This window comes from Ipomoea triloba, chromosome 8, assembly GCF_003576645.1.
Source record: "Ipomoea triloba cultivar NCNSP0323 chromosome 8, ASM357664v1".
Taxonomy (NCBI): Eukaryota; Viridiplantae; Streptophyta; class Magnoliopsida; order Solanales; family Convolvulaceae; genus Ipomoea; species Ipomoea triloba.
In genome coordinates this window covers 9695313-9814642 of record NC_044923.1, presented here as the reverse complement: position 1 = coordinate 9814642, position 119330 = coordinate 9695313, and the positions used below count along the sequence as shown (strand labels likewise).

General features: G+C 37.7%; 4 protein-coding genes, 1 long non-coding RNA gene and 1 other non-coding gene across 10 annotated transcripts; 4 read left to right on the top strand and 2 right to left on the bottom strand.

The window, feature by feature from the left end:
• Nucleotides 1-5946: 5946 nt before the first annotated feature.
• Nucleotides 5947-10632, bottom strand: LOC116026649 (D-cysteine desulfhydrase 2, mitochondrial). Of its 3 annotated transcripts, none has more exons than XM_031267989.1 (7): nucleotides 10354-10632; nucleotides 8912-9235; nucleotides 8330-8372; nucleotides 7633-7974; nucleotides 7372-7501; nucleotides 6582-6755; nucleotides 5947-6436 (listed from the first exon to the last, which is right to left on the bottom strand). In XM_031267989.1, exons 1-7 carry the CDS (start codon nucleotides 10510-10512, stop codon nucleotides 6214-6216), a joined length of 1395 nt encoding a protein of 464 aa, XP_031123849.1. In that variant the 5' UTR covers nucleotides 10513-10632; the 3' UTR covers nucleotides 5947-6213. The 3 variants fall into 3 exon arrangements, with proteins under 3 accessions (XP_031123849.1, XP_031123850.1, XP_031123851.1); XM_031267990.1 differs by having other exon boundaries at nucleotides 7633-7959; XM_031267991.1 differs by having other exon boundaries at nucleotides 6396-6440.
• A 16755-nt stretch (nucleotides 10633-27387) lies between these two features.
• On the bottom strand, nucleotides 27388-29473 carry LOC116027984. Its single transcript, XR_004100041.1, has 3 exons — nucleotides 29203-29473; nucleotides 28169-28272; nucleotides 27388-27830 (listed from the first exon to the last, which is right to left on the bottom strand). It is a non-coding gene; the product is annotated as an uncharacterized LOC116027984 (long non-coding RNA).
• Nucleotides 29474-58979: 29506 nt separating this feature from the next.
• Nucleotides 58980-64058, top strand: LOC116027463 (protein SDA1 homolog). Its single transcript, XM_031269106.1, has 15 exons — nucleotides 58980-59435; nucleotides 59765-59941; nucleotides 60034-60158; nucleotides 60474-60612; nucleotides 60920-61072; nucleotides 61147-61200; nucleotides 61394-61489; nucleotides 61566-61625; nucleotides 61710-61784; nucleotides 61863-61916; nucleotides 61999-62100; nucleotides 62191-62826; nucleotides 62914-63012; nucleotides 63203-63310; nucleotides 63675-64058. The coding sequence occupies exons 1-15, from the start codon at nucleotides 59028-59030 to the stop codon at nucleotides 63822-63824; spliced, it is 2436 nt and encodes an 811-aa protein (XP_031124966.1). The 5' UTR covers nucleotides 58980-59027; the 3' UTR covers nucleotides 63825-64058.
• A 13334-nt stretch (nucleotides 64059-77392) lies between these two features.
• LOC116027658 (actin-related protein 3) lies at nucleotides 77393-83960 on the top strand. Of its 3 annotated transcripts, XR_004099986.1 has the most exons (10): nucleotides 77393-77825; nucleotides 77935-78397; nucleotides 78600-78746; nucleotides 79618-79710; nucleotides 80076-80195; nucleotides 80471-80581; nucleotides 80709-80834; nucleotides 80954-81052; nucleotides 83307-83517; nucleotides 83598-83960. XR_004099986.1 is itself a non-coding variant. In XM_031269362.1 (9 exons), the coding sequence occupies exons 1-9, from the start codon at nucleotides 77776-77778 to the stop codon at nucleotides 83385-83387; spliced, it is 1290 nt and encodes a 429-aa protein (XP_031125222.1). In that variant the 5' UTR covers nucleotides 77393-77775; the 3' UTR covers nucleotides 83388-83960. The 3 variants fall into 3 exon arrangements, 1 of the variants encoding a protein (XP_031125222.1); XM_031269362.1 differs by having other exon boundaries at nucleotides 83307-83960; XR_004099987.1 differs by lacking the exons at nucleotides 83307-83517; nucleotides 83598-83960 and having other exon boundaries at nucleotides 80716-80834.
• A 5750-nt stretch (nucleotides 83961-89710) lies between these two features.
• Nucleotides 89711-91412, top strand: LOC116026922. Its single transcript, XM_031268349.1, has 3 exons — nucleotides 89711-90707; nucleotides 90755-90984; nucleotides 91086-91412. Exons 1-3 carry the CDS (start codon nucleotides 89711-89713, stop codon nucleotides 91410-91412), a joined length of 1554 nt encoding a protein of 517 aa, XP_031124209.1.
• A 13340-nt stretch (nucleotides 91413-104752) lies between these two features.
• Nucleotides 104753-104859, top strand: LOC116028141. The gene has a single exon (XR_004100088.1). It is a non-coding gene; the product is annotated as a small nucleolar RNA R71 (small nucleolar RNA).
• The last annotated feature ends 14471 nt before the right edge of the window (nucleotides 104860-119330 follow it).

Genomic DNA, 119330 nt, shown 5'->3' with positions numbered 1-119330 from the left:
TTACTTTCTTTATTCAATAATTATTAGTCTTGTAATGAATAAGTAAACAACGATAATTCAGGATCCAGACAGATTATTTAGGATCTGACAGTTACGGCTTGTACTGCAATAATATAAATAAGAGTATTTCTGGAGAGTGAAGGATCATCCAGAGAATTATTCCAAAACTTCTTCCTTGTCTTAATCTCTTCCCTTACCTAAATTTCTTCATTCTGGAGGTTATCCACCCTCTAAAGTGGTATACTTTTGCCGACTAGAATTGCATTCCCAACATTTGGTGCTCTCGTTGAGAGAAAAAGGCATGGCCTATGAGGGAGTGTGGTCAAACCTCCACTCATGAGCTAGCTTTTGTGGTGGAGTTAGGGTCTTGGCTTGAGTACCGTATCATTGGCGCTTTCATTGAGAGGCCGGAGTGTGGTGGGAAAGGGCTACCTGGAAGAGGGCTACCCGGTGCTTGATAAGGTTCAAAGGGAACCGAGAAGAGTCCGGAGTGAAAGCTATCCAGAGTGAAGTCATCCACTCTTCCGGTGCCGGCCTAGCGGAGGGGGCGACCTAGAAAAGGGCTACCTGGTGCTTGATAAGGTCCAGAGTGAAGCCATCCAAAGGGGAAAAGGGCTACCTGGTGCCGAGAAGAGTCCGGAGTGTGAGCCGTCTAGAGTAAGCCGCCGCGGACGTCGGCTTCTCAAGGGGTGGGCAATGATACGATCCCACATCGGCTCCACAAGAGATTGTGGAGTGGTACTTAAGTTGGGGTCAAACCTCCACTCATGAGCTAGCTTTTGTGGTGGAGTTAGGGTCTTGGCTTGAGTACCGTATCACACTCTGCTGGAGCGCAATCTGTCAGAGTTCCACGTCACGGTCCTTCTACCGGAGCACCGCGTCTACACCAAGGCAAGAACGTCGTCGAACCGCCGAGCCTCACTGGCCGATTCGCGAGGCCCGAGCAGTGCCGCCGTCGAAGCCGGGAAACCACCATCGCCAGAACACAAATCGAAGACGAAAAAATGGTGGCAGATCGGTTCAAAAAAAATGGTGGGGTGATTTTCGTTTCAATTTTTAACGATAATCCATTCGATGGCGCAGACGAAGCCATCGGCGTGACGATCCCTTGCTGCCGCGCACGGCTGTTGCCGCCGCCAGGATGCCATCTCCATTGCAAAACAGAGACGCCAATTACCGCCATCGACGCTGCTCGAAGCTACAGATTATCATCGCCATCACTGCCCGGCGCACAGACCATCGAGAGAGAGAAAGCAGAGGCAATCGAATGGAGAGAAAAAAACCGCCGGGCTATCTACCGCACTAGGTCGCAGGGTCGGCGAGCCGATCTCCCCCTGACGGAATCTCCACCGAAAAAAAAACGTCCACCAGCTATGGAATTAATAAAGAGTTCCGGTGGCAGTGCAAAGAAGAAGAAGGGAAAAGGTATTTTCGAAAAAAAAAATTTCCCTTGTTCTGGTTGAATTTTCAAAAAAAATTGTTTTTGCAATTTTTGACCAAAAGATTGTATGGAATCGGCATTTTGGGTATAAAATGAAAAATCTTGATGACGATTTTTCTTTTTGGAAAAAAAAGACAATTTTTAGGAGTTTATATGTTCTCTGAGCAAAAAAAAATTGATGGAGAAAAGGGAGATTTTGATCAAACAAAATTTCGTTTTTGTTTGTGGAAAAAAAAAATTCTATATATAATATGATACAATGTTCATAGAGGTATCAAAATACATGTCTAGAGATTTGAATAGCATGTATAATATTGCATAAAGGCTCTGAACAGATATTGTAGATAATATGCAGAAAAATACATATACGTATTGCATATTGAATAACAAAAGAAAATTACCATTCACCGGAGAAGTACTAAGCCCGGAGAAGTACTAAGTGTGCTGATAACGTGTTGAGATTTTGGTGCCCGTTGGCTATTAGCTCCTACCCGATGGACATTGCAAGTAATTGAAAAAAAAAAAAACAGAGACACAGGAAATAGGGAGAGAGAGAATATTTCATTAGCCTGACTCTGTACATATTACAAAGGATATATATAATACTGAATCATAACGGAAACATAATGAAGACATAAATATGTCTGTTACATAATAATTCCTAATAATGTCCACTAAATACAAATATTTATAACAAATGACAAAATATCAAACAATTATAATAAAGTTAAAATACAAAATACATTATAAATTACAATAGAATGTCTTTTAATAGATTACATGATAGTTAAGGTTGGAGCGAAAAATATACTTGAGTGAGGTGAAAATGTGAAAATATTTATGACAAAATATGAAACATAATCAATTTGATAAAATAATTTAAATAACACTATATTCATAAATACTTTTTAATTTTAATTTCTAAGGTAGACTAAAAAAGACATGCTTTCAAATATCAAGTTTGGAGTTCAACCAACTAAGCTATTCAAATTATTAACAATTTGAACATAAATATAAGTTTTATATACACTTTAATGCTATATATGTGTATATATCTATCTACTATACTAATAAGAGCCAAAGAGAGTTAGGCCTAAAATGGGTAGAAAAAATGGCGGTCAAATTATTAAATCAAATGGATGGTTCAGATGAATTATTTAATCAAATAGATGGTTAAGATAATTCAGATTAATATTATTAATAGAGATTACCTAATTTAACCTTACTTTTATGATTATCCGTTAAGTTTTCCGTTAAATATACTCTTTTCCGTTAACTTTTAACTTACCCATTAATTTTTATAAGAAAGATCTTAGGTTCGAACCTCATCTCAATCAAATTTGACATAATTAAGTTTCTCACTCTATTTACTCTTATTAAATTAAATAAATTAGTAGCTATACAACAAAAAATGATACATATGTATTTCTTTAATTTAGAATTATGTGTCTACAATACCTTTATTTGAAAATATTATTCATTATCAAAAAATTAAATTAAATAAGAGAAATAATTTCATTAGTTATATTGTCTTTATTTTCTCTCATGCAAAGATTCTTTACATTCAAATTTATCAATTGAATATTCATTACATTGTCCATTATCTTATTTTTACAATATCTTGTAATTAAATATCAAAGTTATATATTTATTTACCAAGTATTTTATTAATACTATGAAAAAAAATTTAAAATAATTTGAAGCTAATTATATTAACTACTTGGGGATTGGTCGACAAAGAGAGTACTCAAATAACCCAACAAATTGAAGCGGAATCGCTCTATTTTACTCTTATTGAATTAAATAAATTAGTAGTTACACCAAAAAATGATACATATGTATTTCTTTAATACCATGAAAAAAAATAAAAAAGAATAATTTGAAACCAATCATATTAACTCATTGGGGATTTAATTTGTTGACAATGAAAGTACTCAAATAACCCATTACCCAGCAAATTGAAGCGAGAAACTACCTTTTACAGCCCGTTTGGTTCGCTGGAAAATATTTGAAGGAAATGGAATTCAAATTCCATGTAAAACAAATTACCAAGAAAACAAATTCCACTGTTTGGTTGGTGGAAAAGAAATTTCTGGGAATATGAATTCATTGTTTGGTTAGATTTTGAAGGTTAAGGAATTATGAATATAAAGACCAATATGCCCTTAGAAATAATGATTTGGCTATATATACATGTGTAATTAATAAAGTTAGTTGAGGGTAAAATAGTCCAAAGCTTATACTTTCTTCCCACCTCCCTTGGAAAAAAAAATACCTAACTCTACTAAGGAATTTGTTTTCCTTCTTCTTTGGGAAGTCAAATTCCATGGAAATCATTTTCCATCCAACCAAACAACATAATCTTTCATTTTCCTCAACTTTTTGGAAACCATTTTCCATGGAATTGATTTTCCATCCAACCAAACATGCCATAATATCTTTGGAATATCTAATATTTTAAATTTTCAAATTTTTATTAATTTATTTAATCTTTTTTCTTAAAATATGAATTTCTTTATCCACAATAACTCATTCAACAATAATGGTTGAACCAAATGAACCCTAGGCAGAACACCTAAAGGAAAGTCCATATCTCTTATATCATAATCTCATTGCATGACGTTGTCATCTATGCTACCAACAATAACCGAATTGCAAATAACACACTACCAACAAAAAGGAAGAGAACAAATAATAAAGATGAAGACAATGACAATGTTACTCAAAAGAGAATTAAGAACACTTAGAAAAATTCAAATGAAAAGTTGTATTTATTTAGACTCTATTTTTAGGCCAAATATTTAGACTATCGATTTTACAAGGTTGCAAACATTTATTTTAGTAATAATTATAATGAATTTTCTATACTATCTTGGATTCATATGCTTTGAGTTAGATATTTAAATAAAAAAATTCGACATTCAGTTACACATGTATAAACTTCTCCTATATAATCTTGTATTGATATACTTTCAAATATTATTTAAATATAAACATTGGGCATTAACCCATACGCGCATTAACTAGTTATACTAATCCTCACCAAAAAAAAAAATTAACTAGTTATACTAATAAAAGCCAAAGAAATTTAGGTCTATAATGGGTAGAAAGAGCCAAAGAAAATTAAACCTATAATGGATAGAAAAAATGACGGTCAAATTATTAAATCAAATGGATGGTTCAGATTATTTAGATTTATATTTTTCCTTGAGATTTTCTAATTTATCATTAAAGTTGACATATTGTTGAACATATACTACGAATATGTTAGAGTATATATTATTCAAAAGTATCTCACTTTATTACTCTTATTAAATTAAATAAATTAATAGTTACAACAAAAAAAAAAAATTATGCATATGCATTTCTTTAATTTATAATTCAATGTCTACGGACTACAATGCATTTATTCAAAAAAAAATTCATTATCAAAAAATTTAAAAAGAGATATAATTTCATTAGTTATATTGTCTATATTTTATACAATGTGAAGATTTCTTACCTTGAAATTTATTAATTAATAATATTCACTACATTTTTCATTGTTTTCTTTTTAGGACTATCTTGTAATTAAATATCAATGGTATACTACAAAATAATGTTATATATTTATTTATCAAATATTATGTTAATAACATTGAAAAAAAATTTAAAAAAAAAACAATTTGAAGCCAATTATATTAACTACTTATATGGATGATTTGTTGACAAAGAAGACATTTAAATAACCCAATAAATTGATTTAAAATTCATTATTAAAAATGTCAATGTAGGGCAATAGAACATTGTGACACACTTGATGCATTGAAAATATGCTGAGACTACAACATTGCTGGAATCAATCTTTCAAATTCAAAAAATGAAAAATTTCAAAAATAACTACTTAATCTTGTATGTAAAATGCCTATTGTGCATTCTTTAAATATATTAAAACTAATATAAATTTACAATTCATTTCATTTTTTATAATCAGCCTGTTTGGATTAAAGACAAAATCAACATCAATCTTGATAACATAAATAATTGGTATATAGGATGTAACCTGTTTAAAAATGTTTATTGACAAAGTAGCAAACTATTTAACTGCATGCATTTTGATGAAAAGGTAGCTGGGTACTCCAAAATTAGTATCAAATCAAAAAAAAAAAAAAAATCACACACACAAAATCAAGTACTATACTCATTCATACTAATCTCGTATTAATATACTTTGAAATACTTATTTAAAAATAAATATTGGGCATTATCTCATCCGCACAATGCGCATGAAAACTAGTGCATACATATATATAAAGGGGCAGCTGCCCCCATACTAGCTCCGTCTCTGTTGGTAACCCTTGGTGGCTTGGTTATCTCTGTTGGTAACCCTTGATTTGCTATTTTATAACAATAAGTTTAGTTGTATATTTGACATTTTCTCTAATAATAATAATAATATACTGAATAAATATGCATGCAAGAGTAGGAACATATATATATATATATTGTCATGGCAAACTCAACCGGTCACAAAGATGAAGCTTATCATAAGAGACCAAAGATCAAATCTCACTAATAATAGTAGGCAAAAAGTCTAACATTTGTTGATCAACTAAGTCACATTTCTACCTTTTTCTCACGATAAATATGTATATTCTGCAATTAGTTGATAATTACAATTCATTACTCATCAATGCTGCAAATTTTTTTTGTTTTTAATCACAAGAAAGCCACCAAATAGCCAACTTGATTGCCTTATTATGCAATGCAGTCACAAGAAAGCCACCAAAACTTCATTCATTCAACATTTGAAAGTAAGATCTGTACCGCTGAGCCAATCCAAACATACCGAGTGTGCCTCCTGTGTGAAGCATCACAGCCTTCGCACCTTCCTCGCGACTAAATTGCATTCCCAGTTCCCAAGCAGCGAGAGTGTATACAGGATCAACAAGAACACCAGTATCCCGAGCAATTCTTTGGCATTTCTCAACTTCACCTTTCAACGCTTTGCCAAATCTGTCTAAACAGGAACAGGACAAGCAACAGATTCATTACTTAAAACGCCCATACAGTGATCCGAGCTCCAATGCATTTAAAAATGACTATTGCTACAGGTTACTAGAAAATCAAGCAAAAAATTTTCCAGAAAGGATTCAATTACTTTCTTGGTAAGCTGCGTTCTACCCAGTGCACAACTCCACGTCCTTTGCTCAACAATTGGTCAAGATCGGGGAGATTAAAACTCACACGAAACTCAGAAATTAGACTTTTCTCCTTTTGTCTATATCCCTCAATAGTGTCAGCCAGCATAACTGCAGTGACTTTCCATGGGAGCCTGAAAAAGCAACACATCAAAGCTAAATATACAAAAAAGATGCAGATACAAACTATTTTTGAAAGGTCACAATTTGACCCAATTTAAAATACAAGGGTTAAGGTTAAGGTGATGTAAGATGTTAAAGAGTCTTACACTGAAAATATAAGAGAGAATATATGGGTTTATAAGGCCATGAATTAGATTAGCTAATTTATTATATTCAGTGTTTCAGTGTGATTTGGCCCATGTGCATTATAGCCCAGTTAAGTGACCCTAACCCAATCTTGGATTATACCACGGTAGGTTTTAGGGGAGGGTGCAATCCCAAGCCTGCTTGTTTGGTCCACTTTGGTGGCGTCCATAGCGGTTGTCCACTTGAGAGGGAGTGCATTAAAGATGCAAATACAAACTGTTATGGAATATATAAATAATATGGAATCTATCTTATATTAGGCATCTTGGAGATTTAGGTTTTGAGTAGATAGTCATACGGAAACCTGTTTCCTTATTAGAGTCTTCTAACAAGTATATATAGGGCTGTATTCTCTTTTCTCAGACAGAATACAATAAACAACTTGTTCAGAAATTCTCTCTTTACTTTCGTAACACAAACAAATAAATAAAAGACACTCACCCTAGGCAAACAGCTCCAAGTCCTAAACCAATGGCAGTAGTACCTGTACCAGCATCTACAATAACCTTAAGTGCCTGATTTCTTCCAAATAAATGTTCCTGAGACAAGTATTCCACAAGCCGTATGGCACCTGAAATGAGCATTTTGTCATAAACATCTGAGAGAATCAACATCATGTTAGACATTATTTGTTTCAAATGGAACTCAGTCTAATCGCATAGGAGCCATGTAACATAGTAAATCTGTTAACTGATAAGTTACCTAGTAATCCTACAGCATCTCCAGCACCTTCATTAATAATTACCACCTTCTTTTCACTTTCTGCATATGTACGAGTAGCCACTTGCACAGACTGTTCACCGAATCCTTGATTAGAGAAAGAAGCCTCCAGAAGTTCACCAAGTGAGACAATTGACCCATCACTGCCTGCCACCTTATTGGCATGCATTGCGAGCATTTCTTCTCTCTTGGCATATAGAGATCTTGGGACATATCTAACATTGCCATACATTGTGGAAATTAAATTGTAGCCAGTGAGAGTTTCAGGCTGTTCACCACGAAGAAGTAAATGTGACTTCAGTCCCCTCTCTGCACATGATACAGCTGCATTACAGAAAAAAAAATTAAAGAAAAAGGAGGTTAAGAAGCATGCTCAAATAAAGACTCAACTAATGTGACCAATGCTGCAGAAGGCGCTAGGCGCTAATCGGGCGTTGGGGGGGCGCCTAGGGCCCTAAGCGGCCGCCTAATTTTTTATTTTTTTTTAAATCTACTCAAAACAATGTCGTTTTGAGCAAAAAAAAAAAAAAAAAAAAAAAAAGAAGTTCCGACCGATTAAAAACCGCCTACACCCCTTTTTGCCTAGTGCCTAGGCAGCCGCCTAGGCCGATTTTTACAACACTGAATATGACAAACAAAACCAATTAAAATGCCGTACATTGACTATTACATCACATACCAACAGCAGCTGCATGTGCACTTTGACAACCTCCACATGCAACCTAAAAATGTTGCAATCAGAACTTGTTTCATACTTTGGTCCCATCATTAAACTAAATTTCTGGAGATATTAGTTATTCAGATTTTCCTATTTTTATCAATCAATACTAATTTATCATGAATATTCTCATTTCTGTTTGTTAGGAGTCCCACATTAAAAATAATAGTAAGAGAGAACATATGGGTTTATAAAACCATGGGTTAGACTAGCTAATTGATTGGATTCAGTCTTTTAGTGTGGTTTGGCCCATGTGGATTATAGCCCAATCTTAGATTATAACACTGTTCAACCTTTTGCGTTGGCAAATCCTAAGCTCATTTGGAGCGTGATCTCACCAAACCAACCTCTATAGGTATGCCACAATCTCACCCAAGATATCAGAATCACCAATCACAACTCACTAGGCACTAGCACCACATTTCAAAGCTATTAAGTTGGTCCTTGGGTAGGAATCCCAAAAGGATGCCCAATTTAATACAGGCAAACTTATGCTAACCATTGACATAAGCACGCATACACTGAATAAGCAATTTAACTTACTACATCAGTTACTGAATTATGTTCGAGGAGAGGGAGCAGCGCATCCAGTTTCCTTGCCTTGTTACCATTCACCAGGGGATGCAACAAATCATCCCTCACCACATAAAAGGATGGCTGGCAGTGGTTTTCAGCCACCAAACTCTTGCCCAAGGAAGGTTGTTGAATATTGACAAAAGAAACATTGTCAAAAGCATCCCCCTGCTCTCTGTACAGATTTGATACCATTATTTGGTGAATTTGGGTAGCAGGGCTCCTCAGTGCCCATTTTCTATTGAGCAATTTTGACACAAACTCCTCTTTATGCACACTGAGTTCCAAAGCACCCTGAAAAAGGGCAGGAAAATTATTACCATAAAATTCTGGCTATCCATGAAATTTCTAAGGATGACAATATATTAAGGGTGTGTTTGGAAAGTAGGAAAATGACTTCTGAAAAATGTTTTCAGGAAAATGAGTCATTTTCAGTGTTTGGATGTACTTTGGAAAACCGTCTGTGTGTGTTTGGTTCATTTTCCGGAAAATGAGTAGAAATGTATAATTATATATTTTTATTATTTTATTTAAAATATAAAAATATATAAACTAATAATATTTATTAGAAATTAGAAATAATTTTTTTTTTTACAAAAAAACGTCGCACGAAGCCATTTTCTGTTTTTGGAAAATGACTACCGGATTTTTTGTCCGGAAGTCATTTTCCGGAAAAATGAGCTCATTTTCCGTGGTCAACGGAAAATGTTTTCCGTTTACCACATTTTCCGGATGTTGCCAAACACCAAAAGCCCGGGAAATCATTTTCCGGGTTACCAAACACACCCTAAGAGGGACAGAGCCAGGATTTCTCTTGAGTGGGGGCGAAGAAGCAAAGGTAAATTATGACAATACGGATAAAATCTGACATACTCACTGTCTCACTGGTTAACTGCTCACAATCCTCACATTCAAAACAATATTAGAATTTAGGCATACTCACTGCTAGTGCTCACATTCATATAATTGATATAAATTGAACAAATTGAGACATTGTTTTGGGCGAAGAAGCAAAGGTAAATTATGGCAACACCAATAAAATCTAGACATACTCACTGCTCACAATCATCACATTCAAAACAATATTAGAATTTAGACTCACATACTCACTGCCCACATTCATATAATTGATATAAATTGAACAAATTGAAACACGGTTTAAACAAATTGAAAAAATTGAGACAGAGCTCACATTCATATACAAAAAGCACATTCATACACTGAACAAATTCATCACATTCTGACATTCACAAATTGAACAAACTGAGACACAACCCTGCTCACATTCATAAACAAATTGAACAACGCACATACAAAAAGCATATACATTAAATTGATTAAAAATAAAAGTAGAGAAATTAGGGAAATTAGAGCAAAAATAAAATTAGAGAAATTAGGGCAAAAATACGAACCTGAGACCTGAGAGTTGAGGAGAGGCGCTGACTACTGAAGCGGTGTTCCTGCTTTCTTGCTGACCGGTAAGGCGGCGAGCCGGCGACCGTCGGTGTGGCGGTGTTCCGTGTTCGGCGGAGACTGGCGACTAGCGAGGTGCGACTGTGCGGCACAGACATGGACAGAGGCACAGAGCGATAGAGCCACAGAAGACGGCTGAGTCCTGAGAGGAGACAGGAGCGACGAAAGAGAGGCGAGAAGCGGAAGAAGCAGAGAGGCGAGAGAGCTCTGAGGCCGTGAAAAAAGTGAAATAATGAAAATAAAAAAATAAAAAAAATTATATATATAATACAGACCAAAACGACGTCGTTTTGGGTCTGTATAATTTTTGTCTGCAACACCAAACTGACCAATAAATACATGCTGCAGAATTCATGTAGATCTGCAACATACTTGAACTTCATAATCCATATTAAAGACACCATGCAACAATATAATCATGCCCAGAAAATAATAATAATAATAATATAGAGTAATAGACATAAATCTCAAACAAACAACAAAAATATGAGAGAATGCTCGTCCTATGGTAAATTATAATGTGTGCAATGTCAACAATGTTTAGGTGATAATACATTGACATTCAGGTCAGGGGCATAGCTACACTTTAATGAGGGGGATCAATTAACCCCACTCAAAGTTTGGTTCTTATTATATGTGTTTGTGTGTGTATTGGAAAAATTTAGAAACTGATCCCACTGTGCAAACGCACAGCTCTTGTTTGTTCATTTCTTCATGATTGAGCAATTAAACATTTTCTCCAAAAGGTTATCCTAATTTCTTCTCTGAGTATTTTTGTGTTTGTTATGTACGGGGGGCAAACGTTTGCGTCACAAGGCGATTAGAGTTATTGGAGGTTGTCTACGGGTTGCCTGCCTGACTTTGATTGGGGTACAAGATACTGGGAAAGTTTTGAGAGTTTTCTCACATGATTTTATCTTAACTTCTTGCTTATCCCCTTTATTAGAATGAGAATCTCATTTTTACTGCATAATTTTGTATTATGGTTTGCTCTAATGGTCTACTGTAATTATAGCAGGAAATGCTTTTTTATTGATAATTCTTGAGTCAAAGCAAGGAAGTGTGTGAGTATGCATAAACTTTAGTAGAAATGTGTATGTTTTTTAAATTGATGGAGATATATTTTAGGGAAAATCGCACTTTTGATCCTTCAAATGTTGCCCGATCTGCAATGTGGTCCCCCTAAGTCAATTTTAATTAATTGGGTCTCTAATAGTCTTAAACCTTAGTCAATGTAGTCCTCCGGTCAGATTTCTCACTAACTAGTGTTAAAAGGCAATTTAGTAATTTTGCAACACCCACCCAATTTTACTCTAATTTCTTCTGTTCAGTCGGACGGCTTTGTGGGCAATTAAGCATGGGTGGAGTCGGACGGCTCCGTCCCTCTCGTCGGCAGGCAGAGCAGCGGCGAGGTTCAACGGACGGCGTCGGCAGAACAGCGGCGAAACTCTGGTCTTCGGCCTTCCCTATTCAACGCAGCAGCTACCATTATACATATTGGAGATTTCACTGCCACATGAACTAATTTTACTCAACAGGGCGTTACTTATGCACTTTGCCTTTGGACCCAAATATTGGAAAAATACTTCTGATGGGTTCCTTCTTTCGATGCCTAAACCCACGTGTTCAATGAGCAATCCGGCTGATCGGAATATTAAAGAAGAGAAAATCAAGTTGGCCATTAATCTGAGTAATTTAACATTGGGACCGGAAGGCCAGACGAAGAACACGACAACCGTTTAGAAGTCAACGGTGCAGATTTTGTTAGATATAAATAATCTAACCAAAAAGAATAGTATATGAGAAGCCTGACCTCGTAATAGCGGAAGCGGAATCATTGTTGATCTCCAGTCACAGTTGATGTAATGCCTCTTGAACGGTAGCGATATTTGTCCCATACTTGACTCAGAACCCTAGATGGTGTACTGGTGTCTACTGACGAGAAGTGTTTGTGCTATATAATGCTTAGCCTCTATCCGTGTTTGTGCTATATAATGCTTAGCCTCTATCCCATCAATACAAGTTTATATAGGCACAGAGTTTGGTTGAATAACTACTAATAGTTATTTAGTACAACCAAACCACTTAATAAGCCTAGTTAACTTGCACCACTTAATTAAGGCCCTAATATATAATATATAATATATATATTATTAGGGAAAATCTTACATTCTCCTACTTTGTGCAAGTAGGAGCACAACCCTCATCAAAGAACAAAACACATGAATCATAGTGATAAGTCCTCTATTTTGCAGAGTAATATCCATTATAGTCACATGCATTTTAATTCTCCAACTTAGGCCCCTCATGAACAAACCCAATGTTTATTCTCAGTATAACTTAAGGGATGTTTCTCAAAATATATTATGTGCACAACTGAAGAGAGAAACCATCCAAAATATTTGTACAAGAGTGTACACTGTATGATCTCTAAAAACTTTAAAAGCATGCCTTAAGTAGAGATCTCTTAATGTTAGCATAATGCTAACTGTATTCTGTGACTTCTTTATAACTGAACTTGAACACGTCTGTCACTCCCACTCATTAAAATAGCCAAAAGATAGTTAAGTCACAGAATCATTCCAATAACTTAGAGAACAAACAAAAACTCTAAGTCTATAAATTTGGAATATTAAATACACCATAACTTCCCAAATAATCACAATATCTTCTTTAAAAATTAACTGAACATTTACGAGTCTTACTTTTATGTCTCACAAAATTGTTTTTGAGCCTTAAATACCAAAATGGCCCAAGATCAATTTTGAAGAAACTAAAGACTCTATTAAATGCTAAAGAATAACAGTGCACCACAAGTTAGATGATTTTGTTCTAATAAATTCATTAATATTGTTGCAACATTTTCATAAATATGTTGCACAACCAGATGTCCAATAATTTGAACTTATGAACTTATATGAACAAATTCAAGATTATATGAATCTTTTGTACTTATTGTTTGACATACAATCCAATTTGCATTGGGATGTATGAAGACAATAATTAAATCCATAATATTTAATGGAGCATCTTAATGATCTTTTCTAAATGATCACTCCCACTGTTCTTTAACAAAATTAATGATATACATACTCATAATTGATTTGACCAACTAATAAATGAAGATAAAAGTCATCACCATTAGTTGGGCATACTAAATAATCAATATTTGGTTCCAATAAAAGTCCAACTAAATAATGAAGATAAAAATTCCCCACCATAGTTGGATATACTAAAAACAAAATACACCTTTCAAAACCAAGTTAGAATTTGGCTCAAAAGATAACCAAGTAAGTCGTGGGATAATTAATAAAAGTGGCTAAATTTTGGGAAGTAACGGAATACATGTCAATTGTTATACCCTGCACCACGATGCACATAGCAATGTGCACCACGTACGTAAAACGACGTCGTTTTGGTGTTAGTGGACGCGGACGCGAATGACTCCAGGGAATTCATTATCTATAATACACATAATCATTATCTAGAATACACAGAACGTTTGCCTAGAATACACAGAATATTTGCCCAGAATACACATAATATTGACACACAATACACAGAACTCATCCTCCTAACATTCGAATGCACAAACACATCACAACCTGTGTTAATAACATGAATACACAGAATATTGACACAAAATGCACAGAACTCATCCTCCTAAACATTCAAATGCACAAACACATCACAACATGTGTTACTAACATGAATACACATAACAGTTGCCTAGAATACACAGAACGGTTGCCTAGAATACACAGAATGATTGCCTGGAATACACAGAATATTAACATAAATACAGAGAACGGCCGAAATAGGAAATGTGATTTCCATAAAAACGGACGATTAGTTTACAATGCTCAAAACGACGTCGTTTAGGTACGTGGTGCACATTGATATGTGCACCGTGGTGCACGGTATAATTTGCCAATACATGTGTTGCCAATGCAAACCATGAAACTCAGAATTTATAATTGAACTAAATTTATAAATTCTAATAAATTGTGATAAAAATTATTATCTCATGGGTTGAGGGATTTATTGACATAAAACTTGCTTGTGGGCTGAAGTTTTAATTCTATTAAATCCAATTAAGAAACCCTTTTATGATAATATTTTATCTCAATTATCAAATAGACAGAAGAATCTAGAGACATAAAACTTGCCTATGGACTAAAGTCTTACTCAATCAGATCCAACTGAAAATTTTTATTTATGATGAAACAATTTATCAAATGAGTTGAAGAATCAAGTGACATAAAACTTACCTGTGGGCTAAAGTTTTAATTCAATAAGATTCATTATAACCATATGATAAAAAAAAACTTAAAGAAATCAAGTTCATTTTCCTCAACCCAATGGGCAATTCAAGAAATATGATCCAATAAAATTAAACTTCATGATAGAATGAAAAATTATTTACAAATAACCATCATAAATTGGTTTACTTCTATCATCACTGATAAAACTACTAACTACTTCCGATGCATAATTGCCTGTGGGCTAAATTATGATCGTAGTTCAGTATTTAATCCTAATTAATTATACAAATATAACGAAATTTCCTGTGGGCTAAATTCCATCATAGTAGATACAATTAATCACAACTTATATGTCTAAAACTTTATGCGATCAAGATAAACCACTTAATATATAATTTTAACTGATTAAGGATGTTGTGCCTACTCCCCAACCAAATTAAAAATTATAAGATCACTAGACATAAATTCTTGCGTAATCTTTATGTGATCAAGATAAAATTAAATCTGATTAAGGATGCTGTGGCTACTCCCCAACCAAATTAAAATTATAATATAATAACTTAATAATCTTAGGAAAATTGAATAAGTAGTGGCTATTCTTTAATTAACCAAGATTGAAACTTTAAGAGACTTCAGTAAATTAAAGATGATGTGTCTATTCTTTAATGAACTGAAATCAAATCACATTGCAAGGAATACTTAAAATTTTGACAGATTATACCAAATCATGATGGGAACCAGAATTGTAGGGTATAATCCAAAATTGAATAGTTCACATATGAATAAAGCTTTAAAATAGTGAACTAAATTATCAGACTAGATGTGCTTAAATTCAGGCACTACTGTAACTAAAATTTATGTATAAGTCCAACTTAATAAGGAACTAATATAATTCCAACATAAATTTATGCATTACCGAAGGCATAATAATAAAATTGCATAATTTAAAACCAGAATATTATGCAGTGGACAAATTAATATGCATAAATTAAGCATTAAACTCATGTATTCTAAACAAATTGCGTAACTTGAGGCAATTTTAATATGAGCTTCCAAAGTATAAACTTAATATTCAAATTCTAATGAGCCCAATCCAAAGGGACCCAAATTAATGAATATATAATTTGAAATTTTCAAACTTTAAGCCCATGATAAAATGTTTTAATGCATCACACTAGATTTATGAGAAATAGACCGAATTTACAAATTCAAACAATATCTAACAACAAAAAAAGGTATATATTGTCATTTGTAAAACAAATCTCACAAATGTAAATTGCATAATTAAACTTAATATTATGCATTTAATGTGACTGAATGCATAAAACTATCTGAAGAGTATGAACCAACTATAGAGTATGAATTTACATTAATTATTCATTATTCATACTTAACCAAATATGGGCAAAAAGAACTAAAAAAATCATAATTCAAAAAACTAAATGAATTATGACATAAATGGCAATAGTCAATTGTCTAGCAAATATGTTTTTCCAAAAATTACTGAATTGATCCAAAATCACTCTCCATAACCTAATTAATAATATTATTATCATTAATGGCAAAAACTGCAAATAATCCAAAAAAGCAATAAAATAGCCAAAATAATATTATTACATGGAGACTAAATATGGAAAAACAATAGCTAAAACCACTAATTGTAGAAGCATTTTTCGGATACAATTTTGAAAAAACTTAATAAATTTTGAAGTCCGAAAAACATTAATGTCAAGAAAATGATAATATCCATAATATTTTTCTTAACTGGAACATTGTCACATAAACTTAATTGAAAATAATTCAGGAGTCATAACTGAATACCATATTAATTAAAATATTTAATGGCAATAAGCAACATTATAATCACCATTAACATTTAACAATGACAACCAAATTATGGTAACACCTTCTTAATGTTTCCACAAAATAAGTGATTAGTCCAAATTCGCGGTTAACTGTAATTGTAGCATTAATTACCAATTAATATTAAAAGATAATTAATGACATACCTTAATGATGCAAACCGCATCTTCCCATTGCGCTAGCAACGATGACGATCCATAAGGGCTCGTTTGGTTCGCGGAAAATATTTGAAGGGAAGTGGAAGTGAAATTCCGTGGAAAACTAGTTACCAGGAAGATAAATTATGTTGTTTGGTTGGTGGAAAAGAAGTTACTGGGAAAATAAATTCTGTTGTTTGGTTGGATTTAGAATTGTAAGGAATAATATGTAAAAAGATATATATGCCCTTATTATTATTGTTGTTGTTGTTGATGATGAGCCTGTTATTTACTTGTCATGACCCATTTCATTTTCTTTTTGGAAATTCATGACCCATTTCTAACCCATCAGCCCACAACCCATTAGGGCATTAGATACAAGGCTTACAACAAATCCATTCTCACTGCTGCAACATAATGACATATCAAAGGGCAAAGGCATCGAAGAGGCACGCAGATCCATTCTCACTGCTACAACAAATCAAAGGCATCACACTACAACAAATCCATTCTCACGAGCTCGTGGTCGCCGTCGAGGGCTCGCAGCGTCGGCAGAGGCGGAAGTAGTCGGCAGAGCGTGAGAGGCAGAGGCGGCATCACCATCGTGGACTCCTCCACGACGAAGGCAGAGGCGCGGCGGAGGCGAGTAGCAAGGGAGCAGCAGCGAGAAGAAAACAGCGAGGGTAAAATAGTCTTGACAATCCAATTTTTCTTCCCAACAGCAATGGAAAATAAAATCCTAGGGTGTAGCTCGGATTTTGTTTTCCTCAAAAAATGAGGAATTGAAGTTCCCATGGAAAACAAATTCAGTGAACCAAACAATGGAAAGGAGCAATTTCTTTGATGTTCAGGAACCCACTTCCCATGGAAAAGCTTTTCCTGTGAACCAAACATGCCCTAAGGGAAGAAAAAACTTCATAATTCTCCTCATCTTCATTGTTGGTGTCAATAACCTCAATGCAGAGTCCAATGGTATGTAAAAGATTTGTTGGTAGGACTTAATTACCAACATCAATAGTTATGTAATAAAACAGAGTGACATGGGCAATCTTACCAATGTACCAAATATGGCAGATTACCATGAAACAATAATTATTATGAAAGGTAATAAATGAGATTAACCCCTAAGCTTGATAACAGTAATTAATAATGCCAATTAATAATTAACAATAACTAAAATAACGACAAAACTGTAATTAAGGGATGCTATACACTAATCTCAATTTACCACATAATAATTAACATGACTATTATAATGCTTTAGGGAGACTAAAACTAAAGTAATAACCAAATTACCATTATACAGACAATATACCAACTATATTGCTTTAAAAATAAAGAATTAATATTATTATTAAGGCCCTGAAAACCATTGATAAATTGAAAAAAACATAACCAACTTAAACAATAGTTATAATTCTTAATGGCCAAAATGATAATTAAATTCTTAAATCCTTAATGTCTCCAAAAACATGCCAAAACAATAATTATAGCACCTATATGCTCAAAGTAGACTTATAATTCTTAATGGTCCAAGTGAGCTATAACATAGATGAAAAATGATCTAAGTACTGAAATAGATCCAACCTTAATATTATTACTAACAATAAATACCATTAGCAAAATATGGTAGATAGTAATAATTAAGATCATGTTATAAATCCAAAATGAGCTATAATTATTATTAAAATATCAATCAATAATGGTAAGATCCAAAACTTAAATGACCCAAGATAGGTCCAAATTAGCTTGTTCAAAATATGTTTAAAAGTCCCAAATCAAACATAAGACTAAAATATGCTCAAATTAAATGGATAACCAAACAAGCTACTTTAATAGGCCATAATGACTTAAATTGACCTAAGGATCCAAAATTGAATGATATATGCTATGAGTTAATAATATGCTAAATTCAACCTTAATGCATGCTTTAACAAATGTATAATTGAAACAATAATCAAATATTTGACAAATATACCTAGCATGCTCGAATTTACATATTAATGTATTATTAACCCATATATCTTTAAATAAATTGCAATACTTTAGGCAATTTAATATAAACTTTAATATTAAATTAAAATTCAAATAGCAAATTAAGACTTAATATTTGCCCCAAATTGAATGATAATTTAGTAGTGAATTAAGGAGGATTTAAATTGAGAGGAAGGCCAAATATGATGAAGGGAAAAACTGAATTGAGCCCAAAATACCATAACAGGCCCAAGATTTTATTGGACCAGGTCTGACCCAAATGGGCCTGACCCGGCCCAAACATTTAATCCATCACCATCTTCATCGTTAATACTCAAAACCAGCCCTAGCTGCTATGAGAACACCAGTGCCGTCCCCCAACGCCGTCCGAAAGGAGAGAAGAACAGCAGCAATCCGAAGCTAGCCGGCGCCGCCTGGAGGAGGAGAAGAAGCAACGACGTCGCTGCAGCCGTTCGCCACGCCTCCACCGACTGACGAACTTAACAGAAGCACGGAGATGGAGCAGCAGCAGCCTGTCGCCGGAGTCGCCTGACAGAGAAGAACGAACAGAGACGTCGCCGGAAGAACCCCAGCCTCGCCTCCGCCGTCCCTCCTCTGCGCAATGCCAACAACGCCGCCTGCCATTCCAACTCGCGCCGCCATCGTCGCCAACCGACGAACCAGCGCCGAAGTCTGGTAACCTCATTAATGCCGGCCGGAGGGGATGTAGCAACGACCAATGCCTGGATTCGGTGCCGCCTGTAGAAGGGAAGAGAGTGACGACAGCGTCAAGAACTCAGCCCAACGCCAACCATCGCCGCCGCGTTTTTCTCCTCCTTCGCAGCGTCAATATCCGTCACTGCGTAGCAACAGCAGGGTGTCGCGTCGCCTGAAGAAGGGGAATCCCTCTGTTTGCGTCGCCGTCGCCGCATCTCCCATGTTGCCACGCATGTGCCCGCCGACGATTCTCAATCACGCCCGTCCTATTCTCGTTTCTAGAAAACAAACATCGATGGCTAACCAGAAAACAAACATCGACGCCTCTGAGGACTGGCGCGACGCCGTAGTCCCAGCCCAAGGCCAACGTCTTTCCTCGATTCTTTGCAGTTCACTCGCAATCGCCGGCAAGTCATCAAGAACCGGGATCCGGCAGATATTGAATTATCAAACAAATAATTCCAGGCAGAAGTTTCGAAAAATTACAAACTTTATTTATGTTGAAATTGAATCAGTAGTAATTCAAATACAACTAAAATTAATTCTACCCGAATGAAAATCAATTACAAATAATCATCCAAATTCCAAATTATGCACAAAAGTTTACTTAATTACATCAAAACCAAATAGACATAATCTGTATGCATATTTTGAAGATTAACGGATCATAATTGAAAATTAGGTAGATGACCATATACATAAACTTAATGTATATGAAAAACATAATATTGATTTTAAACACAATAATCAACCGGACAGAGATTATAAAGGCTCTTATTATACCAAATGTTAGATATAAATAATCTAACCAAACAGAAACAGAATAGTATACGAGAAGCCTGACCTCGTAATAGCGGAAGCGGAATCATTGTTGATCTCCAGTCACAGTTGATGTAATGTCAATGATCTCCAGTCACAGTTGATGTAATGCCTCTTGAACGGTAGACTGTCATATTTGTCCCATACTTGACTAGACTGGAACGGTAGACTGTCATATTTGTCCCATACTTGACTAGACTGTCAGCCATATTTGTCCCATACTTGACTCAGAACCCTAGATGGTGTACTGGTGTCTCCAGTCACAGTTGATGTAATGTCAATGATCTCCAGTCACAGTTGATGTAATGCCTCTTGAACGGTAGACTGTCATATTTGTCCCATACTTGACTAGACTGGAACGGTAGACTGTCATATTTGTCCCATACTTGACTAGACTGTCAGCCATATTTGTCCCATACTTGACTCAGAACCCTAGATGGTGTACTGGTGTCTACTGAGCAGTATAAGTACCGGGAACTGTATATGCTATATAATGCTTAGCATGTATCGTCTACTGAGCAGTATAAGTACCGGGAACTGTATGTGCTATATAATGCTTAGCATATATCCTATCAATACAAGTTTATATAGGCACAGAGTCTGGTTGAATAACTACTACTAGTTATTTAGTACAACCAAACCACTTAATAAGCCTAGTTAACTTGCACGACTTAATTAAGGCCCTAATATATAATATATATATTATTAGAGAAAATCTTACAGATTTCTGATTGATTGAATACTTGTATGAGGCCCTAATATATAATATATATATTATTAGGGAAAATCTTACAGATTTCTGATTGATTGAATACTTGTATGCAGAGAACCCAAGGCCTGTTCTTTCTTTCCCCTCCAATTTTTCGCTTTCTCATTTGGTTTTTGAGAGGGTTTTCGCAGTTCACATTCCCCTCTATTTTCCTTCTTTTTGTAAATTCCTCTTCTTTTATTTATTTACTTTTTGTAGTTTGTCAAACAAAGTCACATGGAATTGGAAAGCATGGTCGCTTTGGTTTCACATACAGGCTGGCATTTGCAGCATTACGACAACGGCCGCCGTCAAGTTGTCGGGTATTTCTTCTCTTCGTTCCCCATAAACTAAACAAGTAACTGGGAATTTGTTGGTTTGTAATAATGCTGTTTGACTTGTTAAAGTATGGTGATTGAACATTGGGGTCTAATTTTTACTTCCCAATTCCATATTAATGGCATAGTTGAAGATGGGACGAGGGCGAGGGAAAGGTGGTAAAACAATGATGTATGGGGTTGTTGGGGTTCCGATGGCAGTGACTGGTATAGAACAAACTGCGTCGGAGAAGAAGGCGATTAGCCATCAGACTTCTTAAAGGAAGTCATTTTTGTTCGTCGGAGACTGAATGAGACTGGCGACAAGGACGAAGAAGATGGGCATGGATTGGAGAAATTATTAAGGTGGGTGTTGTGAAATTACTAAATTGCTCATAGTTTTAACACTAGTTAGTGAGAAATCTGACCGGAGGACTACATTGACTAAGGTTTAAGACTATTAGGGACCTAATTAACTAAAATTGACAATGGGGGATAACATTGCAGATCGGGCAACAATTGAGGGACCAAAAGTGTGATTTTCCCTATATTTTAAATAAAAATCAACACTGGATCAACCAAATTGAATTCAAGAATTCAGTGAACAATTTTCAAAGCAAGCTCGTATTTAGGTGGATTTAGAAAATCTTCTATCTGATTCTGGACTTTGTAAGGGAATTACGATTTATGATCCAGATGATCGGGATATTTAGTTATGCCAATGGCATCCACTAGGATTGAATACTAGCTATGCCACATGTTCAGATGATAACACAATGATATTTATTTCCCATCTCAACATTTATCATCTAAATATAATTGTATGGTTGACAATGTGTACTTGAACTGATTACATTAGGCCAGTATAAGTCCAGCCATCCATGATTACTTGCACCTTTAGGCTATCCCTATTTGTGGATTTTTTTGAGTTTTTAGAATATGGGGTAAGTTTTTTAACAAATGTGGGGATGAAAATTTGGTGATGTTTTTCTCCTGCAAGGGAGGAAATTTTGTTAGCCAATGTGGACCCCACCTGATGACAATACAAATGCGCCTCACTCACATGCGTGAGGCGTAGATTCGCGCAGGGTGGGCGCGTAAATACTCTTTTTTTCTATTTTTTAATTTTGTTTTATTTTTTTCTTCCCCTTCTACTTTCTCTTTCCTAATCACACTTACAAAAACTCTTCAAAAATCACACAAAAATCTCCACTATTGAGGAAGGCCTAGTAGGATTTTTTTTTACGGTTTTTGAGAAGTTTTTGTAAGTGTGATTAGGAAAAAGAAATTGGAGAAGATAAAAAAAATAATAAATAAATCTGATTTTAAAAAAATAATACAGGGTAATAAACAAGTATGTCAGGCGCGCCCGCTGTGTGCGAAACGCGCACAGCTGAAAATGATTTTAATTTCTTTGTCAGTATAAATATTAAATACTATTCCAAAAACCAACTATAACATATGAAACTTGATCTTCTCTCTCTTGCCTTTTCTCACTCCCACCTCACCTTGTACTGTACCAAAACCCTCCAATAATTCTCTAGTATGATGTTGTAAAGTCAGACACATCAGCATCATAAATTTGGTTGATTAGACCAATAGAGTAACATGCATGGTTTGAATATGCTATTAATCCTGGGAAATGACATTGCCCTCTCCCCAAGGAATTCTGATCCAGGGATTGCAGCCCTAAGTTGTAGGGCTTAAAAGAAACACGGGACTTGGTGAATTGGTAATCTACCCAAGGAATTAGGTCCTCGACTTGATAATTTTACCCAATTGAGTCCTCAATTGTTAGAATAAAAGACTAAATTCAGGAAAAAAAATCACTATAGTCAGACTAACTTAGGTAAATTACTAAAGTCGATGACTAAAGACTAAATTTGGTATTAATAGACGTGAAATTAGCAAGCTATCTTAACATTGGACTCAATTGGATAGAACCATTAAAGTCTAGGAATTAATTAAACACAAAAAACTATTTAGAACTAAATTGAGAAAACCCACTATAATCGGGGGTAACTCCTTGTGATATGTAGGAATAGAATTCAAGAAGAATTGGAAATCTACCTACTATTACAAAGCAACTAGTATTTTCACATGTGCGATGCACGGAATTAATTTGCTATAATAGTTTAAGAATATTTGGCTCACTATGTAATTATATAAATTATGACATCAAATATAATATAGTGCAATTGAAAAGATGGTTTTGATTGATTATATTTTGTGATGTTATCCTTGTTTGAATTCGACCAAATAATTATTAAATCAATAGCTAATGTGTAGATGTAAGCATTCGGTGCTGAAACTTTGGGGATTTTATATATCAATGTTTAGAATTTGTATAACTCGGGCAAATGTGCTTTTTGAAAAAAAAAAAAAAAAAGAAAGAAAGAAAACATAATATCACGGGTTTGAATTACACATTATTGAAAACCTTTTTGTAGACGACATTAATAGTAGTAATAAAATCTTGTCCATCCTCGACATTGAATGTAGTAGTATAATTGTTTACGTTGGAACTTGAAGGGTAATCTCGTATCAGAAGGAGTGAGAGACATTCGGGGGATAAGAACTTTGGTTATTCCATGTGTCTCATTAACTATTCTTACTTCGACAATGTGATCTGCCAATCTTGTAATGATGAGATGTGTACCATTGCAAATACCAAGAAAATGGTCTATGTTCCGCAGTAACATAACAGGTGCACTAACCTTTAATGTCAATGAATGATTAGGGAGTTCAAACTATTTAGGAATTCAGGAGTGTGTCATTTTGATAGATTTTCACCGTCTGATTCTGCCTTACACAAAGAGTCATAACTTAAATATGTTCGTCATTCAGCAGTGTTCATGTCGCAAATGTACTAATCAACGACATCTAAAGTCGGAGAGATGATCGCTCGGCCTTCTAGGTGTGACTCATCAAGCATGCTATATTTTGCGCTTGGGAATGTGTTTTCCACTATAGTTGCAAAGGGTTCGGCCGATCGGGTCTACACAAACAAAAATTGTGACGGAATATCGATCTCAGAAAATCGTTGTATACAACCCCTGCAATTCCATCTCCAATGTTTGCAATCCATTTTGAAAACCAATCAATCGTCTGTCTCTCTTTCTCTAAAGCTAAGTTTCGTACTCTCAAGTTCTTTGTGAGCCTCAATACCTTGCAAATCGTCCAGAGGTAGGAAGAATTAATGGTGACTCCGACAACTAGTGGTCTCGTTGCTTTTGGAATAACGGGAAGAATATGTCTAAAATCACCGCCCCAAACTATTGTTTTCCCACCAAATGTCTTTTCAACACTACCCGGTATGACAAACTTTATTAGATCCCTCATGGTTTTGTCCAAAGCTTTAAAAAAGTACAGTGTTTGTGCATCATCGGTTCCTCGTCCCATATAATCAACTTGATCCTTATTATATGCTTAGCAAGGTTACTACCTTACTATATATTACATGTGGAATATTTCTTTTCAAAGAGAGTGGTATAGAAAATCTGCAATGCGTCGTCCTACCTCCCGGCAAGAGCAAAGATGTTATTCCACTCGAAGCAACATTCAGAACAATATCACCGCGGCTCCTTATCACGCGGCTACCGGTATTTATAGGTAGTTAGGAGAGAAGAAAGCAGAGCTAGAACCGAGAAGAAGACAAGACACCCCTCAATCATCATTAATTACATAATTACTTAAAATATAGGGCTGGACATTTCGATTTAGTTTCTTTAATGTAGAATTGTAGTACGAATATGAATTGTATTACCATATTTTACAATATTATGTTGCAGGGAAGTATATGTACTGTATTATTACGATTAGTAATATTAATATAGAATTATATTATGGATAGGAAAGTAGGAAAGTATATATTGTATTACGATTTGTAATACCATATTTTAATGTACAATTGTAGTACGAAGAGGAATTGTATTACCATTGACAGAGTAATTGAGCAGCACCTGACCCGAACCACAAGAAGACAGACATGCTCAGGAAGTGAAACAACCACCCGTTACACCTGAGGAGAGAAGTTATTACCAACGGCTCCATTACACTTCACATTCAAGGCTCGCCATCATGAATACCATTACACTCATAGGAGAAGAGTCGTTATACCTATAGTATAAGTAGTAAGCATGTTGTAGAAGGAGGGGACACACAAAACTATTATACTGAAACTGATTACTCATTGTACTTCACTTATATCAAATATACTTCGGTAACATTCTTATCGTCATTGGTGCTCTTGTTGAGAGTTGAGATCAAATCTCAAGCAAGCTCTACATATTACAAAACATTAGCTTATCATTGGAGATGGCTAGATCAGGATCTAGCAGTTCCCATCATTTGCGTCACGTGAACCATGGCAACACCTCTGGTGATCACGATGATGATCTTCGCCAGCGGCACGACAACAATCACGATAAAGGGCAGCAGGCGCCCAAAGCACGGGTACCGTCTATGGACCCCCAGGCGACAGCCCGAGCCATTCTGCAAGCAACGACAACTCTAGCCCAATTGGTGGCGGAGATTCAAGGTCAAATACCCCAGGCATCCGCGTAGAAGGATGAAATAGATAAAAAAAGAGGACACAACGTCTATGTAGTGGCACAACTTATCAGCCGATCGTTCTTTTAAGCTCTCCCCCTTATCCTACCTTATTGCGTAGAGGTGAGAGAAAGACTTCTTACATTGTATATTGTTAGAAAAGTAACTTAAAAAGCTTTTTGACAGTTCTCCAAAATTTTGGATTGAGCCATCTGGGATTGTATTGAACTAGTCTTGGGCTGCCCCATCGAAAGTGGACAAAAATGCTCTGCACATAATGGCATCTTCTGCCCCCATCATCACAATTATCGCCTTATGCCTCGTCATGTGTGCACGCGGGTTTGGGTCTCTACGTAAGCTTTGATAGCCGGAAGCCTGAACTCCTTTGGAAGGGGTGCATCCATTATCCTTGCGATGAATGGTGCAACCATCCTATCCTCGGGCCCAGACGACTGTTCCCTTGTCTCTAGAGCTGTCAATACGGGCCAACTCGGCCCATACGGGTTGGCCCGTCACGGGTTGGTGAAAAACGGGCCGGGACGGGCCTACCCGTTTTTTAAACAGGTTGGGAAAATCCCAACCCAACCCATTAGTTAAGGGCTGACGGGCTAAACGGGCCAGCCCGTCAGCTTGTTTATTTATTTTTTACTATTTTATATTATTAAAATTTATTAATTTTTGTATTGCTTAGGTATTAAAACCACAACCTCTAAGTTAACAATTACCACAATTTCTAACTAAACACATAAATCTTTTTGTACAAATACCATGTATGAATACAATATATATATATATATATATATATATATATACACACACACACAACAAGAAAAATGCTACGGGGTAAAATTTCTGTTGTTGAAGCCGGTGTTGTTGTAAGTCCCGCGCAAAGACAACGGTTTTTAACCGTTGTCTTTTCTAGAAAAGACAACAGTTTTTTAACCGTTGTCTATTGAGTGTTGTTGAAAGTCACGGACATAGACAACAGTTTTTAACCGTTGTCTTTTCTAGAAAAGACAACAGTTGTTTAACCGTTGTCTATTGAATGTTGTTGAAACTGGTGTTGTTAAAAGTCACGGACATAGACAACGGTTTTTAACCGTTGTCTTTTCTAGAAAAGACGACGGTTTTTTAACCGTTGTCTATTGAGTGTTGTTGAAACCGGTGTTGTTAAAAGTCACACACATAGACAACGATTTTTAACCGTTGTCTTTTCTAGAGAAAGACAACGGTTTTTTTTAACCGTTGTCCATTGAGTGTTGTTGAAGCCAATGTTGTTGAAAGTCACAGGCATAGACAACGGTTTTTAACCGTTGTCTTTTTTATATAATACAATGTCTTTTTTATATAATACAACGAATTTTAACCGTTGTCTATTGTGTGTTGTTAAAACAACCATTGTTGAAAGTCACACTAATAGACAACATTTTTTAACCGTTGTCTTTGATATATAAGACAACGGTTAAAAACCATTATTTTCACATTCATAGACAACTGTTTTAAACCATCATTTTTAACCTGTTTTGATTTTATGCATAATAATATAATAAAAACAATTTATCTAAACACCATAAATACCAAAGCATTAATTCATTAGTATAATCATCTTTTACTAGTATGTAAAGTATTTCAAAATACACAAGAATCCATCATCTACTTCAAAATACAATAAAGTATTTCAAAATACACAAGAATCCATCATCTACTTCCAATCACAAAGTCTAAATTGTTCACAAAGTTCTAATCAAATGCATACCTACTGTATATAACTTGATACACAATCTGCCCATTCGAAACACACTAAATGTGGAGATCAGAACCGGAAAGAATATTAAGCCTAACATTTACCTATTTCACCATTTGAGTAGTTGGAGGCGGCAGTTGCTCGATCATCATGGATACTGAGTTGTCTAGTAAGTTTTGAAAGAAGAGAAGATTGTTTCTGACTTCTGAAAGTTTTCCCTCATGTGTTTTACATGATGGTCCTCCTGTAACAGCTCTTCAATCCTTGTTTAACTTTGGGCACTACCATCCAACAAATAAATACAAATTTATAATTTTAAAGTAGCAATAAAACCAACAAAAACTCAAGAGACAACCCCATATATTATTTGTATAGATTCTCTCGCTCCCTTCAATTTTATCACTGCATAATTAAACTAACCGTTGTATCTGTGAGTCTACACGTAATAGGCATCAATATTTTATATGTACATCATTCCTTATAAGTTTGTTGTAGTTTGATTTGTAGCTTTCTGAGTTTTGTAACAACTAATGTGTGTACACACTTAGACTAGCCTTTAAGTTAGCTTATAAAATATAAGGCTAATACGGGAAAGGGAGTAATAAAAGATTTAGTTTACCTGAAACTTAGCTTTACTTAATGCAAAGAGGCCTTCAATTAGGAACTGAACCCTTTTATCTATCTCTCCTTCATGAAGTATCCCAGGAAACCGCTCAAAGATGCCTAATTAAAAAGATATTCATATAGGTGAATTCATTAAAATAATCAAAGAGTACAAGTTTCTGCAAGCAGAAGGAGAGGTATCCACAAATTCAGTAAACAAAATGCAAATTTCAACATTAGCATCTTAAACAAATAACAAAAGAGAAAGTAGACCCTTCCTTAGGAATTGAAGTCACTCTAAAAGTATAAATATAGGGAATTGAAAATGGCAACAGCCACATAATCATGTTTAACCAGTTGAATTAGGTAGAAAACAGGATTTATATACCAGTAAAAAACAAGTCAGCTTAGATGAGAATTCAAATCTAGGTGGATCTAGCAAATATGATATGGGCAACAGCTACCATCAGTGCTAATTAAAATCACAATGCAATACACATGGGCTAAATCTCCAAGAGTTATCAAGCAAGTCCATTACTTCCCAAATATGAAGTCAAATATATTAGTTTTCCTTCTACTTTTATTTCCTTCCTTTTCCCCACTTAATTTAGCATTTCCCCACTTAAATAATAAATCTATATTCAATAGATTTAAAAAGGATGGAATGCATAACAAACAAGAACGAGAGCTACTTTTTTTTTTCTCACTATATTTTACTGTTTTTTTTTTGTTTTTTTAAATTGAATTATAGAGAAATAGAGAATGCAAGACAAAGGACTAAAGTTAAATTTTCAAGAACAAGAGCTACTAATAATAATAAGAATGCAATCCAAATTCTAGGGTTCATATGCTACTGGAACAAATATACTAGAACAAATATACTACTGGAACAAATATACTACTAGAACAAATAGAACAAAATCAACAAATAGCATACCTAGCAATATAAATTACCTATACGCTAGCGCTATACATTATACACCTATACTAGAATAAATCAACAAATAGCATTAAAATAAAACTGCAGGTCTGCAGCTGTGCGAAACTTACCAGAACTAGACGAGTGGACGAAGCTTGAGTGACTGACTCCGACCTCCGGCTACGGCATCGAGCTAGCGAGACGAGACTGAGAAAGCTGAGAGGCGAGAGGGAGAGAGGGATGGAGGTCGGACCGTCTGAGGGAGAGTGAGAGACTAGAGAGACGAGAGGCACAAGCCACAAGGCACTGAAGTCTGAAGAGTGAAGCCTTGAAGCGGTGAAGTCGTGAACTGATTCCCGTGAAGGCACAAGGTCATGCCTTGTGAGGCAGTGAGGAATTAGGGTTTCAGCTGATGCATCCTTCTTTTCATATTAATATATAATATAAAATTTTTTGATTATACGGTTAATCAATTATTTTTCGGTTATAGAGCTTTAGTAAAATCTGTCACTAAATAACCGAGGGTATATAATATAATCGAAAAATAACGGATTAACCGTATCATCGAAACTTTTTGGGTCTTACAATTTTCGCAATAAAGACACAAATTAATGAAAATAAAACTAGAGATGAATAGAAAATCGTAAGGAATGACTAAAATTCAACCTTGTTTCCATTAAAAGCAATTCGAAGCGGTGAAAGAGAAGAGAGGTGTGGTGTTGCGGTTGTGCGACAAACTGTACGAGAGAGAGGATTGGCAGTTGTGCGGTCTGGTGCGAGGGTGGTGTTATGCAAGAAGGACGACGGTGGTGAATGTGGGTGGCTATGGGAATTAGAGTTGCGGCAGAGAGAATTAGAGAAGGGAAGATAACCGCTAATTGCAAAACAATGTCATAACAATATTGAGCGGAATAGGAATATAATAATATTATTAATAGGGGTGTGGACTTGACTTGGTGAACCATCGTTGAGCCTGCCCTGCTTGGGGCGTCGTTGCCACTCCACGGAGCACCCCCGACCGCGCTGGGGTGCCATGGCTGAATGGCCACGCAGTCGGTAGCCAGTTTGTAAATCTGCCCGCCCGAAAGTTTGGGTTTAAATATTAGGTGCAACTTTTTAATAATAAAGTGATGAAGTGGCTTGGTGGTCAAGTTTGTGTGTGTAATGTGAGACGTTGTGGGTTCAATTCTACTTTTATATATTGCACCAAGGTTTCTAACAGCTTACCTGTAACCCCTCACTCATTCCAATAAGCTGCGAACATACGTACCGGTCACGAACCGTAAGGATTTTTAAAGTATGTGTTCGGTCCCGATTGTCATAGGGAATGAATTAGTAGGCACTATACTATTAAGCTTGAACTTCCTAGTGAACCGTAAGGATTTTTAAAGTATGTGTTCGGTCCCGATTGTCCTAGGGAATGAATTAGTAGGCACTATACTATTAAGCTTGAACTTCCTACGTGATTGATTAAATTAGCCCGTAAGAGAGAAAATTATTTATTCTGACCCTTGTATCGCAGTATTTCGCGATATACCAAAAATTATCCGATTTTTCAAATTAGTGACGGGATTATTTTCAAAATAATTTTGGTTTCAAAATTCTTCCTATTTAAATTATTTTCCACCGAAACTATATCTGATTTAATCCCGAACAGTCTAACCGAAGATATTTTCCCTTACCCACCACAAAAATGTGACACTTGGCAACTCCCTACACCACATGTTATTATTTAAATATTTTTGAAGATGATCAAAATGGAAACTTGATCTCAAAGTTTCTTATTTCTTACCTTATAAGAAACAATGTAGCTTGATCTCCAAGTTTCTTCATCCCTAAAGTGTTGCTATAAAAGGAGACTTGATCTCCCATTTTCTTCATTCCATATCCATTTGGCCGGAATTTAGAGAGGAAAAAGGAGAGGAAAATTCTTCATCTTCTTCCTTGAGTTCAAGAAGCTTCATAGCCAATTTCTTCACAAGATCATCATCTATTCCGTAAAATTCCATTTTTATTCGGTTAAAAGCTTTGTTTTCTTCCCTAGAACCTAGCTATAGGTTAAGATTTCTTAAAATTCTTGTTATGGTGGTATGTTTTGCCTAGGGATTTTGGTGAAAGAATTGAGTAAAGGAGAGGATTTAGCTATTGATGTTTAAAGGGTTTGAAGGAAAATCTAGCCTCTCAAGTTTCTTATCAAGTGGCTAGAATCCCATTAAGTGTTGATGAGAGTTTTGGTCTTCAAGGGTAAGATTTCATGTTCACTAAAATTATTATTTACCCCATATATATGTATATTGATATATGATATGATATGATATCAAAATTATGTGTTTTGCAAAATTATGTGCATTATGATGTTCATGTGATCACAAGTGCATTGCATAATATGTGTATGATTCTCGAATTATCGAGAATTGATTTTTACGGGTCAAACCCGTGTGTTGAGTAAATGCTTGGCTTGGAATTTTGGTGTTATGTACATATATGTACTAAGAATGATATATTCTTATGGAATGAATTATTGTGGAGAAAAATATGTCTTGAGAAATTATATATTTTTGAAGAAAATATTTATTATGAAGAAATGATATATTTTGGAAATTATATGTACATATTTAGTCTTGGAGGATAAGAATACTTGCTACCGGTCTGAGCCGGAAATGGGCTGCGGTCCAGATTATTATGAGCACTTAGGGCTGCGGTTCTATTTGCTATTGATATGAGAACCTAGGGTTGCGGTCCTATTGATTGAGTATTGGTGTGGGTTGTATCCCCAACTTGGTATTTAATCCCACTTGACAAATATGTTATTTTGGGAAAAGTATATCTCCACATTATTTTGGAAAAGTATATTATGAGATAAATGATAAAACCCAAGCCTATATTTTTCGGGGTGAAATGGAACTTACTTAGCTTATGCTAATTTTGGGATATACACCCCTTCGTTTTTGTGTTAAAATGATTTTTGCAGGTGAACATGAATAGGATGGAAGTGAGGTTGAGATTAGTCCATTTGAGGAGTAGGCATTTGGAGGATTTTATTATTTGGAGGAAATTTTGGTTGTATAATTACTTCCTTATATTAAGTTGGACTTTGGATGTATTTTGATGTTGTAAGTTTAGCCTGTGCACTTAGAGTGGAGTTTGTCAAAGAGGTGATAGAATTCACTCTAGGTGTGGCGGTAACACCCATTTTCTGCTGGTTAGATGTGTAAGCTTCCGCAATATATTATTGGGATTTTGTAATAAAGTTAAGGTTTGAAAATTGGGGTGTTACATTACCCATAACTGAAGGAATAAATATATTAAGCAGCGCTTGAATAACCAATTGATATAATTGCTTGGTGGATAAGGGTGTATGTTGTTTAAGGAAGGTTATAGGTTCAATTTATGTTGGTAACAATTTTCATTCATTTTACATAAAACGGTTGTCTAAATAAAACCCGAAATGCACATAGACAACGGTTTTAAGTTTAATAACAACACACTATCGAAAACAGCTAAATAAAATCGTCGTCTTAAAAAAAAAACTCACAAAGACAACACACTGACAACAACGGTTAAATACAATCGTTGTCTAAAAATAAAAACGGGTGCACAAAGACAACGATTTTAATAACCCGTTGTCGTTGAAGTGTTGTCTATTCAAGTGTGTTTAAAGACAACACACCAACAACAACGGTTAAATACAATCGTTGTCTAAAAATAAAAACGGGTGCACAAAGATAACGATTTTAATAAACCGTTGTCGTTGAAGTGTTGTCTATTCAAGTGTGCTTAAAGACAACACACCAACAACAACGGTTAAATGTAAGCTTATAAATCACGTAATAACATAATAACATAAACACGTGATATACGGATCTAATAAAATACTAACCTCCAGCCATAGCTTCCAATTGAAGAAGGTTGTGTAATCACGGGACTGCTGCAACAGAGTAACAGTAGTGTTTCTCTCACTTTCTCAACCCTCTCTTGATGGTGTATGAGGAATGAATCGTTAAGCAGTGAGAGGACCAAAGGGCTCTATTTATACTATCCATATGCCATCAATATGGTAATGTATCCCTTCCCTAATTACTCTTACAATCACCATTAGTTATTTACCTTAATTAACTAATGATTATATGGAAGTAATGCACCAAAATAATATATNACAAATTATGTGCATAATAATGTTCATGTGATCACAAGTGCATTGCATAATATGTGTATGATTCTCGAATTATCGAGAATTGATTTTTACGGGTCAAACCCGTGTGTTGAGTAAATGCTTGGCTTGGAATTTTGGTGTTATGTACATATATGTACTAAGAATGATATATTCTTATGGAATGAATTATTGTGGAGAAAAATATGTCTTGAGAAATTATATATTTTTGAAGAAAATATTTATTATGAAGAAATGATATATTTTGGAAATTATATGTACATATTTAGTCTTGGAGGATAAGAATACTTGCTACCGGTCTGAGCCGGAAATGGGCTGCGGTCCAGATTATTATGAGCACTTAGGGCTGCGGTTCTATTTGCTATTGATATGAGAACCTAGGGTTGCGGTCCTATTGATTGAGTATTGGTGTGGGTTGTATCCCCAACTTGGTATTTAATCCCACTTGACAAATATGTTATTTTGGGAAAAGTATATCTCCACATTATTTTGGAAAAGTATATTATGAGATAAATGATAAAACCCAAGCCTATATTTTTCGGGGTGAAATGGAACTTACTTAGCTTATGCTAATTTTGGGATATACACCCCTTCGTTTTTGTGTTAAAATGATTTTTGCAGGTGAACATGAATAGGATGGAAGTGAGGTTGAGATTAGTCCATTTGAGGAGTAGGCATTTGGAGGATTTTATTATTTGGAGGAAATTTTGGTTGTATAATTACTTCCTTATATTAAGTTGGACTTTGGATGTATTTTGATGTTGTAAGTTTAGCCTGTGCACTTAGAGTGGAGTTTGTCAAAGAGGTGATAGAATTCACTCTAGGTGTGGCGGTAACACCCATTTTCTGCTGGTTAGATGTGTAAGCTTCCGCAATATATTATTGGGATTTTGTAATAAAGTTAAGGTTTGAAAATTGGGGTGTTACATTACCCATAACTGAAGGAATAAATATATTAAGCAGCGCTTGAATAACCAATTGATATAATTGCTTGGTGGATAAGGGTGTATGTTGTTTAAGGAAGGTTATAGGTTCAATTTATGTTGGTAACAATTTTCATTCATTTTACATAAAACGGTTGTCTAAATAAAACCCGAAATGCACATAGACAACGGTTTTAAGTTTAATAACAACACACTATCGAAAACAGCTAAATAAAATCGTCGTCTTAAAAAAAAAACTCACAAAGACAACACACTGACAACAACGGTTAAATACAATCGTTGTCTAAAAATAAAAACGGGTGCACAAAGACAACGATTTTAATAACCCGTTGTCGTTGAAGTGTTGTCTATTCAAGTGTGTTTAAAGACAACACACCAACAACAACGGTTAAATACAATCGTTGTCTAAAAATAAAAACGGGTGCACAAAGATAACGATTTTAATAAACCGTTGTCGTTGAAGTGTTGTCTATTCAAGTGTGCTTAAAGACAACACACCAACAACAACGGTTAAATGTAAGCTTATAAATCACGTAATAACATAATAACATAAACACGTGATATACGGATCTAATAAAATACTAACCTCCAGCCATAGCTTCCAATTGAAGAAGGTTGTGTAATCACGGGACTGCTGCAACAGAGTAACAGTAGTGTTTCTCTCACTTTCTCAACCCTCTCTTGATGGTGTATGAGGAATGAATCGTTAAGCAGTGAGAGGACCAAAGGGCTCTATTTATACTATCCATATGCCATCAATATGGTAATGTATCCCTTCCCTAATTACTCTTACAATCACCATTAGTTATTTACCTTAATTAACTAATGATTATATGGAAGTAATGCACCAAAATAATATATTACCTTTATTATTATAATATCTACCAATATTATAATAATGTAATAGTGGTAAGTGTTACATTAAATACAAAAGTTGTCTAAAAGTAAAAACGGGTGCACAAAGACAACGGTTTTAATAATCCGTTGTCGTTGAAGTGTTGTCTATTCAAGTGTGCTTAAAGACAATACACCAACAACAACGGTTTATACAACCGTTGTCTAAAAATAAAAATGGGTGCACAAAGACAACGGTTTTAATAAACCGTTGTTGTTGAAGTGTTGTCTATTTAAGTGTGCTTAAAGACAACACACAAACGACAATAGTTAAATAAAACCATTGTCGTTTTTTAAAAAAATTGCGTAAAGACAACGGTTTTATCAAAACTGTAGTGTTTGTAGTGTTGTGTATTCAAGTGCGATTAAAGACAACACACCAACGACAACGGTAAATAAAACCGTTGTCTTTTATTTAAAAAAAATGCACATAGACAACGATTTTTAAAAACCGTTGTCTTTGCGGTGTTGTCTTTTGATAAAATGCACAAAGACAACATACTAAAGACAACGGTTCGGTAAAACCCGTTGTCTTTAATAAAAGTGTTGCGTCAAAGACAACGGTTTTGTCTTAAATTGTTGTCTTTTACACAAAAGACAACACTTTAGTCAAAAACTGTTGTCGTTTCAATGTTGTCGTTTTAATGTTGTCTATGTGCATTTTTCTTGTAGTGATATATATATATATATATATATATATATATATATATATATACATACATACATATACGCACTCTGTTGTTATGTATACAGTATACGTACTCTTTTGTTTATGTTCGTTGTACGCATGTACTAATGTGGATATATATATCATTTGAAGTTTTGAACATAGCAATTCACCAACATATATGTTAATATGCTATTTAAAGTATTTAAAGTATGTAGGTACGTACTCTATATATATATATAATTTAATTTATATTTCATACTAATATAATTTACATGTAACATACTAATCAAAGTCTTATTAACAACATTTTAAAATATTAATACAATACCTAATTACACAACAAATTTGAGGGTAGGGGATTGGTATGGGTGGGAATATGGGTTATACGGGTTGGCCTGTATAACCCACGTGCCAACCTGTATAACCCGTACTCCCACACGGGTTATACAGGTCAGGTTGAAAACGGGCCGGGTTAGAAATTCTCTAACCTAACCCATCTAAAATACGGGTTAAACGGGACCAACCCGACGGGTTAGGCCCCGTTTTGACAGCTCTAGGTTGCCTCCATTTTCTTCTCTAGTTCCTCTATTTTCTTTTGTAGTCGCTCTACCACTTCCTCCTGCAAATTTGGGGTTTGCTTTAGCGTCGTGGACTGACGCGAAACTGGCCATCCAAACTCACACATCCCTTCTATCCGTTGTAACTGCTCATCTTGGTGTCCTCCCCCTACAACAGGATTCTCTCTTTATACCTATACCTACAACGACTATTCTGTGAATGTAACGGACACTTAATGTCTATACTAAGTGCAGATAATAACGATGAGGAGCCGTTGGAGTAACTTTTCTCCAATGTGTCGCGCTTGTGTAATGGGTGGCCGTTTGACTTCCCTACGCCTGCTTGTCTACCTGCATTTCAGGTTAGTCCCTGCTTTTCAAGACTAAATTTAGACTAATGTTTTTTTTTTCAATTTAAAATTCATTCAGAATGCTTACGCTTAAACATTTAACCAAAAGAAAATGGGTTTTACCGCCACGCTCAAGTATCTCTTCTATACCCAAACGCTAAGGCTAATATTACAAAATCCAACAAACTCAACTCAAGTCCAACTTAATCCAGTAAATGGAAATAACTATACAACCATAAAATTTCTCAAAAATAATAAATCTTCACAGAGTTTATTCTTAGACTTTATTCTTCACAACTTGAATTCTTCTCTAATTTTCATCCATGTTCACCTGTAAAAATAATTTCACACAAAAAAAACACATTGTATCCAAAAATTAGCATAAGCTAAGTAAGCATCACTTCACCCCGTAAAATAAGGGCTTGGATTTTATATTTTCAAAACTCATATACTTATTTCCAAAATTCTTCCATAATTGGATTTTCATAATAATATATGTATTTATATGTGGAGAATACTTCAAGTTCCAGTATCATATATATTCAAGGAAAATAAATACTCTTATAAAAAATCCATAGTTAGAAACTGAACTACCACCTATGTGTACATCCCTAGGGGATTCCAAGCCCATGAGTAGTATATGATCCCTAGTAGCCATCTTAGCTACCTCTTAATTATCAATTTCGAACCTGAATCATAACATTTGTGTACACACCCATCAGATTTCAAGCCTCTGGGTAGTGAATAGCCCCTAGTGAACAGTCTCTCCTGAACACCTCACAATTTTGTGGCTTCATCAAATCGTGTATTTTCTTCAAGACATAATTTTTTTTTAAAGATATATATTTCACTAATATGGGTAATTTTCCCAACATAATAATTAATCCAATATATGGAAAAAATTTCAACACATAATTTCTCCACAATGATCATATATAAATTCTGCACAATAAATATAATTCACAATACAATAATATAATTTCACCATATGAATATTACACCAAAAATTTTCAAGCCACACTTTTACTCAACACACGGGCTCGACACGTCGAAACCCGTTCTCGATATCTCGAGAATTAGACTCACAATGTTACCATTTATCAATAAATGTACTTATGTTCACATGAATAACATATATCATATACTATCAATACATACATTACTCGGGAAAAATGATAGTTTTGATGAACGTGAAAACTTACCATCGAAAACCAAAATTCTTATCAATACTTAATAGCACCATAGCCACTTCGATAATGAACTTGTAAACCAATCAAATCTAATATAATAACTATTACTAATATTATAATAATAATAATAATAATCAAAATCATCATCATCCCATTATCATTTCATCCTAATCCATATCTTTATAATATATATTCATTTCATCATCATCTGTATCAACATTCATCTAGTATGTTTATTTTCATCATTTTCATCATCTTCATTCAATAATTATCACCCATCATCATCAACTTATAATTACCATTGTTATTATAATTATGATAATAATATTATTATCATTACTAATACTGCTGAAATCATCACCACTAAACCTTATCATCTTTACTTAGATTATTATTATAAACCAATATCATCAGAAACCTCAATTTAATATTAGTAAGCTAAATTTAATCCTTACCTCGTGAATGACCTCATTATTAGCTCATCAATCACCCAATCATAAAACAAATCACCATATCATGATCCATAATCCTTTATCATCATTGTTTGTATGCTTCTGTGCGCCAAGATCATTCGCAACAGCATATAAAATAATATCATCATCATCGATCCAGAATTCATTATTCCATTATCACCATCTTTCAACATCAGCTTCGCCATCTCTACTTCTAACCACACTGCCAACCACAAACACCGCCGGAAATGGTGACGGAGAAACAACAAATCGACAGGAAAGAGAGATGGGACGATCGACTGTGAGAGTGAGAGGGAGAGGAAGGGAAATTCTGGAAGTTTATATACATGTACGTATAACCAGTAGAGAGATGGATTATTAGTGTTTATATGAGTTGCAGAAGTCTGTGAAGTCTCCCGGTATTTATAGGTAGTTAGGAGAGAAGAAAGCAGAGCTAGAACCGAGAAGAAGACAAGACACCCCTCGATCATCATTAATTACATAATTACTTAAAATATAGGGCTAGACATTTCAATTTAGTTTCTTTAATGTAGAATTGTAATACGAATATGAATTGTATTACCATATTTTACAATATTATGTTGCAGGGAAGTATATGTACTGTATTATTACGATTAGTAATTTTAATTTAGAATTGTATTACGGATAGGAAAGTAGGAAAGTATATATTGTATTACGATTTGTATTACCATATTTTAATGTACAATTGTAGTACGAATAGGAATTGTATTACCATTGACAGAGTAATTGAGCAGCACCTGACCCGAACCACAAGAAGGCAGACATGCTTAGGAAGTTAAACAACCACCCGTTACACCGGGGGAGAGAAGTAATTATAATGATTTTACAATCTTTCTCAACAAAATAATTATTTTCTTATGTGCTAACACGTATCACATTCCAGGTCGGGTACTTACCCAATTACCTTGTCACCAGCTCCCCTGTCCCCACTCCCTAGCTAGCGAGAGTGATCGAGGTAGCTTGGGAGTAGTAACTTGTATTAGGCATGAATCTTTTAGATAGGATAGGAAATCTCATGATCTCCTCTTTATCTTTGAAAATATTTCCTAATCTTCACCATAATTCCCCATAATTTCCCTTCCTATTATATGTCTTTTGTTTTTGTATAAAAACTCATCCCCTTTAGTTTTTTTGTTTTTTAATATCCCCTTCAATCCTGCCTCCACACTTTACCTAGTACGTTTCTTTTCCCATAGCTTTTTTTTAAAATTGTTTTTGTGGCCGAGGCCATATGTTTTGATTTTTGTTTTTTCAAAACCCTAGCCATTTTTTGTTCAAACCCTAGCCAGGCCTCGGCCAACAGGCAACCGAGGTGCGGCCTCGGCCACAAGAGGCCGAGGCCCGGCCTCGACCGTATACTGTTAGTTATTTTTTTTGAGTGCTTGCTCCCTTGTTTTGCTAGCAAGTTGGTTCCCCCTTGTTCACTAACCAAGTTAGTTTTTTAATTTTACAATGGACATGCTAAATTCAATTGATGTTGACGAACTTCCTTCTTCTTCTGATGATGAGGAGGAATATTCACCTCATGATGATGATGATGACCATTCCTCCTCTTTTAAGAATTTTCCCCATATTCCATTATTCCATATGATCTTGACCCTTCTTCGCTTTATTCACTAGTGAGGAAAACTCGTCCAAAAAGGAAGAGGCACGGGGCCTCGCATTCCCCCCTCGATAACTCCCTTATATAGCTTATACGACCTCAATTAGATCCCCAAGAGTTAGAGGATGCCCGAGGTCATGTGTGTCATAACGTTCGCCTTCTCATACCTGAGCCTAGTGCTACTATTATGAATCCTCCTCACACATACTTCGGAGTTCACCTTCTATCCATGCTGCTAGGGCTTAGGTTTCCTCTTCACCGCTTCCTTATGGAATTCCTAAACTACTATGAAATAACCCCAGGCCAACTTGTTCCGAATGGCCATTAAGCAATTGCAGGTTTTCTTTCCGTGTGTAGAGAGGGGGGTGGAACCCACACTGATCATTTTCCAAGCACTATTTACAGTTGGTAGGTCGTCCACCACCTCGGAAAGTTGGGTTTTTCGAGGACTCGACCAGCTGCCCTTGATTCACCCGGTATCGCTTTACTGTTTGTGATGGTTGACTATTTTTCTTAATTGTTTACTCTAACCCTTTTTGCTTCGCAAGTGGTATGTCTTCGAGAGCGGATCGATACTTATCGCTGGTTGGACAAAATCTGCCGTCCAAAAAAAACAAAACGGACAAGAAAGGAAAGAATAGTCAAGCAATAGGAGTGCCCGAGGAGGGGTCTCCCAACCTGAATTCCATGCCAGCCAGGTCTTCTGTCCCTTTTACCCAGCCCCTCGAGAAAGGGGAAGCTTTTTCAATCCGGAACCCACATGCCCGGACTAACCTGATTCGACTAGGCGCGGACGTGCCTCCTGGAGCTTCTATAATAAATGGGAGTATCAATGCCGTTGAGTTTGCCTCACGCTTTACTCCTCCAGCAGATTTGCAATTCCTCGATGCCTAAGAAGTGACCGTGCTACAGGAGCGATACCTCAAACACATGCTAGAGGTTGGTCGTTTACTTCGAAAGTTCATCTACTTATATGTAAACGCTTCTCACTTTATTCTTATGCTGGAAGGACAGGTCTTGCATGCTCAGTGTGAAATAATATGCACCAAGGCTCGTGAGGAAAAAAAGAATATCCAGGAACTTCTAGTGGCACGTGAAGGTGAGCTCGAGAAGCTAAAGGCAGACCACGCAATATTAACAGCTAAGTTGAAGCAAGAGCAAGAGGATCACGAGAAGACTCGTGCTACTATTGCAACGCTGAGGGAGTCTCATCATGCTACATCTCTTAAAGAAGTGGAGGAGACCTATAGGCGGTCTACCAAGTTCAAAGACGACGTGAAAGAGTACATGAGCACTACTGAGGATGCCAAGGAATTTTTAAAAACTAAGACAGGCCAAGAATCAATTGAGGCAGAATCTCAAGTTACATTTGATCTTGGAATGTACACCATGCAGCAACAGATTTATCCGGTGCTTCGTGAGAAAGATCCCAACTTCGACCTAGTGGTCATTGGCTTGCCAGTGATGGAGGAGAATCCCGACCCAAATGCCAAGTGCCAAGAAGCTGCTATTGATGCTGCTGCTACTAACAAAGATGTCGTTGATGAAGTTGATGGTGATGCCGATGGAGCTACTATCGACTGTGAGATATCCTCCATTTCCGACCTTTTCCACGTAAATACCATCAATGTTCCCAATGTTCCCATAAAAAATATCGTCATCGAAGATATTACCGGGACAGAGGATGAATAGCTATTTTCCATGAACTCTTTGAATAATTCTTCTACCACTTCCTATTTTTGATCACATTATTACTTGCTAGAACTTCAGTAAAATTTGCTACTCAATAAAATTTGCTTTACTTTAATACTCATGCTTTTTTTTTTCATTCACGTAGGCGACCTCGGGCATACGTGGTCGAGGTCATATGCCGTCGAGGCGCGACCTTGGCCACAGGCGGCCTCGACCATAGGTGGTCGAGGCGCGGTCTCGGCCACAAACGGCTAAGGCGCGGACTCAGCCAATATGCGGCCAAGGTGTAGCCTCGGCCTTTTTTTTTTTTTTTTTTGCTATAGACCTTTTATCGCGCATCCACAAGTAATTTCGAATCATACAACTATAGAGAATTATTATTTTATTAAAATAATCTGTGTGAACCATGATTAACATTACACTGAATCATTACTGATAGTATCTCGTTAAATGCTCTAAGTTCCATACCCTATCGACCAATCTGCTTCCTACGATTTTCAATTTATACGTTCCTATGCGAATGACCTCCTCGATGATGTAGGGTCCCTCCCATTTTTTCGCGAACTTGCCCCCATCTAATGGCTGATTGGCTTCTCTCCTTTGCAACACGTAGTCACCTACTTGGAAGTATTGGGGTCGGACCATTGCGTCATGATAAGACTTTAACTGTCGGTTGTAGTTCTCCATCCTAATGAATGCAGCATCCCTTTTTTCGTCTATGAAATTAAGATCTACCCCTTACTGGAATTCATTTGGTTTGGTTCATACTCCTCCGCTCTCTTGCTTGGTATCACCACTTCTATTGGGCGCTCTCTATCGTTGAAAGGAATCACAGCTAGAGAGACACTTATATCTTTCTGGTTCATAGGACACAATGGCCCCCTCCTCTCCGTAGAAAACAATTGCCAGTGGATCTTCCTATTTTAGTTCATAGGGCACAATGATCCCCTCCTCTCCATCAGACATAATTGCCAAAGGGTCTTCAGGGGTGATAGTGAATATACTCCAGGACCGGTCGGATACACTCCGAACCCGGTCAGAAGGCGTTAAGGTCGGGCGACCGGCTGGTCGGGAGGATCGCTGTAAGGTCGGATGTCAAGGGCCGAACAGTACCCCCGATTCGTCCACAACGTGGCGTGCCAGTGGCTGCCACGTACTCCCTCCCGCTTGGGTGCAGAGTGAGGCGGGCGCATGCGCGCCACGTTCCCGTCATGCCGGAGGCCCGGCAACCGCGCTTTTCTCCCTTATAAATAACGCATTTATGAGGAGAGAGAGGATCTTTTGGCCAATTCTTGATTAAGTCTTGAGGAGAGCTCGGACAGTAGGGAAGCCCACTGCCGACCTGCCGAGCCCTTCAAACCCATTTTTGTATTGTAAATCGGGTTTGGATCCTTGAGGCAATAACAGATCGTATTTTCCGGTTTTAGCTTGGTATCCGTATTTAACTATATCATTTTGGCGTTGTCTGTGGGGACCGCGACTGAAAAGTTACCATTCACGTAAGCCGGTCCCTCTATACATCCGAACATGGTTTTCTTCAACAACCAAGAAGCCGATGACAATTATGATCTCCGTTCTCATTTGAGTTCCCGAGTAGATCCCAACAACATGGCCAGGGTGCCGCCGCCGGAAGCGGTGAACGCCATCCACCAAGATGCTCCGTTCCCGATCCCTAGGGGCTCGGGCCCCTACCAATATCCCATGCCAGGCGGATCGATGACGTATCAATATTCGATGGACCCGACCATGCAATGGTGGCCAACTTCGCCAAGGTTCTATCCTCAGCCATACATGTATCCACCTATGCAGCCGATGTATCCCGCTATGCTTATTAGGCCGGACATGACGACTGCCGAGACAATCCCGGTAGTCCCACCCGCTCTGCACCGCTCACAATCCGAGCGTCGATCCCGTGGTTCTGAAACTACGCCCATGGTGCAGGCTCGGAGGCCAGCGTTGTCTCGGCTTAGTACATTTGACCAGCCTAGGGGGGTGCCACAACCGAACACATCGCGAACCAGCGCTTTTGATCGCATCGACGACCCCGATCTCCGACCCCATGGACGAGTCACCCGAGGACCCCAACCAATGAGCATTTCGGCGACTAGCCATTCAAGCGAGACAAGTTCTTCATACACGAAGCCAAAAAAGGACCGCCACGCTGGGAGCAGCCGAGGCCTGGCCCGGGGGGTGTTAGACCAAGTCCGAGCGGAGTTCAACAAATGGAAAAGGAAGCAAGCTGAGTCTGGCCCAAGGGGAATGGAGAGCAATCTACTCCGAGCACCTTTTGTTCAAGACATCATAAACCAGCCGTATCCCATGGATCTTCGAGTGCCAGGAAGCAAAGACTATTGCGGGCGTACCGACCCGGAAGAGCATGTCAACTCCTACTACGGAAACATGTTGATGATGGGAGTATCTGACGCGGTGATGTGCCGAGCTTTCTACTCAACCCTGTCGGGTCAGGCGGCTGAATGGTTCGCATCTCTCGAACCAGGCTCCATCGCCGACTTTTCCGAGCTAGCAGGGAAGTTCGTTCACCGCTTTGCCGTCTCGAGGGCTGCTAAGAAGCACTTCACTTCCTTGGAAAAGGCCAAGCAACGGGAGGGCGAGTCCTTGACCCTTTTCAGTGAAAGGTGGAAGGCCGCCGTGGCGGAGATAGAGCCGGTAGACGATCGCACCGCGGTCAACTTATTGCTCTCTGCGCTACGGGCGGGGCCTTTGTATCAGGACCTCGTTCTCAATCAGCCGAACACCTACCAAGAGGCCTTGAAGAGAATGACCGACCATGCGGTAGCTGAAGAAGCCAACGCTGCCAAGCGCTTGTTGGAATTCGGAGGACAAGGTCGGAGAGACGTGAGGCGGCAACCCGACCCAAGGAGGAAGGATCAAGATGGAAACCCAATCTACACCCCCTTATCGAGACCGATTGGGGAAATCTTGGAGTACGCACAGTCTTGCAACATGATCCAACTCCCAGCCCCGGCGAGGGATGGCCCCGACAAAGATAAGTACTGCGCCTATCATAGGAACCGGGGACACGAGACCGATGAGTGCCACGTCCTGAAGGGGTTGATTGAAGATCTTTTGCGTTCGGGAGAACTGGCGCACTTTGCTGCAGAGAAGAAAAGGAGCCGACGCTGGGGGTAGAAGAAATACTTCAAGAAGTCTGACAAATAGCAGAAAGATAAGGGGCCCAAACCCGACCATGACCCTCCTGCCGCCGAGTCGAAACAGATCATTCATGTTATTTTCGACGAGCCTGGTCGAGGGACTTGCTCGTATGCTCGATCGGCACCAGTCAACCCGAGAAGAGAATGAAGAACGAGCCCATAACCTTCACTGACCAAGACCTCCCCCTCGGAGGAGACCAGTCCGCCGAGGCGTTAGTCATCACCGTTGATATCTGCGGAGCTGAGGTCCGAAGAGTGATGGTAGACACCGGCAGCAGCGTTAATGTGTTGTACTTGGAGGCCTTCTAGAAACTGAAGATCGAAAGGTCAGCCTTAACATCGGTACGAACGCCGTTGTCGGGTTTCACGGGCGACATGATCCACCCAGAAGGAATAGTCGTCCTCCCTGTAGAGGTCGAAGTCTATCCCAAGATCTTAAAGGTAGATATGGAGTTTATTGTTGTCAATCTGGCATGCGTGCAGAACGTCATCTTAGGCCGACCAGGGATAGCCCAGATGAAGGCGATCATCTCCATGCCTCATCTGTGTATGAAGTTCCCGACTTCGAAAGGTGTCGGGACAGTCCGGGGAGACCCGCGATCAGCCAAATTGTGTTACGTCCGGGCAGTAGAGAAACAAGCCGCGAGCACGTCTCGCGTGAACACCATTGCCCGTCGGAAAGATGAAGAAAAGAAGGAACAACCAGGGCCATCCGAGCCCGTCGAAGAAGTGCCCTTGGATCAAGGTCGGCCTGAACTATGCATCAAAATTGGAACGTCTCTTAACCCAGACCTTAGGCGGTCGATCCTTACAGTGCTGCGAGAATTCGCCGACATTTTCGCCTAGGGCCCGGAAGACATGCCCGGGATTGACCGAGCCGTGATTTGCCATCGGTTGTCCGTAAGCCCGACCTCTAAGCCTGTTAAATAGAATCAGAGACACTTGTCCGTCGACCGACGCGAGTTTGTCAAAGGGGAAGTCAAAGCCTTGCTTTCGGCGGGTCACGTCCGAGAGGTTACGTACCTGGAGTGGGTCGCGAACGTAGTCCTGGTGCCCAAGCCCCCGGCTTGGCGAATGTGCATCGACTACACCGACCTAAACCGCGCCTGCCCCCTCGACCCGTATCCACTCCCGAGCATTCACCAGATGGTCGACGAGACGGCGAGAGCGGAACTCATGAGCTTCATGGATGCTTTTAAGGGGTATCATCAGATCATGATGTCCGAGGCCGATGAGGAGAAGACAGTGTTCGTGACACCGGATGGATTATACTGCTACCGAGTGATGTCGTTCGGATTGAGGAACGCAGGGACTACGTACCAACGAATGATCAACTCGGTGTTCGGGGGATTGTTGGGAAGGTCGATGGAGGCTTACATAGATGATATGATTGTCAAGAGCACTGCTCGAGCCGACCACCCAGACCATCTCCGAGCGTGCTTTCAAATAATGCGCGAACACCGATTAAGATTGAACCCGAAGAAATGCACCTTTGCCGTGCATACTGGAAAGTTTTTGGGCTACATGATGACCAGACGGGGGATAGAGCCAAACCCGACCAAAATTCAAGCCATCTTGGATATGAAGCCCCCGACCAGCATCAGGGAAGTGCAACAACTCACCGGCCGACTGGCAGCGCTCAGCCGATTCCTCTCCAAGCTGGCGGATCGGGCACATCCCTTCTTCAAGATCTTAAAGAAGTCCCACGGTTTTACTTGGGATGATGACAGCCGAGCGGCGTTTGAAGATCTCAAAGCTTATTTAGCGTCCCCGATCGTCCTGTCGAAGCTTGAGCCGGGAGAAGATCTGGAGGTATATCTTGCTGTTTCAGATCGGGCCGTCAGTGCGGTCCTGTGCCGAGTTGATCATGAAGGAGTACAGCGGCCAGTATACTATGTGAGCCACGCTTTGCAAGGACCAGAATTCCGATACACCCAACTGGAGAAGGTGGTGTTCGCGCTAGTCATTGCGGCGAAGCGATTGACGCCTTACTTTCAAGGTCAGAATATCCGAGTATTAACAGATCAGCCGATCGGGGCCATCCTCAGGACCTCAACCTCTTCGGGACGTCTAGTTAAGTGGGACATGATGCTGACGCAATTCGCCTTGGAGTATAAACCCCGACCGTCCATCAAGGCCTAGGCTCTGGCTGATTTCATGGTAGAGTGCACCGCGTGGGATACCGAAGCTGACCCGAATGATCCTCAAACCCCTGAATGGTGGGAAGTCAGTACCGATGGGTCCAGCGGGAAGAAAGGAGCAGGAGCGGGGATAGTCATCATGACCCCCGAGGGCTTTAAGGCTTATCACGCTATCTTGTTCCACTTCTCGCCGACCAACAATGAGGCCGAGTATGAGGCCCTAATCGCCGGACTACAGCGGGCGAGACAGCTAGGGGCGAAGACTATCCGAGCTAAAACGGATTCCGAGCTAGTCGTCGGGCAGGTTAACGACGAGTTCGTCACCAAAGGGGATAAGCTGATAGTCTATAAAGATCGGGTGCTGACCGTCCTGCAACAGTTTGAGGCCCACAAACTCACCCACATTCCCAGGTCTGACAACGCTGATGCGGACATGTTGTCACGGTTGGTACATGAGGCTCCCGAGCACATATCGAAGATAACCCATATCGAAGAAGCGTCTGCGCCGTGCATCGATCTCCTTGAGGTTAGGCCAGTCGAAGTGGAACAAGACTCGTGGATTACCGACCTCAAAGAGTACCTCCAAGATGGGAAATGCCTGAAGAAGAAGACCGAGCGCGGAAGGTGAGGCTCCGAGCGCCCAGGTTTCAGATCGTTGACAATCGCTTATACCGGCGATCTTATGGGGGCCCGTTGATGAGGTGTTTGAACGCATTCGAAGCCGACATCGTCATGAAGGAACTACACTCGGGACTATGCTCGGCACACCAGGGGAGCAGGTCGCTCGCACGACGGATTATGGTTATGGGGTACTATTGGCTGTCCATCCAACTGGATTGCGAAAACCTCGCCAGAACATGCAAGCCTTGCCAGAAATTTGCAAGGGCACCCGGTCGGCTAGCGACCTTCTACCAGCCGATCAGCACAGCGATACCATTCGCTCGCTGGGGGGTGGATATCATAGGGCCGTTCCCGATGTTGGCAGCACGGAAGAGATTCGTGATCGTGGCTATCGATTATTTTTCGAAATAGATCGAGGTAGAACCTTTGGCGACCATAACGGCTCAACAGTGCGAACACTTCGTATGGAGGAACGTCATCGCCTGGTTCGGAGTCCCCGTGCACCTGATCACGGATAATGGAAGACAGTTTGAGAGCCAGTATTTTCAAAACTTCCTAGCTACGGTCGGCACGAAGTCCATCCGATCATCCGTGGCGTACCCCCATGGAAATGGGCAGGTCGAGAACGCGAACCGAACGGTCTTAGATGGGCTGAAGAAGAAGCTATTTGATGCCGGTCGAAGCTGGGCAGACGAGCTGTCATATGTGTTGTGGGCATATCGGACCCCTCGGGAAGCCACTAAGGAAACTCCCTTTGCATTGGTTTATGGGGCTGAAGCCCGGCTGCCGATCGAAGCCTGGATCCCGACCTCTCGAGAGCGCGGCTACGCTGAGAATGACAACGAGCGAATGATGGTCGCTGAGCTGGACGCCTTGTAAGAAAAGCGAGAGGTCGCGGCTCGGAGGATAATCGAATACCAGAACAAAATAAAGCAGACCCGCGACCTCCGAGTTCGGTTGAGATATTTCCAGGTGGGAGATTACGTCCTTCGAGAGCGGAAAGCTAGCCGACCAAATGAGGGCGGAAAGTTCGCGCAAACCTGGGAAGGGCCGTATGTCATCTTTGCCGTAATCCGATCCGGCACTTACAAGTTGGAAACCACCACGGGAAAGCCTGTAGATCGGATATGGAACTCGGAGCATTTAGTCCTATTCCACCATTAGATTAGGATGGTTGATGATGTAACCGGGCCAAAAGAAGCCCCCCAATGTAATGAGTTTATGTTGATTGAATGAAGGGCTTCGGCTCAGATTGTCTAGACATCATTGCTCTGACCTAAGGGTCAGCAGGCCGACGGGAGTAAGGTGCCCGAGTATGTTGGTCTACCGACCTTGTGGCCTTCGAGGCCGATGGGAGCAAGGTGCCCATCTCGGGAGTAAGGTGCTCGATTATGTTGGTCTGCCGACCTTGTGGCCTTCGTGGCCGATGGGAGCAAGGTGCCCATCTCAGGAGTAAGGTGCCCGATTATGTTGGTCTGCCGACCTTGTGGCCTTAGAGGCCGATGGGATTGAGGTGCCCATCTTAGGAGTAAGGTGCCCGATTATGTTGGTCTGCCGACCTTGTGGCCTTCGAGGCCGATGGGAGCAAGGTGCCCATCTCGGGAGTAAGGTGCCCGATTATGTTGGTCTGCCGACCTTGTGGCCTTCAAGGTCGATGGGAGCAAGGTGCCCATCTCGGGAGTAAGGTGCCCGATTATGTTGGTCTGCCAACCTTGTGGCCTTCGAGGCCGATGGGAGCAAGGTGCCCATCTCGGGAGTAAGGTGCCCGATCGAGTTGGCCTCTGAGGCCGATGGGAGCAATGAGCCCATCTTGGGAGCAGGGTGCCCGATCTTTTAAGCTTAAGGTTAAGATAAAATAACCAGCGTATGAAGCAAAATCGAGAATGTTATTAATTTGAGAAGTTCAAAGCGCTCGGCACAAGGGCGGGCCGAGCTCCGCCAGTTCAAAATATTACAAAATTCTTTCACACCGGCCAATCATTCAGAAGGACCCGGCTTAGAGTAAGGTTTGGGGCCGGGATCGGCCACTTCGCCGGGGAGTAGGGCCAGCACCTCAGGGAGGTCGGTCTCTTCGAGGCCCTCGGTTAGGGCCGTGTGGACTTGCTCCTGTATGGCTTGGCAGCCAGAAGAGAAAGCCCACTGCCCGTAGACCCACATGAGCCGGTCTCCGACTTCCGTGTTGATGAAGGCGGTGAGGAACTCTTTGGCTATAGCCTCGTCCGTGCATATGAACCGAGTGAGGCTGCTGGCGTCTTTCATTTTGTCTATGGCCTCCTTCTCGGCCCGCTCTGCCTTCTCGGCCTCGGAAAGTTTCTTCTCCGCCTTCTCGGCTCGATCCTCAGCAGCTCCGAGCTCTTTCTCCAGCTCTTGGATCCTTTTCTCGGCCGCGGTGACCTGCTTCTGGAGGGGCACGACCTCTTTCTCCCAGATGCCTTCCAAGGCCCGGGCCCGACAGGAGAGGTCGGTCGTCGTGTGAGTTAGCTGAGAAGGCAAAGGGGGGGTTAGACACCTGTGACCGATCGGGGGCTGATAAGCTTCTTAGTAACTAACGAACTTACCCGAAGGATGTCCTCGGCAATCTGTTCGCCGAGACGGTTGCACGACCACCCCATGATGGTCTCCATGCCTGGCACCTTGTCCCTTATCTGGTCGACAAGGATGGCAGCCAACGCGTCCCTCTCGCACAGGCCTTCTTGCAGCTCGGACGGTCGGCTCCCAAAGGAGCACTTTGTGCGCTTCAGGGTAAGAACCTCCTCGACCTCGGGCTCTTGTCGTTCTTCCTTCCCCCGCCAGCTTTGGCCGGGAGCGACTTGGAGGTCGGATGTAGTAGCGCCTCCCGACGAGGTGTCGATCGGGGTCGGAGCGGAGACGTTGGTGACCGGGGAATCGGTGACCGGCTTGGCGGCGGCCTTCTTCGACCCGAGAGCTATCTTGGTTTTGGGGCGAGGGGCAGCTGCTGGAGCGACAAAAGCTTTATTAGGCGCCATGTCTGCACAAACAACAAAGAAGGGTTAGTTCGGAAGGTTGAACCCCTAAAAACAGATCCGAAGGGGTTAGAGACGGGCGGAGGCAATTTTGTCGACCTTGGCTCGGCTCGGCCGACGGAGTTTTAGTGACCCGGGTGGCGATCGGCACTGGTTCATACTTCTCGCTTCGGCCGTAATCTGGGGGCTCGAGGTTGGCATTTTTATAGCCCTCCAGGGTGCGGAAGATGAGGTACTCGTACACCTCCGAGGAGATCTTCGCGGCCGCATCGGTTAGAGCCTGGGTCCGCTTCGGGAAGCTGTGCTCGGTGAAGTGCGTGGACCACACTCGGGGGACCAGAAGCTTCCACTTGTACTCGACTGAGAGTATTCGGTTTTTCCACCCCTTGTTACTATCGGGAACGTTTGTGAGAGTGCAGTGGTGCCCCCGAGACTAGAGCATGAGATAACCTCCGCCGTGCTTTGCCGAGAGGGGTCTGACGGCGTAGAGAAAGTTGAACAGCTCCATGGTGCACACCAGCTTGTGCCGAGTGCAGATCTGAGGGAAACACGCGATCATCCGATAGGCGTTCGGGATGATCTGCCCGGGAAGAACCTCGTAGTACCTCAGAAAAGCGAGAAGGAAAGGAGAAAAGGGAAAGGTCAATGGCGCCTTCAGGGAATCTAGGTGGATCCCGAGCCAGTCATCGATATGCCGATCGATCACGTTGCCGAGCGAACGGCTGACCTTATAAGGCACTTTACCGCGCAGTAGTGCGTGAATCTCGTCGGTCTCGGCACGAGTGAGCAAACACTTTTGTTGCTGAACGACCTCGCTGTTCAGGAAGAGCATCTTCTTTCGGGTGGTGGAAGGCTCGTTGTCAGCCTGGTCGGCCTCCGTCGGGTTTGGAACTGACGAGCTGGCCACAGTTGGGGCAGGTAATGCCGACGGTCGGCGAGGGTTCGGCGCTGATGAACTCGCCTCGCCCGGGGCTGGGAGAGCATCAGGGTTAGGACGAGGCCTCGGGGCCCGAGACTCGCCCTGGGTCGCGCAACTCCCGAGGGACGCCTCTTCGGCGTAATGATGCAGCAACGTCCTCCATGGTGCGAGGGCTGAGATGGGGGAATAGCGCCGAGACCACTACCCGTGGCGATTTGCCCCGGCCTGCTGAGCTGACGTCCTCGGTAGAAGCCGAGGTTTGTTAAGGCCCTTCGTTCTCCTCGGTGTTGGGGGAGACGTGCTCCACTTCATCGATCTGGTTGAAAGTGGAACCACCCGTCGAAGGAGAAAAGCTTTCGTTCCCCGCTTCGTCGCCCTCGTCGTAGTCCCGACCAGATATATTTTGGCTGTCCGAGCCCGACATCCTAATTCCTATTTAAGCGAAGGGATTGGGGTTCAGCTATTGGACGCGGGAGCCGACCTAGACTATGGGGTCTATGTTGCCAAAAGAGCAAAGAGAAAGTACTTACCGAGTGTAAAAGTGGCAGAGGGTAGTGAAGACTTTGCGGTGTGAACAGCGGTCGCCCTTGTTTTCGCTCGGGAAGCTCTGATCTCCGGATAGCTGTGATGGCGAAAGTAGGCGTCGAAGAGGGGAGCGGCTATTTATAGGCGCGGAGCGAGGAAGGCTAGTCATCGCTTAGGGTGGCGGTTCAATTTTCGAGGGTTTTCCCGCCAAAGGCGTTCTCCGCCGTGAGTGAGTCCCCACCGAGTTCCTGTGCGCCCGCGCGAGAAAACCATCACGATAAGCAGCAATGCGGTCAGCTCGACGTGAGTTTTCACCCCAAATCACTCCTTCGCGCTCGCACTCGTCGCGCTTTGGGGTGAGGGGGCTAGATGATAGTGAATATACTCCAGGACCGGTCAGATACACTCCGAACCCGGTCGGAAGGCGTTAAGGTCGGGCGACCGGCTGGTCGGGAGGATCGCTGTAAGGTCGGATGTCAACGTGGCGTGCCATGGCTGCCATGTACTCCCTCCCGCTTGGGCGCAGAGTGAGGCGGGCGCATGCGCGCCACGTTTCCGTCATGCCGGAGGCCCGGCAACCGCGCTTTTCTCCCTTATAAATAACGCATTTATGAGGAGAGAGAGGATCTTTTGGCCAATTCTTGATTAAGTCTTGAGGAGAGCTCGGACAGTAGGGAAGCCCACTGCCGACCTGCCGAGCCCTTCAAGCCCATTTTTGTACTGTAAACCGGGTTTGGATCCTTGAGGCAATAACAGATCGTATTTTCCAGTTTTAGCTTGGTATCCGTATTTAACTATATCAAGGGTTATCCCCAACTTCATGGCCACATAGCTGAATCTTCCTATTCTTCAACTTTTTGAGTCGAGCCTACTCCACCAGGCGCCTTGAGCGTCGCCTCTTCATTTCCTTGCTTGTCTTCTTTGGATCCAATGAGTCCTAAAAAAATCCCTTCCAAAAAAAATTCAAAAAAAAAATAATGGTCGAGGTCGCCTCGGCCTACTGTCCTTCAAAAAAAAACATGAGGAAGAAGCGTACCAGGCTAATAGTATGGATGAAGGATTGGAGAGGATACTAAAAAAAATTTTGGGGATGAGTTCTTATATGAAAAGAAGACGCATAAAAGGAAGGAAAAATATTTGAAGAATATTTGAAGATTAAGAAATATTTTGAAAATTTTAATATTCCCTTATAATATCAGAATTTGATCCTATTCAAAATTTATGCCTAATACAAATTATTACGCCCAAGCTACCTCAACCACTCTCGCTGGCTAGGGAGTTGGGGGACTAGTGACAGAGTAATTGAGCAGCACCTGACCCAAACCACAAGAAGACAGGTAGGCTCAGGAAGTTAAACAACCATCCGTTATACCTGAGGAGAGAAGTTATTACCAACGGCTCCATTACACTTCACATTCAAGGCTCGCCATCATGAAGACCGTTACACTCATAGGAGAAGAGTCGTTGTACCTGTACTATAGTATAAGTAGTAGGTCTGTTGTAGAAAGAGGGGACACGCAAAACTATTATACTGAAACTGATTGCTCATTGTACTTCACTTATATCAAATATACTCCGGTAACATTCTTACCGTCATCCATGTTTTACAATATTATGCAAATTTTAATAGTATAGGAGTTTTTTGGGCGGGATGTTAAAATGGATGATATTGTTTTTTTGTTTTTTTTTTGAAAAAAAAAAAAACTAGAATTGCATTACTCCAAGGCCTTAGCCAAAATTACATCGGAAATAAAAAGGGGGGTAAAGCATCTCATCCCCTGCAACCAGCATTGAAAATGACGTACCTTGCTAGTAAATGGGCAACTAAATTCGCAGATCGCTTCACAAACCTAAAGCTAATATTAGGAATAATACTAGCTACTTCATAAATATCATGAGCAAATAAGATCAAAATAAGAAACAAAATTGTGGTGATTAAGGCCTTGAATGACAAGTTGAGAATCAGACTCCACAATGAATGCCGCACCACCCCTCGAACTAGCCCATTTCACTGCCTCACGCACCGCTATGGCTTCGGCTAATTTGACCTGCAGAATTCCATCCAAAGTTACGGACTTTGGTGCCACAAACGAACCGTTGGAATCCCGAATGATGAGGCCAATCCCTGTACGTTTAGAGCTTAGGTCCCGCGCCGCATCGGTGTTAATTTTCATGCAATCCTCAGGAGGTTTAGTCCACTTCATGTGAGAAGTAATGGAGCTGGGAACAATGCTAGAATTTTGCCAAAGTTGCCAAGCTGCTAGATAGCCTTTCGCCTCCTCAATGATGAGCAGCTGAGTAGATTTTTGAGCATTCCAAATCCTATTGTTTCTTTCCTTCCAGTTTCCCCATATTTTATTAACAGTATAGATTACCATATTTTAATGTACAATAGTAGTACGAATAGGAATTGTATTATCATATATTTTACAATATTATGTAAGTAGTGTTTTGGGCGATAAATTAAAATTGAGGATTTTGTTTTTATTAATAGTATAGATAGACTTTGCAAACTTATACAAATAACTAGTTATCACACGCGCGTTGCGCGATTAAACCAATGCCAATACGTAGTTTTAAATTAGTGTTCCTTAATTGGTTAAAGTAGTCATATAATAATGAGAGAAAAAAATGCCAAATTAATAAAAATCAAAGAAATAGTCTCGATGCTTATATATTTTAATAAAACATAACGAAATTGTTAATAGCTAAATTACAGGTAAAGTAGAAACAAATAGACCACTAACTATAGATGATTATCTATCATGATCAATCAATGGAAGAAAACAATTGAATAAAGAGTACTAATTTGAGTAGAGTAAATTAATTTTTCTTAGTGCGCATTTGCTGAGGCTCAAAATTGTCTTCATCTTCTCCATCTTTAGTAAAGTTGAGTTTCCTTTTTGCTAGCTGTGTCTTTATTGCATCTTGTTTACTGAAGGTAGTGAATGGGAATGATTCGTGCAATGATGATGTTATGGTATATGATACCATGTTTTTGCCTTGTTGTGTATAAGATTGAGACTTCAATTGTATTATATATTATTCATCTTGTAAGCGGTTATTGATATGTAGAATTATTAGTTGTTGACCCTACAACTAATAATGATAAAAACAAAATAATAATAATAATAATAATAATAATAATAATAGTAATAATAATAAAGGGATAATTTTTTTACTATTTACTTACAGTTTCATCCTCAAGGACGATGAGCATATACTTTTACATAGGCATTCCAATAGCGTTTTTTGGTTCGTTCTTCTTAATGACACGAACTTTATCCAGACCACAGTTTTTGTGTCAATATCAATTAACTTTACTGCATTTGCCATTACTAATATCTTTGTGTCATTGGAAATATGTTCATAAAGGATGTTATGAAATAATATAATGAGAACCACAACATAAATTCAAAAACCATAGATTAGGGAGTAATGAGTAACTAAAATGTGTAGATTATAGAGGAATATAATGAGAACCACAACATTACATACAAGGATACAAGTATAGATAAACATATTATACAATAGATATATTTACATAATGATATTGAATTATACTAATTAATGAGTATACCACCAATGATTTAAAAAAATTGTAATCATTATGAGTACAAATACAAATAATATAATATCATGATAAGATTTTGACAATCATACCTATAGAATGTCACATAGATGGTGTGTTGCATAATATGTTAGGTTTATTTTGTGTGAATACCAATGAGAAGGGGGGGAGGGGGGTTTATATACTGTTGTTTTGAGTAGAATAATGGTTTAGTTAGGAATCTATACAAAATTGTATTATAGAATCCTATTAAAACTTCAATATTATAATTTTAAGTTAGGAATATATACAAAATTGTATTATAGATCAAAATCCTATTAAAACTTCAATATTATAATTTTAAGTTAGGAATCTATACAGAATTGTATTATAGAATTCTATTAAGACTTCAATATTCTAATTTTAAGTTATGAATCTATACAAATTGCCTAAAGAATTTGACGCTAAACTTCTGTTATATTTGACGAAAAGAAGTTGGTAAAATTATAAAGGATTGGGATATATTAGGAATTTAGTTGGAGGTTGCTCAATAAGAAGAACGCTAAACTTCCGTTATATTTGACGGAAAGAATTTGATAAAATTATAAAGGATTAAGATATATTAGGAATTTAGTTGGAGGTTGCACAATAAGAAGAACACAAAGTACAATATGTTATAGCAGACTATTACACCAACATTTCTTTAGTTCCAGTTAGGGGTCTAACATTATTGGCTCTTATAATAATTGTAGATGTAGATTGTAGATAACAAATATTTTATCATAATTTATATTTAATTTTTGTGTATTCTAAAATATGTTATGAAATATATTAAAGATGGAATGTTTTAATATATTATTTCATATTTTTTATTTGTTTTAATCTTATCTATTTATTATATATTTTAAATAAAAAAATACTTTTCTTTTATATTATATAACAATGGATGCTCCAAGTTGAAAGCACGCAATTTCTGTGCATCATTTTAAGTCTCATGTTTCGAAATTAGAGTCACAGCTACAAGATGAAGACTGAAGAGGAAAACAAGATAAAGGAAAGAACGCTTTAGCCAATTGTATTTTCTGGACCAAAATACCTTTCAATTCGATAAAATGACTAAAATGCCCCTGGCGTAAAGTCTTTTAAAGGGGACTCCTATGCCATTTTGACCTCTCAACCAAATCAAAAACCCCAAGTCAAGTACCCGTTTTAGGGTTTTATGAATATTTCTTTATAATCTTCTTCTTATCACTATGTAAGAGAGGATAAAGTTTGAATAATTTAGCGATGGACGCTGCAGCTTCACTGCTAGAGGGAATGTCGAGACGACGGAGAAGCTCAGCCTTCCGAGCTTGCAATCAAAGATGAAGAGCGATCGGATGTCTATGAATCGGAGTTAAACAAAAAATACTTTTCTTTTACATTATATAACAATGGATGCTCCAAGCATTCATAAGAAATTCACACACATAGTAAATTCTCATACGCATCAAATCTTGCAGCATTCATATGATTATGGATGTTAAGCATTAACTTAAGTATATATAAATATACCTATATATATGAAAGTTGTCACATTTATTGAGATATTATTTATCATAACAATTATTATATTTTATATAATTAGTTTGGACGGGAATTTGCAAAAGTAGAAATTTATTTTTATTAATAGTATAGATATAAGTGTATTAAAAAAATAAGATTTTATTTTTATTAATAGTATAGATATATGTGTATTTAAAAAAAAACAGAAAACAAGAAGAGAGATGAATCGCAGCGGACCTGAACACAATTCCGAACAAACCCTTTACAATGAGCGCTTTAGCCCATTGTAATTTCTGGACTAAAGTATCCTTCAATTAGACGAGATGACTAAAATACCCCGTAGAATATTTTAATGGGGACTCCTCCCTCATTTTGACGAGTTGTTCATAACTCAATGTTCACAATTTAATAACTCCACAGTTTCTTAACTTCAAGTTCACAATTTCATAACTCCATATTCATAGTTTCATAACTCTATGTTCATAATTTCATAACTCTATGTTCATAATTTTATAATTCTATGTTCAACATTATTATAACTCTATGTTCAATAGTATAACACAATTTTTGAATCTATATAACAAAATTGTGAATATAGAGTTAAAAAATTGTGAATATCGACTAATATAATTTTGTATATTGAGATATAAAATTATGAATATTTTTTTTGAGGAAATAAAATTATGAATATAAAGTTCTAAAATTGTGAACATAGAGTTCTAAAATTGTAAATATAGAATTTTAAAATCTACACTTATAATAAGAGCCAATAATGTTAGACCCTTAACTGGAACTAAAAAAATATTGGTGAAATAGTCTGCTATAACATATTGTACTTTGTGTTCTTCTAATTGTGCAACCTCCAATTAAATTCCTAATATATCCTAATCTTTTATAATTTTACCAAATTTTTCCGTTAAATATAACGGATGTTTAACATTAAATTCTTTAGGCAATTTGTTTCTTTATTACAGTTTTCAAACAAATTGGCAATATTCTATAATACAATTTTGTATAGATTCCTAACTTAAAATTAGAATATTGAAGTCTTAACAAGATTCTATAATACAATTTTGTATAAATTCCTAACTAAATCATTATTCTACCCAAAATAACAGTATATAAAACTCCTCCCCTTCTCACTGCTATTCACCCAAAACTAAAACTAACATATTCTGCAACACACCATCTACTTGACATTCTATAGGTATGATTGTCAAAATATTATCATGTTAATTCTATTATTTGTAATTGTACTCATAATAATTACAATTTTTAAAAAAAAATCAATGATGGTATACTCATTAATTAGTATAACTTCAATATCGTTATGTAAATATATCTATTGTATAATCTGTTCATCTATACTTATATTCTTGTATTTAATGTTGTGGTTCTCATTATATTCCTCTATAATCTACACATTTTAGTTACTCCTAACTCCCTAATCTATTATTTTTGAATTTATGTTGTGGTTTCCATTATATTATATTTCATAACATCCTTTATGAACATATTTTCCATGACACAAGGTTATTAGTAATGAAAAATGCAGTAAAGTTAATTGATATTGACACACAAACAGTGGGTTAGACAATTTAGCTATTTACAATTTCGTTATGTTTTATTAAAATATATAAGCATGATACTATTTCTTTGATTTTATTAATTTAGTATTTTTTTTCTCTCTCTTATTATTATATGACTACTTTAACCAATTAAGGAACACTAATTTAAAAATAACGTAGGAGTGATAACTAGTTGTGAATATAAACTTGATACACGACTGTGGGTCCATAACATCATTTGCCCATTTCGACAGAGCCAAATAAAAACCTAAGTCAGTACCTTTTTAGGGTTTTACTAATATTTATTCATAATCTTCTTCTTATCACTACTACGTGAGAGAAGAGAAGGTTTGGACAATTTACCAATGGCCGCAGCCATGCCGGAGGCATTGGCGGAGGGAATGTCGGCTTCTGGGAGGATGGCGGAGAAGCTGAGCCTTCCGAGCTTGCAATCAAAGATGAAGCGCGATCCGGATGTGTATGAATCGGAGTTGAGCTTAATCTACAATCAATTCAAGTCGTTGGTGGAGCTCTTTGAGCAACAGGCTTCCCACAACTTCACCTCCCTCAGCGGCGTCGCCACCGATTCAACCGTTGCCAAGGACCTCGGTGACAGGGCCACGTTCTTGGCACATGTCACTCCCTTCTACCCAAAACACCTCCCCCAATTCCCTAAAGAGCTCGCTCAGTTTCTTCGTTCCTCATCCCGGGCTCTGCCTTCCGGTCTCCGGGTTCATGTTGCCCAAGCGTTGATTCTCTTGATAAATCGTAAGGTATATATTTTAATTTTATTTGCAATTATGAATATCAGATTAGTATTGAGCATTTATATGAGAATAAACATAAAAGATGTTTTTTTTTTTTTCTGTTTGGAATAGCAGAATCGTTGTATAGAAGCTTTGTTTTTATCCTTTCATCTTCGGAATCGAGTTTATGACCTTGTGGTTACGATCCCTTGATGGGGTTAACCTGTCTTTTACTATTTTAATTGTCTTGGTGATTGTTGGCTTTTCTTTTCATCTGCCTTTTTTTCGGATTTATAATGATGCCAGAGGAGTATTAATATTAATACGCCATAATTATGCATTTTTGGGTATTCAAGATGATTGACATTCGGGAGACACTTGAGTTATTCATGGAGCTACAGACCCTAGGAGACAAACTTCTTAGGAAGTTGGCTTTCTCACACGTTATTCATAGTATCCGGCGATTGAATCTGAAGCATAAAAATGATCCAAAGAACAGAGAGCTTCAGAGTATCTTATTTGCTATGCTACAGGTGCTGACTTGTTTTTCATGTGAACTTTTGAGTGCCATGCTGAAGTTGTTTGGTTTTGTGTGATTAATATGTGAATAGTCATCATTTTACAGCAAGAAGATGAACTAAAAGCAAAAAGAGCACTCATCACGCTCTGTGAACTCCACCGGAGAAAGGTTTGGTTTGATGAAAGGACAGCAAATGCTATATGTATGGCATGCTTTCACACATCGTCAAGGTTGGGATCATTGTTATGCACTTAAATCTTTTTCAATTCCTTAAAAGCCAAACTGAAAAGACTTTAAGGTTGTCTTTGTTTTCTGGAAAATTTTCCATTTACCCAGAAAAGTAGAAACTGAAAATGGAAAAATGGAGTTTGTGATCAAGTGGGTTTGTTTTCTAAACTGAAAGAAGAACACTCTTTTCCAAATTTTCCCACTTTTTGCTTTCCATTTGGAGACTGGAAGAGTAGGGAAGTAGTCGAAAAAAGGGAATTAAAATGTTGATAACTTTTCCATGCTAAACAGCCCCTAAACATTTTTGGATTCTTCAGGATCATGATTGCTGCCCTTTCTTTCCTTATTGATTATGAGAAGATTGAAGGTGATGATGATAGTGATGATTCAGACAGTGAAGATGACCAGAGCGCTCAACAGCCTATGGTTGTGGTTAATAAAGAGGCCATTTATAAGGTTGGTTGTCTTCTACATCCTTTCTTGACCATATGATTCTTTAATTGCTGTGACAATGTGCACTTAGCATGAGACCATGAGAGTTATATCTCATATTAACTAGTTACGTAGATGTTGCATTCTTTTCTTGAGGACCAGTATTTTACTATTTGATGTCTGATTTATCCTGAAAATGACATGGAATATCAATAAGTGATATTATTATGCTTTTCATGAAATTGGTTTTTCAATTTTTGAAATTTGCTGGTATTTTGTTATTGTAATATACATTTATGCTTATTTCTCTTTGCGACTCATTGATTGTTAGGCAAATAATAAGGGTACAACATCTAGCAAAAAGAAAAAGAAAGCAAAATTACAGCGTGTCGTTCGAAATATGAAGAAGCAGCAGCGGTTACAAGCAGAGCAAAATACTAATTCAAACTATTACTCACCACTAAACTACTTGAAAGATGCGCAGGTTTGTCTTCTTCTTCTCTTTTGGCGATCTAAATTAGAGGCTGAATATAACTCCATATTATATTTTCCCTGCAGGGATTTGCAGAGAAGCTCTTTTCTCGTCTTCAAACTTGTAATGAGAGGTTTGAGGTATAATCTGCAATGCCTCTCCACTTTGTGATATTATATTATCTATGGAATCCATATGAACATGCAAAGTTAAAGAACTTACACTTTTCTTTAATTACTCCTCTATTTTTAAAATTAAAGAACTTTTGCTTTTCTTTAATTACTCTATTTCCGATCTTCTATTTATATATTTTGTTATATTTTTTCCCTTCAGGTCAAGATGATGATGCTAAAAGTAATTGCACGAACAGTTGGGCTTCATCACTTAATCTTATTAAATTTTTATCCTTACCTTCAGAAATATGTTCAGGTGCCCTACTTTCGATTATTCTTACATGATGATGAGCTTTACATTTTTTGCTTAAGTTATGTTTAAATACATACAGCCTCATCAACGAGATGTGACAAACTTACTTGCAGCAGCTGTTCAGGCCTGTCACGATATGGTACTGTAACCTTCTGTTTTGGTTTTTAATTTAATTTTACTTTCTAGATAAATCTTTTCTCACACATGAACTGCTCTTGCACAGGTGCCACCTGATGCTGTTGAACCACTATTTAAGCAAATAGTCAACCAGTTTGTTCATGACCGGTCAAGGCCTGAGGTATTCTATTATTCTTTCAAAAAACAAATATGCCTCTTAAGTAATGTGGATGACATTCCTTGCTTCCAAAAATTTCAGGCAATCTCTGTTGGACTGAATGTAGTCAGAGAAATATGTTTGCGAGTGCCTCTGGTACGTATACCTTGGCTCTTGACTCCCGACAATTCAGCCTGTCTCTGTTACTGGATCTCACTGTTTCCCCCTTTATTTTTAGTTAATGACGGAGGACCTGCTGCAAGACCTTGTATTGTATAAGAAATCACATGAGAAGGCAGTTTCTTCAGCAGCTCGCTCACTTCTTACATTATTCAGAGAGGTACTAGTGTCTCTTTTATTGCCTCACTTATGCTCGGTATGAAAGTAAAAGGTCCTTGTATATGCACATACTAACCAGAATAACCTGCAGATTTGCCCTTCACTACTTGCCAAGAAGGACAGGGGACGCCCTTCTGACCCAAAAGCAAGACCCAAGGCATTTGGTGAAGTGCATATTGCCAGCAATGTTCCTGGCATTGAATTGTTGGAAGAGAATGATGAGGAGAGCGATGATGATGTTGAAAGTGGGTCCATTGGCTCATCCAAAAATGATAATGAGAGTGATGAAGATGTTTTTCCTGTTGAAGAAGATGACCAGTCTGATGAGGATGACGTTTCTGAACATGCATTTAGTGACTCTAGCATTGATCATGGAGCTGATGATGATAATGGTAGTGGTAATGACAGTACTGATGAGCAAGAAGGTGACGTATTGTCTGATGATGATGCAGATGACTACAGAAGTGAGGAGGATGAGGATGATGAAGAGGAGCTTGACAGACCATCCAGTAGACAAGGTACTAGTATACCAGGTTCTGAGGGTGGGGAAAAGAAATCCAAGGCACAGAAAAGGAAGTTCGATGATTTTGATGAAAAGCTCCAAGCTGCTGGTAACAGTCTTAGGGCTCTAAAGAAATTAGCAGGAGCAAAGCTCGGAAATGACTCCTCAGATACACAAGATGGTATTCTGTCTAATGAGGATTTCCAAAAGATCAAAGAGCTAACGGTATTCTAGACTTTTCTGAGCGTAGATGGCTTTTGATTGTTAATCAATATCTTTGATTGATATAATGTTCCTTGCATTTGTTTCTAGGCTAAAAAGGATGCAAGGATTGCTTTGTCTAAGCATGGATTTAAACTTCCCAACTCAGACCAACTCAGTTCAAAAAGAGTCGATGCAGCAAAACTTGAGGTTTGTCTTCTCTTTCAATGTTTTTTCTCTGTGTTCATTCTGGTGCAGTTGCTAATGCATTTAATTTGTTTGGGGTACTGTATGTGTGGAAAAAGGAAAAGCATTTTTAAACCGTAATCTTTTCAATTTTTTTTTTTTTAAATTGTGCCTGTTGAAATAGACATGTAATGCTATTATTTCTGAATGTTAGGCTAACATAAGAAAGAAGTTAAGTAAGGAAGAAAAGCAAGCATTAATAAAAGCTCGCAGGGAGGAGCGAGGAAAGTACCAGGCCCGTTCTGCTGTGAAACAGAAAAAGGTATGTTTTCTTATTATTAAAAAAAATTCTTGTGTAGCCTCTCTATATCAATGCTCAGATGCACTCCAAAGAATTGCTTGCATTATTTTCTTGTGAATTTTCAAAAAAATTAAAATAAAAAAAATAGTGGTTGCTGGAAAGAATCATACACTCAAACACACTGCTCTCTGAAAGTACAATTTTGTTTGCCACCGCCTTCCCACAGGGAAACCTCTCTACCATCCTAAATCACCTGTCTTTGTCTTGCATTTTGCAGTCCATACCTTACCCTTAACAGATTAAGCCACTGTCATTTGAAAGAACTTGTTTCTCTTTCTATATATCTTGAATTCTGATTATTATTCGGGGTGCTAATTTTGGGTAGACTGGTGGTCAAAGCAATCTGCAAAAGGAACGCAAAAAGTTAATGCCAATAGCTGCAAAGAGAGCCAAGGTTGCAAAATCAAGACAGGAAAAAAAGAAAAAGCAACAGCGAGCTGGCAAACAGTTCAGAGGGAGAAAAGCATGGAAATGACATACCACATATTTTTCGTACAATTTTGTGTTCCTCTCAATTTACAAAAATCATTGTATTGTTTGTATTCACCTTTTTATTAGTCTCAGCGAAGAAATATGGAGTGATTATTCAGACTTTAACAGTTTTGATGGATTTTGTGTTGCGGTCTTGCCTGTGAAAATGAAGGCTAAGGCTATAAATCAAATTTACAACTTAGGAGTCATGTCATGATGTCAGACTCTTGGCTATCAATCTATCGAATCATCCCCAATAATTGTAGTTCGAGGAGTTTTTACAGGTAAGATGAGAAGGAAGGGAAAAAAGAATCTGAAAACAAAAACAAAAAAAAAAATCTGAAAAATAATTTTTGTTTAAAAGTTAAGATTTACATGCCTTACACGTGCCTAGATTTGTTCCTCAATACATTCAATGGCGTTGTTGTTGTGCTGTGGTGGGGTTCATTTCACTGCTAAAAACTCAATGCTTATATGAGATCTTTAGGGCACGTTTACTAATTGAAAATTTTCTCCAGTTTTCTGAAAATTTACAAAACTGGAAAATAGAAAACACGTTTACTAACACAGTTTTTCATTTTGAAAACAGGAAATAATTTTCCAGTTTTCTGGAAAACTGAAACACTTTAAAAGCTGTTTTCTAAATGGAAAACAGAATCAACTTCCATCTATTAGACTATATGTCACTATAATCGCATTCTCACCATTATCTACTTACATATTTATTCATTACTATGATTACATTCATTATCATTTTCTTTTACCTATCATCGTGTTCTATCTTTTCCACTTGCATTACTTATTTAAACATAACTTATTTGTTTATGCTTAAAATTATACATCATTCACATTATTAAAATTAAAAATTGAAATCTATACCACGTTTTATATTTTGATTGAACTCAATTTATTATTGGTTCGGATATTTTTAATTATGTTATATCAGATACAAGTTTGGTCCAGATATCGGATATTGAAATTTCACATATATAATATTAGAATTCAAAATAAAAATTATATTATATACATGTCATTCAAATGAATATATCCAAACATATTTTAAATATTAGTTCAAAATATTAATATTATCTAAACTAAATTTTATGTGAACATAATAGGTTATTGGTTCGGATATATTTTTATTTATGTTATATACATATATAAATTTGGTTCGGATATTAAATGTAAAATTTTTACATATTGGACTTAAAATTAAAATTTATATTTATTCTATTTAAACCAAATATATTTTAAAATATTTAAATATGAAGTCTAAAAATCACTCGAAATTAAACTTATTGTTAATTTTATAACGTTAATCTAAAAAAAATAAATTTAAAAAAAATGTTGGTAAACAAGTTTTCTAAACAGAAAACAGAGAATGAAAATTGAAAAATTGAAAAACTAAAGCACAACAAGTCAACAGTTGACTCCATTAAGGCTTGAACTCACTCTCATCATCCATGTGAGAGTATTAAACAGGACACCGGGTGCCACTTTGACCACAAGGTCTTTGGCACTTTCTTGAGAAATATAATTGAGTTGATATTTAATATATTTAAATCGGGATTTGCAATCTTCAAGTCCATACTCCTTTTCCTTTATAAGAGTACATGACAACAAGGCTTGTACTAGTTTCTGCAACACTTCATAATTTTCTTTGTAAGGGGTGTCATATTGATGAGATTCTTATTGAGCTAGATAATAATAAATCTTCATATTCATCTTTAACAAGTAATGTGATAAATAATTTTGATAAAGAGTTTGAAATTCAAGAACAACAATTTAGAATATGCAAATACATGGAGAGCTAAAATAGATTCATATATGTGAAGATATCCACAATGTAAAAGTGACATTGCAAAAAATAAAAAAAGTTTATATTTATACATTTTTATTTTAGATTTTCGGTAATGACTTAATATTAATTATTTTATTAGTTCAAGAAATATTTTTAATGGGTATATTGTGTTAGCGAAAATGAAATTATCTTTGTATACATACATCTTTATTTTAGACTTTCGATACTGACTCAATACTAGTATCTACTATACTATATATATTATCTACTATACTAATAAGAGCAAAGAAAAAAGTTAGATCTATATGGGTAGAAAAAATGACGGCCCATTTCAGATTGTTTAGATTTTTATTTTTCCTTGAGATTTTCTAATTTATCATCTTTTTTTTTTAATACTACTAACTCTATTACATTGCAGTCCTAATTTATCCTTAATTATTAACTTACTCATTTTTTTGGGTGTGGCCCAAGGTTTCCACTGTCAGACAACTAATCCCTTCGTTGGATTGTAGGCACCTCTATTGGGTGGAACAACTGACTTGATTAACTTACTCATTGATTTCAATAAATAAAAGGTCTTATGTTTGAACCCCGACAAATTATTGTGTGGACCATGGTTCACATAGTTGTGTGGACCATGATGTAAGATACATTTTTATTGTGCTAAGAGTACATTATTTTTGTACTGTTGTACATTATTTTATAGTATATATAAAATAATGTACTCTAAAATAATGTATTTTATGTACAAAAATAATGTACTTTTAGTATATTAAAAATGTACTTTTTATTTATGATCTACACAGCTGTGTGGACCATGGTCCATACAATAATGATTGTTAAACCCCACCCCATTCAAAGTTGGCATAATTAAGTTCCTCACTCTATTTTACTCTTATTAAATTAAAAATAAATAGTAAATACAACAAAAAATGATACATATGCATTTCTTTAATTTATAATTATGTGTCTACAATGCCTTTATTAAAAAAAATATTCATTATCAATAAATTAAATATGAGAAATAATTTCATTAGCTAATGATAAATATAGCTAATGAAATTATTTCTCATATCTAATGAAAAAATATTCATTATCAATAAATTAAATATGAGAAATAACCCATTCAACAATAATGGTTGAACTAAGTCAACTAACTGAACCTTGAGCAGAATACCTAAATGTCTGGTATGCTGTTATGTTGATAATAATATAAATGTTAATTATATCATTATCTTACGTAGCTACATTTAAAACTCATTATTAAATTAAAACTGCCAATTTAGGGCAATAGAACATCGTAACACACTTGATGCATTGAAAAGATGTCGAGACTACAACAATGCTGTAATCAATTTGACAAACCTAGAAAATGAAGAAATTTTAAAATAATCACCGTTGATTCATTCATTTATCCTATATATAAAATACTTATTGTGCATTCATTAAATATATATTAAAACTAATATAAATTTACAATTTATTTCATCTTTGAAATATGTAATGTGCAGCACACAAAGATGTTAAAACAATAGTTGTAACACAAGAGACTTGATAACGCAGTTTGGGAAAAACCCTATTCTGCGAGGCACTTCTCAGTCTTGAGAATTTGCCTAAATCCACTAAAAGCTTAATATTCAAAGTACATAGTTTTGGGACCAGAAATTACACAATAGATTGATCTTCTCCTATCTAATCTATTGTAACCTAAACACATGTACTACTTTCTAGGGGAATTTAGAATCCTCTCAAAACACTCTTATACCTCACAAGATTAGCTAGGGAATCCGTGACTCTAGGTTAGCAGAGAGGTTCTTTAAATACCCAACTAATCAGAACAAAAACAGTACTAGTATTATTCCTAATTGGTTTGGGATTTGATCTTTTAGTGATCTTCTTTCTGTCTTGAATTGGGATTCCTTTTTTTTTTGCCAACAATTAAGACAATCATTCTTGATTCAACATTCTCCCCCTTTGTCAAATTTTTGGCAAAAACCTTGATTTCTCCCCCTTAGTTGATTCTCCTGTATTTCTTCTTTTTGCTTTGTCATGAATCTTCTGTTTGAGTCTTTGTGTTCTTCAGGAAGGACTGAAGAACTGATTACAGTAATGGCCATAGAAATCAAACAACAGAGAGCTTCATTGACTTCTTTTACACAATAGGTTCATCAGCATCGCCGCATCTGGTTTCAATGTTTGTTAAAGATCTGGAATCGGCAAAAGAAAATCAACCAGTACTGCATGCTGTTCTTTTCGGGACAGCAGCACAAAGATGCAGTAATTATCGTCAGCATAGTCATCCAACGAACTAGCATTAGCCTAATCAACCAGCAACATAACTATCACAAAAACAACATACTAGCATTAGCCTAATCAACTCTATCCACATAACTATCACAAAAACTATCACATAATCAACCACATAGTATTAGCCTAATCAACTACATTTCAACCAATTTTTCTCCCCCTTTATTTATTTATTTTTTATTTTTTTTATTCGACTATATTTGGCATAGGCCAATTTCGGATCTCAACTTTGTGAATCTGTTTCCATCTAGTGCTTTTGTAAAGATATCTGCCAATTGTTTGTCGGTACTGATATGTGTGAGAGTTACAATTTCATCCTCAACTAGTTCCCTTATGAAGTGGTGTCTGATGTCGATGTGTTTGGTTCACGAATGCTGAACAGGATTTTTGGAGATGTCTATTGCACTTTTGTTGTCACAGTATATGGTCATTGTTGATTGGTGGATCCCATAGTCTTCTAACATCTGTTTCATCCATAATAGTTGTGTACAGCAACTCCCAGCAGCGATATATTCGGCCTCTGCTGTTGATAGGGATATAGAGCTCTGTTTTTTACTTAACCAAGACACCAAATTTGTTCCCAGTAGAAAGCATCCTCTTGATGTGCTTTTTCTATCATCCATATTTCCCGCCCAATCTGCATCGCAGTAAGCAGATAGGTGTTGGTTTGTGTCAAAAGAATACCATATACCTAGATCAATGGTCCCCTTTACATATTTGATAACTCTTTTTACAGCTTTTTTAGATGTGTTTCCATGGGATTGGCTTGATATCTGGCACATATTCCTACCCCAAAACTTAAATCTGGTCTGCTGGCTGTTAAATAGAGTAGGCCTCCTATCATGCTTCGATACAGGGTTTGTTCCACTTTTTTCCCTTCTGAATCTTTAGAGATCCTCTCTGTTGTTGGAACAGGTGTTCTAACAACTTTGCTTTCATTCATCCCGAATCTTTTGACAAGATTTCTTGCATATTTGCTTTGTGAGACAAAGATTCCATTTTCTAATTGCTTAACCTGTAGCCCCAGAAAGTAGCTGAGTTCACCAACCATACTCATCTCAAATTCTCCTTCCATATCTGTAATGAATTGGTTCTTGTAGCAGCTTTGTGTTGATCCAAAAACTATGTCGTCAACATAGATCTGTGCAATCATGATATCTTTCTTATGAGTTTTTACAAATAGTGTCTTGTCTACACTCCCCCTTTGGTAACCTTTATTCAGCAGGAATTGGGTTAATCGTTCGTACCAAGCTCGTGGAGCTTGCTTTAAGCCATATAGTGCCTTTTTGAGCTTGTAGACATGTTCAGGATGATATGGATCTTCAAAGCCTTTTGGTTGGGCTACATAGACTTCTTCTTTTAGGTACCCATTCAGAAATGCGGTTTTTACATCCATTTGATACAGTTTCATTTTTAGGATGCATGCTACGGCTATTAGAAGCCGTATAGACTCAATTCTAGCTACTGGTGCAAAGGTTTCTTCAAAGTCTGTTCCTTCGACTTGTGTGTAGCCTTGGGCTACTAGTCTGACTTTGTTCCTTACTATGTTTCCTTGTTCATCTGTTTTGTTTTTATAGACCCATTTTGTTCCGATGACGTTGGCATCTTGTGGTTTGGAGACTAATTCCCATACCTCATTTCTTTTGAATTGTTCTAATTCTTCCTGCATGGCTTTTATCCAAAATTCATCTAACAATGTTTCAGTTGTGTTCTTTGGTTCGATTTTTGATGTGTAGCAAAGATCTCCTTCAGACATCTTGAGGTAGTCTCTCTTTTTCCCTCTAGTCCTTATTCCATCTTCTAGATCTCCAATGATATTTTCGAGGGGGTGATTTTTCTGAGTTCTTGATCTTGGTATGACAGGCTGTTTTTTAGTTTCTTCTCCCTCATCTTCTGATTTGGTCTCTGTTTCTTTACCCTCATTTTCTGATTTGGTCTCTGTTTCTGTTTTTTCTGCAGAGCCATTCATTGGTGGTGGAACTGTTATTTCAACAACTTCTGAGTCTTCTTCATTATCAGTTTTTTCTTCTGAATTTTCATCACTGATGGTTACATTTATGGATTCCATCACACTGTTTGTCCTGAGATTAAACACACGAAAGGCCCGACTGTTTGATGAGTATCCTAGGAAGATTCCTTGGTCACTCTTGATGTCGAACTTTCCTAAGGATTCTCTATCTCTTAGTATGTAGCAGTTGCTACCAAACACATGTGTGTGTTTTAGATTCGGTGTCTTACCTTTCCAAATTTGGTAGGGTGTCATGTTTGTTTCTTTCCGTATGTACACTCGATTTATCAAGTAACATGCGGTATTTACAACTTCTGCCCAGAACTTTGGTGATATTCTTTTGTGATTCAGTAGGACCCTTGCCATTTCTTGTATAGTCCGATTTTTCCGTTCAACTACCCCATTTTGTTGCGGTGTTTTGGGAGCCGAGAATTCGTGATTGATTCCATTCTCGTCACAATATGTTTTGAACTGTGAGTTTTCAAATTCTCTTCCATGATCACTTCTTAACCGGATGATTTTTCTTACCTTTTGATCCTTTTCGTTTTGTATTTTGTTGATGAGGATTTTGAAGGCGTTGAATGTTTCCGATTTGTCTCTGAGGAAGTTTACTCATGTATATCGTGGGAAATCATCAACGGTTACATGAACATACCGTTTTCCTCCTATGTTTTCTGTTTGAGTGGGTCCAAATAGGTCCATGTGGAGAAGTTCCATAATCCTTGAGGTATGAATTCCTGGTGTTCTTTTGTGGCTACTTGTTGTCATCTTGTTTTCAAGACAAGCATCACATTTTCTATTTTCATCAATGTCCAATTTTGGAACGCCTCGATATGCTCCTCCTTTTAGTCCCTTTTTCATATCATGAAAATTTATATGCCCCATACGTTGATGCCACAGGAGTGTTTGATTGATGGTGATTTGATTGCAGGTTAAATGGCTATCCCATGTGTAGCATCTATCCGAGGACCTTTTTCCCATCATGACACATTCATGTCTTTGGTTGTACACTTTGCAATTTTCTTTTGAGAATTCTACCCTCAGTTCATCTTCACATAGCTGACTTATACTGATAAGGTTTGCTTTTAAACCTTGTACCAAGAAGACTTTTGGTAATCTGGGTAGACCATGGACATTTAGTGTTCCACTGGCAATGATTTGCCCCCTTTCTCCATCTCCAAAGGTTACATGTCCCTCACTTTTGTAATGGATGTCCTCTAGATTGTTTGGGTTTCCGGTCATGTGTCTTGAACATCCACTGTCAAAGTACCAAACACTTGTCTCTTTGCTGATTTTTGAAGTATAGGCTGTGATTGGTGTTTGATTTTTTCTGACCCAGACTCTTTGGGCTGGTTTTTGTTCTTGCCTTACCCAGATTCTGTTATGGAGATCATTTTGTCTTTTATAGCAGTGTGCCTTGATGTGTCCTAATATGTGACAGTAGTAACATCTGATTCTTCTTCGGTGTTGAAAGTGATGTTGTAACACTTCTCTCTTTTCGACTGCAGAATCTTTTCTTGTCGTTGAGTCTGGTTGTACTGTACCTTCAGTTAGTCTTCTTATTTCCTGTAGCAACCTGTCCTCTTCTTTCAGTGATTTCATTAACTTTTCTTGAGTTTCTTTGTGAAGAAGTATTTCTCTTTCCTTTTCACTTTTAAGAAAGTGATTTTCTTGCATGAGATTTAAGTTTACTTTGATGATTTCTTCCCACTTGGCGTGCAGTTGTGTGTAGGAGTTTAATAGATCTTGCATGTCCTCCTCTGATTCATCATTGCCTTCATGATTTGTGAGAAAGGCCACAAAATTTGTGTTGTTTTCTTCTTCACTATCTGAGTCATCACTCAAGGTTGTTACATACGTTTTGTTCTTCCTCCTCAGGTAGTTTGGACATTCCGACTGAATATGTCTATATCCTTTACATTCATAGCACTGTATTCCATCTAGGTTTGAATTTCCTTTCTTCTTGGTGTTAACGGATTGGTTTTGTGCAAATGATGGATTCGCTTGATTATTTGAGAAACTCTTGTTTTTGTTTATGAATTTGTTAAATTTCTTGAGAACTCTGTTGAAGTTTTTTGTCAGCAATGCAATGGATTCTTCCATGTTTTCAGTATCTTCATCTGAGTTGATTTCTTGTTTTGATTGAAGGGCTATTCCTTTACAATTAGGCTTTTTGTTTTGCAGCATCTCAAGCTCATATGTTTTAAGGTTTCCCATTAGATCACTTAACTTGCAGGTATTGATAATCTTTGCTTTCTTGAATAGCTGTTACTTTCATCATAAATCTTTCTGGTAATGATCGCAACACCTTCTTTACTAACCTGTTTTCAGGAATGGGTTCTCCTAAGTTATATGCTTCTCCAGCAATTTCTAGAATTCTTCCATTAAATTGTGTGGTATCTTCTTTTTCCTCCATCTTCAGATTTTCAAACTGAGTTTGGACCATTTGTAGTTTTGATTGTTTGACTGTCGAGTTTCCTTCATGATGATCACACAATATATCCCATGTTGTTTTTGCTACATTTGTGACAGCAATTAGTTTGAATGTTTCTTCACTCACGGCTCCGTAGATGGCATTCATAGCTTTTGAGTTATAGTCGAACTCTTTGAGTTCTTCTTCGCTCCAATCAGCACGACCTTTTGCTTTGTTATTGTCATCAAGGGGATGTTTCCATTCGTTTTCAACAGCCCTCTACACTCTTTCTCCTTGGGCTAATATGTAGATTTTCATTCTAGCTTTCCAATAGGAGTAGTTTGTACTACTTAGGGCTGGTGGTCTGTTGTTTGATAGTCCTTCCCTGGGAAACTCCATTAGGATCCTACTAATAACTTAAGCAGTTTGGCTCTAATACCAATTGAAATATGTAATGCGCAACACACAGAGATGTTAAAACAATAGTTGTAACACAAGAGACTTGATAACGCAGTTTGGGAAAAACCCTATTCTGCGAGGCACTTCTCAGTCTTGAGAATTTGCCTAAATCCACTAAAAGCTTAATATTCAAAGTACATAGTTTTGGGACCAGAAATTACACAACAGATTGATCTTTTCCTATCTAATCTATTGTAACCTAAACACATGTACTACTTTCTAGGGGAATTTAGAATCCTCTCAAAACACTCTTATACCTCACAAGATTAGCTAGGGAATCCGTGACTCTAGGTTAGCATAGAGGTTCTTTAAATACCCAACTAATCAGAACAAAAACAGTACTAGTATTATTCCTAATTGGTTTGGGATTTGATCTTTTAGTGATCTTCTTTCTGTCTTGAATTGGGATTCCTTTTTTTTGCCAACAATTAAGACAATCATTCTTGATTCAACAATCTTCTAAACTCAACTTACTTAGGTTACAAGCAAAATCAACATCAATCTTCACAACAAAAATACTTGGTATATAGGATGTAGTCACTATTTAAAAACAGTTTATGCACAAAGTGAAATACAATTTAACTCGAAGATTAATATCAACTCAAAACACACACACACACACACACAGAATCAAGTATTCCACTCATTATACTAATTCAGTAATTCTAAAAATATGAATTTGAAAATGAATAGGTGCAAAATGGATATGGAAATTATTGATAAAATTGAACATGTTGCAACATCAATATTCGGAATACCTGCAGAGTTATTGTTGTTACTATCAAGTAAACAAATTATGAAAATAGAGCAAGATGTACTACTCATGAACCTTATACAAATATAATAAATATTAATATTTTTTATGCAATACTTCCACATGAAACATGTAGGAGAACAAACTGCCACCGCAAAATATCAACAAACACTTGCAAGATCAAGAGTTCATAGTACAACTAAGATCTCAGATTCCTAGTCATATACACAATAAGTAAAATCCACAACTTTCTACACCATAATCTAATTGCATGACGTTGTCATCTATGTTACCAAAAGTAACCCAATTGTAAATAACATACTACCAACAAAAAAGAAGATGACAAATAGTGAATACGAAGACAATGCCAATGTTACTCAAAAGAAGATTAAGAATACTTAGAAAAATTCAAACCGAATTAAAAGTAGTATTTATTTAGATTATCATTTTTAGACAAAGTATTTAGATTATCGATTTTACAAAGTTGCAAACATTTATTTTAGTGACAATTATAATGAACTAGTGTTTTACCCGTGCGGTGCACGAAAAATATTTTGTTATTATGAACTTTAATAAAAAAAATTAAAAATATAAATATATTAAAATGTACAATATAATAATATAGTTAAATTTTTATATATTTGGTCAAGTATCTATTATCATAGCATACACAATTAAAATTTTGATTAATATAATCTCTAATCATGTACATATTTATATAAATTTATAGAGAAAAATTTACATAATTAAATTGAATTATCCTAATCGTATTTCATATATATTATAATTCTAATAATATGAATAATAACTAAGAAAATTATACTTAGAAATTAAAAAAATGTAAATTTTAAATTTTGTATATGTGATTTTAAACTCTAATCAAACGCATTTTCTTATATGATTGTAAAATACAGTGTGTATACAAATAATATTTTATTAGGCAAAAACTTGTGTGAGACCATCTCACCTTGAGACGGATTGGATCGAGTTGGGTCAATATAAAAATGTAATACTTATATTAGTACTGTCAAAATAGGCCGAAGCCTGCGGTGGGGGGGGGTTAGGGTCATGAAAAATTAGGCCCGCGAAATGCGGGCCTAACGGGGTGGGCCGGAATTGACCCGCAACCCGCGCGGGTTAGCCCACGCGGGCCGCGGGTTGGCCCGCGGGCCAAGTATTCATTAATTATAAATAAATAAATAAATATATATATATATATATATATATATATATGTTTTGAAATAGGAAACAGTACTAATACACCGTACTGTGTATTGCTTCCTATTTCAATATATATATTTTTTGTCATTTTTATAATTTTTTTTACTTAATTTAACATAAAAGTAAAAATAAAAAAATATATAAATAAACAAAAGAAGCTCGCGGGCCAGCCCATGGGGCCCACCAACTCGCGCGGGGCGGGTTAGGGTTGCATGAATCCTAGTCCGTGGGCCCAACGGCCGGCCGGCAAAAGCCCGCAAAAAATTAGGCCAGCGGTGGGGCGGGTCTAATGGGGCGGGCCGGCGCGCTTTGACAGTACTAACTTATATGCACAAATGTCATACTTATATGCTCCAATGTGATAGTAATCAAGAATATAAATTTTTTTGTTTTTTTTGAAAAGGAATAAATTTTTGTTACTTATAAGAGTAAATGTAATACTTTCAAGTTTCAAGAGAAAATGTAATACTTTTACATTTTGATTTAAAAATATTACATTTTTCCTCAAAAGTATTATATTTGCTCTTATAAATAAGGAGCACTTGCCAACATTACTTATTATAGAAAATGCAATACTTTTGATGGAAAATATAATACTTTTACATCAAAATGCAAAAGTATTACATTTTTCCTCAAAAGTATTACATTTTCCCTTATAAGTAACAAACATTTTATTCTTGATTAGTATTACATTTGAACATATAAGTATGACAATTGCGCAAAGAAGTATGACATTTGAATGTTGATTCGATCTAACCCGACCCGTCTCACGAATAAGGATCCGTGAGACGGTCTAACACAAGTGTGACCCTATTTATTAATATGTATATATGAAAATTCTATAATATAATTTCTATAATTATAATTTATATTGATATATTATAATCAAAATAATTAAATTTAGAAATTAAAAAATAGCATTTTAATTTTGTATGATTAATATATTGCATAAGTATATGCGAGTATGCATTTTAAAAACCGAACTAAAAGTAGTATTTATTTAGATTATCGATTTTACAAAGTTGCAAACATTTATTTTAGTGACAATTATAATGAATTTCTTATATTATCTTGGTTTCATATACTTTGAGTTACATATTTAAATCTACAAATTCGACATTCAATTACCTATGTATAAATTTCTCATATATAATATTGCATTGATATACTTTCAAATAATTATTTAAATATAAACATGGGACATTAACCAGTTCGCATAATGTGCGTGTAAAATTACCGTATAAGTATATCTACTATACTAATAAGAATCAAAGAAAGTTAGGCCTATAATGGGTAGAAAAAATAACGGTTAGATTATTAAATTAAATGGATGGTTCAAATTGTTTAGATTTATATTTTTCCTTGAGATTTCCTAATTTATCCTTAATTTTATGATTATCCGTTAAATATTATCTTTTCCATTAATATTCCGTTAACTTTTAACTTACCCATTCATTTCTATAAGTATGGTCTTAGGTTCGAACCTCATCCCAATCAAAATTGGGATAATTGTTGAACATATACTACGAATATGTTATAGTATATTATTCAAAAGTAAGTACATCACTTTATTACTCTTTTTAAATTAAATAAATTAGCAGTTACAAAAAAAAAATACATATGCATTTCTTTAATTTATAATTCGATGTCTACAGTGCCTTTATTCAAAAAAAAAATATTCATTATAAAAAAAAATTGAAAAGAGATATAATTTCATTAGTTATATGGTCTATATTTTCTACAATATAAAGATTCATTACCTTCAAATTTATTAATTAATTATATTTATTACATTGTTCATTTTTTTCACACTATATTGTAATTAAATATCAAAATTATACTAAAAAATAATGTTTTATATTTATTTACCAAGTATTATGTTAATAACATGGAAAACAATTTAAAAAAAAAAACAATTTGAAACCAACCATATTAACTACTTAGGGATGATTTGTTGACAAATAAGACATTCAAATAACCCAATAAATTGATTTAAAATTCATTATTAAAAATGTCAATGTAGAGCAATAGAACATTGTGACACACTTGATACATTGAAAAAATGTTGAGACTATAACATTGTTGGAATCAATATTTCAAATTCAGAAAAAGAAGAAATTTGAAAAATAGCTACTGTTCATTAATCTTGTATGTGAAATATTTATTGTGCATTCTTTAAATATATTAGAATTAATATAAATTTATAATTCATTCATTTTATACAATCAATCGGTTTGGATTAAAGACAAAATCAACATTGATCTTGACAATAAAAATAATTGGTATATAGGATTGGGCATTATCTCATCAATGCGCGTGAAAAACTAATATATATAATAAGTATCAATACAAGTTAATTAAAGTTTGTAAAGATGTAATTAATTTTAGATTTTTCATAATATTTTATTTTTAAAAATAATTTTGTAATAAAAATTACAGTAGTAAATATTTGTGATATAAATTTTTTATTTACTTTTGCAAAATTTAAAAGATTGAAAATAAATTCAATTAAAATTTATAAGATATTAAAGAAAATTTTAATAAAAGATATTGAGTATTGGAGTATATACTTGGGAAATTAGAATATATCCAGCCAACGACCAAGGGGTTGTTGGCGTGTTTGATTGCAAAGCAAAGAATCAGAAATGAACAGACAAAAATGGCTTCGATTTGGAATCTTGTATTCCTCTAGTGCAGTGCAGTGGTGTCCTTTCCAGTTCCACTTCCATTGAAGGAAATGAAGCTTTCTCTTTACTGCTACTACATGAAGATTGAAGAAGAACACATGCATTTATATTTATCAATGAAATGAAATGGGTGGATTGAAACCCTCACTTCCCATTGACCCTTTGTTTCACTTGCACTCAACGTTAACAACGTCGTTGTTTCGTCCCTTTCTTCCCTCAAGCTTAAACCCCTCCTATTGGGATCTCCGCAGCGGATCCAGTGCTATAGCTATTGTTTCGGCTCTCTCTTTCTTCTCTTCTATACCATGGACCCTGCTACCTCTCGCCCTGCTGTAGTCATCGATAATGGAACTGGGTACGCGAAATTGTGGTTTAAATGTCTTGTTTCTTTTCCGCTCACAAGGTGTTCGACGTATTGTATTTCTTCGGTGGGGATGATCTTGACGGTTGTCTGCTGTTTTCAGGTACACGAAGATGGGGTTTGCCGGGAACGTGGAGCCGTGTTTCATTCTCCCGACGGTGGTTGCTGTTAATGATTCGTTCGTGAATCAGCCGCGGGCTTCGACTAAGAGCAGCAACTGGTTAGCCCAGCACAGCGCTGGGGTTATGGCGGATCTGGATTTCTATATTGGCGATGAGGCGTTGGCCAGATCTAAATCTAGTAATACTTACAATCTTAGCTATCCGATTAAGCACGGTCAGGTCGATGATTGGGATGCTATGGAGCGATTCTGGCAGCAATGTATCTTCAATTACCTGCGGTGTGATCCTGAAGATCACTATTTTCTTTTAACTGAGAGCCCCATGACCGCACCGGAGAGCCGGGAGTACACTGGAGAGATAATGTTTGAAACGTTCAATGTTCCTGGGCTTTATATTGCAGTGCAACCTGTTCTTGCTTTAGCGGCTGGGTACACAGCATCTAAGGTTTGTATTCATTTGAAGGGGAACCTATTTAAAGCAGTAAATTTTGTCCTCTGTTGTAGGTTTAAGAAAGAATCTTGGACAGCCTTCTTATTAGAGCTTAGCTGAGCTGAAAGAGTTGTTATTCAGTGATGTTTGGACAATTTGTTGCTTTGATAAAATTATGAACCTCTCAATATTTTAATGCAATTTGTCTCTTCTTTAGTGTGAGATGACAGGGGTAGTTTTGGACGCCGGAGATGGGGCTACACATGTTGTACCTGTTGCAGAAGGTTATGTTATTGGGAGCAGCATTAAATCAATTCCGATTGCTGGCCGAGATGTTACTCTCTTTATTCAGCAGCTTATGCGGGTCTGTATCTACTGAGTCACAATATTTGACTTGTACTTGCCTAGTATATAGTTGAATGAATTAGAGTGATGCAAACAATTACAATAATGTATCTTAGCTTAGCTTAGCTGTCTCTTGTTAAAGGGATAAAAAGTACTGTGGTACTGCCACCGATACAGATCCCATTGAGTGACACTAGATAACCAACCAACTGCTATCTATATTGCATGTCCATTAGCTCTCTTTCAATGATGCTGAATAGAATGCCTATGGTTCATGCTCTATTTCAGCTTCTAGCCCCTCGGGTATTATTTTCCCCATAGGCTTTCCAAGCTCTATTCGGCCTGGAGCATTGATTCCCAAGATGATTGCAATGATAATAACTCCCCAGATGTAAACCTTTGTGCATTGCATAAGAAGACACGACTATTACTCCAACCTCATTGCACTTCCTTTCACATTAATTTGATAAGTGCATTAGTGCCTCAATTCATAGAAAAAACATGGGTTTTTTTTTTGTTGTTTTATTGAAATTACTTTCTTATATTGTCCAGAGTAAATATGCTTATTTTTGCATGAGTACTGTAATATGTCTGTGGTCAAAGATTCTCTCAGAAGTTAGAAATTTCTCTGTATTTAAACAAACCTACTTCTCTGCCATTGATATACCCTTTCATAGCTCATTGGTTGCATGTTTTTCAATGCTTTCCTAATGACACTTTAATGTTATTGTTATTATCTCTACACTCTTGGGGATGATTGTGGTGACATTACTATGTTTTTGAAAATTCTCATTGGTACATGGCGTATGCTGTATTTGAATTAAGTCAAGGGATCTCTTACAGAACAATGGACCTAACTGCTAAATTTTCTTTGCTGTTGTTTGATGTAGGAAAGAGGTGAGCATGTTCCCCCTGAGGATTCCTTTGAAGTAGCCCGGAAAGTAAAAGAAATGTACTGTTACACTTGCTCTGACATTGTCAAGGTATTTCTGTTGATGTCAGCCTCCATAATGGCATTGGTAAAGGAAGAATACAAAATAATAAATAAAAAAAAAATATAGGAGTGATGAGAAAATTTGAATGGAAAAAGAACTTGAAATAATTCCTTATTAGCCTGGTTCCAATCCTTTGTCTCTTAGCATTCTTGGTTTTGAACCATGAAGAATCTACATTCTTAGTTTTGAACCATGAAGAATCTAAACCTAATTTCATTATGTAGTTTCCTTTACTTCATATTTATGTTTGTGAATTGATTGTGCAAGTTTTGTGCTTATCATGCATTGTTTTCTTATCAGAAACTTAATATGATTGATGATGACTGATATTAAGACCTAATCCATGATTTCAGGAGTTTAATAAGCATGACAAAGAACCTGCAAAATATGTTAAACAATGGAGAGGTACAAAACCCAAAACAGGGGCGCCATATTCTTGTGATGTTGGCTATGAACGGTTTCTTGGTCCTGAGGTTTGTTTTATCCTCTGCACTCAATGTTCTGATTATTTACAAGTGATTTTAACATTTATAACCTCTCTCTCTCTCTCTACCAAAAACAAAAAGAAAAAAGGAAAAATGAAGTCAATAAATGTGGTTTCCTTGTTCTTTTGATGCTTGAAAGAATTAGAGAAATATCAACTAAATATAATGAGGTGGTTCTTGGAATGGCTGGATTTGTAGAGGTTGTGACTTGCGCATTGGCAGACAGAATATGTTATTGACATAAAGGTTTGATTGCCTGTCAGGTTTTCTTCAATCCCGAGATTTACAATAGTGATTTTACTACTCCTCTGCCTGCTATAATAGACAAATGCATTCAGTCTGCACCAATAGACACAAGAAGAGCCCTGTACAAGGTGAAGTAAATTTGTCTATAAATTGAATTGGGGGGGTGGGGGGGTGGGGGNGGGGGGTTCAAAATCCCTCATGTAATCTGGATCTACAAGTTATTGTGTGTAGTTATAATATGTGCACAATTTTCAGAATATAGTTTTGTCTGGCGGATCAACCATGTTCAAAGATTTCCATAGAAGATTGCAACGAGATTTAAAGAAGATAGTTGATGCTCGTGTTCTTGTATCAGATGCTCGGTTGGGTGGAGAAATCAAAGTGTGGATCTTTTTACCTTCCCTTATTTTATATTTCAAACTAGCTAATGCGCTTCTTTTCCTTTTTCAGCTTATATATATATTATTTATGAAAGACCTAATGGAAATTTTCACTGTTAGGCACAACCAGTGGAAGTAAATGTGGTCAGCCATCCAATACAGAGATATGCAGTTTGGTTCGGAGGATCTGTGCTTGCATCCACTCCTGAATTTTTTGCGGTATGTTGATGTCATGTCGAATTTTTGTTTTGATTCTTCAATTTTCTTTTGTCAATTACATAAGTATTCCATTCTTTTACCTATGTCTTAGGTATGCTTTTCAGAAAATATTTTGTTTATATTGGTACAATACTTGACTTTTCTTGCTTTCTTGTTCAAGTTTTGGTAGTCTGGTTTCATCATAATTTAAAATTCAAAAGTTTCTTGTTTGGTACTGATGGAGTGATGGGATAATATCCCACTCAATTGTAATGTTGTAAAAATCGGCCTAGGCGCTAGGTGCCCCATGGCCGGAGGAATAATGGAAAATTGGCCAACTAGGAGGTTGACCAACTAGTCGGCCTAAGTGGCCATTATTATTATTTTTTAAAATATTTGTTTGTTTTGTTTGTATGTGTTATGATTAAAGTATCATGTGTTTTTAGAGTATTATGTGCTATTGAACTTGAACATTTATATTTTTTGGGAGGAATGCTTGTTAGAAGTCTAAAAAATCAGGGTGCCTTATGTAAAAAATAAAAATATTTTTTTTATTTTTTATTTTTTATTTTTATAGTTTTGCACCTAGGAGGCCTAGGCACTAGGCTCCCATCAAATGCCCAATGTGTGCCTAGCTATTTTTACAACATTGTTCAATTGGGTGATAGATAGATGACTCAACTCGCGAGATTGACCCAATGAAGCCGGCAGTTGGAAAATCACTAATGTTGGTCAAACTAACTGTTAAAGCAATATTCCACCCTAAATACCCATTATACCACCAATTATTCTATCATAAATCCCTGTTATTCCCGTTATTTCTACTATGAATAAGTTCATTACTCTCCATGAATAGCCATTACACCATATTATTTCTCCATGAAAGCCATTATCCACCATGAACGACCATGATGGCAGCCAAAAGCCCCTCACATTCAGTCATTCTTCCACTATAAAAAGGCTCCACAATCAAGGATGGAAGGACACTGTATCATCACTCTTGGGCTCAACGAAATCACTTGATAAGCTCTAGCTCTCTGCACTTCACCTTAAGCTTTACTAAATTATTATCAGCCAAGATCTTCAATGTACATGTAGGCAATAAGACTTAGGGTGTGTTTGGTTGACAGGTTTAGCTATTAGGAATGGGTATGAAAGTCATTGTTATTGTTTGGTTGACAGGTTTTTAGAACACTACTATGGATTTTGATTACCCCTTAATTGCAAAACCCATTTCCTAATAAAATAAGGGTTTCATTCCTTCCTCAGCCGCTTCCCCAACTATTAATAATCATTCCCATTCCACCCTACTACCAAACATGCAAAATTCTTTCACCAAAACCCATTACCGTTACCAAGTATTTGATACCCATTCCGATTCCGATTCCCATGTTGGCCATGTGCGAACCAAACACATTAGTGTGTTCCATAGAGACAGAAAATCTGGTCCGGATTGAAAGGCCAAAACAACGCTACACTAATTCAGATTCATTTTGGCCACTCATTGCTCAACAATGGTTGATCCTAATCTTGATTCTGTTTTGGGAGGTTCCCAAGCAACCTTAGAACTTGAAATTAGACCTTTGTAACCCAGGTTCTTGCAACGAGTTGAACTACATTGAGCTTTTTAACAATTTTTGTTAAATAAATATGTATAATGTATTAATGTAAGATGGTGTCACAAATTTAGTTTGTACTCTTTGCATCAAGATTGGAGAAGATAACTATTGAGCGAGTTCCACTTTTAGTTCTTGACTATTGTGGCATTGTCATATTTAGTTCTACTCTTTTAATTTTGCCTCATTACATACTTGATTTTCATTTACTTGCAACAATTAGTCCTCCATTTAAATTTGTCATTTAATAAAGAGGGCTAACATATAATTTCATCATTTAATTAAAAGAGTTTACAAGAGAGGGTGAGAAATTACATTTTGGGGCAAGAGGCTTGAATTATGAAATTACATAATTAACCTCTTTGCTAAAAGGTGGAATTCCAGAAATTTAAACAGATGACTAATTATGCCAAGGAAATGGAAGTCAAGTATGTAATAAGGCAAAATTAAAAGAGTAGGACTAAATGAGTAAATGTGGTAATGTCACAATAGTCGAAGACTGAAAGTGGAATTTGTTCATAACTATTTTATTAGGACTGCTTTTCAAATTCTTAGCTCTTATGCTTGACCCTACATTTCCTTGTTCCATTTGCACTTTAAACCAATCTAGTCCTTTTGAATGACTTGATAAAGAATTAAAGATATTGCTATCTCTGCAGGCTTGCCACACAAAAGCAGAGTATGAGGAGTATGGAGCCAGCATATGCCGCACAAACCCTGTATTTAAGGGAATGTATTGATATGGAGGCCATTTGAAATTTGAACTTGATTATAAAGAAATCTGTTGGTATCATGTTCATTTGAAAAGGTCGACCATTCCAGTTCACATGAGTTAATTTCTTCGAAATCCCAATCCAAAATCACATTGATGTATGCTTCCAGCTGGCTAGAGGCTTGTATAGATAGACTTGTTGATTCTTGCCTTATAGGAAACCTCTACCTTCATGCAGGAACCCTTTGGTCAATGCTTCTGCAGAAAAAATGGTTTGTTACCCTAGATTTCGGAAGCTACTGAGCTGAATGTGATTATCTCAACGTTCGCCTTTTAGCTTCATAAAGCTCTTACAGTATATTTTAGACTCAGATAATTATGTTATTTCATTCGTTGAAAGATCGATATTTGATTAGAGGTTTAGAATCATGGTTTTGGTTGGAATTTGTCCAAAAGTAAGTCCTTGTATGTACTGTTCGTTAGAAAAACTCTTGTCATTTTCCTGGGATAGCCAATGTATACAAATTGATTTTGTATCAACTCAAATGCTTGATTAATTATGCATCTGGACAGTTAAGATTATGTTGCTATTGAATTTAAATGTCAAAAGCCCTATGAAGTTCCATGAATTCCTTGATGTTTTGTCTTTTAAGTTTTAACCTGATGTAGCATAGAGTGTACATGTGAAATGTTGTTCTCTAGAGATTGAATAGAGATTGAATTAAGACTCTGGGTGAAATGTCATTTTTTGATAACCAAGTTTAGAAAATATGCAAGAAGCTAGGCAAAGTATAGGCCAATGATGAAATGTAAGTAAACAAATAAATAAGCCAATGATGAAATGTAAGTAAACAAATAAATGAGGTAATTAACACAAGATTAAATGCAATTTGGAAAATAAGGCCTCTAGTAAGTAAACATAATCCCCAAAATGGGTAAGCCTATAAGCTAACGAGTGTTGCTCTCCACACATCAACGGGTATAATCACAATTCCTTCACAAACGTTAAGAATCTTAGATTGAGTTTCTACCTCTTTATACAATAAGCCAAGGACCTTGTAGTCCAGTGGCATCAAACCCTTCCTTTTATACGGGAGGTGGTGGTCAAACCCTTCCTTTTATACGGGAGGTGGTGGGTTCGAGTCTCAATGGAGACAATACTTACTCTTGACCTTCAATAGGTTGAGAAAGTAGTTATGAACAGATACTGCATTCTAATAGAGTTAGTAGTATTCAAAAAAAAAAAAAAAACCTCTTTATGCAATAAACTCTAACGGCCCAACCCAAGTCCTAAATAGAATTACTCTCACATATCTAGCACAAATAAAGTAAAAGCATAAATGGAAAGCATACATATAGCACAAAAGAAATGAAATGAATGATGAACTTATTTATTAAAAAGTAGATGAAGCACTCCAAAATTGATGGGTTAAAAAGTAGATGAAGCACTCCAAAATTGATGGTGAAATCCTTGAATACAAGCTCGGAAAGTGTTAATGAGATTTAATCTAATGCTAATCTAAGCTAAAGAAATGACAGGAAAGGAAGAATAATAAGCTAGGACTACCTAGGATTTGAGCTCCCTTCAAATTACAATAAAAAACACATAAATACTGTACGTCGCACGGCACGCATGTATGGAAGAATGTGCGACCAAACAATAGAACATGGAAAAAATGTCGCACAGTAGCATGGCTATGGGCATGGTCATGCCATTGCCCATGCCATTTTGGGCATTGAAAACTTGCTCACCACCTAGATTGGCATAGTCATGCCTTTTTCTTTGACGCAAGGGGTAAGACTTTCCGTTATTATGCACGAAGCACTTGCTACAAATGTATGAAAGTAGCTTACCACTGACTTTTTTCCTTCCCATAGTTCATACTGAGTTTTTCCATGAGCTTTATGAACCAATGTTCTATTTTGGGTGAAACATGTTGTGTTAACAACTTCAGCCCAAAATCTCTTAGGTAGGCTTGAGAGGTCATTGACCTTGCCGCTTCCTTGAGAGTCCTATTTTTCCTGTCAGCTACTCTATTTTGCCGTGACGTCCTTGATATGGAAAGTTGATGTTGAATCCCATGATCGCTGCAAATTTTTTTGATGACATGGTTAACAAATTCACGTCATTGATAAGATCCTATCTTTACTATACTTGAATTTTGCTCATTTTGGATTTGACGCATGAGCTCAGGAAGTTTCTTCTCAATTTCATTCTTGCTTTTCATGAAGATTATCCAAGTATACCTAGTGTAGTCATTTACTACTACTAGCGTATATTTTCTTCAACTTAAGCTTATTGTATCTACTAGTCCGAAAAGATCCATATGAAACAAACTTAAGGGTCTTTTTGATGAATCCATAATCTTTGACTTGAAAGAAGACTTCACTTGCCTTCCTTTTTGACATGCTTCACAAATTCTAAATCTTTGTTGAAAACAATATTGGGAAGACCATATACTAACTGCTTCCTTGATACCTTGTTGATTGCTTTAAAGTTGAGATGATTAAGCGTATTGTGTCATTCCCAACTGAGATCAACATTACTTATCACGATCAAGCATATAGATGATTTTGAGGTGCTTCAACCAACCACATACATGTTTTTCTCCTCCTAGCTAAAAGAAAAATCTCCAAGTATTTTTCTTCTTTGATGTAGCATCCATTTTTCAAGAATTCTACTTTGTATCCTTTGTCACAAAACTAATTGGTACTAAGAAGATTGAAGTTTAAGCCTTCTAAGAACGAAATATCCTTGATTATCAATTTATTTTTGTACAATTCTACTATTCCATTTGTTTGTCCATGGGCTTCATTTTATCCAAATATAGCCTTTGGTCCATTGATTTCTTGAATGTTAACCCTATTAGACTCATATGCCTTAAGCATCCACTGCCAATGTACTATAATTCCCAAAAGCCTTGAAAATTTAAAATTAATTTGATTTATGTACCCATGCCTTCTTCGGTACTTCTTGGTTAGTCAATTCAGGCATCCATCACTAGTTAGATCTCATTAAACCAACAATTAAAGGAATTATAATTATAAGAAATATTTTGGAAATTCTTGGAAGTTTTTGTTAGGAATATTTGTTAAGATTTTGATGAACAAAAAATTGTATTAGAATCCCCAATTTTATTGTCAGTATTTTTATAGCAAGTATGTGAAGGCCAAGCATGCAAGCAAAAATAAAATTGGAATTGATAGGGATAAAATCCCTGTTTATCTGAACCAACCTCCCGGTCTACATTCTGCCCCGGGGGATGTATTTTGGGCTCTTTAGAGCCCGTCTTTATCCCGGTGTCTGCGGATCGGTCAAAATAACGTCCCGGCCTACTCTAGTACCCTATTGGGGTTGGAACCTTGGCTTATCCAAGGTTAACACCTGGTTGCCGAGCGATTGGGCCGTTACGCGGACCAGTGCATGCTCGACACGCGTAGCGCATGCCGCTAGGCCGGAACTCTCCCCGAGGCCGCCTATAAAAGGCGCATTTATTGCAGTGTGGTGGACTTTTGGCTGTTTTATTTCTTGAATAGTCAAAGAGACCGGGAATCTCTGACCCACTGTCACGTAAACCGGTCTCGTATAGGGTATTCCTACTTGTACCCGCTTCCGTATTAATACAGAGTATTTTAATCGTACTTCCGTATTTTACTATATCATTTTTGGCACTGTCTGTGGGGACCGAAGTTCCGAAGCCGACCACCGCACTTTCCGCTTTTCGGTCTCCAACCATGTACCCTTACATGGACTATTTTGCCACTGCCAACTCGGAGCAAGAGGCACCATTCGACCTTCGATCTCGGCTCAGTTTCCAAGACGAGCCGAACAACATGGGCGGGGCACCAAACCCCGACCCGGTCAACATCATTCACAAACCCCAGGCGTTCCCTATCCCTGTTGGGCCGGTTCCTTACCAGTACCCGGCGTACCCGGTGGACCCGAATATGCAATGGTGGCCGAATTCGCTGCACTTTTACGCATAGCCTTTCGTTTCGCCCTATCCTTTCTAGCCGCCAGTTCAGCCGCAGGTACCCCAACCCGACACCACGGCGATCGGGGGCGCCCGCAACAGCCCCGTCAGGGCTACGTTGATCCCACTTAGAAAGACGATCAGTCTCGTCCCGTTTGCACAAGCCGATCCCTACACGCCGCCCGGCCCTCTCCCGGTTAAGTGGGTCAGGAGCCCCACGCCCCCGGGACCGGGAAGAGCCGCCGAGGGCGAGCGTGTTTGATCGGTTGGACTTACCGATTAGTGACGACGACTCTAGTGAGGCAAGCTCTTCCAACCCTCGCCGACACCGTCCCCGCGATAATATCCACCAATCTAGTCTCTCCCGCGGAGTACTTGACCAAGTGTGCGCCGAGTTGAACAAATGGAAGCAAGAGTAGGATTATGGAAGGTTGACTGATAGAGCGGGAAACCTGTTACGGACACCCTTCACTCAAGACATCATGAGTCAGCCCTACCCTATTGACTTGCGCGTCCCCGGAGATAAAGAGTACGCGGGCAGGTCGGACCCCGAACAACATGTTAACTCGTACTACGGCAACATGCTCATGATGGGGGTGTCGGAGGCCGTCATGTGCCGAGGCTTTTATTCCATTTTGGCCGGGATGGCAGCGAAATGGTTCCGAAAGTTGGAACCGGAGTCTATCTTCGACTTCAGAGAGTTAGCCCGGAGGTTCGTCCAGCGATTTGCCATGTCCAAAACCGTAAAGAAACATTTCTCCCACCTTGAGAATGCCAAACAGTTGGAGGGCGAACCGCTCTTGGTCTTCATCGAGCGTGGAAAATCACAATGATCGAGATTGAGCCAGTTGATGATGTAACCGCCACAAACCTGTTATTATCCTCTCTGTGAGTGGGAAACCTGTACCAAGACCTCATCCTCAGGCCGCCGCTCTGTTATGAAGACGCCGTGCACAAGGTGGTCGATCACGCCACCGCCACGGAAGCGAACTCGGCCAAGAGGATGATGGAGACGGGTGACAAATCCAGCTCAAGGAATGTATTTTGAGTCATTTCCGCAGGATATAGCAAAGTTTTGGGCCAAAAGAAGCAACAAACAAAGAATCCACCAAGCAGGAGGCTGCCACGCACCATCACACGCGTGTGAGCATGCGTGGATTTATTCCAGAGAGCTGCCACGTAGGGTCACACGCGTGGAACGCGTCCAGTAGGGCAACAGCGGAAATTCGACTTTTTGAGCAGCTATTTAAACCCTTCCTTCTTATTTTTGAAAGGAGGACTTTCCCAACTTTCAGATATGATTTTCTCTCTATTCCTTCCCCTTTGGTGAGGAAAAACATACTCTTTTCCCTTAGATTAGGATAGATCTTTAGATTGGAAGATGGATTGAAGATGTAGACTCCCATTCCTTTGGTAAAATACTCTCTCCATTGGATTACTTGTTTAGATTTATTGTTGAAAGTAATCTTTTTGCTTTGATGTTTTGAATGATTTCCATGATTGAGTAGAGTAATTTGGGCGTGTGTGCCTTTGTCAGACTATTGATTGTTGATTAGAAATTGCTTTATGATTTTGAGACCTGAAGGAGTAGGGTTGATGTTTGTATGGTTGATGTTATTCAAGCTTTACTTCTATTTCGGCCGGAATAGTTAGTAAACCGATGGGAAGTGAGAGAGTGCGCGATAGCGGCCTCTCACGAGCCTAACTCATCCGTATCTCCGCTCTTAGTCCGAGAGGACGAGATCCGAGAGGAGTGGTAGACTAGGTGTTCGACAAAATGCCTCAACCGAATGAGGATTGAGAGTCTGAGTGTGACGCCACTCGGTACTAATGCCTTGACTCCCTTACTCGATCACGAAACTCGTTCCCAAATTCCCTAGGAAGATCAATCGATTTGTTTGACATTGGTGCACACCCCTTTCATTTCTTCTGCATTATTTAGTGTAAATCTCATTTCTACAACCCCAAACTTACTCATTAAAACCAATCTCTTGTAATACTTGTAACTCTTACCTTTTAACACCGTTAAGGTCAACACTAATTTGATTCCCATTCGCCATCCTTGAGAGACACGACACTCGGGGAGTCTTGACTCTTCGTTTTACCACTTCACATTCACTCACACTAAATCCACAACATCAAAATGGCGCCGTTGCCGGGGATGGCAAACGGTTTTGAATAGTGTTGACGTTTTTGGAGTTAATTTTTAAGAGTTCTTGCGTTGCTTTCTTTTTTGTTTGTTTTATTTTCTTATTTTTGATATTTACTTGAAGAAGTGAGCTTACATTATCGTGAATATCTTGTGCTCACTTGCAACTACTTCTAGCTGCAAATACTTGTTGTTGGGAAGAAGACTGCATTAAGGTGTATGAAAAAGATGACAGAGGAAAATCTCTCTCCAAAAAAAAGTGAAGAACAGGACCTTCTTGATCGCAGTACCAAGAAGACGAAAACATCAACTGAATCCCCAATGGGAGAAGCTGTCCAGCCTCCGGCAAACCCTACACCGGAGAACTCTACTGGAACACTTTCATTTAAACAGATTGTAGCCAATGAGACCGGCATAGAAGCGGTAAACCAGAATGATCTAGATCTTATCTCTGACGATGAGGAAGAGGATCCAGACGAAGAGGTAGATGGAGGTTGCCCAGTCATCCGCCTCACCAAGGAGGAGAAGTTGAGAATACGTAGCAAATGGAAGCAGACCCTTATTGTGAAGGTGTTGGGGAGATCTGTTGGATACGCATACTTGCTGAGAAGACTAACAACGTTGTGGCATCCAAAAGCCAGAATGGAGCTGATAACCATTGAAGGGGGTTACTTCTTGGTAAAGTTTGCATCGATAGAAGATTACGAGTTTGCAAAATACGGGGGCCCTTGGATGGTTTTGGAGCACTATCTAATTGTTAAAGAATGGGTTTCAAACTTTGATCCGCTCACTGATAGAACGGAAACGGTAATAGTATGGGTGCGTTTTCCGTGTTTATCGGCGGAGTATTATGACCACAAGTTTCTTATGAGGGTAGGTGCGAAGATCGGTAGGCCTATCAACATCGACACGACGACAAGCTTGGTGTCACGGGCAATGTTTGCGAGAATCTGTGTTGAGGTGGATATTACTAAACCACTGCTATCAAAGTTTACATTAAGGAGGAAGGTAAGGGGAATCACGTACGAGGGTTTGCACTGGATCTGTTTTAAGTGTGGTACGTATGGTCATGGTGTTGAGACGTGCCCGCAAAACCAAGATCAAGCCGAAAGCGAGGAGGAAAGGATGGGGAACGAAGGTGGCGGACACTCACCGGCGGTGGAGGGTAACGGGGACAACGGTCAAAGACGCATGAATGGAAAGAAGATAACAGTAAGGAAAGAATGTATGTTAGACCAGAGATTACGGATGATTATGGCTCATGGATGGTAGCTGAGCGAAAAGGAAAAAGGATCGCAAAAAATCCGGAAAGAAATCAGACGCAGGGCTACGGGTATGGAAAGAAGGATACGCAGAAGACTGTGAAAGGAAAAGAAAAAGTAGGGATGATTTCAGGGTCACGATATGCCAATCTAATGGAGGAAAATTTGGGTGAGGAGTCATCAGTACCCATGCAGGAACATGCAACAGCAACAGAATCAAGTGAGAAAGAAAAGGGAAACGTAACACAAAAGGGACATCTAATACGAGCAACACCAGAGGAAAGAGACCTGCAATACAAATCTCTGAGAAAAAAATTGAGGGGAACAATAAATATGGCAAGCATAAGGTGGTAGTCGGGGGCTCCGGTTCGAAAAACAACAGTACAACGAAACAGAATTACCAGAGGAAGACACCTAATCAGGCGGGGGCAGCGAGTGAACACACCCTAGTCCAAGGAAACATCACCGGAGCTAAGACAACGACAGTGGTAGGTTCTGACGCTGGTACGTGCTCCGCCGACATGCTCACAATCGAAAAGGACATGTTGGAGCACCATGGTGACCCCCCCGACCAGGAGGACAGTGACTGGAAGTCCCTAAACGAAGGGGAAGTCTTTGAGGACAATCTTGATGGCGTGGATGAGAGTGCTATGGAAGTGGAGCTCTGAGGCGCCTTGCCTTCTGTGTCTCCTATTTTTTTTCCTGGTTTGGTTTCTTGCCTTTGCGTTTTCTTTTTGTTTTGCTGTGTTCCGCCTTTTCTTTTTCTTTGTTTCCCATGAAGGTCATCACATGGAATTGTCAAGGAGCAGCCTCCAAGAGTTTTCTTCGAGCTGCTAAATGGATTGCAAACAACCATAAACCGGATTTCTTCTGCCTTTTGGAGACGAAAATTTCGGGGGTAAATGCGGATAACGTATGTAAGAAAATGGGTTTCGAAAACTGGGTGAGAGTGGAGGCCTTGGGGTTCAGTGGTGGCATTTGGATCATCTGGAAGGACAGTTTTTGTGTTGATGTGATAAGCTCCAATCCTCAATTTATACATATGAAGATCAATGACAATAGTGGTTTAATATGGAGTTTAACGATAGTGTATGGAAGCCCGTCTCTACACCTTAGAAGACGCCTTTGGAGTGCCTTATCTAGCACCAATATGAACATAAGTGGCCCCTGGTTAGTAGCGGGAGATTTTAACGCGGTAGTGAACACTGAGGAAATCTCCAATCCGGAAAACCCGGGGGTGAACCGCAACAACGATTTCAAGAACTGGATTTTCGAAGAAGCTTTAGTGGACTTGGGTTTCTCTGGACAGAAATTTACTTGGAAAAGAGGGCAAGAGTGCAGAACGTTCAAAGGCGCTCGACTTGACAGAGTGCTTGGTTCCATGGATTGGATTGATAGCTTCTGTAATACCGAAGTAACACATTTGCCTATGGTAAATTCAGACCATTGTCCAATTTTGATCAATACTGATGGAAGAAAGCAAACTAGTTCGAAGACTTTTAAGTTTCAAGGGGCATGGACGCGACACCCAAAATTCCTGCAGGAAATTAAAGAAAACTGGAACAGAAATGATACGGTTTCGAGTAATAGAGAGCATGTCGCAAACAAGCTGGTCGAATGGAACATGCACACTTTTGGAAATATTCATGCAAAAAAGCGCCAAATTCTGAGAAGATTGNACCAAGAGGAAGTTCTTTGGTATCAACAAGCCAGGGAGGATTGGATTGCCTCGGGAGACAGGAACACAAAATTCTATCATGCTGCTACGAAGATAAAAAAAGCTAGGAAAATGGGGTACAAAATCCTTGATAGTTGCACCCAGCAAGTGCTTAATGAGAATGACACTACGAAACATATTATGAATTTTTTCAAGAACATCTTCACCAAAGATTGCGATACTGTGAGGGAAGGCGCACTGAAAGGAAAGTTTCCTGTCCTTAGTGGGATGGAATGGAATAAATTCCATGCTCGGTTCACTATTGATGAAGTTAAAGCAGCTCTGTTTGATATGAGCCCGCTCAAAGCCCTGGGTCCGAATGGTTATCATGCTTGTTTTTACCAAAGAGCCTGGCAGGTTGTTGGTCAATCAATTTACAAGCAATTTAATGTGTTTATGGAATCTGGAAATCTTGAGGAGGGAATGAATGACACTCTTGTTGCCCTTATACCAAAAGTCAGCTGCCCGATGAATGCCAGCCAGTTTCGCCCTATCAGCCTGTGTAATGTCATCTACAAGATTATCACAAAAGCCTTGACCAATAGAATCAAACCTATCCTTACAAAACTCATCGGGCTGGAGCAAAGCAGTTTTGTCCCTGGTCGTCAAATAACGGACAACATACTGGTGTACCAAGAAGTCCTACACTCGATGCGTACTAGAAACAGTAATACGGGGTACATGATCCTTAAAATTGATCTCGAAAAAGCCTATGATAGGCTGGATTGGGATTTTATTAGGGAGACCCTTACGGAAGTTGGTATGAATGGGGAGTGGATCCGAAATATTATGACTTGCGTGACGACGACAAAACTAAGCATTCTTTGGAACGGAAAACAACTCGATCCAATTGTACCCACCCGAGGCATAAGACAAGGAGATGCCATCTCGCCTTACTTATTTGTGCTATGCATGGAGCGTCTTAGTCACTTAATCAAGGAAGAAGTCCAGAGAGGCAAATGGAGGGGCATCAAACTTAGCAGGAATAGCCCCCTACTTACTCATCTGTTTTTTGCTGATGACTTAGTCCTTTTTGCAGAAGCCTCCCAGGACCAAATTATGGTGATTAAACAATGCCTGGAATCCTTTAGCATAGCATCAGGTCAGCGGGTTAGCCTAAATAAATCCCAGATTTTCTTTTCTAAGAATGTTGGAAGTAATGAAGCTCGGGCCATCACAGAACTAGCGGAAATACCAGTTACTACTAACCTGGGAAGATACTTAGGGGTTCCATCTGTTCATGGAAGAGTCACGAAGGACATGTTCAATACAATTTTAGAAAAGATGGACGCGAGACTCGAAGGATGGAAAATGCATTTCCTAACCTTGGCAGGAAGACAAATACTGGCACAAACGGTACTACACTCAATCCCTTATTATACTATGCAAACCATGCTCTTGCCTGCAGGTATTTGGGAGGAAATCGATAGAAGAATCTGGCGCTTTCTGTGGGGGGGAACAGCAGAAAAGCAAACGTGCCATTTAGTCCGTTGGGACACAGTGACGAAACCAAAAGTCTTGGGCGAACTCGGAATACGCTCAATGAAAGAGGTCAATTTAGCGTTTATGACAAAGCTGGGATGGAGAATCCTAACTGAGGAAGATAGCATGTGGGTAAAGATTTTTAAAGCAAAATACGCTCATGGAAAGAAGGGAATGAGCATCTTTCAACCTAAAAGTGCAAGCTCCAATGCTTGGAGAGGCATTATCACAGCCCGACCTACTTTCCAAGAAGGCATTCGCTTCGGGGTGAGAAACGGCAAGAGTGCCCGGTTCTGGAGTGATGCATGGATACAGGAGAGTCCATTAAGTAGATACCTCACGGGCGACGACCAAGACACTGTAAGGGAAAGATCAGTTTGTGATTACTGGAACGAAACGGGAGGATGGAATTGGACTGTATTGCATCAGCTCCCGGAAAAAGTTAGACAATGCATGGAATTAATTTCCCTAGAAGGCGTTGGAGACTCAGACGAACCAGTATGGAAATGCGAAGCCTCAGGTATGTTCTCATTAAAATCTGCGTACAATATTACTATAGGCGTGGAAACTAACCTGCAGGAGCCCGCGTGGGGAACCTTGTGGAAGATTAAGGTGCCCAACAAGATGAAATTTTTCATGTGGACTGCTCTCCACGATAAAGTCCTTGGAAATGCAGAACGCAAAAGGAGACATCTCACCGAGAATGGGGACTGTGATGCATGTCAGGGCAAAGAAGAAACGATGATTCACATCTTACGGGACTGCCACCATGCTGCGGAAGTTTGGAGAACGCTGATTGGCAATGAACGCTGGAGGAAGTGGCGGCAGATCCATCCTCGACAATGGCTAGTGCAGAATATAATGGGAAAGAATCAGCCTGAGTCACACTACGAGTGGCCGAGATGGTTTGTGATTACCACCTGGTGGATTTGGAGGTGGCGAAATGAAAGAGTTTTCAATGCTAAAACTACGGATACTCAAAGTAAGATCGCTTGGATTCGAGAAGCCGAAAAGGAGATTACCCGAGCTTTTCTACACGAGACCAGTATGAGAAGCTCACCAACCAAAGAGAAAGTCCTCAAGCTATGTTGGAAACCCTCCACCACACATCGGTTCACCTTAAACGTGGATGGATGTGTCAAAGCAACTATGAGGAAAGTAGGCATTGGTGGAATTCTAAGAAATGATGAAGGTGTTTGGAGTGGTGGCTTTGCAGCGAGTGCTGCCCAAACTGACCCTACCGTAACCGAGGTTCTGGCTATTATCACGGCCATGCGCTGGGCCTGGGGAAAAGGGATCCGAGATGTGGAGATTCAGTCGGATGCCCGGGAGGCTATCAAATGGATATGAGACGGAGCTGACCTTCGGGGCATTGCTCGAGACCTTGTGAATGAGGCTGCCCGATGGTGTGCCAAGGATTGGAGTATCTCCATTTGTGCTATCTTTCGTGAACAAAATCGGAGTGCAAATGCTTTAGCCAGGATAGGCAGCTGTTGGACGAGGGAATGAATCGAGTTCTCTTCCTGCCCGTCGGAGTGTGATGAGGCGTACTGCAGTGACTTTTTGCGTACCGCACAAGGTCGTAGAGTGAGGGAGATTTCTTAGCTTGGTCTCTCCTCAGGGGTCCTCCCCTCCTTTTGATAAAAAAAAAAAAAAAAACTTGTTGTTGGCTAAGCCTTGTGCAGGAAATTTTATTGAAAAGCAATTAGAAGCTTGCCAATGAGAGCTCAAATGCATCCCCATGGTTACCCACACCATGAGGGAAATCCTTTAAACTATGTTCCACCCCAACCATATCCCTATTACCCCCATTCCACCCATACTTACATTCCACCAACATATCATTATCCATCTCATACCACTACTTACCACATCCAACCTCTTATCCATCTTATATACATAACCATCACCCACCACCATATACACACCCTATCCCACCGTATCAAAATGAATTTCCCCCACAATACTCCACTTATCAAAATGACTCGGTAAGCTCCAGAGAAATAACCCAAAATATGGAGAGTAAGCTTGCAAAAATGATGAGAACAATTGACCCAAGCTATACTCCCGAGCCATTTTCGTTCCATAATTTCCAACCAAACAACCATTACCCGTCTCCATCACAAATTCTTAAAGTAAACAATCCTACACATTTCCTTGAAACACCACCTTCTAATCCATATTTTACTATACCCAATCCTTGTGATTATATCCCACCGGCCAAGGACGAAATAGAAATTCTTAAAACAAAAATAGAAGAATTCACAAGAATGGCCAAGGAGGATATGGCTAACTTAAAAGCCGAAATCAGGAGCGAATTAAAGGATTATCTCGCTACTCTCCGGGAAGAAGGACTTCCATTGGAGGAGATTGAAACAAAAATGCTAGCCTTGATGGAGGAGTTCATGAGGACAAGTTCACCACGGATAGACAATCCACTTGAAGAAAATCTCCCAATTCTGGAAGCCAATCCAAGGATGGATACACAAAACGCTGGAAAAGAAGTAGGTAGTGAAGGGGTGGTAGATTGCTATGCTCCAGTGCTAGAGAAGAAGTTCCAATTTTCGAATTGGAAAATCCAAAAGAGGTCGAGATGGAGAGCGATGATGAGAACATCGAAGTAGTGTGGGAATATAAAGAGCCTACATATGGTAACATTCCTAAACCTTCTTGCATTACTGCCTTCGAAAATACTTGTTCTCTTGATAGATTTACTTTTGACACTCGAGTGGATGACTCCCTTTTACAATGCAACAATGATTTATATTCTTATGATACTGAATGTTTTTATTTCCGGGAGAATGATTCCATAGGCTTTATTGATAACTTTATCAATGAGTGCGGAAGTCTTGATAAAAATACTCATGCTCCTTGTAAAGACGACTCCCTACGCATTGATATTTCTATTACTTGCGACTATGATTGCTTTAATTTTTGGGAGGATGACTCTATAGTAAATCGTGATATATTGGTTGGAAATCGTAGGGATTCTAGTTTGTTTAAAAATGAATATGATGGTTTTAAATTTTTGGAAAATGAATCCTACGATTCGGGACGAGATGAGTTGATAGGTGAGGGAGATATTACTTTGTTATGTTCTGAAAAAGAAAAGTCTAATTCTTTTAGACAATTAGAGTGGGAATTGAGAATATAGAGTGTGAAAAAGATATGATGGATAAGGAGGGAATTTTCACGTTTGATTTGTTCGAGGGAATTGAGGGGGGTGATATGACTTCCAGTAAAGGGATATGGTCTCAACCTTATGATAAAAATGACAATAATATCAGGGGTGGAAGAGAGAATGACAAAATAGGGGAAGATCACACTACCTTTGAGAAATCAAGGGGAGTGTTTGAAGCCATAAACCTTCCAATTATACACCTTGTTCTTCCTTTATTTGCGTGGGAATTCAAGAATGTCCTACACCTTGAGGCATTCCTTGAAGCAAAAGTACATGGGACGCTTGGCAAAGTCCTGAAATCTGTGTGTTTAGCTGGATAGACCAATCCAAGTCTAGGCAAAGACTCTAAACAAAGGCGCTCTTGGGAGGCATTCCCAACGTTATCCGTAGGACTTAGATTTTACTTTATCGTCTCTTATTCATTTTCCTTTTAGCAAATTTTTTCTTTTGTCTAGATCTCTCTTTTACTAACCAAGCAGATTCTCCATCCTAAAATGATCCTCAACGAAGGTCTTTTCGTCAAAGATGATGACCAAGCTCAAAAGGGGTAAGAAAAATTTAAAGAAGGCAGGCAAGCACAATCCACGCCTACTCACACGCGTGTGAGCAGGCGTGAAAATCTTCCAGAGAGCGGCCACGCTGATTGATATTTTCTGCAAGCGCACAGAGTCAATCACAGTATAAATTCCTGGAGTATTCCAGGGTCGATCCCACGAAGAACACAATTAACTGCTATTCTTAATAACTAGTCTTGTAGATAGGAAAAACGCAAATAAAAGAAATTCATGTATTCTTGTAGATAGGAAAAACGCAAATAAAAGAAATTCATGTATTAAAATAAATATTTGTGAATTTAATAAAAGAAATTCATGTATTAAAATAAATATTTGTGAATTTAAAGCAAAGGAAATTTCCAATTGATAAAAGACTAGGGATTTGGGTTCACCTATTATTAGATAATTAACTAACCATCCTAAGTACTGATTCGTGCGATTATAGTGATGATTGCTCCATTTATATCCTAATACTCCGTCGAGCTACTAGGTTGTAATCAATTAATTGTGATCATTTGTCGATATCTCACCAACATTAATTGAACCCATTAAACAACAACCAAAACTCACCACAAATACCTAAAGCTATGTCTAGTTTAGGTCAAGTGTGTTTATCTTACGAGGTCCAGGTTCATAATTCACCTGTCAGTTCTTCTTATAAACCTTAATAACAGAAGTATGCAATGGCCAGTCACACAATTCGCAACTAAAACACATAAGATAAATATAATCAAAATTCAATTATTCAATCGAAATTAGAAGAATCAGCACATGAAGAATAATCAATTAATCTAGTCTAAGGCTAGTCCAAATCCCTAATTCAAAGTTCTAGCCAATAATCATAACTAATTGCATAAACTATTCAAGAAATTTAGCATATCAAAATGAGAATATTAATCTGAAAATTTAAAGTAGAGACAGAGAAAGTAATTCAAGCCTAAAGAATTGATAGCCGCGATCGAAGTTCGGGAATCTCCTCTTTGCCGATGATCCTATGAGCCAACGATCGTTGCTACTTCCCGGCGTTCCTTTTCTCCCGTTTTCGTTCTCTTCGTCCGTGTTCTGCTGCACCCAAAACCAAACTTAAAAACCCCTATTTCTTTTTTTTTCCTTTTCTTTCTTGAATTCCAGTGAACCCAAGGGAAAAACAAAGTAATTTTCCCGTTTTCTTTTCCATCCTCTTTTTCTTTTTGTCTGCTGCGCCAAATCCCCCGAAGAAAGAAAAAAAAACATACAATAAATTAAAATAATATTAATGTAAAGCAAAATTATAACCTAATGACATAACTTAATTAAACCTAATTATCAAAACACTTATATTTAAACTAAATGCATAAAGCTACCAAATAATATTTAATACTATAGTTATAATAAAACTCGTATTTATATTAATAGAAAATGCAACATTAGCCTAATACTTATTAAAACCAATCTAAACTAGTAACTTATAAATAAATATAATATTTATAATAAGATCAACACTAAAACTTAATTTATTAATCCAAAACACTTTCTAAAATTACTCTAAAAATGTCTAAAAACTAAGCTTATCAAACTTCCCCACACTCAAGGTTTTGCTTGTCCCCAAGCAAACTTATGCAATGAAATAAAACTACCAACCATAACCATGTCAACTAGGCATTCAATTTAAGGGAATCGGTGAACACATAATACTTCATGAGAGTTCAAAGTCATATGCACACAAGACAATAGAGAATAGTGGTCCTCACGGTTGTTCACTCAATCCCTCATATATACGTAACTATGTAAGAAGGGTATACACCATCCTCTATTGAGAGTGCACTTGCCATAGGCTTGCTTGTCCACCAAAACTCCACCACTAAAATTATATGAAAAACACGAGTNGAAAAACGCAAATAAAAGAAATTCATGTATTAAAATAAATATTTGTGAATTTAAAGCAAAGGAAATTTCCAATTGATAAAAGACTAGGGATTTGGGTTCACCTATTATTAGATAATTAACTAACCATCCTAAGTACTGATTCGTGCGATTATAGTGATGATTGCTCCATTTATATCCTAATACTCCGTCGAGCTACTAGGTTGTAATCAATTAATTGTGATCATTTGTCGATATCTCACCAACATTAATTGAACCCATTAAACAACAACCAAAACTCACCACAAATACCTAAAGCTATGTCTAGTTTAGGTCAAGTGTGTTTATCTTACGAGGTCCAGGTTCATAATTCACCTGTCAGTTCTTCTTATAAACCTTAATAACAGAAGTATGCAATGGCCAGTCACACAATTCGCAACTAAAACACATAAGATAAATATAATCAAAATTCAATTATTCAATCGAAATTAGAAGAATCAGCACATGAAGAATAATCAATTAATCTAGTCTAAGGCTAGTCCAAATCCCTAATTCAAAGTTCTAGCCAATAATCATAACTAATTGCATAAACTATTCAAGAAATTTAGCATATCAAAATGAGAATATTAATCTGAAAATTTAAAGTAGAGACAGAGAAAGTAATTCAAGCCTAAAGAATTGATAGCCGCGATCGAAGTTCGGGAATCTCCTCTTTGCCGATGATCCTATGAGCCAACGATCGTTGCTACTTCCCGGCGTTCCTTTTCTCCCGTTTTCGTTCTCTTCGTCCGTGTTCTGCTGCACCCAAAACCAAACTTAAAAACCCCTATTTCTTTTTTTTTCCTTTTCTTTCTTGAATTCCAGTGAACCCAAGGGAAAAACAAAGTAATTTTCCCGTTTTCTTTTCCATCCTCTTTTTCTTTTTGTCTGCTGCGCCAAATCCCCCGAAGAAAGAAAAAAAAACATACAATAAATTAAAATAATATTAATGTAAAGCAAAATTATAACCTAATGACATAACTTAATTAAACCTAATTATCAAAACACTTATATTTAAACTAAATGCATAAAGCTACCAAATAATATTTAATACTATAGTTATAATAAAACTCGTATTTATATTAATAGAAAATGCAACATTAGCCTAATACTTATTAAAACCAATCTAAACTAGTAACTTATAAATAAATATAATATTTATAATAAGATCAACACTAAAACTTAATTTATTAATCCAAAACACTTTCTAAAATTACTCTAAAAATGTCTAAAAACTAAGCTTATCAAACTTCCCCACACTCAAGGTTTTGCTTGTCCCCAAGCAAACTTATGCAATGAAATAAAACTACCAACCATAACCATGTCAACTAGGCATTCAATTTAAGGGAATCGGTGAACACATAATACTTCATGAGAGTTCAAAGTCATATGCACACAAGACAATAGAGAATAGTGGTCCTCACGGTTGTTCACTCAATCCCTCATATATACGTAACTATGTAAGAAGGGTATACACCATCCTCTATTGAGAGTGCACTTGCCATAGGCTTGCTTGTCCACCAAAACTCCACCACTAAAATTATATGAAAAACACGAGTCAAAAGGTCTTTATTTCTTGGTTGTAACGGGGCCAAGGGTATGTGGTTTAAGAAAGAAAGGGTATAAGGGATAGCAAATAAAGTCCAAGGAATCAGTAGAGCCACAATTCCACCATATCAAGAGCAAGAACTTGTATTCTACCAACAAGTCATCACTACGACACTACATCATTCTCCCTCTTTCCTTTCACTTATGAATTCTCAAAACAACTTTCAAAATTTTCATCTTTTTTTTTCATTGTTTTTCTGTTTTTTTCTTTTTCTTTTTTTTTCTTTTTTTTTTCTTTTTTTTTTCTTTTTTTTTTTTGATAAAACCGAATAAATAGCTACTCATTGCCACACAACCCTCAATGGTACTCTTCCCATTTTCTTTTTGTGTATTCATAGGGAAAGATAAACAAATCATCCCAAAATTTTCAATCGTCCTCACATTTCCTTAACCATCAACTTTCTATCATGCTTTGCTCATAAATCACTTTTAGAATAAAACGAGCATAAAAGTTCTAGGCCAACAAAAGGTTTACCACCCACAAAGTCATAACAGATTTAATTTTGTTTTTTTTTTCTTTTTTTTTTTTTCACCCCTTTGATCACAAACAATTCCTCACCCAAAGCAAACCAGCTATACAATCACATTTCCACTCCAACCTCACCAATACTTCATTACTTTTGATCATCTTGCACCGATAAATGAATTAATGGCATCCACTGACCCACGGACGGGTTAAGAGGCTTCTTTTTATGAGCTAAGGTTCTTTGGAATTGGCTAACGAAGAAAAAAATGTCTTATTCATTTTAAAGCTCAAAATGGTTCACTAGGGGAAAAATAGCATGTATAAGGATGTGGTCATTTTTAAGGCTATAAGGCTAAATCCTAATGCCTTAATCATTCTCGTGTCATCACATAACATGTAGCTCTGCAATGGTATGAAGCAAGTTCTAGAAGTAACACAATCAAAGTGGCAAATAAACACTCAAAAATGAAAATAAGTTGCAGTGGGCAACCTCTAGGCTCAAAAGCTCACGGTGTGACAGAATTTGACTACTAACTCTATGCAAGCATACATATAGCCAAACACATTCATTGATATTATGCATCCCTAAGACACTAGAACTTATCTCCCAATCAACATAGTCATTAGATGGCATTTTTTAACTTTATTTTGTAGAGCAATTTCAGAAAAATGCAGGAAATGATGTTGAAAATCTTAGAAAATGCATAAAAGTGCTGAAAATGTTGCATAAAAATAGAAAAAAAAATTGCAGGAAATGCAGAAACTTATTGCAGAACAATGCAGAAAAATAGAGAAAAAAAAATGCAAATAATGCAGAGAAAAATGCAGAGAATTTTTTTAAATATTTTACTGTAGAAAACATCCCCTAAACTTTCCCTTCCCCACACTCAAACTCAACATTGTCCTCAATGTTAAATAGAAAAACATATATGAGAAAATGAAGTAAACAAGAAACTCCCCTATTAGTTGCCAATTTCTCCAATGATTGCCTTTTGGTGAAACAACCATGAATGGTCTCTTTTCATCTCTTTCAATCTCTATGGCCTCATAGGAACGAGCTTTAGTGACCATGAAAAGACCAAACCATCTAGACTTCAATTTCCCTAGAAAAAGCTTAAGATAAGAATTAAACAACAAAACTTCTTGCCCTACTTTGAATTCTCTCCAAAAATTATTTTTGTCATGCCAAGCTTTAGTCAACGCTCTCCACAATCTCTCTTCTTTTGCATAAAGTAAATGAGCATAAGAAATCATAGGAAAAGTATCATTGTCACTCCAAAAATCATATTTGAATTGCAATGGAAATGGTTTAAGTTCAAGGTGAGGTGGCGTTTCATTAAAATGTAATGAAAAAGGGTTGCCTCTATCTAAATCCTCATACTTTCTATTAAGATGTGTAGGAAAATGATCTTGACCCTCTAATCTCATCATAGACTCAACAAATTCTGGTTCCTTCTTTTCTATAGGACATGCTTCCAACGGATCACTAGGTGAATGCTTACAAAATACTTCTTTTGAAGGTTTCTCAATAACATCAACAAAAAGACATGATTCATCAAAAGTTGGTAATTTTATAGCTTTAGAGATAGAGAATTCCTCTTTTTCCGTTCCTACTCTAAATATCAACTTCCCTAAAGGCATATCAATTATTACTCCTCCTGTTAACAAAAATGGCCTACCAAGTATAAGGGATGTATCTGTATCATTACCCATGTCCAAAATCAGAAAATCAGCAGGAAAGTAAAATTTACCAACTTTTACCAAGATATCTTCCACTACTCCCTGCGGGTACTTGACTGATCTATCAGCAAGTTGAAGAGAGATTGTAGTTGGCTTCATTTCAGCTATTCCCAACTTCCTGAAAAGAGTTAAAGGCATAAGGTTTATACTGGCACCTAAATCACATAAATCACAACAGTATTACCAATAGTGCAAGGAATAGAAAAACTTCCTGGATCCATTAGCTTAGGAGGTAATTTGCTTTGTAAAATAGCACTACACTCCTCATTTAGATGCACAGTAGCAAACTCTTCCAGTTTCTTTTTATTAGACACAATTTCCTTAATATACTTGGCATAAGATGGCATATTGGCAAGTGCTTCTGCAAAAGGAATATTAATTTGTAATTTGTTAAAAACCTCTAAAAATCTTTTAAAGTTATTGTCCTGATTCCTCTTTTGTAGCCTTTGTGGATATGGAATGGGGGGGGTACATAAGGTTTTACTGTAGAGGAATTGAGGTTTTGATCACTAGAACTCTCTTTAGGCAATTGTTCTCCTTCTTTATCACTCTCTTTTTCAACCGTCAATGGTTCTTTTTCTTTCAAAACTTCATTCAACATCTTACTACTTACCTCGATCTTTTTCTGCAACCAATTTAGCCAACTAACCTACTTGCACCTCTAAATTATGAATGGATGCTTGGCTGGACTGAGCAACCTTATCAATCTTTGCATCTAGCTTCTTCATCATAGTGTCCTGGCTAGCCATGTATTGCATGAACATCTCCTCCAGTTGAGGCTTTTTCTCCTGAGCAGGAAGTTGAAGCTGTTGTGGTGCAGGTGGCTGCTGGAAGGGTCTGTATTGCTGATGCTGAGATCCCGATGGCCCTTGTTGCTGAAATCCAGTGGTCCCATTGGCCTTGCATTACCTTGATCTCTCCATGAGAAGTTAGGGTGATTTCGCCAACCTGGATTATATGTATGGGAAAATGGATCATTTCTTGGTGGTTGCCTCCCCATATTAGATCCCATGTAATTTGCCTCTTCATAAGATAGTTGCGATGACTCTGCATTCATACAAAAAGAAGAGTTATGACCATATGTATTGCAATAAGCACGAAATTCTCTATTCGAATTATCGCGAGTCATTAACAAGTTAATCTGTTTAGTCAATTCAGCCACTTGTGTTGTCAACTCAGACTGTGTGCTAATTTCATGCACAACAGCTCTTTGACCTCTTACTGCTTTCTATCTAGAGTTACTAGCTAGACTCTCAAAGATAGCTTGTAACTCATCACTATTTTTATCGCCTGTGTATCCACTTGCAGCAGTATCTACAAGAGACTGACAATTAGGATTTAAACCATCATAAAAGAATTATGTCAACAATAACAAAGGGAATTGATGGTGTGGACATTGGTTCAAAAGAAAATTGAAACGATCCCATGCTTCATGAAATAATTCCCCTTCTCTTTGAGTAAAAGTGCATATCCTACTCCTATAGTCCATTGTCTTTTGAGATGAATAATATTTAAACATGAAAGCATTGTAAACATCATCCCAAGTTCTTAAAGAACCCTCTGGTAAATTTAACAACCACTGCCTAGCATCACCCCTCATGCAATATGGAAAACATTTCATTCTAAGCTCTTCTTTAGATAAATTATTCAAAGGTAAAGTTTGTACCGTACTATAGAGCTCTCGCATGAAACCCAAAGCATCCTCACTTCCCAAACCGTTAAAGGTAGGGAGCAAATTCATATGGAAACTCTTGAGTTCATAATTCCTAGCTGCATCAGATAATTGAATGTAACAAGGGTTAACAGCTATTACCGGTCTTTGGATGTCTCGAAGACGTGGTTGAGCTGCTTGATTTTGAGGAGGTGGAACAATTGGTGGTATGCGTTCATCCTGTTGACCCACTCTATTGTTTTCAGCTATTTCAAGCCGCCTTCGTACCCTGTTTTTTCCTACAAGTACGCTCAATTTCAAGATCAATAGGAAATAATTCAGCATTTTTATGCCTTATTGATCGCCTCAAGATCATAAAAACAAAATAAAGAAATAAAGAAAGAAAAATAAAAAATAATAATAAAATGATAATGAACCTAGCTACCAAAAACTTGATTGATATTTTCTACAAGCGCACAGAGTCAATCACAGTATAAATTCCTGGAGTATTCCAAGGTCGATCCCACGAAGAACACAACTAACTGCTATTCTTAATAACTAATCTTGTAGATAGGAAAAACGCAAATAAAAGAAATTCATGTATTAAAATAAATATTTGTGAATTTAAAGCAAAGGAAATTTCCAATTGATAAAAGACTAGGGATTTGGGTTCACCTATTAGATAATTAACTAACCATCCTAAGTACTGATTCGTGCGATTATAGTGATGATTGCTCCATTTATATCCTAATGTAACACCCCGGCCCGGCTATACCGTATATCCGGAGTAGTTACTGCCACATCTAAACTGAAACCTGTCCAACCTCGGTAGAGTCCACTCTAGATGCACAGGCTAAAGAAGAAAACTGCTTCACACACACACACTTTCTACTTGACATAACCATATATTCATTTCAGCATAAAGAAACAAAAGTAGCAAGATTAGCTACGAATATATATATACCAGGATTGACCTCTAGGGTCCTAAAAACACCAAGGTTGATGTTGCTTACAACCTTACTAGCCAACTAAGTTTACTATGGCTACAAAAAAAAAAAATTACACAAAACAAGTCCTTCCAAAACCTCCCCAACCAGCCATCTACTCTAAGAGGCGGTACACCGGTCCGGTGTACGTTCCCCATACTAGGTGCCACTTACCCGCGAACCAAGTGAGATGATCCAAGAAGTAGCAAGGAGTGTTCCATAGACCACTCATCCCAATCCTCCGGAGGACTGGGGTCCCACGGGTAGGGATAAAAAACAACGAACTCCAGGGGATTACTCCCCTCTAACACCTCCATGGGATAAAACCCATGCCTAGCTTGGGCTCTATCCAGAAAAGTCGGCTGCCAGTTGCGAACCGGAATGCAAGCGGGTGTAGATGGATAAGCTGGGGGAAGGCTATACTGCGGTGAAGGAGGAGCGGGAGGATCAGGAGCGTAGCCAGGAACGTAGGGGTCTTCGCCTATCAAGAACTGTGTGTAGTCATCATAGTCCATAGTCGGGAATGTAAACTCAGATGAGCTCCCTGAGCTCATCGGGCTCCAGGAGCCCACACTATATGACATCTGTTAAATAAAAACACATTGAAGTGTAGTTAGCGCGACGGCTAAGTAAGGGATCCATGAGTCACCCAAAATTAAATAAAGGTTTGCAAAACAGGTGTATTTAAACAAAACCTTTATTACCCTTACTCCTCATTGACACTTTACCTGCAAACAAGTTATCAAGTATAGTTTGCACAAGTAATAATTAAGAATGGAACAACAATAGAATTTCTTTGGATAAGGGATTGCTTAACAAGAAATAAATTACTCAACGCATCACTAATCATCTACGCATATAAGCAAGTAGTGGAAAAATTTTATGGACTTCGCATTTAATCACCACCCTGTACTTGAAAATCTTCCTCGTAGGGAAATTCCACCGACTTTTTCTCAAAGAGGGTTCATCAACACCCTTTTTTGCTTAAACAATCATCACATCCCTCTTTAGCGTAGCTACAGAGTAACTATATTTTCATACGAAATTCTCCACTTAGTTTCTTTGTAGAAAGCGTGAGGCCTTTGGAGTATTCTCTTGACTCCCTCTCTTGACCACTTGGATCATCGAACTCGGGTTCAGTGGTCATCACCCGGTCTAACACTGATCCCCTGGACGTAAGGTTCGTTAAAATGATCCCTAGCTAGCCCTACTAGGTCCATAGAAACGACACCTACCCGGACTTTCTAGAGTAACTATACTTTAAGTGTGCACACCCCCGTAGGAATTCCTCATCCAAACGAGTTATATAGTACCCGGCGAATAGACTTCGCTCTTTCCGTACTTTGCTCAATTGCGGTTGTCTTATCCACCGATTTACCATTTCTTCAAACCCAAATTCCCTTAGCACACTCGGATCAAAGTATTTTCGTCCAATTAAATTCTCTGTCTTATACACATCCACAAGCGCCAATTGATCATGAGTTAAGTCTCAGAGGACTCTTGTTCCTCTTGCATTAGGTTCAACTTGTGGTGGTGGAGGTGGTGGTTCTGTTCTTGCCATTGTTCGGCTTGTGCTTGCTTCTTCATAATTCGTTTTCAAGGCTTGCTCTTTGGTTCTTTCCATTTCCTAAAAAAAGCGGTAAAGTGCATGAAAAATAAGGAAATGTAAGTCTGAACTCCACGCATAGGGAACCTATTGTTTTAGTGGGACACATCTCAAGCAAGAAACCATAGGTAACCGGAGCATATGTCTGTCCTCTCCATTCGAATACTTTGCTCCATTGCGGGTGTCTTAGCAACCGATTTACCATGTCTTCAAACCCAAATTCCCTTAACACACTCAGATAAAAGTATTTCGATCTAATTAAATTCTCCGACTTATACACATCTACAAGCGCCAATTGTTCATGAGTTAAGCCTCGGAGGACCCTTGTTCCTTTTGCATTAGGTTCAACTTGTGGTGGTGGAGGTGGTGGTTCTGCTCTTGCCATTGTTCGACTTGTGCTTGCTTCTTCATAATTCTTTTTCAAGGCTTGTTCTTTGGTTCTTGCCATTTCCTAAAAAAAGCGGTAAGGTGCTTGAAAAATAAGGAAATGTAAGTCTGAACTCCACGCATAGGGAACCTATTGTTTTAGTGGGACACATCTCAAGAAAGACACTCATAGGTAACATGAGTATATGTCGGTCCTCTCCATTTGAATACTTTGCTCCATTGCGGTTGTCTTTGCAACCGATTTATCATGTCTTCAAACCCAAATTCCCTTAGCACACTCGGATCAAAGTATTTCCCCCCAATTAAATTCTCTGACTTATACACATCCAAAAGCACCAATTGTTCATGAGTTAATCCTCTGAGGACCCTTGTTCCTCTTGCATTAGGTTCAACTTATGGTCGTGGAGGTGGTGGTTCATCTATTGCCATTGTTCGGCTTGTGCTTGCTTCCTCATAATTTCTTTTCATGGCTTGTTCTTTGGTTCTTCCCATTTCCTAAAAAAAAGCTGTAGAGTGCATGAAAAATAAGGAAATGTAAGTCAGAACTCCACGCATAGGGAACCTAATGTTTTAGTGGGACACATTTCAAGCAAGAAACTCATAGGTAACCGTAGTATATGTCGGTCCGCTCCAATCCAATACTTTGCTCAATTGCGGTTGTCTTAGCCTTCGATTTACCATTTCTTCAAACCCAAATTCCCTTAGCACACTCGGATCAAAGTATTTTTCTCCAATTAAATTCCCTGTCTTATACATATCCACAAGCGCCAATTGTTCATGAGTTAAGCCTCGGAGGACCCTTGTTCCTCTTACATTAGGTTCAACTTGTGGTGGTGGAGGTGGTGGTTCTGTTCTTGCCGTTGTTCGGCTTGTGCTTGCTTCTTCATAATTCGTTTTCAAGGCTTGCTCTTTGGTTCTTTCCATTTCCTAAAAAAAGCGGTAAAATTCATGAAAAATAAGGAAATGTAAGTCTGAACTCCACGCATAGGGTACGTAATGTTTTAGTGGGACACATCTCAAGCAAGAAACTCATAGGTAACCGGAGTATATGTCGGTCCTCTCCATTCGAATACTTTGCTCCATTGCGGTTGTCTTAGCAACCGATTTACCATGTCTTCAAACCCAAATTCCCTTAGCACGCTCGGATCAAAGTATTTCCCTCCAATTAAATTCTCTGACTTATACACATCCACAAGCGCCAATTGTTCATGAGTTAAGCCTCGGAGGACCCTTGTTCCTCTTGCATTAGGTTCAACTTGTGGTGGTGGAGGTGGTGGTTCTGCTCTTGCCATTGTTCTGCTTGTGCTTCTTCCTCATAATTCCTTTTCAAGGCTTGCTCTTTGGTTCTTCCCATTTCCTAAAAAAAGCGGTAAAATGCATGAAAAATAAGGAAATGTAAGTCTGAACTCCACGCATAGGGTACGTAATGTTTTAGTGGGACACATCTCAAGCAAGAAACTCATAGGTAACCGGAGTATTTGTCGGTCCTCTCCAATCTAATACTTTGCTCAATTGCGGTTGTCTTAGCCATCGATTTACCATTTCTTCAAACCCAAATTCCCTTAGCACACTCGGATCAAAGTATTTTTCTCCAATTAAATTCTCTTACATATCCACAAACGCCAATTGTTCATGAGTTAAGCCTCGGAGGACCCTTGTTCCTCTTACATTAGGTTCAACTTGTGGTGGTGGAGGTGGTGGTTCTGTTCTTGCCATTGTTCGGCTTGTGCTTGCTTCTTCATAATTCGTTTTCAAGGCTTGCTCTTTGGTTCTTTCCATTTCCTAAAAAAAGCGGTAAAATGCATGAAAAATAAGGAAATGTAAGTCTGAACTCCACGCATAGGGTACGTAATGTTTTAGTGGGACACATCTCAAGCAAGAAACTCATAGGTAACCGGAGTATATGTCGGTCCTCTCCATTCGAATACTTTGCTCCATTGCGGGTGTCTTAGCAACCGATTTACCATGTCTTCAAACCCAAATTCCCTTAGCACTCTCGGATCAAAGTATTTCCCTCCAATTAAATTCTCTGACTTATACACTTACACAAGCGCGAATTGTTCATGAGTTAAGCCTCGGAGGACCCTTGTTCCTCTTGCATTAGGTTCAACTTGTGGTGGTGGAGGTGGTGGTTCTGCTCTTGCCATTCTTTGGCTTGTGCTTGCTTCCTCATAATTCGTTTTCAAGACTTGCTCTTTGGTTCTTCACATTTCCTAAAAAAAGCGGTAAAATGCATGAAAAATAAGGAAATGTAAGTCTGAACTCCACGCATAGGGAACTAATGATTTAGTGGGACACATCGCAAGCAAGAAACTCATAGGTAACCGGAGTATATGTCGGTCCTCTCCATTCGAATACTTTGCTCCATTGCGGGTGTCTTAGCAACCGATTTACCATGTCTTCAAACCCAAATTTCCTTAGCACTCTCGGATCAAAGTATTTCCCTCCAATTAAATTCTCTGACTTATACACTTACACAAGAGCCAATTGTTCATGAGTTAAGCCTCGGAGGACCCTTGTTCCTCTTGCATTAGGTTCAACTTGTGGTGGTGGAGGTGGTGGTTCTGCTCTTGCCATTCTTTGGCTTGTGCTTGCTTCCTCATAATTCGTTTTCAAGGCTTGCTCTTTGGTTCTTCACATTTCCTAATTCGTTTTCAAGGCTTGCTCTTTGGTTCTTCACATTTCCTAAAAAATTTTCAAGGCTTGCTCTTTGGTTCTTCACATTTCCTAAAAAAAGCGGTAAAATGCATGTTTGGTTCTTCACATTTCCTAAAAAAAGCGGTAAAATGCATGAAAAATAAGGAAATGTAAGTCTGAACTCCACGCATAGGGAACCTAATGATTTAGTAGGACACATCTCAAGCAAGAAACTCATAGGTAACCGGAGTATATGTCGGTCCTCTCAATTCGAATACTTTGCTCCATTGCGGGTGTCTTAGCAACCGATTTACCATGTCTTCAAACCCAAATTCCCTTAGCACACTCGGATCAAAGTATTTCCCGCCAATTAATTTCTCTGACTTATACACATCCACGAGCGCCAATTGTTCTAGAGTTAAGCCTCGGAGGACCCTTGTTTCTCTTGCCTTAGGTTCAACTTGTGGTGGTGGATGATGCGGCGCAACATAATGAAGATCCATTGAGAGTACCAATTGGGCCAATCTTAAGGCCCAAGTCCAAACAATTAAAGCAACTCTTCATTGGTGATGTTCAAAGATGGTGGAAATCCAAGTCAAGCCCAATTGCAAAAGATGAAGAAGAACTCAAGGCTTTTAGTGCTAATTTTGGGATTTAAATTAGGCCCAAATCAGCCCTATTATTTGTGTTCATCATTATTTTAAATTGTTTGGCATGAAAGAGAAAACACTAGTTTGTATTTAGAAAGGATTCCTTAAATCCCTTTCTATATAGGACTATATTTACTTGCTTTTTAGATTAGGTTTAGGACTCTTTTTCCAATTGTATTTAGGGTTATAATGATGTCCCTATACCTATTAATAGGGCACAATCATATCAGTTTAGACAGGCTTTCATTCAATAAAATTCTTAAGTTTTTCTTTACACTTGTGTAAGAAACCTTATAGCTAATTGTGGACTCAATTAGTGGCTAGTCGTGGACTCAACTAGCAAATTGATTCGTGGACTCGAATCAATCTTCCTTTCTTCAACCTTAGATTTAGGTTCGTGGACTCGTTCTTGAATCGAAGGAAACTAGATCCGACTCTAGTTGATTCAAGATTGCATCATCGAGGTACTTGAAGCTACAATGGGATTCTTCTAAGTCTTTGAGGATTCGAGACTAAGGGTTTCTTGTGAGGTCTAAGGTATTTCGATCCATCTCTATCCTTACTTTGGGAGCTATCTTAGGACAATACTTCATCTTTATTTGAACCTTGGACTAGGTTCATATCAATTTGGTATTCAGAGCCTAGGTTTATCTCATAATCATTAAAAATTTGGTTCCCTAGGTTTCCTAGGTTTTATCGAAAAAAAAAAGAAAAAAAACACATCATTCCTATCTCACTTTTCTTGTCTTATATACATCACAAAACCCAAAAAAAAATTCTTGCATTCTTGATTGTGTTCTTGAACCTTGATATTTGTTCTTGAGTTTCTTGAAAAACTATCTCAAAATAGTTTTCCAATTTTTCCCACCCAATATCAACGAAATCCCACCCCTCTCAACCACCATATTACCAAAAATTCTGTCAAGAAAACAAATCCATCTCACTCTTACTTATATCCAAAGCACATTTACGCACAATCACGTTGAAAGCACACCTTGTCCAGATTTCCGCATTCTGTGACCAGTTTCAGAAATTGACCTATATCTAGAGATCTGCCGGTTAGTTTATGTGAAAGTTTGATATGTTGTAGATCTCTTCTTGGGCGTTCTTTTGATATATTATACACTTGCTAATTCATTCTGGTCTATGAGATATTAATCTTCAAAGTCAGGGTAGCGTTTCTGTTTTTCTGGGCGATTCTTGAAATTCTTGATTTCTGTTTTGAAGGGCTTGTGTGATCCTCTTGGTCCGAAAGTCTTTTTTGTGATATTTTCATTACTTATTTGGAGGATAATTATAAAAAAAAATCAAAAAAAGCAAAAAAAAAAATCAAGAAAGTTTAAAAAAAAAACAAAAGAAAAGAGAAAGAATAAGGTTGGGGAAAGAATCTGGTTGGTAGGAGAATCTTGGAGGGAAAAGGAAGGGGAAAAGTATAAGGTTGGAAGGAGTTCTTGATTTCTATTTGGTTGTGGTACACTTGAACCCTGTTACATTCTATTTGTGTCTACCTTCTGATATTGGTCTTGCATACCTTTCTGCCATACTCCTTTCTTTACTCTCATTTTTCTTTCAAATCCTTCTTAGTTTCTTTACTTGTATTTTCCTTTTTCTTTGCTTCTTGCTCTCAATTTTATTACCTACCTCTCGATATACCCTTACTCTCAAAGGCTTGTGAAGTTTTCCAAGGTACGTTTCTTGAACTTTGAGGTTGAATCCATATCAACTTGAGTTTAGGACTAGAAATTTTCCTTTTTGGAAAAAGGCTTGTGAGAGTATTTGCCACCCCGAGCGATACACGAGTGGAGTGTGTGTTTGTAAGAGTGTGTATTGTACCTCAAGAGCCATATAATCCACCTCTTACCCGTGAGTTGAGAATAGTTAGGGAGCGAGCCAACTTTTTGGTTTAACTAACATGACTACTCACATATCTTCTTGTTTTTAGATTTTGTTTTTCCTCTACTAATGGCTGAACAGGTTCGAAACACACCTCAGATATTAGAGCCCAAAATAGATGCTCTAACTTTCGCCATGGAAAGGTTACTCACACGAATAACTAATTTGGAGCAACACCCTCAGCAAGTGCAATCACTGCACAATGATGAGCAGAGTGGATCCTAGATGTCAAACGATCCAACAGCGTATTGTAGAGTTAGGAAACATTAACCTTGAAATTCCTAACTTTACTGGTGAGAAAGGACCAATCAAATACATAGAATGGGAGAATGTTGTTGAAACTCTTTTTGATTTAAAACAATATTCTGATCTTGCTAAAATTAGACTAGTTGCTACATCTTTTAAGGGGTATGCAGTATCTTGGTGGCGAAAAAGGAACAGAGAGAGAGTTGCTAATTTTATTCCCTATGAATCTTGGGTTCAAGTGAGGGAAGATATGCGCCTAACCTTTCGTCCTAAGTCTTTTTTCTATGATCTTGAAAGAAAATTGCAGGGAACCGTGCAAGGAACGATGTCAGTTGATGAGTACTACCAAACTATAAATATTTTGCTCAAACAGGGACACATACACGAAGAAGAGGCAATAATTGTTGCCCGTTTCTTACATGGATTGAACTTAGAAATTCGAGGTGGAATGAGTATTCAGAGATATGACACCCTTTATGATGCATTAAGATGAAAATATACAAGTCCAACAATGGTGCATTAAGATGGAACAACACTCGTTCCACCACTCAAAGGTGTGATGAACATCCTCCTCCAAGAGATGATTCACGAGACAAAGGTAAAGAAAAGGTAAGTGAGGTAGTAAGGCCTCAGCGTAATAAAGAATTGATTTGTTATAGATGTAATGAGAGAGGCCACATGGCTCGTGATTGCCCTAACAAGAGGGTAGATAAGATAACAAAACAATCTGAAAAATTTTCTCATTGTCTTGAATATAAGTCTGGGGATGAGGTATGTGACCATTTTGAAACTCCCAATGAACATGCTGAGGCGGAACCATTCATACCTTTAGATGTTGAGCCTGAATATACTGCTAGTGAGTCTAGTCATACTGTTGTTGTTAAGGAGGTTTTGAATGTTCACCCTTTAAAAGAAGATGAGTCTCAAAGAGAAAATATAATTTGTGTTAAAGGGTCATTAAGAGGGAATGCTTGTACTGTGGTAATAGATTCTAGAAGTTGCACAAGTGTGGCTAGTGCAACTATGGTTAGAATTCTTCAGTTACCTTTGCTTGATTACCCAAATCCTTATCCATTGCAATGGTTATCCGATGCAAGAGGAGTTAGAGTAACCAAGCAGGCTTTTATTCATTTATCTATTAACAGTTACTCTCACGAAATTTTGTGTGATATTACCCCAATGCAGGTTGCTCATATCTTGTTAGGTAAACCATGGAAATTTGACATAAAAATAAGTTATGATGGAATGAGGAACACTTATGTGTTTCACATGAATGGAGTTAGATATGTCTTGCCAACTTTGTTTCCTAAACAAGTAGAAGAAATTCAATTGAGGTTGACGCAAGCTCTCAAACTAGCCTCGAAGAAAGAAGAAATCAAAGAGAGACCTCCATGTTTGGAATTGCAGTCGCCACTCCAATCCTTTAACTCAGTTTGTTGCCAAACAAAGGGACCATAATTAGTGATACAATTAAAAGGACCAGACCAAGGTGTCAAAGTGCAGCCTCTCTTGGTAACTAAAAAGGATAGTAAGCAGGAGAAAAGAAGGGGAGTCACTTTCTACTCACTTTTATTTCAAAAGCATGCATTAAAATTCTCTAGATTTGTTTGCCATGTTTCTATTAATGGCCTACTTGCTAGATGTGTTAGAAATTTGTTTGCTTCCATACATTCGAGATTCCTTAATTTTGATTTTACTAAAACTTTATTTGATAGAGATAAGGAATCAGTGGGAAGTTACAAGTCACATTGGAAAACATTTTATGGCAAATACTACTTGCACAATGGGATTTGGTCCAAAGTCAATGGGATTGACACTTTTTGCTTTGTTTTGGGCATTGGTTTAATTGTTGATTCACATAAGGGACAATTTTGTATTCAAAAGACTGATGATGTTTTGCATGGATATTTTCATTGGCCAAAGAAGAAAAAAGATGTAGAATCTTATGTTCATAATTGTGCTACTTACCACCACACTACATCTAAATCATTACTTGGCCTTCCCATGGATTTTGTGTTTGGTTTAACCTTAAGCTCTAAAAGGAAAGATTTTATGCTTGTCAATTTTAGAAAAATGGCTAAATTTAATATTTCTCAAGTTGTTACATTTTGTGGTGTACTGTTAGACTTAGTTGTTCCACTTGTTGATTATAGGATAAAGTTAATTGGAGCAACTCATGTCAAGCATCCCAAGAAGAAGTTACATGATGATAAAGTACAAAGTGATCTTGCTTATTTGTCTTTCACTGAAGATTTGGATTCGAGGACGAATCCTTTTCAAGAAGGGGAGAATAATAGGAACCAGGATACATGGAACCCAATAAGGGTCCATAGTGTGTTCATCACAAGGCCTATCACTACATCCTTAAAGCATCATTGGTGGAAGAAACAAGAATGCCCAAAAATAATTCCATTTGATAGAGGAAGGAATTATAGTGGCCCATTTCAAGTGATATCACAGATTGAAGACAATGCTTATAAGATTCGAGGTCGAATCATTTTTAAAGAAGGGGAGGATGATGCGGCGCAACATAATGAAGATCCATTGAGAGTACCAATTCGGCCAATCACAAGGCCCAAGTCCAAACAATTAAAGCAACTCTTCATTGGTGATGTTCAAAGATGGTGGAAATCCAAGTCAAGCCCAATTGCAAAAGATGAAGAAGAACTCAAGGCTTTTAGTGCTAATTTTGGGATTTAAATTAGGCCCAAATCAGCCCTATTATTTGTGTTCATCATTATTTTAAATAAGACATATTTAAGAAATATGAAGGTTTTGAATAAAGAGATATGGCTGGCTCTGATACCAAATCGGAGTCTCTAAAAGCAGTGGAGAATTAGGACCAAAGGTGAGAGAAAACTAAAAGCCTCTCCAGGGCATGACAACAAGACTCTCGAACCACTTCCTAACTTCTCTACATGTTAGAGATTACTTGAGACTTAGCAGGAACATAACCATAAATCTATTCAAAACCTTCAACTGAAAAACTTAGAAACTCATGATATTTTGCAAACTGGGAAATTTTATATTTCAAACTGCGATATATTACAAAGCAAACTGAACCTCCATTTATAGGGATCAAGGATGGTTCTCGAAATACAATACAGCTGTTTACAATTATTACAATACATGTGGCCGACAAAGTGTGATGGCCTTCTTGACATAAAGTAAAGCTACCTTTCAATAAAGTTGTCTAATAATTCATACAACACGCCAAACTGATAAGATAACGCTGACATGACCCTGTTAGGACGGGGATCTTATCTTTGAAGATAAGATTTTTTGTTGCAGATGAGATTTGCTTTGCTGGGGCTTTGCTGGAGAGATAAGATCAAATCTTATCCTTCACTCATGAATCTCTTTCCTTTCCAGTTTGTGGGTTCCAATCTGGTTGCTTTGTCTTCATGACCATCCATTCTCCATGAAATTGAAGATCATTACGGAGTCTTCGTCTGATGCTGTGTCGCTTTCTGTGGAGTAGCCAGAGTAGCTGGGGTAACCCATGTAGTTAACCCATTCTTGCCTATCCATACCAGATTGCTTCTCTTCGTTCTCCAAACATCTTTGTTCCACTGGATCATGTGTTCTGGCCTTTTCTTTTGAGACTTTTGAGCATAAGCTTTCTCAATCCTTTCAACTTCTTCAAGCACTGAATCTATATCATCAAAGTTCCAAGGGTCTTGTGACCAGATATCTTCTTCTGAGTCTGGTGTAGCTCATAGTAGTACTGGTTTTTGCTGACTTGATCCTTTCATGGTAGATCTCATCATCTTGTCTCACATCTGGCTGAATCCCCTTCTCTGGGCCAAATTTCTTTTGGAATGACCTTGTTCTGGGCGAAAATGTACCTCTGAAATTCTGGATAGTCTTCTTCTCGGACTATGATAGATTCCATGTGCTGCTCATAAATCTTCATAAATGGTTCTGCATGTCCTTCTAAAATCTGGATACCCATGCTGTGACTTCCCTATGCAGATGAACTGTGAAGAATTTTGGACCATCGTTTGGAATTGCAGTCGCCACTCCAATCCTTTAACTCAGTTTGTTGCCAAACAAAGGGACCATAATTAGTGATACAATTAAAAGGACCAGACCAAGGTGTCAAAGTGCAGCCTCTCTTGGTAACTAAAAAGGATAGTAAGCAGGAGAAAAGAAGGGGAGTCACTTTCTACTCACTTTTATTTCAAAAGCATGCATTAAAATTCTCTAGATTTGTTTGCCATGTTTCTATTAATGGCCTACTTGCTAGATGTGTTAGAAATTTGTTTGCTTCCATACATTCGAGATTCCTTAATTTTGATTTTACTAAAACTTTATTTGATAGAGATAAGGAATCAGTGGGAAGTTACAAGTCACATTGGAAAACATTTTATGGCAAATACTACTTGCACAATGGGATTTGGTCCAAAGTCAATGGGATTGACACTTTTTGCTTTGTTTTGGGCATTGGTTTAATTGTTGATTCACATAAGGGACAATTTTGTATTCAAAAGACTGATGATGTTTTGCATGGATATTTTCATTGGCCAAAGAAGAAAAAAGATGTAGAATCTTATGTTCATAATTGTGCTACTTACCACCACACTACATCTAAATCATTACTTGGCCTTCCCATGGATTTTGTGTTTGGTTTAACCTTAAGCTCTAAAAGGAAAGATTTTATGCTTGTCAATTTTAGAAAAATGGCTAAATTTAATATTTCTCAAGTTGTTACATTTTGTGGTGTACTGTTAGACTTAGTTGTTCCACTTGTTGATTATAGGATAAAGTTAATTGGAGCAACTCATGTCAAGCATCCCAAGAAGAAGTTACATGATGATAAAGTACAAAGTGATCTTGCTTATTTGTCTTTCACTGAAGATTTGGATTCGAGGACGAATCCTTTTCAAGAAGGGGAGAATAATAGGAACCAGGATACATGGAACCCAATAAGGGTCCATAGTGTGTTCATCACAAGGCCTATCACTACATCCTTAAAGCATCATTGGTGGAAGAAACAAGAATGCCCAAAAATAATTCCATTTGATAGAGGAAGGAATTATAGTGGCCCATTTCAAGTGATATCACAGATTGAAGACAATGCTTATAAGATTCGAGGTCGAATCATTTTTAAAGAAGGGGAGGATGATGCGGCGCAACATAATGAAGATCCATTGAGAGTACCAATTCGGCCAATCACAAGGCCCAAGTCCAAACAATTAAAGCAACTCTTCATTGGTGATGTTCAAAGATGGTGGAAATCCAAGTCAAGCCCAATTGCAAAAGATGAAGAAGAACTCAAGGCTTTTAGTGCTAATTTTGGGATTTAAATTAGGCCCAAATCAGCCCTATTATTTGTGTTCATCATTATTTTAAATAAGACATATTTAAGAAATATGAAGGTTTTGAATAAAGAGATATGGCTGGCTCTGATACCAAATCGGAGTCTCTAAAAGCAGTGGAGAATTAGGACCAAAGGTGAGAGAAAACTAAAAGCCTCTCCAGGGCATGACAACAAGACTCTCGAACCACTTCCTAACTTCTCTACATGTTAGAGATTACTTGAGACTTAGCAGGAACATAACCATAAATCTATTCAAAACCTTCAACTGAAAAACTTAGAAACTCATGATATTTTGCAAACTGGGAAATTTTATATTTCAAACTGCGATATATTACAAAGCAAACTGAACCTCCATTTATAGGGATCAAGGATGGTTCTCGAAATACAATACAGCTGTTTACAATTATTACAATACATGTGGCCGACAAAGTGTGATGGCCTTCTTGACATAAAGTAAAGCTACCTTTCAATAAAGTTGTCTAATAATTCATACAACACGCCAAACTGATAAGATAACGCTGACATGACCCTGTTAGGACGGGGATCTTATCTTTGAAGATAAGATTTTTTGTTGCAGA

What these genes read in the sequence shown, in the direction of transcription:
- LOC116026649 (XM_031267989.1), bottom strand. Translation starts at nt 10,512, where the DNA reads ATGTCTGTGCCGCACAGTCGCACCTCGCTAGTCGCCAGTCTCCGCCGA. An exon ending in TGCACATGCAGCTGCTGTTG is followed by an intron (nt 7,975 to 8,329) that starts GTATGTGATGTA and finishes TCTGTAATGCAG; the next exon opens with CTGTATCATGTGCAGAGAGG. An exon ending in CTTGGAGCTGTTTGCCTAGG is followed by an intron (nt 6,756 to 7,371) that starts GTGAGTGTCTTT and finishes TTGCTTTTTCAG; the next exon opens with GCTCCCATGGAAAGTCACTG.
- LOC116027658 (XM_031269362.1), top strand. Translation starts at nt 77,776, where the DNA reads ATGGACCCTGCTACCTCTCGCCCTGCTGTAGTCATCGATAATGGAACT. An exon ending in CAAGAAGAGCCCTGTACAAG is followed by an intron (nt 80,582 to 80,708) that starts GTGAAGTAAATT and finishes CACAATTTTCAG; the next exon opens with AATATAGTTTTGTCTGGCGG. An exon ending in GGTTGGGTGGAGAAATCAAA is followed by an intron (nt 80,835 to 80,953) that starts GTGTGGATCTTT and finishes TTTCACTGTTAG; the next exon opens with GCACAACCAGTGGAAGTAAA.
- LOC116027463 (XM_031269106.1), top strand. Translation starts at nt 59,028, where the DNA reads ATGGCCGCAGCCATGCCGGAGGCATTGGCGGAGGGAATGTCGGCTTCT. An exon ending in TCTTATTTGCTATGCTACAG is followed by an intron (nt 59,942 to 60,033) that starts GTGCTGACTTGT and finishes ATCATTTTACAG; the next exon opens with CAAGAAGATGAACTAAAAGC. An exon ending in ACTACTTGAAAGATGCGCAG is followed by an intron (nt 61,073 to 61,146) that starts GTTTGTCTTCTT and finishes TTTTCCCTGCAG; the next exon opens with GGATTTGCAGAGAAGCTCTT.
- LOC116026922 (XM_031268349.1), top strand. Translation starts at nt 89,711, where the DNA reads ATGACAGAGGAAAATCTCTCTCCAAAAAAAAGTGAAGAACAGGACCTT. An exon ending in GATAACAGTAAGGAAAGAAT is followed by an intron (nt 90,708 to 90,754) that starts GTATGTTAGACC and finishes CATGGATGGTAG; the next exon opens with CTGAGCGAAAAGGAAAAAGG. An exon ending in GTGAGAAAGAAAAGGGAAAC is followed by an intron (nt 90,985 to 91,085) that starts GTAACACAAAAG and finishes AAATATGGCAAG; the next exon opens with CATAAGGTGGTAGTCGGGGG.